The 119,883-nt window shown below is 53.4% G+C and overlaps 1 protein-coding gene, 3 long non-coding RNA genes and 2 other non-coding genes across 20 annotated transcripts; 2 read left to right on the plus strand and 4 right to left on the minus strand.

The window, feature by feature from the left end:
• Positions 1 to 17,809: 17,809 nt before the first annotated feature.
• On the minus strand, positions 17,810 to 20,203 carry LOC132243887 (uncharacterized). Its single transcript, XR_009455458.1, has 3 exons — positions 20,111 to 20,203; positions 19,761 to 19,787; positions 17,810 to 18,591 (listed from the first exon to the last, which is right to left on the minus strand). It is a non-coding gene; the product is annotated as an uncharacterized LOC132243887 (long non-coding RNA).
• Positions 20,204 to 26,762: 6,559 nt separating this feature from the next.
• Positions 26,763 to 77,953, plus strand: LOC109283977 (butyrophilin subfamily 3 member A2). 15 transcript variants are annotated; one of them, XM_059715155.1, is made up of 12 exons: positions 26,763 to 26,999; positions 28,606 to 28,850; positions 31,860 to 31,983; positions 36,862 to 36,978; positions 40,225 to 40,572; positions 48,275 to 48,556; positions 54,702 to 54,818; positions 56,606 to 56,638; positions 57,814 to 57,834; positions 59,309 to 59,341; positions 59,436 to 59,468; positions 77,565 to 77,953. In XM_059715155.1, exons 3-12 carry the CDS (start codon positions 31,959 to 31,961, stop codon positions 77,639 to 77,641), a joined length of 1,086 nt encoding a protein of 361 aa, XP_059571138.1. In that variant the 5' UTR covers positions 26,763 to 26,999; positions 28,606 to 28,850; positions 31,860 to 31,958; the 3' UTR covers positions 77,642 to 77,953. The 15 variants fall into 15 exon arrangements, with proteins under 15 accessions (XP_059571138.1, XP_059571129.1, XP_059571140.1 ...); XM_059715146.1 differs by having other exon boundaries at positions 77,569 to 77,953; XM_059715157.1 differs by having other exon boundaries at positions 59,439 to 59,468.
• On the plus strand, positions 64,262 to 72,963 carry LOC132244135 (uncharacterized). Its single transcript, XR_009455733.1, has 3 exons — positions 64,262 to 70,329; positions 70,430 to 70,456; positions 72,280 to 72,963. It is a non-coding gene; the product is annotated as an uncharacterized LOC132244135 (long non-coding RNA).
• A 2,679-nt stretch (positions 77,954 to 80,632) lies between the features above and the next one.
• Positions 80,633 to 92,324, minus strand: LOC132244137 (uncharacterized). The gene is made up of 3 exons (XR_009455737.1): positions 90,876 to 92,324; positions 83,408 to 83,646; positions 80,633 to 82,474 (listed from the first exon to the last, which is right to left on the minus strand). It is a non-coding gene; the product is annotated as an uncharacterized LOC132244137 (long non-coding RNA).
• A 6,480-nt stretch (positions 92,325 to 98,804) lies between these two features.
• On the minus strand, positions 98,805 to 98,877 carry TRNAM-CAU (transfer RNA methionine (anticodon CAU)). Its single transcript has one exon. It is a non-coding gene; the product is annotated as a tRNA-Met (tRNA).
• Positions 98,878 to 103,068: 4,191 nt separating this feature from the next.
• TRNAK-CUU (transfer RNA lysine (anticodon CUU)) lies at positions 103,069 to 103,141 on the minus strand. Its single transcript has one exon. It is a non-coding gene; the product is annotated as a tRNA-Lys (tRNA).
• Positions 103,142 to 119,883: the final 16,742 nt, after the last annotated feature.

Below are 119,883 nucleotides of genomic sequence, written 5' to 3' on the forward strand. Positions count from 1 at the left end.
TCCGGCAGATGGCTCAGGAGCAAGAGACTGAGTTCACTCCGGACAAGAGGGAACAGGTGGTCTGGGATAAGGGGCTTCTCTATCGGTTGTGGGTGCCAAAGAACCATGCCGAGACCAGGGAGCCCCAGCGCCAGCTCATTGTACCCCAGAAATACAGACAGCAATTGCGTGCCCTGGCTCATGATCTACCGTGTGCTGGTCACATGGGCAGGGAACGGACACGCCAGCGGTTGCAGGTGAACTTTTTTTGGCCCAGAATTGCCCAGAATGTGACGGACTATTGCAAATCTTGCGAGACATGCCAGCGGACGGGCAAAGGCGGGGACAAGAGAAGGGCTCCCCTGCAGCCCCTCCCGATCATAGACCAACCCTTCCACAGGGTGGCCGTGGACATTGTGGGACCGCTGAAGCATAGGACTCGTAGGGGAAAGAAATACATACTGACTCTGGTGGATTACGCAACGCGGTACCCGGAGGCAGTTGCCTTGACCTCCATCGAGGCCCCCGTGGTGGCTGATGCCCTCATCAGGGTCTTCTGCCAGCTGGGTTTTCCCTCCGAGATCCTGACGGACCGGTGTGGGAACTTCATGGCGGAGGTAATGGAGTGCCTGTGGGACTGCTGTGGGGTGCAACACCTTAAGACCACAGCCTACCACCCTCAGACAAATGGGCTGGTGGAAAGGTTCAACGGGACCTTGAAAGGGATGCTCAAGGCCTATGTGGACTCCAACCCCAATGACTGGGATGAGAAACTGCCGCATCTGCTCTTTGCCTACCGGGAGGTGCCCCAGGAGTCCACTGGGTTCTCGCCCTTCGAGCTGATGTTCGGGAGGCGAGTGCGAGGTCCTCTCGATTTGGTGAGAGAGGAATGGGAAGGGAAGATCGCTTCCACAAAGACCTCCGTGGTGGAGTATGTGCTTGACTTCCGTCAGAAACTGACTGACATGATGAAGGTGGCACGGGACTCCCTGGGACAGGCCCAGGAGAAGCAAAGGTCCTGGTATGATGAGAAGGCCCGCTTACGTACCTTTGAGCGGGGTGAGAATGTGATGGTTTTCCTGCCACTAAAAACGGACAAGCTGCAAGCTGCTTGGGAAGGTCCCCATGCTGTCCTGGACAGACTGGATGATGTGACCTATGTAGTGGGTATTAAGGGTAGGAAACCTAAGACAATTCACGTGAACATGCTTAAACCCTACTACGACAGAAAGGAGATGGTATTCTGGGTCCCCTCCGTTGAGGGAACTCCGGAGGACCCCGAGGAGCCGGTCATGTATGGAGACTGGGATGGCGAGGCAGGGATCGAGGATCTCCGCCTACCAGACCATCTGCCCTCCCAGGACAAGGACCAGCTGCTCGCAGCGCTCAAGGACTTTGAGACTGTGTTCTCTAACAAACCAGGTAGAACGGACCTGGCGGTACACTCGATAGAGACAGGCAGCCATCGCCCTATATACTCCCGACATTACCCAGTCAATGAGAAAGTGAGGCAAGAAATAGAATGGGAGATCGCAGAGATGGAGGAGTTCTGGCCCGCCACAGCTGGTGTGTCCGTTCCCTGCCCGTGTGACCAGCACACGGTAGATCGTGAGCCACGGAAAGCAAATATTGTCTGAACTTCTGAGGTACTATGAGCTGGCAACAGGGCTTCCAGGTCTTGGCATGTTTCTTTGGTACCCACAACTGATAGAGAAGTCCCTTATCCCAGATCACCCATTCCCTCTTATCTGGGGTGAACTCTGCCTCTTGCTCCTGAGCCATCTGCCGGAGTCCCTCAGAGATGGGGTCCGCCAGAACCACCTGCTTGAACTCCTCTTGCCCAGCTAAGCAATCAGCAGGGAGTTCTGGCGCTCCTGTAAGGAGTGGAACTGCACCCTCGGGGATGTCCTTTAACTTCTCCCCAAGAGTCTGTTTCCTCTGCCACTGACTGACCAGACTCCTCCCTGGGACTGTCACTTAACCCAACCTCGAGGTTACTGGTTTCCTCAATGGCCAGGGGCTGATTGCAGTCAGGGGGAGTCTGAGTCTCTCCTTCCTCCCCCTCTGCCTCTGTAGCCAATTGGGTGACCAGGACCTGCAAAGTTTCCCCTCTTGCTGCCTTAGCTTTTCTGCTCTGTTGATGAGTCACCACATTAACACGGTACGGCTCTAGCTCTAGGAGGTGGCCCTCCTCCCTGTGCAGGTATTCTAGCTCCATAATATCACGTCCCACCAGGATGGGGACAGGAGCCCGTTCCGGCACACCCAGTTCTATGCACATCCCGCAGCCTCTCCACTCGATGAGGGAACAGGTTACTGGTACCTCAAATGGCTGGGACCCCACCCCTTGAATGGTAAGGGTCCTCCCCGGGTCTATATCTCCAGGTGAAACAAGGTTAGCATTGATCAATGACACGCTGAACCCTGTGTCCAGTTCCCCAACAAGGGTTCTCCCACTTACCTTTATCTTAGTCCGGTGGAAGGCCGTCACCTCCTCTGGGTTTGTAATGCTGTAGTAACAGGCACGCCCCTCAGAGTGGCTTGGGTCTGCCCCCTCACTGCTTACAGCTGTTGCATGTCTGACGGGCTTGTGTTTGTTGCTTAGCTTTGGGCAGTTGGTCCTGATGTGGCCTGGCTCCCTGCAGTTATAGCACCCCCTCTTTTCTGAATTGGATGGTTTTTCCGAATCTGGGGCCACCTCACACTCTGCAGGAGGTGGCCCTCTTTCCTCTTTTGGACCTGGACCTCCCTTGCCCCTCTTTGGAACCCTTTGTGTTCCTTCCCAAAGTAGGGAGGCTTCTTGTCTGGCCCCCATGATATAGCAACAACTCATCTGCAATTTCAGCTGCCTTCTGCATGGTTTTGGGAGCCCTGTCTTTGACTAGGGTTTTAAACTCCCTCAGGCAGCAGTAATAAAATTGGTCCAGTGTCATGAGGTGTAGCGCCTTCTCTAAATTGTCAGCCTTGGCTCCTTCTGCCCATTTAAGGGGTGCATCCCACACCAGGGCCGCAAAATCAGCCATTGCCTTCTCGGGTTGTGGGTGGATATTCTGGAATTTCTTCCGGAAATAATCCGGTCCTAACTTGCTCCTTGAAGACACGGCATTTTTAAAGGAATCGTAGTTATCAGCTGAATCCAAGGGCAGGCTGTTCAGGACCACAGACATGTCACCCTTGACCAGAGCAGCCATGTGTTTCATGAACTCTTCCTTTGACAACTTCCATAGGCGCGCCTGGTTTTTGAAGATGCTTAGGAACACTTCTGGATCATCCCCGTCTTTGTAGCAAGATAAGATTGGAGTGTTCAGCCTGGGGGATGCATCTTGTGCGGGCTGGGCTCCTGCGGTGTTAGCATTTGCCTGCATTTGGAGTACTGCGAACTCATGCTCCCGCTTGAGCTGAGCCTCTCTAGCTTCATGCTCGCACTGTTCCTTCTCACGCTCCAGCTCCATCCTTTTCAGCTCTAGCTCATGGTTGCGCTTGCTCTCTCGTGCCCGCTCCTCAGCTTCTAGCCACATCTGGTACCTCCAGCGCTCCTTCGCAGGGGGTGATTCCTCAGAGGGCTCTGGACTTGATGCGAGGGGATGTGATTCTGGGGAGGATCCAGGAGTTGGCGTGCATGAAGGTGACTCTGTGGCTGAGTCATTGTCGCACAGGAGTTCAGTCATCTTTTCCTTCTTTAGCCCTTTCTTCACATGAAGGCCTCTCTCTTTCACCAGCTGTTTCAAGTCAGCCACTGTAATGTGGACATACTTGTCAGCCATCCTAGCTATCTACACTGTCCAGTTGACCCAGTGCCAAATTAGAAATTGTTTGCTCAAGGGTTTTCAGTGACTTTATTCCTTTTCCCAAATTATGCCTCTAACACAGCAGGGTATTCGGATCCCACATCTACAACCACGTGTGGCGGGCCAGTAGGGGAGCTCCTGCATTGAGCCTCCAACCTCACCACACCCGCCCACCTTCCGGACTCCACATGTCTCTCCAGGGGCACCTAAGCCCTGGCAGACCCCCTTTCGAGCCCCACCACTGAGTTCGGGGTAACATGTGCTGCCACCACCCCGAGAAGGGACTGTCTAGGGCCTGTGTCCTTGGGGAAACACAGGCCTAATAGTCCTACGAGTACTCGACCCAATACAAGAACTTGGGGCACTTCCCCAAGTTGGGGGCCAAAAAGGATAGTATCCCTTAGTCCGCAGACCTAAGGGGCCTCTTAGGCATAATTAAACCCACCCCTCAATAAGTCTCCTACACCAGTCACAAAGGAGAACTTTATTGGTTACAGAGAGCAGGGTTAGAATAGGGTCCAGGGTAGAGCAATATCATAGAAATCTCATAAAGCAAACTCCTGTGGCTGGGGTAGCCTTTGATCTCACATCTGAGTTACTGCAAGCTATATATCTAGTGGATCTCAGTTAGCTTACTCACAAGTATCATCCAGAGGCAGTTGGAGAATCCCTCTGGAGGCAGGTGGTTCCTTGATCATGAGATTTGAGAGAGAGAGCAAGTTTCAGATGGTACAGCTCTTCTTTGTTCCTGAGTATCCCTCATGGCTGCTGCTCCCTCCTTCCAGGCAGTCCTTAACTTATATAGCCCTTGTGACCACATTTACCTGGTCCAATGGAGGCCAGCACCTATTGGCTGTGAGCCAATCAATTTGAAATACATCACTAGTTGCCGGGCAGACTCTAGCCCACCAGGAAGGAAGCCCCTAACCCAGATATGTGCTAGTCACGTAGGCAGAGGGAGCAGGTTTCCCCCCTCCCTCAGGAATGTATCCAGCTCAGGTTACCCAAAGAGATAGGGTAAGGTTGTGTCTCTCTGCTGGGCTCATCATTATCAAATTGTCACAGAGCAGAATTTTTGAGAGAGAAACAAAAACTGGTTTTCGGCCACATTCCCCACCCCCCATGTCATTCTTGCAGGGCAATTTGCTAGTAAAATATGAAAAAGGAGGGTTTGCAGGGGCATGGGTGGTGTTGCCTTAGTTAGGGGGGGCACATGCCGACCCTGTGACAAGTCCCATTGACCAGAGGAAGAATCCACTGTGGATGATCCTGCAGTCTGGGAGTGAGGGAGGCAGTTCCCTCCAGCCGATCACTGTGCTGGCTGCAACCGCTTCCAGGAGGGGCTGTGGTGACTTCTGGGAGCAAGTGCCAGCCAATCACAGCACCCGCTCCCAGAAGCGGCTGCAGCAAGTGCAGTGATTGGCCAGCACTTGCAGGTTGGGCACCAGTGCTCTCACATGCCCCCCGCTGCCCATCACCTAAGCGTACCAGCACTCTCAGGGGGTGCACATGCACTCCCATGCACCCTTATGCAGGGTGAGCAGCATAAGGGTGCAGCGGTGAGGTGGGTAGGGGGCTACTAGCAATTTTAGGGGTGCAGAACAGGGATGGAGCGGGGTCTCATGACCCTCTTGTACAAGAAGGGTCCAAGGGAGGAGCTGAAGACCTGGAGGCAGATCACTCTCCTGAATTTTGATTACAAACAGCTGGCCAAAGTCTTGGCTGAGCGATTCATATCCATCCTAGGTGCATTCATTTATGAGGACCAGTCATGTGGGGTGCCGTGATGCTAGATCCACGCAGCCCTGGTACAACTGAGAGGTGCGTTCAGGTCCTGCCCTACATGCACTGTTTGAACATCCTGCATGGATGCAGGAACAAGGGGTTGGTATCAAGAGCCCTGTGGCACATGCAGGTATCTAAGGTGGCGGCAGGGGCCAAGCTCAATGTGAGCAAGAGCACCTGTCTGTCATGGGTGAGCTTGAGGAGCAAGAGCAGGGGATAGGGGCCAGGGCTGGAAGTTCTTGTGGCCTTTTGGCTAAACATCCATTGGACGACTGCCTGTGCTCACAAGGGACTGGAGTCCGGGGCCCATGCCTGAAGCTGCCCCAGGGTCATAGCATGGAGATGAGGAAGGTGAAGTAGGTCAGTTGAGTGAGGCATTGACCTGGGCTCTACCTGAAAACTACTCCTGGCCAGGTGGGTATTCCCTGCCCCTAGTTGCAGGGATGATGCGGAGTAGCTGACATTGGGCCCAGGTTAGAGAAGACATGTCCATGAATTGATGGGGGGGGGGCCTTGTCCAGCACATGCTCACACCAGCCGGGGCTTAGTGAATGAGGTGGGGCTGGGCCTGTGGTGCTGCACTTGGAGCTGGTCCCCCTGGGGTGCCTGCCTGGGATACACGTCCAGCAGGACACGGAGGCATCAGCATGTCTCACCATCACTGCTGAGCACAGCTGGAGACAGAGTATTTGGGCCCAAGCATGAGCTGTGTCTGAGAGTGGCCCTGCAGGACCCAAGTGCAATTTCTGTATCCCTACAGCTGTAGACACCAGGTCACATCACAGCCGTCGGCACCTCTAGGATCCAACTCCCACCCTCAGGCAGATCCCTGCCGGCCAAATGCCACCCTTGGAGACCAGGGAGCAAACCAGTAGGGAGCACCCACTGTGCACGAGACACATCAGCACCCCAACGTGCAGTCCAGACCGTTCCTGTGTGAAGATCTCAGGCTGAGCACCCCAGCTTTCAGGAAGGAATTGCTGACTCTCCCCAGCACCACTTGTCCATGATAGCTCCTACCAGCCTCAGAAGACAGGGTTTGGCCATAAGCACCTCCCCAGATCCTTTCCCAGTGGGTTTGCTCCCTGCAGTGTTTGGTTTGGGTCTTCACTGAGCTCCAGAGGCCTGAATCCTTCTCTGACTCAACTGCAGGATTTTATCTGCTCAGAAATTTCTCCCACAGATTCAGTCCATGCCCCAATGCTTAGAGCCTTTCAGAGCCCTGGAACAGAGTCTCCATCCATCCTGTCCTGTCCCATCTCAGAGGAGCTCTCCTCTCCCCACTCTTTCCCCACCATATTACATTACATTACATTACATTACCATTTACAGAAGTAAAGGCACCGGGCACAGCAGTCATAGAAACAGCTCAGGACCCAGCAAAGCACCGCAATTGCCCCCACCACAGTCAGGACCATCATCGTGTTGTAGACCCCTGGGAAATAGTGATCTGCAAGAGAAAGTGTCATTCACTTGGCAGTCCTGAGTGAGTAAATGCACAAGGTTTGGGGTCAACAGTGGCTTTCGCTGGGACCCTCCTGATGGATTTCACTTCATGCTTAGCATACTGGAAACCCAAGCTCTAGCCCAGCTAATGCAACCACTGTCCTGCCCACTGCCCCGAGGCAACAGAGTTGTAAATCCAGGAATAAACCAGACCCAGAAGCACGTGTCCTGGGTGCAGAAACCTCTCTCAGTCTGCAGGAAGAGATAGTGACCTCCTCTTCCTCAGAACATGATGGGATCCTCCTGGGAAGTGGCTGCCTCCTGCAGCAGGTCACTAAAGTCAAACACCTGATCCTTCAGTCACAGGCTGAAAGCTGAGCTCCGTGTCAGCGTGAGGATGTCCTGAATCTCAGTGTGACCCCGCCATGCCAGGCAGCACAGGCTGAACCCCAGGCACAGTCAGGTATAAGGTGCTGAAGGCCCTTAATGGAGCCCACAAACACCACCCCCGCAGGGATGCAGGCACAGAGCGAATGCAGGCCTGAGAGCTAGACCCCTCCTTGTCTGTCCCAGCAGCGTGTCCCCAGTGCTTTGTCAGTGGTTTCTAGATGTGGCCCTCAGGGGATTCCTGCTGTTGCTCTCTAACCCTAGAAGCTGCCAATGGCCTAACAGCAAATTCACCCTCACCCTTTTCCCAAGGGCTGTGAGTGTGTTGTTTCATAGTTGAAGTAGAATTGGACTGATTCGGACTTTGCACCAGAGCCCTGCCAGGAGAGCACGTCCAGGTACCAAGAGCAGTCTGGGAGCGCAGCCATAGCATGGGCAGTGCAGCCGGTGCAGCCCCAGGGGCAGGGTCATGGGGACGTGCCCCAAGGAGCGGTGAAGTCTCTCAGGGGATGTCTGCGTGGTGCAGCACGGCACTGTGCTGGGATTGCTCTGCAGGCTGTACATGTGTAGCCACAGACCCAGAAGCAGCACGGTTTCCTTACACTGTGCCGCGCTTGGGGAACTGCTGTCCTATTGCAGAGAGCAAGGGGGCAACTCTGGGAGCCCTGCCCTGGGGTGAAACTTTCACAACACAGTCCTGGTGGGAAGCCCCAAGCTGCAGTCCTTCCCCTACCTCCCTGGAAGCCTGGTCCTGCATCTGGGTTTGTGTCTCTTCTCTCCTCCCAGTGCTCTGTACCTGCACAGAGGGAGTCAGGGCACTCAAAGTCCAGGAGTCTCCTCTCTAAGCCTGAAGGCAAATGAGCCGGGGAAGGCCCTTCATGACATCCCTGTGAACCATGGGGTGATCTCAGTAGTTGCAACAATCAGACACCTGGAGATGAACTGCGCTGCTGTACCCTATGTCTTTGCTATCACCAAGTAATTTTAGTGGTGAACATACAGTAAGGTCAATAATTATTAAGAGATTTAACAGGAAACAGACTTACAAGGGCTCCCAGAAATATAGAAAAGTAGGCCTGGGAGGCATCTCAGGAAGTCTCATCTAGTCCAACCCCCTGCTCCAGGCAGGATCATCCCTATCCAAACCATCCCATAGAAGAGCTGGTCTAAGCTATTCCACACTACACAAACACCCCCGCACACAGGCAGAAGACACATAGCCCGAGGACACCAAGAACACCCTAACTTGCCACGGGTAAAGCAGGGGACAAGGGCACTATCAGTGTCCTGCCAGTGTAAGTTCGTTACATGCACTTATGAGATCCAAGGAAGAGGACCCTGCCCTCCACCTCCTGCTCTCCTGCTGGTTACAGAGGAAGGCAATGCCTGCCCGCTCTGCTTTGTAGCAATCATATCACAGAGGAAAATTGCCTACTGACCCCATATGTGGTGATTGGTCTGACCCTGAACAGAAGGGCAACAACCTCTAACTAGAAACTGAGAAGCATGGGGTTCTTGCATGAGTGACTGTCATGTTAATGCACACCTGGGGAACTCCACCCCTGATGTCCTTCTGCACCTAAGAGACCCTGTATGCACTGTGCAGCTCTTGAAGGAAAAGCCAGAGTGCACACATGTAGCAGAGGCTGGTTGAGGTGGCTTTGGACAGTCCAGGCTGTGTGCAGTCCCATACAGCACCTGCAGTGACTCTGGACACTCAGCCTGAGGGGGTCTGAGAGTGGTGATGTGCTGAGCCCCTGCCGTTCAATATCAGGCTCCATCAGGTGTCTCTGGTGGGCACCCAAGGCTGAGGCACTGCCAGTCCTCAGTGTTTTCTAAAAACCTTGTGCAGGAGTTATTGCCTGCCTCCAGCCTGTGCTCCCCCAGGCCCAGCTCGTAGCTTAGCTATAAGGAGCTTGGCCTGAGTCCTGATGTCAGTGTAACTGCAAACTCCTGTGTTAATGTAAGTGCTGCTGAGAGCAGAACAGACAGGCTCTTGTGCTGCCCGGGAAAAGGGCTCTGTACACGTCAGACATGTAAGCCTGCCAGCGACAACCACTCCCCACTGCAACGTTGTGCTCAGGGTGTGGAAGGCACTGACCTGCGATATCGATTGCTGCTGCTTTTTCCTGGTTGAGGAGCAGGTTCCTGACAGAACAGGTCACGTGCTGGTTAGAGTCTTCCATGATAACAATAGAAATCTCGGCGTGAAACAGCCCATCAGCATCCCTGGAGATTTTCTCAGAGGTTGGTGGTAACGGCTGCCCATGGTGATCTCTCCATTGAGCCTTGGGCTCTGGGTACCACCCAGCCGACCAACACCCAACCCGTATCCCTCCATCCTGGTACCCATCAGCAGAGACATGGGGGGCAGAGCCCATAGCTGGAGAAGAGCAGCAAGAGCAGGCATTAGCTCCAGCTGGGTGGGGTGATCTGTTCAGAACCACCTCTGGGATTTGGACATTCAATTCCTGGGAATTTCTAAAGGGAACTTGGCTTCCCGGTCCTTGGGGGCCTTGAAAAATCCCTTTTTCATGGTATAGAACAAGAGCTCAGACCTTCAGGAAAAACAATGAGGTAACAGCCTCTCTGTGAGTGTTTCCAGCTGGAGAAAGCTACTGGCTGTCTGGGACATCTCTTCCCTTCATTATACACATGGTCTGTGACACCAGTGTCTGTGTGAGCGATATGCTGCACCATGACACATGCTGTAGGCAAAGACCTGGTGTGGTCTGCACAGGGCGGGAGCACTGGGATGTACACCTGACTTGTAGCACCACAACTCCTGCACCTGCCTTGTCAGTCCCTGCAGGGTCCTTTCAGCCCTTCACCTCCTCCCAGAGTAGAGAGACCAGATCTATGCTCAGTCTAGCACTCCAGACCCTCCTGTAGCTCCTCCAGTGTCACTTTGCCCTTCTGTACACAGCTCCATACAAGCAGACCTCGGTGCCCTGGGTGGCAGCAGGGTATGGGGCGAGGTCATTTGTTGTACTGTACGGCAGTGTGGTTGTGGCCAGTCCAGTACCACAGGTGCTACTATCTTTGAGCTGCCCCCACCATGGTCAGCACCGGGGGCTCATGCCCCAATCACACCTCCTTGTGGCAGGGCAGGGTCGAGCAGCCAGAGTCCTGCCTCTTCTGGTTCCTTGGGCCCTTCTCTCTCTCCCTCATCTGCTGTCTTTAATGTCATTTGAAAAGGAAAAGATTGGGAGGCTGCCCAAGGCCCAGGCAGGGGGACCCCCTTGGCCAGTCTGTCTTTCTCTCTCTGTGTCTCCTGACACCAGGTGCCTTATGAGGTATGTTTGTGGGCTTTGTCCTATCCCCTACAGCCATGCCTATGCCTCACAGGTGTTACCATTATCATTTCAGGTCTTCTCAGACCTTTCCTTTGACTGGGTCCTTTTCAGCCTAGGTCCACCACGCCAGGCTGCAACTTCGGGGCTCCAGCTCTTCTCACTCTCTCCCTTTTGGTCATGGATGTTAGCTGGTCTGTTTCCAGTGTCCCTGCCCCTGGCAGGGCTTCCTGACTTGTCTCGCTGGCACTCTCCACCACCAGAGCCCAGGTGAGGGCAATGTCCCCCTGCCCTAGCAGTTGGTGCACATGCACTCCTGGCTCTGCTGTCTACACCACTTCTGCCAGCACTGCACACTCCTAAACTGCGGGCACTGGAGGCTGATAGAAGACTCTGGGTGCTGACAGGCAAATTATTGTCACCTCCCACTGAGCCCCATTTAATATACTCTGGGCATGTCCCAAAAGCAGAGGCACTGACCTGTCACCTGCAGGTCCAACAGAGTTTCACTTGTGGTGTCATTAGCCTGGAAAAAGCAGGTGTACGTCCCATTGTCAGAGGGTTGGACACGGCTTATTATCAGGGAGATGCTCCCATTGGTGATGTCCTTTTTGAGTGAAGTCCTCCCTCAATATTCAGGCATCTGCTGTTCATCCTGATCCTGTCCATGACAGTACAAGTGCACATAGGGAGAGTCCTGGGACCAGACCCACCGTACCTCCATGTCCTCAGCGCTCATGCTGGGGGAGAGGCGGCAGGGGAGGACAGCAGCTTCTCCCACAGAGACAACGGCCGGCTGGTCTGGTCCAATCACTCTGAACTGGGCTGGGAGCAGCACAAGACACCAGAGAATAAAGAGTCAAGAAGAGCAGCAGTGCAGCTGCAAGAGGGCAGCAGAGTGTAAGCGTGGACAAGGACAAACCTGCATCCACAGGCACTGCATATTGATATGGGGTTTGGGCCTTCCACTACAGAGAGGATATGGACAAGTTGTTGACAGTCCAGCACATGGCAATGAAAAGGCTTAGGAGGCTGGGGCACATGGCATATGAGGAGAGGCTGAGGACCCAGGTACACAAAGCCTTGGCTGGGGCAATCTAGCTGGGGATGGTCCTGCTTTGAGCAAGCGGCTGGGCTACATGTGATCTCCTGAGATCGCTTCCTGCCCTCATTTTCTATGATCCCCAGCAGCTTGGCTCAAATGGGCACAGTGTGGCACACAGCTCACAGCACCGCCTGCCCCTGCCCCCATCAGCAACGGGTCTGTTTCCTGGGGCAGATACAGCCCCATAATGAGAAAAGGGCACTGGGCTGGAAAGCACCTACCTGAGGACCTATACAGTGAGGTGTGGGCACCTCCCTCTGCCCCCAGAGGGAGGGAACCAGGCATGTAGTGCAAGACGAGCGACTCATGGAGGTGACGGGGGTGTCTCAGTGCCAGACAAGGCGACAGATACATTTCAGGGAAGAAAGACTGACCATGGGCTGGAATAAATGACTGAACAGGATCATTGGAGACTGAGAGAGCCAGGCCAGAGTGACAGACCACACCCCAGTGGCAGTAAGTGCCAAGGGGCAAGGTCCTTACAAAGTAGGGGCCACAAGGCTGGAAGGGGAGGGAAGCACGAGGCAGGGGCTGGTTCGGGGAGGGAGGGTGAAGTGGAGGCAGCAAGCCCAGCACTCGAACGGACACAGGCCCAAAGGGAGGGTTTCATGGTGACAGGTTCAGTGGCTGCCCTGGGCTGGGCCTGGATCCCATGGGGGCAGAGGGGGAAGTGGGTGACATGGTGACATCTCTGCTGTGCCAAGTGTCACAGGGCAGCAGAGCTCAGTGTGAGAAGAGCAGTAAATGCCACAGGGAAGCAGAGGCACCTACCTGCCATAAGCTGGTGGATCTGGAGTGTCACAAGGAAAGTGATGCAGCCGGGCAGAGAAGGGCTTGCTACAGGGCTGGGGGGGGGACAAGGAAACCCCCCTCTCCATGTCAATGTGTCCTGGACAGCAAGAAAACACATAAACCCAACATAAGTGTGCGTAGGGCTGTGACCAGGGCACCAAGGCAGGTGGCAGGTTGTGGGGTGCAGAGGGAAGGGGCTCTCCAGGGGGCTCTGCACTGGCCTAGGCAGCCTCGCACAGCAGCGCGATTTAACCAGCAGCAGCAGCTGGCAACCCGTGCACACTGGCACCTTCCTCACAGAGCTGCCCTGGTGCAGCAGCAGTGCCGGGGAGGCTGGCGAGGTGCCTGGCAGGGAAAGACCTGCAGGGACAGGGCTGGGGTGTCACCAGGCAGCTGGACCCCTCTGTCCCTAGGCACCCTGAGGTGTGACTGACCCAGGCTGGTCTAGGGGTGAGCATGGCCAGGGAGCACCTACAGCATCTCCCTGTGACTGCTGAGGAGGGGGTGGCAGCAGGACCAGTGTCTGCTCCCCAGGGAGGTGGCTCTGCCCTACCCCAGGGGTGGCAGTGACCCTGCAGGCACCGCAGGAAGAACTGGTCTCCCGGGCACTGGTGCTGGTCTCAGGGTGACTTGCTGCTCACACCTGCAGCATCACAGTTGAGGAGCTCTCAGTGCCCGTCCCTCAGCCGAGGGAAATCCTGTCCAATGGGAGCTGGCTGCACTCACTAGGAATTGTATGAGCTGTGGCTCTGGTCCAGGGCTGTCACCAGGTCCTTGCTGAGCTCCTCGGGACATTCAGCCTGAATAAATCCCTGTCACATTGTGCCTCCTGCAGCCTGGGCTGGGGCTGTGGGATAGGGGAAGAGTAAAGCACTCCACAGAGCCATTAAAGTGTGCTAGCACAGACCATGCTGCAGAAAGTTAGTATGGCAGAGATAAGGTGACCATGCGCCCCTAATTGGGAGGGACAATCGCAGAATGGGAACCTCAAGTCCCGATCCCAGGTTGCATGATCCTGAATCCAGGACAAGTGATGTCCCACAGTGCTGTGCAGAGATCTGTGGGAAACGGCGGGTTTCCCCTTGCAGGCTGGCAGCATGCTTGGGGCTTGTGGGAGAGGGGCACAGGGTCAGCAGGTGCACGTGACTGGGAATACAGCCAGGCAATGGGGAGAGCAGCTCCCTGCAGGGAAGCCCCCTAAGCAGGGGTAGGGGGCAGATTGAGGCTGTCACAGTGAGGGAGTGGGGCAGGGGCTTGGGGCACTTCCCAGCCAGGTTGGCGCATGGGGCTGGGGCACTGAGCAGGATTGAGTCACGGGGGCTCGTCCATGGGGCACAGGGCATGGGTGAGGCACAGCTCCCCATTGCTGCTGAGTCCCCATGGGAGGGCACGGGGGAATATGTGCTCTCCCATATTTGTGTTCAGGTTGCAGGGAAATGCAGGGTGCTGGCTGCGGGCTCTGGGCTCCCTACCTTGATATCCTTCCCAAGAGCCCCACAGCACCACTGCATCACAAGCAGGTCCAAGGAAGTGATCCTCCCCCTCTATGCAATACTGGTCAGGCTGCAAGTGGAGTACTGCGTCCAGTTCTGGGCGCCTCACTTCAGGAGGGATGTGGACAGTATCGAGAGGGCCACTCACATGGTCAGGGGGCAGCAGGGCAGGCCCTACGAGTGGAGGCTATGGGACCTGAACCTGTTCAGCCTCCACAAGAGAAGGCTGAGCAGCTTCAAGCAGCACAAGAGAAGGCTGAGCACCCCATCTGGTGGCCGTCTATAAACTGGCTAAGGGTACCAGCAGGCTATGGGAGAGTCCCTGTTCCCCAAGCACTACCGGGAGTAACGAGGAACAATAGCCATACATTGATCAGGAGTAAATTCAGGCTGGATATCAGGAGGCGCTACTTCACACTCGGAGTGGCTAGGATCTGGAACCAACTTGCAAGGGAAGTGGTGCTGGCTCCTACCCTGGGGGTCTTCAAAAGGAGGCTAGATAGAACCTTGCCGGGGTCCTTTGACCCCAGCACTCTTTTCTGCCATGGTAGGGAGTCAGACTTGATGATCTGCTCAGGTCCCTTCCAACCCTACCAGCTATGAAACTATGGTAATGCATCCCCTGCCCTCCCAGCAGCGGTGGCATGAAGGTTTGCCCCTATTGCTGCCAGGTGGGCAGGTGGCGCGTGGCCAGTGCAGGGTTGCCAGGGGAAAGGCAGTAGGACAGGGAGTCCTGAGACCACAGCAGGCAGCTCGCCCCCGCCACACTCAGCTCTGCAAGGGTTATGCTGACAGTGGAGGTAAGAAGGGAGGTGGAGGTGGGCATGTGTCCTACCTTTACATTTTAAAAAGGTGGTCACCCTAGGCAGAGATGGGGGCCTGAGGAAGGGTCACTGCCCAGGTCCCTCTATTTTAAGCCAGTGCCACTCACCCAGAGCATTCATAGGCCTCTGCCCAAGGCCCCAGACTTGACTCTGTGCTGGGCTCTGTCGCAGTGAGCGGTGCCTGCCCATCCCAGCAGGGCCATCTTACAGTGGCAGTTCCCACATGCAGGTGGGGGGGTCTGAGTGGGGATGTTGCCCGTAGAGCGTGAGCCCTGTGCCCAGAGCCCCCTGCCCCCCAAGTGCTGGAGAGCAGCCGCTGAGCGCATCTGTCTCTCCCGTGCTGGAAGGGCTCAGTGTCGACAGTTTCCCAACACAGCTGCTCCCATGGGGCTGTGCCTCTCACTGAGGGTGCTGTCCACCCTCCAGACAGCTGGTCTTGGACCAGCAGCCTTGGAAACCCAGCCCTGGCTGTCTTAATTGAATTAATTTTTAGAGAGGCTTCACTCCTCCATCCTGCTCTCTCCAGCAGCTGCAAAACCGACAGCAAAAAGAAAGGGGGAAGTGACAGCCAGGTCCCCTCCCTGCCACAGGTCTCTGCCTCCCCCCTCACATATACTTGTCCTTTTATTCAAGATATCCATGTCCCTTCAAGACACACAGCCCTAGGCTACCACAAAGCATCAGCCTCCGAGCCAGGAATGTCACTCTCCCCACTAAGGTACTGCTAACGTGTCACCGTTGATGGCATTTGTCTTGTGCCAGCTGCCAGGGCCTCTGCTCTCAGCAGCACCCAGAGCTCCCTGCACTTTCCCCACCTGTGACAGGTGAAAAGGCCCCAGGTGCTTCACCTCCAGTCACCCCCAGCCTGCACCCCCAGCCCCTGAGTTGGGCAGCGGAGTGCTTGGTCTCTGAGACTCAGACTTACAGAGATGCCTACATCTGGGAAGAGCTGGGATTTCCTCCATTTCCTTCTCCCCTCAACTGCATCCAGATCTTAGGCACCTGGTGCTCCCCATTCCTGTCACCCTGGTCACCATGTGCCCCAGGTGCGGAGCTGTTTCTTTTTCCCCTCTATCTGAGCCAGCGGCTGGCTGTGCATCAAGCCCCTCCTGCCCCTGTCCATCAGTAGCCCCCACAACCCCTGCACTGACAAGCTCCGGCAGAGGCTGTGATGGGGTTGCACAGGCAGTCCTCAGGGTGTGAGCCCTGGCCCAGGAGGGGCTGTCATGGGGGCTCTGCCCAGGAGGGGTTTCCCAGAGGGAGGACAGGAGCCTCCCTCGAGGCTGGTGCTTCCTTCAAATGAGATGCCCAGGGCTTGGGGTCCAGTTTCCAGCTCAGTCCTCCACCTGGGTCTGACTTCGCCAAAAACGCAGTGCTGCCCAGGGTTGAGTGGACACAATGTGCTGGGAGAAGGGGCAGTGATGGCAGAAGACAGCAGAGGGAGAAGAGGAGTCTCCCTCAAGGTTGGTGCTTTCCTTGAATCAGTTGCTCAGGGCTTGGGCTCAGGCTGCCAGCACATTCCTCGGCCTGGGGTCTGACATGGCCAAAGTCCCAGGCCTGCCCAGGGCCCAATGGGCACAGAGTGCACTGGCACAAGGGGCAGTGAGGGCAGAAGGCAGTAAGGCTCTGTTCTATCACAAGTTCAAACCCTACATACGAGGCACTGTGATGGTGGTAGAAGTGGCTGCAGGAAGCACAGCTCTTTCAGGGAAGGGGCCTGGGGTCACTGATACGGGGTCAGGGTCACTCACCTGCGTGTCCTCAGTCTCTTCCGAGTCCTGGAACAGCAGAGACAGAGGTGAGCATTCACGCAGCAGTCGCTGCAACAAGACCCAGTGCAGATGCTGGGGCAAACCTTGCTGTCTCCAACAGCCAAACCCCTGGGGCAGCCTGGGAGCTGGGGCAAGGGAGAAATCAGGGCTGCAGCATTTGGCTTCAGGTCCCTGCAGCAGCCAGAGGACAACTGAAACACCCACGACTCAGGGAGTCCCAGAGGGAGGGTCCCCTCAGCAGCACCAATCCTGCCCCATTGGCCTGACCCAGGGGAGGGGGCCATGGACCTGCCTGGGTGGGGAAATGTTGGCATCATGCTGAAACCTGCCTGGGGGAGTCGGTGTCACTGTGGAGTTATCACTTCTTCGTGCCCTGGTGTCTGGGGTCTCAGTGCTCATCCTTCCCTACCTGGCAGCCCTGACTTGGCCCCTCCGTGTGTCTGGGTCCTTATGCCTCACAGAGTTGTTATCTCACAGCTACATGCACAGGCCTGACAGTCCAAAAGCAGCTCTCGCCAGGCCCACCCATGGGCCTCCTGCCCACAGGACCAGCTGGGAACCGCCTCACCATAGATTAGGGCTGAAGAAGTGCCAACTTCCCCTCAGTTTTTCTGCCCTATGCCATTGACACACATCCCCCTGCTGGGTTTTACTCATCAGACCATAATTTTACACCACCCTGAATCTCCCTATAATACCACCTCTCCCATCCAAGATGGACAAGAGATCATTCATAAATCCCTCCATGGTTGGGTCCAAGAACTGGCATTGAGGCCTCAGACAGAAGTGAATGTTTCCATCACCCCATTGATGTAGCAGACCTGTGAATGGTCTTTATAAACTGTGATGTGGGGCCACAGGCCTTCATGGTCACTGGTGATGGCCTGGGAATTTGAAGCATTCTTATAGAAAACAAAAAGGACAAGAGGAAACATGGCTGTGCAAGCTAATGAGGTAGGAGCTGTGGGGCAAGAGGGTCCTCAGTGTCCATGTCTTAGTGAACTTTATCTGGAATTACTGCTGGAGTCAGCAAAGCCTTTCCTCCAGCACTGCTCACAGCCGGCCTTAAACCCACTGTCCATGAATGGGTTTGGTAACCGATGCAATAACGTGCTGCACAACTCACTTGGATATTGGATGTCATTTTATAAGGAGGCAGAGGCTACAACACCGCACATTTTCAGCATACAGGGATGGACATTGACTCTTACTGCTGCCAATATTCTCCATATAAATGGAAGGATTCATTTCTTTCATGGCAGATTTATTTCTATTTCCTAGCCTTTCACATGCTTTTTCATACCAAAAGGATCTTAATTTCTCCCCAACCCAAGTCACTCCTCACTAGGAAGGTAATTCAGGATATTCCCCGTTGGAAGTGGCAGTAATTCAGCGTTTCAGGGCAGACCTAAAGAAAGGGCCCACATTTACAAAAGTACTGATTCAGTTCTGTCAAAAATTTCCCCACAGTCAGTAATTTGTGTCCTATCTCAATCCCATAAAAACCTGGGTTTCAGGTACTTTCATAATGCTCATCCCTGCAGGCTAAGACCCATCTTTCCAGGTTATGGAGCATATATCTAGGGAGAAAGAAGGAAGTCTTGACACCAAATGGGTCATTCATGTCTCCAGTGTAATGATGTCAGCTCTGTACCTTGCTGGGGCTGTCGGGTGGCTGGAGAATGATGAACATCTTGAACACGGTGCCAGCTGGTGTGCCCGTCAATCCAGTTCTGCCCTTCAATCTGGATTAGGGGCTGTGGTCAGATCCTCTAAAGATCCCAGCGCTCACCTGAAGGTGCACACCTCGCTTATGTGTAATAAATGCGTGGATGAGCTCTATCTGATGCAAGAAGTTGGTGGGCCGATGAGAGGTAAAGCGCTGCTCAACCTGGTTCTGGCAATGGGGGACAACCTAATCAGTGACCTAAGGATCAAAGAATCAAAGGGAAGCTGGGTGACAGTGACCACAAGCTGATCAACTTCACCATCCACCATAAATCTGGCAAGTCAGTCAGCAATACAGAAGTCCTCAACTTCAGAAAAGCTGACTTTGACAAGCTCAGGAGGTTTGTCAGGGAGGCTCTAAAGGGCCACAACCCATAGGGGAGGGGAGTTCAGGATGCTCCTGAACCCTCAGGTGACAAACAAGCAGAGTTGAACATCCTGCAGCACAGAATCACGCAGGATGTGCAGACTCAGCGGAACTCCACATTCCTCATGCTCGAGAGGCTGGTGGAGCAACAGAAGGCCAGCCATGAGATGGCCTTGCTCGGGGCGATTGGGATTAACGGCCCCCTGAACAGAGCTGAGTGGGATACCGTCTCCCAGATCTTGGTGGTCCACCAATCCTTCCTTGAGGCCACCAAGACCCTCAGCACTGCCGTTGCCCTCCTTAGACAGGTGATCCCTGTGACATGCCAGCAGGGTGTGCTCCTGCGTTGAGCCGCCCACCTCCCTGCACCCACCCACCTTCCAGGCTCCGAGTGCCTCCCTGGGGTGCCTCCCATCCGGCCGACCCCTTCCCTGGAGTACACCTGCTAGCCTGGGGTTCCCGCTGCCACCATCCAAGGCTCTGGACTCAATACTGGCTCTGCGCACCTTGGAAAACACAGGCCTGATCGTCCAATGGGTACTAGACCCAATACAGGCACTTGGGACACTTTCCCAAATCAGGGGCTGATTAGGGAAGTCTCCCTCAGTATAAGACCTAAGGGGCCTCCTCGGCATAATTCAGACCCACCCCTCAATAAGTCTCCCACACCGGTCACAAAGGAGAACTTTATTGATTACAGGGGGAAGGGCGGAAACAGGGTAAAGGTAGAGCAATATCATAGAAATATCAGAGGAATCCCATAGTCCTCCACCTGAGTCTGACATGGCCAAAAGCCCAGCCCTGCCCAGGGTTGAGTGGACACAATGTGCTAGGAAAAGGGGCAGTGAGGGCAGAAGACAGCAAGGATGTAGTGGCTCTGTCCCATCACAAGTTCAAACCCTACTTTCAGGGCACAGCGATGGTGGCAGCAGTGGCTGCAGGAAGCACAGGTCTCCAGGGAAGGGGCCTGGGGTCACTGATACGGGGTCAGGGTCACTCACCTGCGTGTCCTCAGTCTCTTCCAAATCCTGGAACAGCAGAGACAGAGGTGAGCATTCACGCAGCAGTCGCTGCAACAAGACCCAGTGCAGACGCTGGGGCAAACCCTACTGTCCCCAACAGCCAAACCCCTGGGACAACCAGGGAGCTGGAGCAAGGGAGAAATCAGGGCTGCAGCATTTGGCTTCAGGTCCCTGCAGCAGCCAGAGGACAACTGAAACACCCACGACTCAGGGAGTCCCAGAGGGAGGGTCCCCTCAGCAGCACCAATCCTGCCCCATTGGCCTGACCCAGGGGAGGGGGCCATGGACCTGCCTGGGTGGGGAAATGTTGGCATCATGCTGAAACCTACCTGGGGGAGTCGGTGTCACTGGGGAGCTGTCACTTCTTTGTGCCCTGGTGTCTGGGGTCTCAGTGCTCAGCCTTCCCTTCCTGACTTGGCCCCTTTGTGTGTCTGGGTGTTTATGCCTCACACAGTTGTTATCTCACAGCTACATGCGCAGGCCTGACAGTCCAACTGCAGCTCTCGCCAGGCCCACCCATGGGCCTCCTGCCCACAGGACCAGCTGGGCACTGTCTCACCATAGATTAGGACTGAAGAAGTGCCAACTCCCCCTTGCTTTTTCTTCCTTACGCCCTTTACACTCATCCTCCTGCTGGGTTTTACTCATCAGACAGTATTTTTACACCACCCTGAATCTTGCTATAATATCACCTTTCCCATCCAAGATGGACAGCAGATAATTCAGGATTTCCTCCACCATTGGGTCCAAGAACTGGCATTCAGGCCTCACACAGAAGTAAATGTTTGGATTGCCACTTCACTGATGGAAGAGACCTGTGCGTGCTCTGCATGAACTGTGATATGGGGCAACAGGTCCTCATGGCCATGTGAAGGGTACTGCCAAGAAATGGGGAGTATTCCTATGGGAAACAAAAGTACAAGAGAAGCCATGGCTGTGTGAGCTAACGAGGTAGGAGCTGTGGGGTAACAGGGTCCTCAGTGGACATTATTTTAGTGGACATTTTCTAGGGTTACTACTGGAGTCAGCAAATCATTTCCCCCAGCACCGCTCACAGCCTGCCTTACGCCCACTGTCCATGAATGGGTTTGGTAACCGATGCAATATTGTGCTGCAAAACTCACTTGGATATTGGCTGTCATTTTATGAGGAAGAGGATGCAACCCCGTACATTTCCAGCACACAAGGGTGGACATTGACTCCTACTGCTGCCAATATTCTCCATATAAATGGAAGGATTCACCCTCTGCCAGCTGTTGTTTTCACAGCAAATACATGAGGTCTGTCCAAAAAGTATCAAGACTGATGCTGTAGGAAACAAAATCTTTTATTTATAGGGGTTTCAGCTTAATCTCCTTTGAAGTATGCTCCTTCTGCAGCCACACACTTCTCCCAACATTTCTTCCATTGAGGGAAGCACTTCTGATAAGCAATTTCTGGAATTGCTGAAAGCTGCTTCATCGCATTTTGTTTTATGGTTTCCACATCACAAAATCTTCTTCCTTTCAAGGTTTTCTTTAATTGAGGGAAGAGAAAAAAGTTGCACTGTATCCCACAAGTGCCGCAGCCCCCATATTCACCTGACCTGGCCCCATGCGACTTTTTTCTCTTGCTTCAGAAGCACTTCTGTATCTGAATCACCGAACCGAATCACTGTCCCCCAAATTGGCTGAATCCAAATCCGAAGCGAATGGTAGTTGCTTTGCACAGGTCTAGTGGACAATCCAGCCCACGGCTGCCTGTTTGTGCAGGTTCTGCAACTCATGGATCAGGCGTTTGTGTCACCTCCTGTTGAGGAAGACACATCGCTTGCCTACCTGCTGGAAAAAGATTTCGTCCTCTCTTGGATACTGTCTGCTTCTCACCGCCTCCTGCATCTTCTTGTGATTGACCATGGTCATGGGGCCTGTGCTCTGTAGACTGTACATGCTGGGCAACTCATTCAGGGTCTGGTAGAACCATGGTAGGATCATGAGCCAGGGTCTTCTGTTGGTCAGCGCAAAAGCCCCACACTGTTTCAGGAGATTTCCTGCAAAATATCTCATGAGACAGACTGTTTTGGACACTGTGATCATCACCAGTTTACAGATCTGGCTCATGTACTTTGCCCACAGGAACAGGAGGATGTCTGGGATGCCCTTTCCCTGTGCCTGTTTAGTCTTATACAGGGTCTCTGTTTTTTCCCATGCTTTCTTGCTGCTCAACTTGGGGTCAAAAGCCACCCACAGGATCTTGACCCCTTGTGGGGGACAGAGACCCCCAAGGATTCCAGGTCCCCGAGCTCACCCATGGCCAGACAGGTGCTCTTATTCACATTGAGCTTGGCTCCTGCTGCCACTTCATAGCTCTGTGTGCCACAGGGCTCTTTCCACAGACCACTTGCTTTGGCACAGGATCTTCAGATCATCCATGTAGGCCAGGACCTTGGTCTCTTCTCTACTTTCACCTGGGCTCAGGGATCCCTAAATCCCTGGGTCTTGCACAATGCTCTGGGCCAGGGGTTTGATCACACAGATGAAAAGTATAGGGGAGAAAGGGCAGCTCCACCGGACGTCCAACTCTACAGCAATCTGTGCACCCAGTAATCCACAGACCTGCACTTCGCTGCTTGCATTTGTGTACAGGGTCCTGATCCATCCAATGAAGGTTGGGGGGACTCCCATCTGCTTCAGTGTCTCAAAGAGGAACCAGTAGGATATTCTGTCATAGGCTTTCTCCAGGTCCAGGTTCAGAATGGCAACTTTCTGCCCTCTTTCTCATTCCAGTTGGAGCATGTCCCTTAGTTGCAGCAAGGTCTCATGAATCTGGTGCACTGGCACCCCGCATGACTGGTCCTCATGGATGACGGTACCTAGAATGGATTTAAAATGCTCTACCAAGACTGGTCAACAGCATATAGACAAAATTCAGGAGGGTGATAGGCCTCCAGTTCTTCAACTCTTCCCTCAGGTCCTTCTTATACAGAAGGGTCACAAGGCAACCCTGCCCGGTGCAACCCTGCACCTAGGCAGCCTTCCAGCAGGTACTCCTGGAAAAGCTCCAGCAGGCCTGAGCCTACCAGATCCCAAAAGGTCAGGTAAAACACCTTTGGCAGACCATCTACCCCAAGAGACTTATTGTTTTTGCACATTTGGAGGGTACTCTCAGTCTCCTCTAGCATCCACTCCTCCTCCAGCCGTTGCTGTTCGGGTTCTCTGAGGGTCCAGGTAAGCTTTTTCAGGCACTGTTTCATAGTCTTTGGGTTTACCAGTTTCTCAGCATACAGCTCTCGATAGAAAGCAGCCATAGTTTCTAACATGCCCTCCTTTGATCGGTGCTCCACTCCTCTTCCATCCTTCAGGCATGTCGTTGGCTCCTCCTTGCTCTTCTTTAACCTGCTAAAATAAGCAGACCACTCTTCCCCTTCCCCTAACCAGGTCACCCTGGCTTGGAAGATCTTTTTCCTGGCCTCCTCCTGGTACCAGGCACCAAGTTGGGCCTTAACCTCCCTCATTTCCTCCCTCACATCCCAGCCCACCACTGCCTGCATGCTCAGGTTTTGCAACTCATCATGGGCCAGGCGTTCGTGTCACCGTCTGTGGAAGAAGGCATGTTGCTTGCCCACTTGCTGGAAACATTTTTTACTTTGATACTGGTCCACTGCTCTGTTTGGTTTGAATATAGGTCCCTCAGGGTCTTTCATCCTTTGTAGTGATCCTGATGGCTGTGCAGGGTCTTTTCATCCTTCAGGAGGCTCGTGTTTGGTTTCCACACATCCCTGACTCTCTCCAGCTCCCTTCCCATGTCTGCCTGGATGGTTAGGAGGCAGTGGTCTGAGAAACAGATGGGAGTGACACCGGCCCTCTCCACCCTCCACCCTTTGGGGAGGAAAACAAAATTTATCTTGCACTTGGTGTTTTCTGCAGGGTCCACTCAGGTGAAATTCCCTCCAGGTCCTTGGGAGCTCCTTTCCTGCACCTGCCAGCCCGTGGTCACAGACAAGCTGTTTCAGCTGCCTGGAGGACCTGTCCATACCTGATGTTCAGGCTCTACTTACTCTATTTCCCTCACTGATGATGCACTCGAAATCCTTCACAATGATCACTGGTCTGCCAGTTGGCATTGTTACATTCATGTTATCAATGAAGGTGCACCTTGCTTATTTGTTAGCTGGCGCATATACTATGAGCAAAGATTCATAGATGCTAGGGTCGGAAGGGACCTCAACAGATCATTGAGTCCAACCCCCTGCCTGGGCAGGAAAGAGAGCCAGGGTCAGATAACCCCAGCCAGATGCCTAGCCAGCCTTCTCTTAATGACCCCCAAGGTAGGGGAGAGCACCACCTCCCTTGGAAGCCCAGTCCAAATTTTGGCCACCCTCACTGTGAAGAAGTGTTTCCTGATATCTAGCCTAAATCTGCTCTCTGTCAGTTTGTGACCATTGTTTCTTATTACCCCAAGAGGCACCCTCGTGAACAGACCATCTTCGATCCCTTGCCGCATCCCCCTAATTAATTTGTAGGTGGCCACAAGATCACCTCTCAGCTTTCTCTTCCGGAGGCTGAAGAGGTCCAGGTCCCTCAGGCCCTCCTCGTAGGGCTTGTCCTATAAACCCCTGACCATATGAAAAGCACTCCAAAAGCAGTTCAAAAGCACTTCTGCTTGCTGCTAGCAAGGCTTGTAACAGCCTGCCTGCAACTACAGTATTTCTTGGTGCTGTAGGAGGCACACAGTGTTTTCTTTTAGCAGTATTGCTGCTCTATTGTCCTCAGACCAACTCTACGCAGGGGAGCCCACATTCCCGAAAGCAAAAAATGTCTTCTTCTATCTGTTGCAGGATTTGTAACACCTGATCCCATTTTCCTTTTCCCACCAAACTTCTCACATTAACAGAAGCTATGTTGATCCTTTTCATTGTGCTACCTGAATAAGAGGAGGGTTGGGAAGGGGGTGGGAGGCATGCATCTGGAACCTCATTGTCTGCCCCTGTGCTTTTTTCCTTTTATTCTCTGGGAATTGGTGGTTTTTCTGCCTGGGGACTTCCTTAGGTTTCTCTGTGGTTGTTCTCTATGTGACCTTTCCTCTTGCTCTTTTTCTTCTTGCTTTTAACCTGGCTCCATCTGTATGCCTTCAGGGGGTCAAAATGGGCAGGAGGAGTTCCTTGGGTTTATGCATTCTTCCCTTCCTTTGTTTTTGTCATGGGAGGCTTTCTCCCTGAGCCTGAGGTTTCCTCTCATTCCTCCTTCGATTCTATCATTTCCCCGCTTCCACCTTATCTTATTCCTTTACTCTGACTGTTGGATTTTCAGCCAGTTGCTTTAGCATCTCAGTGCTCTTTCCTACTGTTTGTAAGAGGAGTTTGTCCTCTGGATCTGGTGGGGGGGAGGCTTTCTTCCTCTGTTTCCTCTTACTTTTCCTCTTGTTCAGTCTTATCCTCACTCATTGTTTCTGTTCTGTCCTGTACTCCTGGCTCAGAAGTAATGGACTTGAAATCCTCCTCCTCATCTTGCCTTTCCATGCACTCTCTTGCCCACGGGCATTTCCTGAAAAGGTGACCCTTCTCCCCACAGAGGTTGCAATGCTATTCTTTGTTGCAGCTTTGGTAATTGTGCCCAAAGGAGCCCCATGGACTGTGAGAGAAACCTCTTTGGGCATTAGGCCCCTCCCCAGCCCCCCCTGGCCCTGAACCAGCCCCCATCTGCCCCCCACACCCGCTCTGCCCTTCCTTCCCACGCATCAGGCATGAGGTGTCTCTGCTGCTAAACCTCCTGAAGCCAGGGGAAAGCAACACCTTGTGTCTGTCCGCACTGCCCAGGAGCGCCGCTGTTGTCCCACTGCAGTGCAGCTGGTCCTGGAGCAGGGCCGTGCGGGCAGTCTCTGCCGTGGTTCTTTCCCACGGGCAAGGCTGGGGCTGGGGTCTGTGCATGTCCGGCTCTCTGCCATGGGGCACGTCCCAGCCCTGCCCAGCACATTTTTTCCCCTGCTCAAGGCCTGGAGTCTCCTCTGGCCTGTAGAAGTGGAGCACTTGGTGCCCTGGGTGGGCAGGACAGAGGCAGGGGGAGCAGCATGGCGGCAATGAGACCCAGTGCACAGAGCATCCTAACAAGAACCCCCACTTCCCTCCCTGCGCCGCCTCCACCAGCACTTCCCCGCCTTGGGCCTGTTGGCATTACATTTGCCTCAGTGAATAATAATTATTTTTTAAAAGTACAAATGCAATAAGAAATGGATAAGAAACAATAAATGAAAATCTTACAAAAAAGCCTCATTAAAATCACTACACACACACACACACACACACACACGTCCTTGGTAGCAGATAAGCTGCTAGCAAGCTTCACCATCCTTTAACTTCCTCCTATTGTGAGCTAGGTTAGCTCAGAATGAATCCACTCCCCTGGAGCCTCTGGGTGGATCCAATGTCCTTGTGTTATTTCTCCTTCCCAGCAGGTGTTTGGATTAGCCCTCCCCTGCTGCTGACACTGCTGTCACTGCCTGCAGGAGCTCCCCACTTGCTACCCCATGCCCCTGCTGCTGACACCACCGCCACCACCTGTGGGTGCTTACCATGCCACCCCGGCCTCTGGGGGCACTCAGCATTTGTGGTCCTCACAGAGACACCCCTGAGAGCACTGGCCTCTGCCCCCGTTGCAGCGGGTGTGCGGGCTGGGGGTGACTGGGGGTGAAGCACTCGGGGCCTTTGCACCTGTCACAGATGGGAAATGTTTAGGGAGCTCTGGGTGCTGCTGAGAGCAGCGGCCCTGGCAGCTGGCACAAGACACGTGCCATCGATGGTGACACTTTAGCAGTCCCTGGAGAGCAGGGCAGGCGGGTGTCAGGACTGGAGCTGCTGGCCCAAAGGCTGATGTTGTATTGCAGCCTAGGCTTGTGTATTTTTAAGAAAACTTTAATATCTTGACTAAGAGACAAGTATGTGGGTGGGGAAGAGCGGGAGCAGCGTGGGGGAGGGAGGCTGGTTGTCACTTCCCATTTACATTTTGCTTTCGGTTTTGCAGCTGCTGGGAGTAACAGGAGGGGGAGTCAGCCTTTCTGAAAGTAAAGTTAAATGAATAAAGCAACCAGGGCTGGATTCCCAAGGCCCCTGGTCCAGGACCCACTGTCTGGAGCAAGCACGGGACCCTCAGCAATGAGCACAGCCCCACGGGAGCAGCCCTGTTGGGAAACAGCCCTGGAGAGAGACACAGAGCCCCTCTGGCACTAGAGAGGCAGACAACTCAGGTGAGTAGTGCTGAGTTAGTGTAGAGGGGCCCCAGGCACTGGCCCTGGCTTCTTGCCACCCTAACCAACCCTAGTCCAAGATTGGCTGTTTCTGTATGAATGTGGGTGCGATTCTCCAGCCCCTTTCCCGTGACATGGCCAGACAGACAGGACCACAGAGGATTTTGCTTCTTTGCTGCCCTGCCCTGGTCCCTGCCAGCAGGGTGGGTGTGGGGGTGCCCCTGCCTGCCCTGTCTCGCAGCGATGCCCGAGGGCCTGGGCCAGGGCTCCTGGGGGCAAACACGCCTGCCCTGCTTTAGGGGATGGAGTGAAAGAGAGGACGGCCGGGCGAGAGGGGCATCCTGGGGCCAGGTTCAGCCCAGGCAGTGTGAGCAGGGACCTCACGTCAAAGTGGGCCTTCCTCCAGCCACCGTCTCTGCCACGCTGACATCCTGCAGCACTGTCTGAGCTGGCACATTTAAGTGGCCGTGTGGAGCCCTTTGCACTTCCCCTCCCCGTGGCCTCTGGTTCGGCCCCAGCCCAGGCTGCAGCAGGCGCAATGTGACAGGAGTTTAGTCAAACTGAATGCCCCGTGGAGCTCAGCAAGGAGCTGGTGACAGCCCCAGAACAGAGCTGTGGCTCATACAATGCCTAGTGAGTGCAGCCAGCTCTGTTGGATAGGATTTCCCTCTGCTGTGGGGATGGGTACTGAGAGCTCAGTGCAAGAAACAGGTAGCCTCCAGGTGCCTGATGAGGGCAGCCAGTTTGGACCCAGGGATATAAGCTGGTCTGCAGTTTGCTGCAGGAGGAAGGAGGTAACATTAGGATGTGAAGCTGTTCTGACGAGGATTAGGAGTTAAGGGCAGGGGCTATGGGGTGGAGGTGACCCCTTGTCCTGGGTAAGATGTAAAACTTCACCCTGCCAGGGAAGGGTGGTCTGGTGGGGCTCCTAGTGGCATAGGAGCCCCCAGGAAATGCCAGGCCAGTTACCTCCCCAGTGAAAGGCAGGTTGAGGTGCCTTGATAACCCCAGTCCTACATTCCTGGTGGTGTTCTGATGAGCAAGGGGAGCCCAGGGCTCATTAAGGAGCCCTGAGGCAGGGCTTAGGCTGGAGGAGGGACCTGGGGCTGTGCCCAGGTGGAAGATGAAAGGCTGGGGGTGCTAGAGAGACCCTGAGTGAGAGAGGTGATGATTAGAGAGACCCTGAGTGAGAGGGGCGACAAACAGAGTGGCCCCATGAGTGTGGGGTAGTGAGGAGGCCCAATGGAGACATAGTGGCCCAGCGAGAGGCCAGGACCAAGATAGGCCTATGGTCATAAAATTGCTCAGTCAACACTCAGATGAGGGTAGCGGGAGACTCCCAACAGGCTGTGCTAGGGCTGACCGAGGAGAGGAGAGCTAATCCTGAAGCGAGATGAGGCCGGGTGGGATGAGTGTGGCCCTGAGAAAGGGCAGTATGTAAGAGGCTGGGTGAGAGCCAGCAGAGTAAATGGGACCCTAGTGAGAGACACCTGCAAGGCTTGGGGTCTGTGGAGGGGAGGTCGGAGTGGGTATTAGGGTGTTGTCAGCAGGGCGAGTAATGGGTAGGTCTCCCGCCTTAGTAACAACTCTCACTTTTTCCGTCAAGGTGTGGCAGGAGAGCAAAGCAGGTGGTTACCCCAGGGTCAGGGTGGCTGGTGGAGACCTGACAAGGAGGCTACCCTGTTACACAGCAGGTGTGAGCAGTGAGCTACCCCAAGACCAACTAGTGCCCAAGAGACCAGTTCTTCCTGTGGTGCCTGCAGAGTCACTGCCATCCCTGGGGTGGAGCAGATCCTCTTCCCTGGGGAGCAGACACTGGTCTTGCTGCCGCCTCCTCTACAGCAATCACAGGTAGGTGCTGCAGCTGCTCCCTGGCCATGCACACTTCTTGGCTAGCCTGGGTCCATCACACCTTGGGGTGCATAGGGACAGGGAGTCCAGCTGCCTGGTGACACCCGAGCCCTGTGCCTGCAGGTCTGTCCCTGCCAGGCACCTCTTCACTCTCCCCAGCACTGCTGCAGCACCAGGGCAGCTCCATGGGGCAGGTGCTTGTGTACACAGGCTGCCAGCTTCTGCTGCTCGTTAAACCACCTGGGTGCATGAGGCTACCCAGGCCAGTGTAGACACCACTGGAGAGGCCCTTCCCTCGGCACTCCCATGTCCTACCTGGGTGGGGGGCACAGCAGCCTACCAGTAGTCTACCTGGTGGCTGCCCTGGTTCCCTGGTCACAGGTTTGTTTGGGGGGTTTTTTGGCTCAAGTCTCAAGGGTCATACTAGTTCTGAATTCTACTGGGAAAATCCAATAGTCAAGTTCCAGGTTTTGACTGAGCAGGGCTCAATTGTTCAAGTTTGTGTGGCTCTACCAATTGTACAAGTATCCATCTTCCTAGAATCATCAGTCTGGGGCTTCAGGTACTCCCCTGGATCTGTGACAGACATCCTACAACCAAGCCTGGGGTCCAGGGACCCTGGGGTTGAGGTGCCTTCTTGCCTTGCTTGTTCTTAGCCAAAAGGCCAGGGAGGAAGTTGGGGAGGAAGCAAGAAAGCAGTTCCCCACTGCTACAACATTATGCAGTTGAGTTTCCTGCATTTTGGGAAACTGACTCCTGTGAGTGTGCCCAGAACAGAAAGAACAGGTTTCGTATATAAGTGCGTTTCCCAGGGTGAATCCTGTCCTTTGTGTTCTGGGCACACTGACTCCAGTGAGTTTCCCAAAATGCAGGAAACTCAAATATATATGCACAGAAAAACACCTATCTATAGCTTGATGTGTCTATAGATACATAGGGGTGTGTATCTATCTATCAACAGATGTGTGCATTCCAATGTAATAAAAGGCTTAGCCTGTCTTTCTGTCTATCCATAACACTTCTGGACAATTGTGCATGCAAGTTTGTGCCACTGCTGGGGAACTTTGTGGTGGTGAAGAACATGCCCCAGCTGCCTGAGCAGCGGGGCTTCTCCCTGCCTGAGGGTGCCCCCACCCCTGCTGCCTGGCCCCCATGTCCCCCAGAACAGCCGGCAGGAAGAGGGAAGTGGGGGGCAGAAGGGGAGTGGGGAGGGGAGGCAGGTGGAGGGGAGGGATGGAGCAGGGCCAGACCCAGAGCAGCGGGAGGGTGGGGGAGAGTAGGACCAGGCCCGGAGCAGAGGAGGAGTGGGGAGAGTGGGGCTGGACCCAGAATAGCAGTGGAGGAGTCTGGAGTGGGGCCTGACCCATAGTGGTGGGAGTTGGGGGCAGAGTAGGGCTGGACCCAGAGCGGCAGGGGCAGGGAGGGAGGTAGAACCCAGACCTGGAGCAGCTAGGGTGGAGGGGAACCAGACCCAGAGCATCAGGGAGGAGGGGGGTGGAGTGTAGCCAGTCCCGGTGGTGGGGGGTGGGGAGCAGGGCTGAACCCAGCATGGTGGGGAGGGGGTGCATAGAGCAGGGCCCAACCTGCAGTGGTGGGGGGGAGTGGGGCTGTACCCACAGTGGTGTGAGAGGGGGTGGAGCGGGGCTAGACCTGGAGCAGTGGTGGGGCAGGGAGTAGGGTCAGACCCTGAGAGGAGAGGAGAGGAGGGGTGCTGGGTTGGACCTACAGTGGCAGGGAGAGGGGGGGAGTGGGACTGGACCCGGAGTAGAGGGGTGGGTGGCAGGGAGTAGGGCCAGACCTGCAATGGCAGTAGAGGTGGTGGAGCGGGGCCAGACTTAGAGCAGCAGGGCGTGTGGAGCAGGGCCCAATCCACAGTGGTTGGGGGTGGGGAGCAGGGCTGCACCCACAGTGGTGGGAGAGGGGGTGGAGCAGGGCTGGACCTGGAGTAGTGGGGGGGGGGTGGAGTGGGGCTGGACCCAGACCCAGATTGGCAGGGGGGCATGGAGTGGGGCCAGACTCAGAGCAGCAGGGAGCAGGGTGGGGGCTGGGGCCAGACCCGCAGTGGCAGGGAGGGGAGGGGGGAGCAGGGCTGGACCCACAGCAGTTGAAGGGGTGGTGGAGAAGGGCCGGACCTGCAGTGGGTAGGAGCGGGGGGAGTGGGACCCGGCGGTGGGGGGGGAGTGAGTCGAACCCGCAGTAGTGGAAGCAGCAGGGGAGTGGGGTCAGACCTGCAGCAGCAAGGAGGGCAGGGTGTGGAGCAGGGATGGACCTGCAGTGGCAGGAGGTGGGGAAGAGCTGGACCTGGAGCAGCAGAGAGGGTGGAGGGGCTGGGGCTGGGGCTGGGGCTGGACCCAGAGCGGTGGAAGGCAGAGGGGCAGGGCTAGAACCAGTGGCGGGGGGTTGCGGGCTTGGACATGGTGAGGAGTGGGGCTCTGCCCCTGGCTGCCCCCCCTGCCCCCAGTCATTCTTGACAGGCAATTTGCTAGTGTATATATATAACTATCTCTAACAGCCTGTCTTGTGACCACTGTGGTTCACTTGACAGTCCAAAACACACTTTTACAATTACATCATTCTTAGTCCTGTTATAAATTCCACACTGTGCATCCACATTCCTGCATGCTTGCGCTCATCACCATCACCTTGAAACCAAGGTCCAATTGCACAAAAGACTACCTCAGTCCTCTTGTACCTCAGTCCTCTTGCCCCTCCCGCCTTTCCCTACCTTACCAACTCCCCCACCTGTTTGCCCAGTCCTTTCATTCATTATCATATTTTACTTGTCATCGTCATCATTGTCATCATCCTCATTACACTTTTTGGAGGGCTCGCCTCTGTAAAATCTGCCAGTCCCCTCTCTTCCATATGATGTCTGCAATCTCTTTTCCATCCTCTTCTACCATCTTCCTGTACTACCAGTGCATCTCACTCTGTCCCTTTTTAATACAGTCCTGGACTGGGAGGTTTATGTGCCTGTTTATGAGCAAGTTCATGGTTTTTTTTGCACAGGATGTTCCTGAAGCAGGAGATGAATTGGTTGAAGCGGGCTATCAGGCCCCTTGCTGCGTAGTCAAGTGCCCATACAGAACTGCCTCTCTGGTCAGGGTTATGAAACCTGTTATCACCAGGAATGGTACGCATATTCTCTTCTACACTTTGCTAGAGTATAGGCAGTCCCAGAACTTGATTGTTTCTGTATGTCACCAGCCAAATTGCCTGGGGAAGTTAGATGGGCCTGTCTGCCCCACACTGTTTTTCCATGCCCACACAAGAAATGTCCAGTGGGCTACCTGCCAGTTCAAGTCTCTGTGCTCCTTCTGCAGGTCCTTGTAGAAGATTCGCTCCCACAATGCCTGGACACTTTCACCAGGTAGCAAGTCCACGGGCAATATAATGTCTCTTGTCTTTATCACCTCCTGCATCTTGTGGTGGAAATACTTTGAGGCTTTGTAGAAATATGGGGACTTCATGGTCCATGGGTTCACATTGGTCATCATGTACACCTACCACTGTCACAGTAGCTGCCCTGTAAAATACTTTACAGAATGAGCTGTTTTGGATTCTGTCCTTATTGCCATTTTGCAAATCTGGCTCGTGTTCTTGGCCTAGAGGAATAGCAGGATGTCTGGCCTGCCTCTGCACCATTTTCCTTTGTAGAATGTGGTCCTTTACCACTTTGTCCCATGTGGATCTCCAGAGACAACACACATGGTTCTCTGGGTTCTGTGGATGACTTGCACTGAGGGGATGAAAACTGTGGGGTGTGTAGAAGCATTAGTAGTATCACTGTCTTCTTGAATGCCATGTGCCCCCCACCCATAATGAACAGGCAGCATGATTGCCATAGTCCCACTCACTATTTGACCTTGGCCTCAGTCTTTTCCCATGCCCTCTGTCCAGCCAAACTCCATCCTGAGAATCTTTACTCCCTCGTGGGGGACAGAGACTCGCAGGGCTCTGAGTTTGCCCAGTACGAGTCAAGTGCTTTTGCTCACATTTAGCTTGGCCCCTGCTGCTGCTCCATATACCTGGGTGTGGTGTAAAGCTCTTTCAACTGAGCACTTGTCTGTGAATATGATATTGCATATGATATTGAGGTCATGCTGTAGGCCAGGACCTTTGTCTCCTCCCCATTGCTCCTGAGGATCTTCATGTCACTGATCCTGGGGTATTGCCTGAACCACTGTGCTAGCAATTCCATCACACAGAAAAAAAGGATTGGGGAAAGTGAGTGGGCAGACATACTTGATACCCAACTCCACCACAGTCAGGGCTGTCAGGACTCTGTTTACCAGTACTCTGATGCTCATGTTGATGTACAATGTCTTTATCCAGGTGATTAAAGGTTAAGTGGACTCCCATCTTTTTCAGTGTCTCCAATAGGAACTGATGGGATACCTAGTCATAAGCCTTCTTTAGGTAAAGATTCAGCATGGTGGTGTTCTGCCCTCTCTCCCATTGGTATTGTAGCATGTTTCACAGATTCATCAGGGCTTTGTGGATCTGCTAGCCTGACACCATGCATGCCTAGTCCTTGTGGAATTAACAGACTTAAAAAGCACAGCCAAAACATTGGCCATTACTTTGTAGTCAAAATTCAGGAGCATCATAGGACCCCAGTTATTCAGTTGCCACCTCTCCCCCTTCTTGTAAAGAATGATAATGAGACCCTCCTCAATTCCTGCTCCACAATGACCCTCTGGCAGGCACTCTCTATAGACCTCTAGTGGGTCTGGGCCCACCAGGTCCCAGAAAGTAATGTAGAACTCCTTGGGCAGGATGTTTGCCCCAGGAGTCTTTCCATTCTAAAAACTGTGCAGTGTTGTGTTGATCTCTTCCAACATCCACTCCTGCACCCACTTCTGACCCTTCTCCTCTCCAAGGATCTGCATGAGCTTTTGCAGGAATTCCTGCATGACCCCTGGGTCCTCTGGGTGCACAGTGTTGAGCTCTGGGTAGAATGCCACCACCATCTCCAGCATCCCCTTACTTGACCAGTGCTCTACCCCCGCTCTGCCTGCCAGGTTGGTAATTGCTTTCTTCTTGGTTTCCTTCATCTTGCTAAAATAAGCAGACTTCTCCTCCCCCTCCTCCACCCAGGGGGCCTGGGCCAGGAAGACCTTCCTGATCCCTGTACCAGGCCCTGATCAGGGTTTTCACCTCTCACATGGTCTCCCTCACATCCCAACCCCAAGGTGCCTGCTTGTGTAGGCTCTGCAACTTGTGGTTTAGGCCAGTGTTTCTCTACCAGTATGCCATGGAACAAAAGTGTGCTGTCAGAAATGAATAGGTGCACCAAAGAATTTTGCCACAGCAATGAGCTACAGGGAGCTATGATAGGTATGAGGATGGGGAATGCTTAACAGGTATGCCACAGAAAACTTTTATTAATGTAAGTGTACTTTGGGCTGGAAAAGGCTAGGAAACACTGGTTTAGATATTGATGTTGCTTTCTGGACTCAGATTCACTTCCTTCCAGCCTTTCCCCATGCCCTCTCCCTGATCAGTTGTGGGTCAAACTCTACCAGAAAAGGAACAAATGGGAAATCAGTGTGAAAAGCACTAGGGCAACATCAGTTTCTTTTGCATGGAGGACGAAGAGATCCTCTGTGTGATCTGCACAGAGTCCCAGGCTCACCGCAGACATGCAGTGCTTTCCATCAAGGAGGCTGCTGGTCATTAGAAGGTAGGAAAAAACATTGATCTAGGCAAATCTAATGAGGGACAAGTGGTCTGTGGAAAGAATGATACAACACACCCAAGTATATGAATTGGCATCAGGGGCCAAGCCCAATGTGAGCAAAAGCACCTACCTAGTGTTGGGTGAACTCAGGGACCTGACAGCCCATTTGCTCCTTTCCTGGTCTCAACCTCTGTTCCTTAATCTTCTCCATCATGTTTCTCAGTTGAGTGTTGGGTCAGAAGCTCCCTCTGGAGCCCTGCTTTGCACCTGGGACAAGAGAAGGCATCACCTGGGACATGGGCACATTTCCTCACAGTGTTGGGTGATGCAGGCTTGGCAGAAGGTGTGCCCCCACTCTCTGGTCACTGGCTCCATCAGGAGCTTGGGGCAGATGGACAGCTGTCCTACTCCTCCATGTCTCATCCTGGAGCTTTGCAGGCTATGCTGCTGTCTTATGCTGACTTTTTTTCACCATACTTTGGCTTGGGTTGATACTGAGGAGTGGCTTCCTGAATGTATCATCCAATTTCCAGTAAACTGACCAGCTTCTTGGAATAAAGAGGAGGGGCCAAGAGGGGAAAGGGGAAAGTAAATGAAAGAATATTAACAAGTAGAGGAAAAAGAATGGGAGAGAAGGAGGGAAGTAGAATAAGAAAAGAGAGGAGAAAGGTCAGGGAAGGCAGAATGGACAGAGCCAGGAGAGGAGAGATTAAACAATACTGGCCTGCATTCATACATGAAATAGCCAGGGGTGAAAAAATGCACTCCCAGATTTCTTTCCATTGTGGTAACTAGGGCTGTGCAAAATTTCGCCGCCAGTTTTGTTTCAACACTATTTCGATGCATTTCAAGGTTGAAACAGCAAAAACAAAATGAGACAGATATTGTTGAAACAGCCTTGAAACAAAACGAGGCAAGTAAAAATGTTTCGTCGTTCCAACGCTGTTTCGACATTTCACCCATAGGCTATAATGGGGCAAGACAAAACTGCCTATAACTTTGTTATTTCTGGCTTAAGTTGAATGAAACTTGCAGGAATGGTAGCCACTTCCAAGAGCATTAAGTCTGCCTAGCTTCAAGAAGATAGGTGCAGGGGGTTCAGGGAAACTTCACTCCCAGGTTTTGAAAGCAGAACTTGTGTCATGTGTATGTGTTAAGCCACAGTGGGGTCAAAACTGCAGGCATGTTAGCCCTTGTGGAGGCCACAAAACTGCCAGCTGTTAAGGAGATCGGTGCAGGATGGTTCTGGGGCCCTGCACCCCTAGCTGCTGACAAGAAAAACTCGTGACATGGGTGCTTGTACAACTGACTGTCTCTGTCTTGGGGTAGTTGATTGTCTGTATTGATTCTTTCCTCTCCTTAGTCTGTGGTTTTGTAGGTGTTAATCCTTGCTCATTAGCTCATTATCTAGTAGCTAGTAGTGTATTGAGCTGATCCCTGAGTGAATCAAGATTGATTAAAACACAGTAGTTAGCTGGCATAACGAGTTAATGAGCAAGAATTAACATATACAAAATCACAGACTAAGGAGAGGAAAAATCAATACAGAGCCGGGAATTGCTTCTGTCCCAAGACAGAGACAGTCAGTTGCACAAGCACCCATGTCATGAGTTTTGTCTGTCAGCAGCTAGCGGTGCAGGGCCCCAGAACCCCTGCACCAATCTCCTTGACAGCTGGCAGTCTTTGTGGTCACAGCAGGGCCTAGCAGCCAGGCCTGCAGTAGTTTCTCCACCCCTGTGCCCCAAGACAGACAGTTGCACAAGCACCCATGTCACGAGTTTTGCCTGTCAACAGCTAGAGGTGCAGGGCCCCAGAACCCAGAACCCCTGCACCGATCTTCTTGACAGCTGGCAGGCTTCATGGCCTCAGCTGGGGTTAGCAGGCCTGCAGCTTTCACCCTGCTGTGCTTTAACACCCTCAGTGTCACCCATGTCACGAGTTTTGCTTGTCTGCAGATTGAGGTACAGTTTCCCAAAAACCTCTGCAGGGAGTAGCATGCCAGGAGTTTTGACCCCACTGTGACTTAACACATACACCTGACATGAGTTTTGCTTTCAAAATTTTGGGGTGCAGTTCCCTGAACTCCTTGCACCTATTTCCATGAAACTTGGCAAACTTCCTGCCCCCGGATGGGGCTACCATTCTGGCAAGTTTAATCCAGATCAAGACAGGAATAACAAACTTATAGGCAGTTTTGTCCTTCCCCATTATATCCTATGTGTGAAATGTTGAAACAGTTTCACCGTTTCGACCCTTTCTGCTGATCTGGCACCGTGGTCGCAGTCCTGTACATACTTATGTTGGTTTATGTGTTTCCCTGTCGCCTAGGCCACATCGCCATGGAGAGAGGGGTTTCCTCATTCCCCCTTGGCCCCATAGTGAGCCTCTCTCTGCCCAGTTGCATCACTCTCCTGGTTTCACTCCAGATTCACCAGCTGATGGCAGGTAGGTGCCTGTGTTTCCACGTGGTATTTACTGCTGTTCTCACACTGAGGTCTGCTGCCCTGTGACACTTTGTACAGCAGAGATGTGACCATGTCACCCCCTTCCACAACTGCCCCCATGGGATCCAGGGCCACCCCAGGGCAGTCATTGAACGCCTCTCCCCCCACCCCCCATGAACCCCTCCCTGCAGGCCTGTTTCTGCCCAGGTGCTGGACTTACTTGCTGCCTCACTTCACCCTCCCTCCCTGAACCAGCCCACTGCCAGCTGCTTCCCTCCCCTTCCAGCCTTGCATCCACTGCTCTGTAGAGACCTTGCCATTTGGCACTTACTGCCACTGGGCTGTGGGCTGTCTCACTGGCCTGGCTCACTGTCTTTGATGTACCTGTTCAGTCAGTCATTTATTCCACCCCTCTGAACAGTCTCTGTCCTCTGAAATGTAACTGTCAGCTTGTCTGGACTGAGACATCTCTTCATCTCCATGGGCAAAGGCAGGGGTGGGCAAAATATGGCCAGTGGGCTGGTTCCAGCCTGCCAGGCATTTTAATTTGGCCACCAGTGCCCACCAAGGAATTGTGCCCTGCCCAGCCCTTCCAACCATGAGGGTGGGAGCTAGCTGCCCACGTGTACACCCCCCGCAACATACCCTATTGCACCTCGCTCCCATTGCTCTTGGGCTGAAGGGCCCGGCTTGGCCAGAACACAGCTTCCAGGCAGGGCTTCTGTTGCTGCTGCTGCTGTTACTGCAGCCCCCAAGGATCTGCTCTGCTTACCCAGTCTCCTGCTGGCTCCAGGCACCAGGCACCAGGTAGGGAAGCAGTGAGGGGCAGGGGCAGGCTACAGCTGGGCAGCATGTGAGTTTGAGGTGTCGTGGTGGGTGTGGGAACCCCTCCAGGCTCCTTCCATGGCACACAACCCCATGGGTGTTTGGCAGCAGCAGCAGGCAGTGTTCAGGGCTCTGGTACCCAGCATGGCGCAGCTCCAGCCAGCACTACACATCACAGCAAGGGGCACAGCCTCCACTGGGTAGTCTGTATCACAGGCACTCCCTGCACTTGCAGCATGGGAGGGAAGCCCCAAGTGCTGGAGCTGGCTTCCCTCCCTGCCCCCATGGGAAGGTGCCCAGGGTTTATCTCCTCTGCAGTGCAGCCCTGGTGGGGAGAGCAGGGCATCTCCTATGTCTGATGAATGAATGCGGGAAGTGCTGGCAATACAGGTGACCCAGCAAAGGCTGCGCCCCTTGTAGGTTGCCAACTGTATAGGATTGGCCAGGAGTCTACCAGAATCGGCACTGGTGATTATTGAAAGCAGTCCAGGAGATTGATATTGTGAATGGTTTGAACAGTACAATTAATTCATTAATTACTAGAGGTGTACTGATGTATCTGTCCCATATTGGATCAGCACTGATATAAGGAAAATTGATAGTATTGGCAATTGGCTTTTTTTGGCTGAAGTGCTTGATAATGTCCCTAATAAATGCCCTGTGCATGCACACAGCCACAGTGCAGCACACAGGCAGCCAGAAGCACAGCCCAGCAGCATGGAGAACGGTCAGGTCCAGCAGGTAAGTCTGTTGTGAGGGGAGGGCATGGGGGGAATGCATATTGAGGCCCCAGCAGTGAGGGAGGGAGTGGGGCTGGGGCTGCACCCCAGGGTGGGGCATGGGTTGGAGCCATGAGTGGCTCGAGAAGTGGGGAATTATCCTGCCACTGCATGCACCCTGGGAAGGCATGGGGGGCGTGTGCTCCTGGATCTATGCATGGGGTGAGGGTGAACTGCTATTGAGGGCTGGGGCCAGGGATGGAGCTGGGCTTTTGGCAGGGGAGTTGGGCTGGGGCTGCACTTTGGGTGGGTGGAGGCAGTGCTGGGAGTGGTGAATTTTGAGGTGGCTGCAGGTCCCCCCCATCATAGCCCTCCTCCCAGCACTTCTGCTGCCTGCCCCAAGCATAGCCCAGCCCAGCCCTGCACTGGGAAGAGCCCAGCACCAGCTTGGCACCAGCCTTCAGTGACAGCCCACCCTGACCCTCATATAGATCCAGAATCATAGGCCCCCGACCCTCCTGGGGTGTGTGCAGCAGCAGGAGCCACGCTGTGCACCCCACAGACAAGCCACTCATGGCTCTGTCCTGCACTCTGCCCCGGCTGTACAGTGTCTGCTCCTGCCCCTGCCCCAGCCCCACTCCCTCCCTCACATCAGGGGCCTTGGTCTTCGCCTCCTGCCCCTTCCCTCCCCACCCTTTTCCCCTCAACAAACTCACCAACTGGATGCTTCTCTCCAAGCTGTCCGGCTGCATATTGGCAATCGGATCACTGTCGGCCGATACGGCTCATTAAAAGTTGGCCATGGTAATAGCCCAAAAAATCTCTATCAGTGCACCCCTATTAATGATATTACATCATGTTGGAAAACAAAAATCTCCTGGAATAGCTTCAGTCAGAATTGGCAACCCTAGCCCCTTTCCATGATGTGCAGCATGGCCCAGAGTTGCACCCCATTGGGCACCAGCACCCAGAGCACTCCTGCCCGTTGCTGCTGCGCCATGTGTGGAGTGTGTTGTGGGAGGTCCTCACACCTCCCCACACTTCCTCACTCCTCACAAACCCAGCATACCCACACCCTGCCCCTACGATCCCCCACATATACACAACTTTCAACATACGCTATGCCTTCCACACACAGCCACACCTCTCACAACCCGCACCTGCCCCCGCACACCCCCACAATATAGAAGCCTAATCATTTATTTTTTCAGTTATTATGCAATCACCTCTATATACACTATTCACACACAAATCATGACAAAAATATTTTTTGTAGTAAAGTTAAAATAGATGTTTGACTTTTAGTGTATGATTTGGCTTTTTTTCTGATTCTAAAATGGCAACCCCCCCTCCCAAAAGGGGTATTTCTGGGGGGGCAAGGGGAGGCATTTCTGGTGGAAAAGGTCAGAGGTTAGAGGTGGAACTTCCAGTCCCAAGATGATGATGGGGGGCAGGGCTACCCATGTGGCCCTGCACAGCTCAGCAAACCTCATTAAGTGGCCCTCCAACTGAAATAATTGCCTGCCCCTGGGCTAAGGTATGGCTTGAATCCCCAGCCCTGCTCCTCCTCTATGACATACCTGGGGAAAGTGGGAGGTGCATAGGTCCTCAGGCTCCTGGGGATGCAGGTTTGCCCTTGTCCACCCACTGCACTGATGCTGTTCTTGACTCTTCCTTTCTCTGGTGTCCTGCATTGCTCCCAGCCCAGTTCAGAGTGACTGGACCAGCCCAGCCCATCATCGTCTCTGTGGGAGAAGCTGCTGTCCTCCCCTGCTGCCTCTCCCCCCGTATGAATGCTGAGGACATGGAGGTGCGGTGGTTCCGGTCCTGGTTCTCTCCCTACGTGCACTTGTACCGACATAGACGGGATCAGTATGCACAGCAGATGCCTGAATATCAAAGGAGGACTTGGCTCATAAAGGATGACATCACCAGTGGGAGCGTCTTCCTGATAATATGCAGTGTCCGACCTTCTGACCACGGGCAGTACAAGTGCTCTTTCCAGTCTGGTAGCTCCTATGAAGAAGCTCTGTTGGACCTGCAGGTGACAGGTCAGTGCCTCTGCTGTTTGGACCCACTCAGAGTGTATTGAATGGGACTGTCGGGCTCAGGTGAAGGTGACAGGAACTCACTTGTCTTTTCTCAGCTACTAGTACCTTCAATTTAGGTGCCTGCAGTGCTGACAGAGGTGGTGTAGATAGCAGAGCCCGGTGCTGGAGTGAGGGCTGTGCTCAGCATGGGAGAATGGAGGTGGGGGGATTAACATAGTCTTATTTGCCGCAGCAGTTGCTCACCTAGGAGCTTACCTGGCAGGGGTGGAGGCTCCAGCCTTGTGAAGAGGAGACTGGAGTACCTTCATGGCCTCACTCCCTTGCACCTCTTTCTCCCCACCCCTTGCCTGAAACACTGCTGCTGCCAGGGGATGTCTTTGCATGGCGCCCAGCTCTGAGATGAAACAGCTCACAGTTGCTGCTGAGCTGTATGCTGAATGACACTAGAAAAGCCTCAATTTGGTGGGTGCTGCAAGAGGGTTAACCCTGTGGCTACTTGGCCAGGCAGACATCCCTTCCACCCAGCAATGGTGTCTTCTATGAGGAAGGAGGGGCAGGGGAAGAATGAGGGGTCTCCTGCCCCCCTGCTGCTATTCTGGCCCCCACCTGCCTCTGTTCTGATGCCCCGCAACATCTTGGTAAAGTAACCAGGGCCAGATGACCAGGGCAGGAGCCTCAAGTTCAGACTGAGTGTTGGTATCTGTTTCCTGAGAGCAGACTGGGAGGATTTTCCTTGTGTTTCCTGTCCTTGGGGTAGCCTGTGTGCTGTCTTGGAGGGCTGAGGAGGGAGAAGGCTGGGGCAGAAAATGTCAGTTGTACAGAAGTTGTAATCGCTTTATCACTGCGGAAAAAGAAAGATGTAAATTAGACAATATGAGCCGAGATGAGCACAGGAGCTGTTCATTGCAATTGATGCAGAAGCAGTAACATTTCTAACCTGAACCTGGCTTGGAGAGTTTCTCTGCAGCTTCCAACCTGTTTCCAGACCCTTTTGCAAGAAGGCTGGAGCACTCTGTGCTCTGTACCACATCTAAATAACCATGTTCTAATTCAAGCGCTATCAGCCATGCATTGGACAGTTTCCTCATCCCATGAATCATAACAAGGGGATTTGCGTCTCTGGCAGGAATGGCATATGATGAGAAGCCATGTGTGTGATGAGCTCAGCTGACCCAAGCAATGAAGTGTGAGATCCCCTCAGTCTGGTCTGTAACCATGGCCCCAGGCTCCTCTCCCAAAGTCAGACATACCTTGTTGACAAATAGTTATCCTGGAGGCAAGAATTTGCTGGGGAGGGAAGTATCTTCCATTGAACAAACTGCCCAGTTGGAATAAAGTTAAACAAGCTTTCAAATGCAAGGCTTCCTTCATCAGGTCTGAGGAGGGAAGCAAGCATGCACAGGAAGTGTAAATCAGGTAGATTATAACGTGTCAAAAATTGTGATAGTGTTTGTAGCTCTTGGTTCTTAGAGTTACACTAAGAACACCCTAATTTACCTGATTCCTAAATTTCCTCTTACACACCGTAGGTATTTATGGCCCCCGACTCCTGACATTTGGGGGTGGTCTTGATCTCCCAGCAATCAATTTATTTTCTTCTGCTGACTGTTTGTCAGCTGTGGCTGGGAATTTCTCCTCTCTCTTTTCACAGTTCTACTCTTGGCTCTTTACTTTGCTTCTTGTATGAGATGATCTTGTCAGGCACTTACAACAACAGGCATGTTCATCGTAGGGCACAGGTCTTCAAGTGCTGACACCACATAGAGGGGAGGAGAGCAACTGCTGAGATGGATGGAGCAGGGCTCCTGTCTCAGAGCTACTTTCAGTTTGTGTTGCCCTCTGCGGGTTTTTCTGGTTCAACTGAGAACACTGCTGAGAACAACAGTCCTCCTTTTTTTGTCAGTTGTGAGGAAGATATGTGGGGACAGGACAAAAAAGGGTTTGTGCCTCCTCAGAGAGATGGCTGCTTTTGGGGAACGGAGCAGGCCATGGATCCTAGACTTGACACTGCTCCCAATGGGGCAGAAGTTCTGCACTGCACTGTTCTCTACCCATTTAATCCAATTGCTAGTAGAGGGATTTTCAGTCAGGTGCCAAGGCATCCTGGCATGTGCGACTGGTGCCGCCTTAGTCAAGCGGGGCACATGCCCCCCCCCCAGCAACTGGTTCCTGCCCAGCAGGGGGTGATCCCTGCTGCTTCCAGCTGCCCTGTGATGCATAGGGGCCTCTTCCACAAGCCCCCTGAAGCCCTGAGGCTGCTGCAGGAACTGGTGAGTCCCGGGTTTGGGGTTTGTTTGTTTTTCCTTTTTAAAGGGCCAGAGCTATGTCTGACAGGGCAGACATGGGGGGGGGAGGGGCTCATGCAGAGCCCCCCATGCAGCACGGGGCAGTGGAGGGCAGTGGGGATTGCTCCCACCCCCTCCAGGCAGAAGCCGGTGAGTGGTGCTTTTGTCAAAAAGCCAGGAGCTGGGGCCGGGCGGGGCAGCCATTGAGGGCAATGGATGGATGGGGCCTGTGTGATTTGGAGATTTGGCTGATTCAGCAGCAGCCGAATCTCCAAATCAGATTCGGCTGAATCAATTCAGGACAGTGATTTGAATCACTGAATCAAATTAATGTCCCCCAAATCGGCTGAATCCGAAGTGAATACTAGCCACTTTGCACAGCCCTACTGCTGAATAGAGTGGAAGAATCATTTTCTGCGATTTGCAAATGAAGTTCCTGTTAATACAATCCAGGATGCTACTGGCATTTTTCTGCAACAGGAGTACACTGTTGGCTCATTCAATTCATGGTCCACCATAACTCCCAGGTCCTTCTTTGCACTATGAGTTCCTAGCCAGTCGCTCCCCAGTCTGTATTTGTACATGCACTTATTCTGTCCCAAGTGCACAGCTTTGCACTTGTCCTTGTTGAATCTCATTTCATTGATTGTGGACCATTTCTCCAGTCTATCCTGGTCATTCTGGATCCTAGCCCTGCCTTCCAGGGTGTCCACAGTTCCACCCAACTTGGTGTCATTGCAGATTTTTAAGTGTGCACTCAGTCCCATCAGCTGAAGTATTTTGATCAACACCAGACAAACATTTGCTCCCTGCTAGACTTTGAACCACTGAAGACTACTTATTAGGCACATCGACACGTAACACTTTAATTCACATTAGCTTAAGTTAAAGCACTTTAAAGGCACATCTCTACATTTGTGCCCCTTAAAGCACATTAAAAATGGTGAATTTAAGCTATTTGAGCATTTTTATACATGCAAGTGCTGCAGTTGTATAAGCGATGAAATGCGCATCATCACACAGAAAATGGCAGCGGCACACTTTTGAACTAAAACACATCAATAGTGTTTTAGTTCAAAAGTGCACTGCCATTATTTTCTGCATGCTGACACACATTTTACTGCTTATACAACTGCACAGGTGCAATGCAGTGCACTTCAGATGGCTTGCACAGCAGTCTTGTTTAATTGAGTCTGGTCTGACCCTCTGGATCTCCAGAGTATCAGGGGACAAAAAGGTACGTGTATAAATGCCCTTCATGCCTAAATTTGGCCCCTGAAAATGCAGGCATCAAATTTAGGTGCAAATAGTTCAAGTGACTGGAGGCACTGTGTGTGTGGACTAACTTGGGACTAGCTTTAGTCCCAAGTCAGTTCACACCCAGCATTAGTACTTTAATGTCTGTACTTGTCTGCCTAAACCTGCTGAATGTGCATTAAGCTAATGCACATTAAATTTAGGTGTTCTCAAATGCACGTGTAGACATGCTCACTGAGTACATTGATCCCACCAATTACATATCTACCTAACATTATTTTCATCTAGTCTGTATTTCCTTAGCTTATTAATTAGGATGTTGTAGGAGACAATGTCAAAAGCCTTGATAAAGCAAGGTATACTATGCCCACTGCTCTCACCTTATCCACAGAGCCTGTCATTTTATTATAGATAGAGATCAGATTGGTTAGGCATGACTTGCTCTTGGTGATCCCATGCTGACTGTTTCTGATCACCGTGTTCTCCTCTAGATCAGGGGTTTTCAACCGGGGGGTACACTTACCCCTGGGGGTACTTGGGATGGCCTCAGGGGGTACTCAGCAGTGGGTACTGCTGCCGTCACCAGCACTTACACTGCTGCTGTGCTGCCAGCACTTCTGCTGCCCGCATGGCACCAGTACTCTTGCCGACTGGTCACTGGTACGCTTGCTGCTTGTCTGGCTGCTGGAGACTATGTGGGCCTGGGAGGATATTCCTCCCTGGAGAGGACCCATTAGCTGGGTTTTGACTATGGCTCCCCAAGAGGAGGCTTCCTTAGGGACAGGGGAGGAGTCTTTGTAACCGAGCCCTGGCAGTCGCTGTAGCTCAGATGCCCCCTAGGGTACAGTTCCCACCTAATCCTTGTACCCCAGGTAGACCTTGGGCAGATGCCCACACTAGGGCCCCAGGGTTCTGTTACACATGTGGGAAATATGGGCACATGGCCCAGGAGTGTACACAGCCAGATAACCCAGAGTTGGTATTCCAATAACTAAAGCACGGTAGGAGGTGGGAAATGGGGAAGGGGCAGAGCAAGGGAGTTGGCTCTGCCCCAGAACCAGCCAGACTCCCGAGCATTACCCTCTGAGTGCCCTACCAAAAGGATTAGTGGGTCCCTGAGTGAAAGTCCACATGGCCCTGAATGGTCACACATGCCAAGCTATTCTAGACAGCGGGTTCCAGGTTACCATACTATTTAAATCCTTTTATGATGAGCATTTGAAGCACTTACCTCTGCTTCCCCTTACGGGGCTGGGACCCTGTGGCTTGGGTCAGGAGCAGTATCCCTACAGGGGTTACATGAATATAAGAATAAAATTCCATGCTCCAATAGCTGGAGTGGGGTGGAGAAAGAAGTATTGACCATTGCTCTAGTGTGCCCTGACCTGGGGTGGATGAAGGGGGCCTCCATCATTGTAGGGACAAACTCCAGCCTCCTCCAGGTTCTTGCTCAGTATCACAAGCAGCAAGCTGGCCCAAATTACCAACAGCTGTTAAAGATGCATGCTTTGTGCTCAAAGGCTTATGACTGGTGGAAACACGGAGGAAAGTGGGTTCTGGATGCATTACTTTTCTCTGGGATGGAACCTCAGCAGGGCCCTGTGCAGATCCAGTGGGCATTGCCCACTGTGTGTAGATGGGTGGAAGGGGGGGAAAGGAACAAACTGGTGGTATTGGAGACTCCCACCAGAAAGGGGAACCCCTGGGCATTGAAGGTCCTGGAATGGGTAACTGAGACACAAGGGGTTGATCAAAAAGTGATGACTGTGATAGTGGTCAACCTGACTATGGGATATATTGTAGTCCACCCAGGACAAAAGGTGGCTGACATGGGGGAAGGCGAAGTGGTGACCCACGAGGTGGGAGGCAGCCCCCTTCCTGTTGACCCTCAATGTTTTTGTGGAAGGAAGACCTGAGGGAGAAGCTCAAGGCTGGATCCTGTTTCTTCCCTATGCCTGACTGGGATGTGAGAGGGGCAAAGGGGGTGGAGCACCACATCCACCTCAGTGATCCCTGACCCTTCTAAGAAAAGTCCCCCTTGTAGAGAAGGAGGTGACGCGCCATCTACAAGAACTCATGGACCAGCAAATCATCACAGAGTCTAAGAGCCCTTATGCCTCTCCCATCAACAGAACAACGGCCAGCTCTGTATGTGCATTGACTACTGTGCATTGAACGCTTGTACCATCACTGACCAGTTCACCATCCCACGAGTACAGGCGGCTTTGGACTATTTAGTAGGGAGCAAGTGGTTTTTGGTACTCGACCTCCACAGTAGCTACTACCAAATGCTTCTGTGAGAGAAGGACAAGGAAAAAGGTGCTTTTGTCTCCCCCCTTGGGTTTTATCAGTTTAAGCGGATGCCCTGAGGCATATCAGGGGCTACCACCGGCTTCCAACGACTAACGGAGGAGGTAGTTGGGGATATGCACATGACCCAAGTATTAGTTTATTTAGATAATATTATTGTCTTTGGTAGGACAATAAAAAAATGCTTACCTGGCAGGGGAAATGCCATGACCACTAAGGTGGTTTTCCTAGTTGCAGGGGAAAACCACTTCCTTGGCAGGGGATAGTACCTTGACTAAGGTAAGGCATAGTCTCCCACTTCCTCTTCCAGTAGGAAGATCTTGGCTGTATGCCCATTTTATGGAACCAGGAGACTCCTCCCTAGGTTGCTCCTGTGGCCATATGGCTGAGGTCAAGCAAAATTCGGGGGCATCTGAACCCCAAGCCTCCGGACTTGGGCCTGCATGTAGGAAGCCTGCCAAAGGGTTTGGAAGCATCCAAGACCTAGGTGGGGTGGGGGGTGGGGAAGGGGGGATGTTTGCTGGTAGTAGGGCCACATAGGGTTCTTGAATGACTCATGGATTTGGAATAGATTTGGCTTACCTAATGCAGAGATAATTTATTTAAGGCACTAGCCTGCTTTTGTTATGGTTTGCTACCAATGGACCACTTTGTGATTATCAGGGAAGGAAAGAAGTCACAGAGTGACAGAGAGGCATGTTAAGAAATCCTGCCAGGGGGCGGGGACATGGGACATAGAGGGACTAGTGTCCATGACCCAAAGGGAGAGAGCGAGAAGGGCTGGAGCCCAGCAGCTGCAGTACAGTGTGTTGGACCTGCCCAAGAGTGGGCCAGCTGGAGGAAAGGAGCCAAGGCTGGGAAGGCTAAAACCCCAACAAGGGTGTGCAGGCCTGAGAAGGCCTGAAATAACTGGTCACACCTGCAAGGTATGGAAATGGCTGTAGGGGTGGCCAGAGACCACAAACATACTTCTTAAGGCACCTGTTGTCAGGAGACACTGAGAGAGCATGATAGACTGAACAAGGGGTTCCCTCTACCCAGGCCTTGGGCAGCCTCCCATTTTTTTCTTTTTCAAACAAAATGAAAGGCATGGCAGGTCAGGGAGAGGGAAGGACTCAAGGAACCAGAGGAGGCAGGACTGTGGTGGTCATCAGAGGGTGCTACTCGACCCCACCGTGCCACAAGGAGGTGTGATTAGGGAACCAGCCCTGGCTGCTGACCATGGTGGGGGCAGCACAAATATGGTAGCAACTGTGGTACTGGACTGGCCACTAAAGCACTGTGATGCAGTACAGCAAATTACCTTCCATTAGACACTGCTGCCACCCAAACTGCTGGGGTGTGTGCTTGTATAGACCTGTGTACAGAAGGGCATAGTCACGCTGGAGCAGCTACAGGAGGGTCTGGAGTGCCAGGTTGAGCATGGATCTGGTTTCTCTATGGTGGGAGGAGGTGAAGGGCTGAGGGGACCTGCCTGGGACTGAGGAGGCAGATGCAGGACTTGTGGTGCTACAAACTGAGTGTATGTCACCCAGTGCTCCCACCCTGTCCAGAACACACGAAACCTTTGCCTTAGAGTATGTGCTTGGGCAACTGGTGCCTCCTGAGTTTTGGAGGGGCACCCACAGAAGCCAGTGGTGGGGACGGAGCTAGCGAGCACCCACAGACATGTTGGCAGTGTCGGTGGTAGGGACAGCCCTGTCACGGGGGGCACATGTCCCCCCATCCCTCCCTACACGTCACCTATGAGCATGTGTCATGGTGCAGTGTGTTGCTCAGATAGACGCTGGTGTGACAGACTATACGTCACCCAGCTGGAGCTAATGCCAGTTCTTTCTGCTCTTCTCTAGCTATGGGCTCTGGCCCCCACATCTCTGCTGATGGCTACCAGGATGGAGGGATACAGGTTGGGTGTCGATCAGCTGGATGGTACCCAGAGCCCAAGGCTCACTGGAGAGATCACCGTGGGCAGCTTTTACCAACAACCTTTGAGGAAATCTCCATGGATACCGACGGACTGTTTCACACAGAGATTTCTATTATTATCATGGAAGAGTCTAACCGGAAAGTGACCTGTTGTGTCAGAAACCCACTCCTCAACCAGGAGAAAACAGCAACAGTTGATATTGCAGGTCAGTGCCTTGCACGCTGCAAGCAGGACATGGATGTGGGGAGGGGTTGTCACTGCTGGGCTCACGTGTCTGACATCTACTGAGCCCTTTCCCCGGGCAGCACAAGACCCCATCTGGTCTGCTCTCAGCAGGGCTTATGGTAACACAGGAGTTTGCAGTAACACCGACATCAGGACTCAGGTCAAGCTCCTTGTGGCTAGGTCAAGAGCTGGGCCTGGGGGAGCACAGGCTGGGGTCAAGCAGTAACTCTTGCTCAATGTTTGCAGAAATGACTGAGGATTGGGGGTGCCTCACCTTTGGGTACCCACCTGAGACACCTGGTAGATCCTGGCATTCAAAGACAGGTGCTCAGCACATCACTACTCTGTGACTTTCTCAGGCTGAGTGTCCAGAGTCACTAGCCAGTAAAGTTGTTGTATGGGACTGCACACAGACTAGACTGTCCACAGCCACCTCCACCCTCCCCTGCTGCATGTGTGCGCTCTGACATATAGTTTCACAGTGCAAACAGGGTCTCTTAGGTGCACAAGGATATAAGGGGTGAAGTTCCTTGGGTGTACATTAACATTTTGGTCACTCGTGCAAGGGCCCCATAATTCTCAGTTTCTAGTTAGAGAGTGTTGCTCTTCTGCTCAGGTTCAGACCAATCACCATGTTTCAGGTCAGGAAAGAATTTCCCCCTGTGATATCATTGCTACAAAGCAGGGTGGGGAGGGGTTGCCTTCCTCTGTAGTCAGTGGGAGAGCGGGAGGTGGAGGGCAAGGTCTTTTTCCTTGGTTCTTTAAGTGCATGTAACAAACTTACAGTGGCAGGACACTGACAGTGCCTTGTCCCCTACTTGTCTTGTGCCAGGTTAGAGTGTTCTTGGTGTCCTTGGGCTATGCGCCTTTTACCCCTGTGTAGACAAAACAGGGGCCCTAAATTGAAGTGGTGGGTTTTAAAAAAACACCGCTTCAATCTAGGGCTGATTAAACAGTGGTATCCCACCCCATACTGGTGAACAAGTTAAGAGGCTGTGACTTGGATGACTACACAGTCCGGTGGGTGGCGAATTGGCTAGAGGGTCGCACCCAGAGAGTCGTGGTGGATGGGTCGGTTTCGACCTGGAAGGGTGTGGGCAGTGGGGTCCCACAGGGCTCAGTCCTTGGACCAATACTCTTCAATGTCTTCATCAGCGACTTGGATGTGGGAGTGAAATGTACTCTGTCCAAGTTTGCAGATGACACAAAGCTATGGGGAGAAGTGGACACGCCGGAGGGCAGGGAACAGCTGCAGGCAGACCTGGACAGGTTGGACAAGTGGGCAGAAAACAACAGAATGCAGTTCAACAAGGAGAATTGCAAAGTGCTGCACCTAGGGAGGAAAAATGTCCAGCACACCTACAGCCTAGGGAATGACCTGCTGGGTGGCACGGAAGTGGAAAGGGATCTTGGAGTCCTAGTGGACTCCAAGATGAACATGAGCCGGCAGTGTGACGAAGCCATCAGAAAAGCCAATGGCACTTTATCATGCATCAGCAGATGCATGACGAATAAGTCCAAGGAGGTGATACTTCCCCTCTATCGGGCGCTGGTCAGACCGCAGTTGGAGTACTGCGTGCAATTCTGGGTGCCGCAATTCAAGAGGGATGCGGATAACCTGGAGAGGGCCCAGAGAAGGGCAACTCGTATGGTTAAGGGCCTGCAGACCAAGCCCTACGAGGAGAGACTAGAGAAACTGGACCTTTTCAGCCTCCGCAAGAGAAGGTTGAGAGGCGACCTTGTGGCTGCCTATAAGTTCATCACGGGGGCACAGAAGGGAATTGGTGAGTATTTATTCACCAAGGCGCCCCCGGGGGTTACAAGAAATAATGGCCACAAGCTAGCAGAGAGCAGATTTAGACTGGACATTAGGAAGAACTTCTTCACAGTTCAAGTGGCCAAGGTCTGGAACGGGCTCCCAAGGGAGGTGGTGCTCTCCCCTACCCTGGGGGTCTTCAAGAGGAGGTTAGATGAGTATCTAGCTGGGGTCATCTAGACCCAGCACTCTTTCCTGCTTATGCAGGGGGTCAGACTCCATGATCTATTGAGGTTCCTTCCGACCCTAACATCTATGAATCTATGAAACCCCCCCTGTCATGCACACACCCTGCTGACTTACCTGCCTCTGCAGCAGGGAGGGGAGAGTGAGCTGCTGGGGAGCGGAGCGGTGCCTGGGCTGTGGGGAGGTAGAGAGGGGTTGGTGCTTCCCTCTGTGGCAGAAACGCCCCCTGCATCAGGCAGCACCTGCCCTCAGGCACCCAGCTTAGGCAGGCCCAGGGGTACTGCAGCCACAGAGGAAAGTACCAGGCCCCCGCGCAGATCAGGCAGGCAGGCTCTGGGAGGAGAGGGGGAGATCAGGCTTGCCACTTTTCTTGGGCAAAGCTGCTTTCCTGGGCTGCTGCCAGGCTTCCTGCAGAGCTCCTGAGTTGCACAGAGCCCGGTGCTTCATTGTGCAACTGTAGGGGCAGCAAACCAAAACTCCTTGAAGGAGTTTTAGTTTGCTGTGCCCCAAGTCAGTTCTAGTCAGACAGCAAAATCCCACCACTCACGCAGGTTTCTAACCTGTGTACAGGACCTCCACCTGACACAGGAGGTACACGGTCCCACTAGGGGGAATGCAATACTGGATCTGGTATTGGCAACGGGGGATGACATGGTAGGGGACCTCCAGATCGGTAGCCATCTGGGGGACAGTGATCACCTAATAATAGAATTCAACATAAGACGTCAAGTGGGTAAGGTAACTAGTAGGGTGAAAGTGCGAGACTTTAGGAAAGCTGATTTCAATTAACTCAGGCAATTAGTCAAGGACGCACTGCAGAGTAGGAGTTTTGAAGGGATGGGAGCCCAAGAAGGGTGGCTGTGCCTAAAGGAAACGATCCTTCAGGCACAAAGCAAGACGATCCCCGAGCGAGGCAAAAGAGGGAAAGGGGCCAGGAGGCTTCCATGGCTGACCAGAGAAATCCAGGGCAGCCTAAGGGCCAAAAGGGGAGCACATAAAAAGTGGAAACAGGGTGAGATCACTAAAGATGAATATACCTCCTCTGCTCGTGCTTGTAGGGAGGCAGTTAGACGGGCCAAAGCTACCATGGAGCTGAGGATGGCAACCCAAGTAAAAGACAACAAGAAATTGTTTTTTAGATATATTGGGAGTAAAAGGAAGGCCCAGGGAGGAATAGGACCCCTGCTAAATGGGCAGAAGCAATTGGTGATGGACAGAGGGAACAAGGCTGAACTCCTCAACGAGTTCTTTGCCTCAGTGTTCCTAAGCGAGAGGCACGACAAGTCTCTCACTGGGGTTGTAGAGAGGCAGCAGCAAGGTGTCAGACTGCCATACGTAGATCCTGAGATGGTGCAGAGTCACTTGGAAGAACTGGATGCCTTTAAGTCGGCAGGCCCGGATGAGCTCCATCTGAGGGTGCTGAAGGCACTGGCCGACATCATTGCAGAGCCACTGGCGGGAATATTCAAACGCTCGTGGCGCACGGGCCAAGTCCCGGAGGACTGGAAAAGGGCTAACGTGGTCCCCATTTTCAAAAAGGGAAAGAAGGAGGACCCGGGCAACTACAGGCCAGTCAGTCTCACCTCCACCCTTGGCAAAGTCTTTGAAAAAATTATCAAGGCTCACATTTGTGAGAGCCCAGCAGGGCAAATTATGGTGAGGGGAAACCAGCATGGGTTTGTGGCGGGCAGATCGTGCCTGACCAATCTAGTCTCTTTCTATGACCAGGTTACGAAACGCCTGGACACAGGAGGAGGGGTGGATGTCGTATACTTAGACTTCAGGAAGGCCTTCGATACGGTATCCCACCCCATACTGGTGAACAAGTTAAGAGGCGGTGATGTGGATGACTACGCAGTCCACTGGCTGGCGAACTGGCTAGAGGGTCGCACCCAGAGAGTCGTGGTGGATGGGTCGGTCTTGACCTGGAAGGGTGTGGGCAGTGGGGTCCCGCAGGTCTCGGTCCTTGGACCGATACTCTTTAATGTCTTCATCAGTGACTTGGACAAGGGAGTCAAAAGTACTCTGTCCAAGTCTGCAGATGACACAAAGCTATGGGGAGAAGTGGACACGCCGGAGGGCAGGGAACAGCTGCAGGCAGACCTGGATAGGTTGGACAAGTGGGCAGAAAACAACAGGATGCAGTTCAACAAGGAGAAATGCAAAGTGCTGCACCTAGGGAAGAAAAATGTCCAGCACACCTACAGCCTAGGGAATGACCTGCTGGGTGGCACAGAGGTGGAAAGGGATCTTGGAGTCCTAGTGGACTCCAAGATGAACATGAGTCGGCAGTGTGACGAAGCCATCAGAAAAGCCAATGGCATTTTATCGTGCATCAGCAGATGCATGATGAACAGATCCAAGGAGGTGATACTTCCCCTCTATCGGGCGCTGGTCAGACCGCAGTTGGAGTACTGCGTGCAATTCTGGGCGCCACACTTCAAGAAGGATGCAGATAACCTGGAGAGGGTCCAGAGAAGGGCAACTCGTATGGTCAAGGGCCTGCAGACCAAGCCCTACGAGGAGAGACTAGAGAAACTGGACCTTTTCAGCCTCCGCTAGAGAAGGTTGAGAGGCGACCTTGTGGCTGCCTATAAGTTCATCACGGGGGCACAGAAGGGAATTGGTGAGGTTTTATTCACCAAGGCGCTCCCGGGAGTTACAAGAAACAATGGCCACAAGCTAGCAGAGAGCAGATTTAGACTGGACATAAGGAAGAACTTCTTCACAGTTCGAGTGGCCAAGGTCTGGAACGGCCTCCCAAGGGAGGTGGTGCTCTCCCCTACCCTGGGGGTCTTCAAGAGGAGGTTAGATGAGTATCTAGCTGGGGTCATCTAGACCCAGCACTCTTTCCTGCTTATGCAGGGGGTCGGACTCGATGATCTATTGAGGTCCCTTCCGACCCTAACATCTATGAATCTATGAAAGTCATTTAAGGCCCTCCCCAGTGCATTGGCCCCCAGGCTAGGAGAGAGGAGACTCCTGGGCTCTGAGTACCCTGACTCACTCTGTGGAGGTACAAAGCACTGGATGGAGAGAAGAAACACAAACCCAGATGGTAAGGGCTGCAGTTTGGGGCTCCACATCAGGCCTGTGTTGTGAAAGCTTCACCCCAAAGCAGGGCTCCCAGAGTTGCCCCCTCTCCCATGACAACAGGACAGTGATTCCCCGGGTGTGATATGGTGTGAGGGGACCATGCTGTTTCTGGGTCTGCAGCTACATGTGCAGACCCTGCGAGGCAATCCCAGCATGATGCTTTGCAGCACCATGCAGACATCCCCTGACATACTTCCCTGCTCCTTGGGATACATCCCCTTGACCTTGCCCCTGGGCCTGAACTGGCTGCGCTGCCCATGCTATTGCTCTTCTCTTGGTCTGTGTCTGGTACCTTGCCATGCTGTCCTGGCAGGTCTCTGGTTAGGGCCTGACTGATCTTAGGCCTACTTTAAACATTAGATTTGCTCTTGGTTCATTGGTAGCTCCTGGAGGGAGAGAGCAGCAGCAGGATTCCCCTGAGCCCTCAGCTGAACATCATCTACAGAGCACTAGGGACAAACTCCTGGGACAAATAAGGAGCAGCCTGGCTCCCAGGCTGGCATTTGCTGTGTGCCTGGAGTGTGTTTGTGGGCTCCATGACTGGCACTCAAACACCTCAATACCTGACTGCGCCCCAGGGTTTAGCCTGCACTGCCTGGCATGGCGGGGTCACACTGTGATTCAGGACACCCTCGCACTGACATGGAGCTCAGCTTTCAGCCTGCGATTGAAGGATCAGTACTTGTCTTTGGTGACCTGCTGGAGGAGGCAGCCACTTTCCAGGAGGATCCCATCATGCCCTGAGGAAGGGGAGGTCGTTATCTCTTCTTGCAGTCTGAGAGAGGTTTCTGCACCCAGGACATGTGCCTCTGGGTCTGATTTATTCCTGGATTTACTACTCTGTTGCCTCAGGGCACTGGGCAGGACAGTGGCCGCATTAGCTGGGCTGGAGCCTCGGCTTCCAGTATGATGAACAGAAAGCACGGAGGAGTGCTGTCAGGAGGGCCCCAGGGAAAGCCACTGCTGCCCCCAGCCTTGTGCATTTAATCACTCAGGGCTGCCAAATGAATGACACTTTCTCTTGCAGATCACTTTTTCACACGGGTCTCCCCCACAGTGGTGGCACTGGCTGTGATCCTGGGGATCCTGGTGTTTGTCATTGTCCTGGGCGGTTTCTGCCTCTGGCGGCTGCTCTGTGCAAAAGGTAATGTAACAGGTAATGTGGGGAGAGTGTGGGGGGAGGAGAGCTCCTCTAAGATGGGACAGGGCAGGATGGACCTGACAGGAGCACTAAGCACTGGGGCACAGACTGAAGCTGCGGGAGAAGTTTCTGAGCAGACCAGACCCCACATCCGAGCCAGGAAAGGGACCCCGTGGATTCAGGCCCTGGAGCTCAGTGAAGAGCCCAGACCAAACACGCAGTGCGCTGTCCCGCCGGGATCAGTGCTGTCAGCTGGACACATGGATGAGGAGAGAGGAGCTCTGCGCCGGGAGTCTGTTCATGTTTGTCCTGTTGCCTGCAGGCAGAGCAGAAGGGAAAGGGTCTGGGAGGAAGGGAAGTGCTTAGGGCCAAATCCTGTCCTCTCGGGCTAGTAAGAGCTGTGGATGTGCAATGCGGTGCTGAGGGCAGCCAGCTGTTCCCTTTTCAGTACTAGGGCTGCTCAGCCTGGGATCCTTTCACAGGAACAAACTGTACTGCACATTGATGTGTTAATGTGTCTTGTGTCCTGTGAATGCTCCCTGCTGGTTTGCTCCCTGGTCTCCCAGGGTGGCAGTCAGCCAGCAGCTGCTGGTGGCTGCAGGGTGATCTGGTGTCTACAGTTGTTGTGACACAGAAATCGCACTCAGAACCTGCAGGTCTGTTCTCAGACACAGCAGATACTTGGGCCCAGCTGCTCTGGTCCAGCTGTGCTCAGCAGTGACCATCATGTTGACTCCATGTCCTGCTGGACATGTATCTCAGGGCAGGCACTCCAAGGGACCAGCTCCAAGTGGAACCACAGGCCTAGCCTCCTTCACTAAGCCCAAGCTGACATGAACATGTGCTGGACAAAGGCTTGTCTACCACATGCCTTCACAGACACATCTCCTGAACCCTGGTCCCAGTGGCAGGTTCTCCCCATTGTCTTTGCAACTAATGGCAGGGACTATCTACAAGACAAGGAGTTGGCCTAGTGTGGAGCTCACCGTGTATCAAGACAAGATCAGTGCTTCACTCAGATGACCCACTTCATTTTCCTGAGCCCCATTCCAGGAGCCAGGGGGAGCTGGGTCAGCTCAGGGCATGGGCAGAACTAGAGAAAAAGTAGAAAGATAAAGGGACACAGGTAGCCACAGAATGGACATTTAGCCAAAAGGGCCCACAAGAACACCCACCCCTGCCCCCTCCTCCCCTGCACTGCCACAAAGACCTGTGACCACAGGGACAGCTTACATCAAGGAAAAAAGAACACCAAAGTGTAAAACCTGGAGCCTGTCCTAGAGCAGGAAAGACAAGGGCCCCCAGCAACACCTTGGGCACCTGCAGGGGCAAGGATTTGTTGGGTAAAAGATGCCTGATGATCCCAGTAAATGGACCCAACCACCCCACGGTCCTGGCCAATCTGACCTAGGAGATAATTTATTTCTTGCTTCAGTACTGCCAGTGGAACCAGCTCTCCTGAACCAATCTCCCTCTGCCTCATTATGACATTCAGTTACCCCCAGCTACAAAGTAAGGAGTCACAGGGGACTAGACAATGTGAGGTCCTTTGGAAGAGACTTTTAGAGCACATCCTAGAGGGGATAGGAAATAATGGGACAGTCTGAACCATGCAATGAAGCAGGTCAGTCTCAGCCAGCAGGGACATGGTGTGCAGGGAGGCTAATGCCAACCTGCCTGTGTCAGCTCATCTCCTCATGTCCATCATTACAGCCCAACCCTGCTCATGGTAGGAACCTAACTATAAATTGGACAGGGTGAAATCTCACCTCTACCCTTTCTCTCCCAAGGAGCCCTGCAGTCTGAACTGGAGAGGGAGAAAAGTGAGTACTGGGGCCACATGGGATGTGCTAAACAGTTTCTGTGATCGTTTCTAGCAAAAAAAAAAAAGATGATTGGAGAGAGAGGTTGCAGCTGGAGCAGACAAGAGCTCTGACTTGAGTTGAAGGGAGGCCCTGACCCAATGTGACATCCGTCACAGAACAGGGAGCCCCTCACTCGCCCCAGGGACACAGCTGCACCTGCCAGTCCCAGAGGAAGTTCTGCTGAACTCTTGTCCAGACACAGAAGAAAGGTACTTTCCTCAGCCCTAGCAGCTCAGCCAAGCCAGCACAGCTCTGTGCATGGCCATGCAGGAGAGAAAGCCAAGATCATTTTCATGATTCTAGCAAGTCAGGTGAGACGGCCTGCTTTGATCCCTGCTCAGGGCTATCTCCACCCCCATTGCAGACTCCAGCAAGTACACCGAAGGGCTGCTCCTGCTGACACAGAGCAGCTCTGATGTGGAAGGGCCAGTTTCTTTATCAGCACTGGTTATTACAGAAGGGCTCCCTGAGCCCTCACCCTGCCTGGTCCACATCATTGCAGGAAACTGGGAGACCTGACCAGTACTTAGCAGGATCCCTCCTCAAATAGTATTCCCTGGGCTATGGCCCTTGCATGGCCTGCAGTGGAGCAAGGGAAAGACTTTACCCAGAATACACAACCAACACAACTCTGCCTGTCTAGACCCCAGGTACTAGTCTCACAGCCCTTATCAGTGCAGGATTGGGTCTACAGGTCTAAGACAAGGCATTGTGGTTATTAAAGATACCTTAGGGGTTCCCTTTCTTCCAGGTGTCACTTCAGGGCAGAGTTAAGGGGTTTTAGGTGCCTCATCTGCTTTTCCAGGATGTAACCAAGAAACTACTATGAAACTATGAAACCTGTTGCAGCTTCTTTTCAGTTTGCCCTAAGCTTTCCTGGGAATGTAATTCTGGGACTCGGGCTGATTTCCTCACCCTTGGAATGTGCTGCCCCCATAAGTTACTGAAAACTCCTTCCATCCCATATGTCAGGGCAAATGATTTGGGTACCCAGGTGGCCTGTTGACAAGGGGAGCAATGAGGAAGAGACCCTGTCAGTATAGATAGTAGATGGAAAGTCTTTGCTTGGCACTCTTCCTCACTGACATCCAATATTCATCTGTGTAACACGTCTCTCCTGATGTTTGTTTCAGAGAGGCATCTCGTAGGAAAAGGTAAATTTCCTTCATTAATTTCCCGCAGGAGGGAAGGGAGAAGTCTCATGTTTTGCAGCGGATGTCCAGCAGCTCTTTGAGGCTCTCCTTGGAGCAGAAGCTGTGTGTGCTTTGTGCTGTCTGCTGACAAACTCCCCAAGAAACCTCATCCATCCAGCACCTGCTGCCTTATGCTCTGTCCCACCCCTCTGCAGTGCTGCATGGGAGCTCCCAGGCACAGTGCTTGTCTCCACGTGCCATGGTCTACGAGGGAAGCATGACTGTGGGGGGCTGGAGACAAGGGGCTGGATTAGCTGTGGCAAGAGTGAAGTAGGGGAGTGCTGGATGAGAAACTGGGCTGTCAGGATTTAGAAGAGGCCGGGTCACACTGTGGGGCTGAGTGAGGGGCAGAGGGTGCTGCTCCATGCAGTGAGAGAGAAAGGATGAGAGGGGAAATGAGAAGTTTTCTTTGCCCTCCCTTAGCTGTGACCTGAGCAGGAGATAGCCTAGAGCAAAGGGCAGAGAGACAGGCCAGGCTGGGGTTGTGGGGGAGGAGGCAGTTGAGGGGCAGGAGGAGGATCTTAAAGTTGTCAGCACCAGGTGCCGGCTGAAGAGGATGTGAAGTGTTGATTGGTGTGGAGGGGAAAGGGCAAAGGAGGGCAGAGCTGTGGAGAACCCTCCACAGAAGATAGGAGAAGGGAAGAAGAGGCAGCTGCCCTGGAAGAGATGGCCAGGGATGAGAAGTCATCTGGCTGGAGGTGAGACTGGAAGGAAGGGAGCCTTTTCAGGTAGCCAGGAAGCCCTGCCCTGTGCCCAGGCTTTCTGTGCAGAGCCTGGGTGAAGAGACTATACCAGGGCAGCTGGGAGAGCAGAGCCGGTTCCTGCCCACACAGCAAATGGCCCATGAGCTGGACTGAATGGTGATTCCTTGGGCACCACACTCCTGCTCAGATATTGGGTGGTGGAGCTGTACTCTGCCTGTCTATCAAGCTCATCGTTGCTTAATTATTTATAGACAACCCCAGTTTTTCACAGATTTTATGAACCAGTGTTCTTTGCCCTATGTCCCCCTGACTCGGGAGACAACCTCTTCCTGAGCATGTGATTAACCCGAACTGCATAAGTAAGACCCACCATCTGAACAGCAAAGAGTTCTTCCAGTACCATGGGGGTCACCAGCCCACCTCAGCAAGTCTCTCTTTTCTATAGCTTAACCTTCAGTTCCCCTCTGCCACAGTGGCAGGAGTTAGAGGGGACCTGACAGTGAGATGGCTCCTTTGGGAAATACCTTGGTCCAGTAGGGGATAGGAAATAGAGGGGCAGTTTGAACCATGCCTTGGAGCAGGTCAGTGCCAGACAGCATGGATGTGGTGTGCAGAGTAGCTACTGCAAACCTGTCTGTGTCAACCTATTTCCTCATGTACTTCATGGACAGAACCTCAGTAGAAACTGGACAGGGTGAAATCTCATCATCTCTTATCCTTCTCTCCCCCAGGAACTTTGCAATCGAAGACAGAAAGTGGGAAAGGTGAGTGCCTGAGGCCAGTTATATACAACCAGGAAGATGATTCCCAGGGACACGACAGGGTGACATCTCACCTCTCTTGTCCTTCTCTCCCTAGCAGCCCTGCAGTCTGAACTGGAGATTGAGAAAGGTGAGTGCTGGAGACATGTGGGATGTGCTAAACAGTTTCTGTGATGGTCTAGGAAAACAAATGACTGGAGATAGGTTGTAGGTGAAGCAGATAAGAGCTCTGACCTGAAGTGAAGGGAGGCTGTGACCCCATGTAACATCCGTCACAGGATAGGGAGCCCCTCACTCGCCCCAGGGACACGGCTGCACCTGCCAGTCCCAGGGGAGGTCTGCTGAACTCTTGTCCAGACACAGAAGAAAGGTGCTTTCCTCAGCCCAGCTAGCTCAGTCAAGCCAGCTCAGCTCTGTGCATGGCCATGCAAGGGACAGAGTCAAGAGTGTTCACTTGATTGGAGCAGGTCAGGTGACAGCCTGGTTTGATCCCTGCTCAGCACCGTCTCCATTCCCATTGCAGACCCCAGCAGTGTGCAGAAGGGCACAGACCAGCTCTGATGGGGAAGGGCCAGTGTCTCTATCAGCACTGTGACTATTACCAAAGGGGTCCCTGAGCCATCAGCCCTGAGCAGCCCTTGCTGTGCTTGGTCCACATCATTTCAGGTGACTGGGGCACCTGACCAGTACTTAGCAGGATCTCTCCTCACATAGGATCTCCTGGGCTCTGGCTCTTCATTGACCTGCAGTGGGGTGAGGGGCAAGACTTTACACCCAAACACACAGCAAACCCTAACTTTGTCCTCTCAAGACTCCAGGTATTAGTCACTCAGCCCCGATCGGTTCAGGACTGGATCTGAAGCAGGAGGGGATGGAGCCCCAGGCCCCACCCCCCATCTGGGCCTGCTCCCTCCTTCCCTCCTGCTGCTTGGGGTCTGGGCCCGTTCCCTCCCTTCTCGCCGCAGAAGCAGGGGGAGGGCAGTAGTGGACCCAGGCCTGATGCAGGGGAGCACCGACCGGCCCGAGGGTGGGGAGAAGCCAGGCTGCCGCAGTGCGGGGGAGGGGGCAGAGCAGCGGGGCTAGGCCAAAACCAGTGGCAGCAGGGGGAGGGGAGGAATGGGGGAGGGGCCGATGCGGTGGAGGCGGGGTGAAGGACGAGCGGGCCTGGGCCCAGCTGGGTGGAGGAGGCCCACTCCTCCCCTCCCCTCCCCTCCCCTCCCCTCCCCTGGCTGCTGCTGCATCAGGCCATCTGCTCTGTTGCCCCCTCTCTGGAGAGCTGGTGGGGGGGGGGGGGGAGCGGTGAGGCCAGCTGTGCCCTCACCATCATGGTGGCACCCATTGGCTGCCAGCTCCTAATCGAAAGCTTGTTTGCATTCTGATTGGCTGTTTGTCAGCCGATCGGTGTGCAAATAAAACATTACAGGCAGACAGACAGACTTAGGCTTTTATAACATTAGAATGGATCTAGCTTATTAAGATGCCTTAGACATTTCCTTCCCCCAGGGTGCCACGGCAGGGTAGAGGTCAGGGTATTCAGACACTTTAAAAACCATTTCCAGCCTGAAACAGTTTTCGGTTTACACTGATCTTTCCTAGATGTGTAACACTGAGGCTGGGGATGATTCCATGCCCCCACCTTCTAAACGCGCACACATCTTGTCACACACTTTCCCCATTAGTTGCTGCCAGCTTTTCCTACGTCGAACTACCTCTCAGCGTAGTCTGTTTGGGGGAACATCTGTTCACCAGAGCACCCCAAAGGACAACAAGGTCAAACGATCACAAACTCCTCCATGACCGTTTCAGGCTGGACATAAAGAAGAACTTCTTTACTGTCCGAGCCCCCAAGGTTTGGAATAGACTGTCGCTGGAGGTGGTTCAAGCACCTACCTTGAACTCCTTGAAGAGACATTTGGACGTTTATCTCTCTGGAATCCTTTGACCCCAGCTGACTTCCTGCCCCTGGGGCAGGGGGCTGGACTCAAAGATCTTCCAAGGTCCCTTCCAGCCCTGGTGTTTATGAAATCTATGAAATCTGTGAAATTGAGGGCCGCAGTCCCAGCATTCCCTTCATCCACCCAAGTAGTTATCTTGTCAAAGAAGTTCAAAGTCCTTTGACATTATTTGTTCTTCATAAATCCATGCTGGTCATGTGTAGGCATCAGGAAATGGAAAAGCTGATCACAGGTGGCCATCCTTAGGATGTCCTCCAGTAACTTGCCAGGTATTGAGGGAAGGCTAACCAAACTGTTGTTCCCTGGGGCCTGGTGTCTGCCCCTTTTAAAGAGGGACACTACACTGGTGGAGAGCAGCTCCCACAGCTCCTGGCAGGTCAGTCTGTGAGGGGCATAGGTGATGCAGAGGGGGAGATGGGGGGAGATTGAGGTGACAGCACCAGTTGTCACGGAGCCCCCACAATGAGGGAGGGAGGGAGGCAGGGTTGGCAGCTGGGGCTGGGGACACTGCCTAGCTGGGGTGGTACATGGGACCTGGGACCAGGGCAGGAATGCAAGACTGCGGGGCCCAGCTGGGGAGGGGATGGAGCCACAGGTGGCTCGGCCAGATGGGGCAGGGGCTGGCAGGGAAGCTGGCTCCACACTGTTGCATGTACTCCCAGGCTGGCAGCATAGGCAATGTGTCAGAGGAAAATGGGAACACACTTGTTCTTCCAGATTTCTGTGCCCCTGGGGGTCTCAGTCCCTCGCAAGTGGGTCAAGATCCTTAGGGTGCATTTTGACAAAGGAGAAGAAATTGGTGTCATATATCTTGACTTTAAAAAAGCCTTCAATCTGGTATCCCATGATCACCTCTTAGTAAAACTGTCTAACTGTGGCCTCAACCACACCACAATCAGCTGGCTGGGGAATTGGCTCCATGGTAGGACCAAGAGGGTTGTGGTTGATGGAAGTCAATCGTCTTGGTGCTCTGTGACCAGTGGGGTCCCCCAGGACTCTGTCCTTGGGCCTATACTATTTAACATCTTCATTAAATGTGGATATTGGTATCAGAAGTGGACTGGCCAAGTTTGCTGATGACACCAAACTCTGGGGCAAAGCATCCACACCTAAACACAGGAGGTTGATCCAGGCTGACCTTGACAAGCTCGGGAAATGGGCGGTTGAGAACCTGATGGCGTTTAACACTGAAAAATGCAAAGTTCTCCACCTTGGGAGGAAAAACCTGCAGCATCCTCAGAAAGGGCTACCATCCTGCAAGTTTCATTGAAATCTGGCTAGAAATGACAAAGTTATAGCCTGTTTAGACCTTCCCCATTATATCCTATGGGTGAAACGGCGCAACAGGGTTGAAATGGCAAAACATTTCAATGGAACGAAATGGAACAGCTATTTTGACTCAGAACAAAAGTCAAAATGAAACACTAAAATGCTGGTCAAAATGGAACACTTCCGTTTCACACAGCCCTAGTCGCCATCCTTGGAGGTGTTCAGGAGGAGTCTGGACAAGCACCTCATTGAATTTGTTTGAGCCCAATAAGCTCCTTCCCATGGCAGGGGGCCAGACATAAATTTCATAGATTTCATAGACATTAGGGCTGGAAGGGACCTCAGAAGATCATCGAGTCCAGCCCCCTGCCCAAAGGGCAGGAAGTCAGCTGGGTTCATAGGATCCCAGCAAGATGAGCATCCAGTTTGCTCTTGAAGGTGTTCAATGTAGGCGCTTGAACCACTTCCGGTGGCAGGCTGTTCCAGACCTTGGGGGCTCGGACAGTAAAGAAATTCTTCCTTATGTCCAGCCTGAAATGGTCTTGAAGTAGTTTATGACCATTTGACCTAGTCGTCATCCCTTGGGGCACTGTGGTGAACAAACGTTCCCCCAGATACTGGTGGTCACCCCTGATAAACTTATAGGTGGCCATCACATCACCCCTGAGCCTGAGCTTTTCCAGGCTAAAGAGCCCCATGGCTCTCAGCCTGTCATCGTAGGGTCTGCTTCCCTGACCTCTGATCATGCGCGTGGCTCTTCTCTGCACTCTCTCAAGCTTCTCCACATCCTTTTTGAATTGTGGAGCCCAAAACTGGACACAGTACTCCAGCTGCGGCCTCACTAAGGCCGAGTACAAGAGGAGAATGACGTCCCGGGATTTGCTTGAGAAGCATCTATGGATGCAAGCCAGCGTTTTGGTCGCTTTACTAGTCGCAGCATCGCACTGCAGGCTCATGTTCATCTTGTGGTCAATGATGACCCCCAAGTCTCTTTCTTGCATAGTGCTAGCCAACATAGCACTGCCGAGCCTATAAGGATGCTGCAGGTTTTTCTTCCCAGGGTGGAGAACCTTGCATTTATCGGCGTTGAACACCATCAGATTCTCGTCCGCCCACTTGCTGAGCCTGTCCAGGTCAGCCTGGATCACCCGCCTGTCTTCTGGTGTGGATGCTTTTCCCCAAAGTTTGGTGTCGTCGGCAAACTTGGCCAGTCCACTTCTGACTCCAGTGTCCACATCATTAATGAAGATGTTGAACAGTATGGGTCCAAGGACAGAGCCTTGGGGGACCCCACTGGTCACAGGACACCATGATGAGTGACTTCCATCAATTACTACCCTCTGGGTCTGACCACGGAGCCAGTTTTTCAGCCAGTGGATCGTGGAGGACCCAAGGTGACAATTGGCCAGTTTCTCTAAGAGGTGATTATGGGAAACCAGGTCAAAGGCTTTTTTGAAGTCAAGATATATGACATCAATCTCTTCTCCCTTGTCCAGGTGATAGGTCACCTGGTCGTAGAAGGAAATGAGATTGGTCAAGCAAGACCTACCCGCAACAAACCCGTGCTGGCTATCCCTTAAGGTGTTGGTGTCGGCCAGTCCATTAAGGATGGCCTCTTTAATAAACTTTCCTAAGATCTTCCCCGGGATAGAAGTCAGGCTAATGGGCCTATAGTTAGCTGGATCCACTTTCCTCCCTTTCTTGAAGATAGGCACCACATTGGCCTTCTTCCAGTCTTTGGGCACTTCCCCAGAGTGCCAAGAGTTTTCAAAGATCCGTGCTAGAGGCTGGGCTATGATGCTCGCCAGCTCCTTGAGTACCCTGGGGTGAAGTTTGTCAGGGCCGGCTGACTTGAAGGTATCCAGCTTCTCAAGATGTTCCTTCATGAAGTCAGCATCAGTGGAGGGCAGGGGATCACCCTCACCCAGACTTCCCTGTCCCGTAGCGGGCACGGGCGTCCCATGGGACTGATGAAAGACCGACGCAAAGTACCTATTTAATAGGTTGGCTTTTTCCTGGGTGTCAGTTGTCAGTTGCCCCATCTGGTTCAGCAGGGGTCCAACGTTGCCCCTACTTTTCCTCCAGCTCCCCACATATCTGAAAAAGGACTTTTTATTGTCCTTGATGCTCAAAGCTAGTTGGAGTTCAGTTGCATAGGGCAGGCCTGGGCCCTATGCCTCTGTTGCCTTCCGCACACAGCACATGAAGGGTCAGGGCTGTGTGCTCTCCTGGGTCAGTTTGATCCCCTGCTGGACCTTCACCAACAGAGCCAGTGACAGCTTCACGAGGCCAAGGCAGAGGTCAGGACGGGGAGACCTGTTTACCCCAACTCCTGAGAACTGAGACCTCCCAGTCCAGCTGCCTCCACCCTGGGACCAAGGCTGACTCCTCCTCCAGGAAAACCTCACAGATTAACTTGTGTCTGCAGTGGGTTGGGTGTCTTAGGAGGAAGGGCATGCACAGGCTAGCTAATGCTGGGACCTGGTGCTGCTGTGGTACAGACCAGTCCAGCTGAGATCTTTACCTGCACCTGCAGTGATTCATCTGAAGAACAGATATGCAGTCTGAGCAGAAGAGAGGGAGGAGCTCGTTCCATTGGTGGAGAAAGACAGGCCAGGCCTCACCAAGGTTGGAAGGATTGAGACAACCCCCACCAAGAAAAAGTGACAGGTGGTGGTGGTTGAAGATTCCCTTCTGTGGGTGATAAAGGGAGCCATCTTCTGACCTCACCTGTTGTCTCAAGAGATCTCGTGCTTGCCCAGAGCCTGGATCTGAGATGATGACACGGAGGGACTACAGAGACTCATCTGGCCCTTTGACTACTACCCTATGCTGCTGATCCGTGTGGGCATGAATGATACTGCCAGGGGAGACCCTGAGCATATCAGCAGTGACTACAGGACTCTGGGTGCAAGGGTGAGGGGGTCTGGAGCTCAGGTTGTGTTCTTGTTGATTGTTACAGTCAAGGGAAAGGGCCCCAGAAGGAGCAGGTGCATCCTGCAGACCAACACCTGGCTGCACAGGTGGCATTGCTAGCAGGACTTTGGTTTCTTCAAACATGGGATGTTTTTTCCAAGAAGAAAGATTTCTGGGAAGAGACCGGATCCACCTGATGAAAAGAGGGAAGAGCATCTTCACAGAGAGGCTCACTGACCTCAAGAGAAGAGCTTTAAATTAGGTTTGCTGGGGGATGGAGACCAAAGCCCTGAGGTAAGTAGGGAAGCAGGAGACCTGGAGGAAGAGGAAGCAGGAGGGGGCAACAAGGGAGGTGCTCTCATACTTCCTGAGAAATCAGGACAATCAAGTGGTTACCTGTACACGAATGCACTTAGCCAGGGAAACAAGCAGGAAGAACTGGAAGTCCTCGCACAGTCACGGGGCTGTACTTCAAAGAAGCCTTACTGAGGGTGCAGGAACAAACCATCCTGATGCGCAGAAAGACTAGGAAATATGGCAGAAGACCAGTTTGACTTAGCAGGGAACTCTTCAGTAAACTAAGTCATAAAAAGGAAGCTTATAAGAAGAGGAAACTTGGACAAGTAACTAGGGAAGAATATAAGAGCATTCCTCGGGCATAGAGGAATGAAGTCAGAAAGGCCAAAGTGCAATTGGAGTTACAACTAGCAAGGGATGTAAAGGTAACAAGAAGGGTGTCTACAAGTATGTTGGTAGCAAGAGGAGGACCAGGGAAGTATGGTTCCCTTACTGAATGGGGGAGGCAACCTTGTGACAGAGGATGCAGAAGAGGTTGAAGTGCTCAGTACCTTTTTCGCCTCAGTCTTCACAGGTAAGGTCAGCTCCCAGACTACTGCACCTTGCAGCACAGTTTGGGGAGGAGGTGAGCAGCCTTCAGTGCTGAAAAAGCAGGTTAGGGACTACTGCACTTAGAAAAGCTGGATATATAAAAGTCCATGGGGCCAGATGGGAGGCACCCAAGGGTGCTAAGGGAGATGGCTGATGTGATTGCAGAGCTACTGATCATCATCTTTGAAAACTCATGGTGATCAGGAGAGGTCCTGGATGATTGGAAAAGGGCAAACTTAGTGCCCATATTTAAGAAAGGGAAAAAGGAGGATCCAGGGAGCTAAAGACCAGGTAGCTCCACCTCAGTCCTTGGAAAAATTATAGAGCAGATCCTCAAGGAATCCATTTCTAAGCACTTGGAGAAGAAGATGGTGATTAGGAACAGTCAGCATGGATTCATCAAGGGCAAGTCATGCCTGACCAACCTGATTGCCTTCTATGACAAGGTGACTAATTTGTGGATGCAGGAAGACCAGTGGATGTGGTGTACCTCCATTTTAGCAAGGCTTTTGATATGGTTTCACACAACGTTCTTGCAGGCAAGCTAAGGAAATATGGGCTGGATGAGTGGACTGTAAGGTTGATAGAAAACTGGCTGGAGCATCAGGCTTAGAGAGTAGTAATCAATGGCTTGATGTCTAGTTGGCAGCCGATATCAAGTGGAGCACCCCAGGGGTTGGTCTTGGAGCTGGTTTCATTCAATGCCTTCATCAACAACCGGGAAGATGCCATAGAGTGCACCCTCAGCAAGTCTGCAGATGACACCAAGGTGGGGGGAGTAGTAGATACACTGGAGGGTAGGGCTAGGATTCAGAGTGACATAGACACATTGGAGGATTGGACCCAAAGGAATCTCATGAGGTTCAACAAGGACAAACGCAAAGTCCTGCACTTAGGACAGAATAATCCCATGCAGCAGGACAGGCTGGGGGCTGACTGGCTGGGCAGCAGCTCTGCGGAAAATGACATGTGGGTTACAGTGGACAATAAGCCAAATAGGAGCCAGCAGTGTGCCCTTGTTGCCAAGAAGGTTAACGGCATCTTCAGGAGAGACTCTGCCAGGCCTAGGGTCAGGGAGGACCGAGTTAGAGAACTTCTGGAGGTGCTGGACATGTTCAAATCAGCAGGTGCAGATGCTCTTCACCCCAGGGTGTTGAGGGAATTGGCAGGGGTTATCACAGGACCCTTGGAACAGCTTTACGAGCACTTGTGGTGCTTTGGCCAGTTGATGGATGACTGGAAGAGGACCAATGTGGTCCCCATCTTCAAAAAAGGGAGGAGAGAGGACCCTGGCAACTATAGGCCCATTAGTCTTACTTCAATCCTGGGGAAACTCTTTGAGAAGATTATGTTTAAGAGGAGGCTTGACAATTACCTATCTGGGGTCATTTGAGCCCAGTTTTCTCTCCTGCTCAGGGCAGGGGCTCAGACTAGAAGATCTGCAAGGTCCCGTCTGTCCCTACATCTATGAATCTATGAATCCTGGGCTGCATTGGTAGGTGTTTTGCCAGTTGGTCAAGGCAAGTGCTATTCCCCTCTATTCAGCACTGGAGAGGCCATATCTGGAGCACTGTGCTCATTTTGGGCCCCCCACTACAGAAAGGATGTGGACAAATTTGAGAGAGTCCAGCGGAGGGCAATAAAAATGCTGAGGGGGCTTGGAGACATGACTTATGCAGAAAGACCAAGGGAACTGGGCTTATTTTAGAGAAGAGAATACTAAGGCAGGATTTAATAGCAGCCTTCAACGACCTGCAGGGGGGTTTGAAAGAGGATGAAGCTGAACTGTTCTCAGTAAGGCAGGTGACAGAACAATGGCACAATGGTCTCAAGTTGCAGTGAGGGAAGTGTAGGGTAGATATTAGGACAAATTTGCTCACTAGATGAGTAGTAAAGCACTGGAACAGGTTACCCAGGTAGGTGGTAGAAGTTCCATCCTTGGACATGTTAAGACCCTAACAGACAAACATTTGGCTGGGATGATCTAATTGGGGCTGGTTCTACTTTGAGCAGGGGGTTGGACTATATGTGACCTCCTGAGCTCCATTCTAGCCCTATCTTTCTATGTTTCTATAATCCCTTTCTGTATCTCATGGCATTCTTGTGAACCACAGAGTTCTTCAGCTCATCTTCCCTGAATTGGTCTAGTCCCACGACTAAACTAGGATCCTCCACCCACAGCTGCCATCCATGACCTCATCTTCCTCCCCACTCCTGTCTGGGTGTGGACCAGGCTCTTCTGTGTCTCTAGCAGACTGCTTGACCTCTTCTAGCACCATGGCCTTTCTGTTCTGAGTTTGTGCTCTCCCCTGAGAGCTGGGTCAGATATTTCTCTTTTACCACCATCTGGCCCAATGTCACAAACTCCTCCCACCTCAAGAAAGCTCTTAAATACTTAAATGACTGACCCAGGCCCCTATTCAGAGATGGGCCTGAGAAATACCTTGTCTCCAGAGGTCAAAGTATAGGGACAGAACAGCATTCATGGTACAACAGCATTCATAACAACGTCCCCACCTAACCCAGGGCTCAGAGAGATGCCCCAGCAACCCCTCCTTCCCACCCAGGGGCCAGGGGGTGTAGAGCCTGGAGGGCCCCAAGCAGCCCCTTGCAAGCTGGAACTCTGACAGCCTGCAAGGGAAAAGCCACGGTTTCCCACTTTCCTCCTTTAAAGGAGAATTCATTTTTAAAGTTTGTTCATGAACCTTTCATATATTCTTGCAACTCACTTTTGGGTTACAAACCACAGGCTGAGAAACACTGTCTAGGGCCTTTGATGACCCAAGTCAGCTCTGTGGCATTGCCTGGAGGTTCTCACGTACAGCAGGCTTTGCAGGGAAACCTGTCATGTCCCACTGCTCACATCCATACACACGCCCAGCTGTGCAGAGTCCTGCTGAGCCAGGCTGACCATTGGGAGGGCCTGCACTGGGCCAGTCTGCACCCTGATGCAGCATGGCCCAGGCATGCAGGTGTTTTCCTGGATTATAAGGTGGGCATGGTCTTGTTTTACAATGTGACTGACAGGTCCAATGTCTTCACTTTCGCTGACACCGTCTCCAGGACTCTGCACCTTTTCTTCTGATCTCATCTCAATGCTGGGGGCACCAATGCAGCTCCTCTGATCCTGTTCCTGGTCCCAGCCCAGCCCTGAGGGAATCCCTGTCACTGTCATGACACATGCACAGACTGTCCCCTCCCAGCCCTGCCCGACTGCCAGCCCCTCGGGTGCCCCCAGGGTTAGGGTGGGGCAGGGGCTGGGGTCTCCCAGTCTCTGGAGCTGTTTCTGCCTGGGCCCTGCTGCTTCCCTGCACAGAGCTGCAGGCCCTCAGTACCACTTGGGCTAATGCCCAGCATCCCCTCAATCATGGACTCGATGATCCATGAAGCCAGTCATGGTCCCTGATTCTCAGACTGCCCCAGGGGCTGCTCTGACCAACTCCAGTTGACTGTGGTCCAAGGGGAGGGGAGTGTACACTGATCTACTCCAGCACAGCCCCTGCCCTGACACCAACCCCAGAATAGCAGGTGGCAGCTTGCCCAGGTGCTGGTTACCCTGCTCCATGCCAGCTGAACCTTACTTGTGTCCGGGATGCGCTATCAGGGCCAGATCCAACCAACTGCTTAACCTTGGCACACAGGGCCTGGAGCAGTGGGAGGGTCTGTCCTTTGTCCAGTTCTTCCTCCCTTGCACCTATGAGTGATCCCCACAGGGGCAGCCCCACTGGCTTCCAGGTCTGGTGGTGGGTGGGCCTCACAGGGCAGATGCTATAGATCAGAGGCCTGAGCTGCTTTGGGGACCGGATCCTGCCATCTGCCCCCAGGCAGCATTGCTGCTGAAGCCAACTCTGGTTGTATGTAGCACAGGGGCAGCTTTGCAAGTGAGGATCACGGCTACTGACTGATCAGTTTTTATTTTCTCTCCTCCTGCTGTCCTTCCTCGGGACTCTTCACCAGAGCGGGGTAAGTTCTGGTTTTTGGTCTCTGTGATGTCTTGCTCATTGATTTGTGTCCCATGGGGTTCACGCCTGTTTGTCTGATCTCTGGTTTCTGCCTTTTTCAGAATGCATGGGAGTCCAAAAAGAGGCAGGTGAGTGAAGCCACTGCTTTCTTGGGCTTCCTGGCCCCTCTCCCCAGTTGTGTTGGCTCCCTGCTCTGCCTCCTGACTCCCAGGGTGCTGCCTGGTGGGATCACAAGTGGAAGGAGGCAGACCATTCCCCAGAGCCCCCAGAGGCCCTCCTCTGGGAAATGCTGAGGCCATCAGACCCTGGTACATCTGCCCTCCCTGGTACCTCTGCTGCCTCCTGCTAGTGAGGTGCTGAGCTGGTCCCTGCTGACCCCAGCCCTGGCTGTGTCTGCTGGATACGCTCCCCGCCCTGTGTGTGATGCTGTGGCAGGTACCAGATGGAGGACAGGGGAGAACCTGATACCCTCAAGGGTTAGTGGGTTAAGGAACAGGTCGTACAAACTTCACCCACCAGACCTGTAAGGTCCCCTCCATGGGAGAGAGGAGCTGTGTCCCATTCCCAGGACCCAAAGCCCTGCCTCCTGCTGCTCAGCTGCCAGGGTCTTCCTCTGTCCTGGGGAAGGCAGGAGTACAGGGGTAGCACGTGCCCTGTGACCCCCTGCAGAGTATGGGGTATCAGGACAAATAAAATCCTTATAATTTGTGAGAGATTCCTGCCAGATGCTGGTGCCCTGAACCCCAGGGTTCATTTCCCAATCCCCACATTCCCAATCCCCACAGTCACACCCTGCCCCTGGATGGGACTGTCTCCAAATTCTCATCCTTCACTTACAGATCACTGCATGTGCTTGAGTTTATTACTTTGCTCACTTCTTTCAGCATTGTCCTTGCTCCCCCTCCTCCCCCCCTTTTCCACTCATCATTACAAGGGGATCATGTGAGGTGTCCACTCTTGTTTCTTTTCTCATGGGAGAATCACTCGTGGAGTGGCTCACAAGTTTTTGTGCTCATTAGTTGTTCAGAACAACTCTATGCGACCTTCCTGCCTCTCTGAGCAGCTGTGCTGGTTTTCCCCTTTCTCTGCAGCGGGTGCAGATCCTCCCCCTAGGAGCTCCTGGGAGTGTGTGAACCAAATGCCTCCCTGTTCTTGCAGTGGCAGGGCATTGGCAGTGCCCTCATCTCCCCAGCTTTTACCTGTGGCCTGGTACAGCAGTCTTCATATTTGGAGCTTAGGCCTTAGGCATGTGTGAGAGGGTTGGAAGTGGGGATCCTGGGCACTCCTGCGGTAAATGATTGTCTGTGACTGCTTGGCTCTGGACATGAAGAAAAGAAATCCTGTCAATGTTTAGTGCTCAGACCCCGCAGTAAATGTCCCTGGTAGTTCTGGGTTCCCATCACGGTCAGAGTGCCAACATACTGGCCCCTGAGTCTGTCACAGCATCGTTGTCCTGGAGAGGCAGCATGGAGGAAACCCTGTGACCCAGAGACCTGCTGCTCCCTCTCAGGATCCACAGATCTCTCCTTGGCCCCATGCAGGTACTTGGGAGAAATGCCCCTTCCTTCAGCCCAAGCATCAGCTCCAGTGACCAGTCAGTCCCTTTGCTGCAGCTTAAAATGCTGCTTTCAGCAATTTGGGGATACCTCTGTTGTGGTGTCACCCCTGGGATCACTGACAGGGTGATGGAAGTGGGGAGGGGAGTTCCCACACAGAAAATAAGCCTTGGATCTTTTTTATAGGAAGTTAAGGTCTAAGGTCCTGGGCTGGGCTGGGCTGGGCTGGGCAGCCCCCACCTGGGAGCAGCAGGCGCAGGTGACACCTGCGGAGTCCCTGCAGCAGCCGGGCTGGAGCATGCTCAGTGTGGATGGGGTTGTGGGAGAACGTATGAGACTTTGCTTCCAAATGGTCCTTAATCTGGTTCTCATTCTCATCTGTTTATTATCATTAGGTCTTCGCTATACTTCCTTACAGCTCAAAGCCCTTGCACAACCGATCACCAATTTCATGTAGTCCGGAGTTTTCCTGCCATCATGCAACACCAGGAACCCCGGCAAGGAGACAGGGGAGAAGGCGGTTCTGCCCCTCACCCAGCCTAGACCCCTGTCGGCCCACTGCCATCACTGCTGGAGAGTCCTGGACACCCCTCTGCCCTTTCTGCTCTGCCTGGGGTGTCACTACATTCCTCCTTCCAGACACTCTGATCCCAGAAGCAATTCAGTCTGAATCACGGTGATTAGCTTGTGGGAGAAGCAGATTGAACAGGACAGTTTCAAGGGAGTTGAGATGCCGAAGCCAGTGATCACACCTAGCGTTAAGAAGGTGACCCTAGGAAAGAACAATGGTCACAGGCCATGACTCAGTTTCCCTGCTCCCTACTGAACTGGACGAAGACCTTATCTCAGCAGAATGGGCGGGAATACAGAAATTTGCACCTGAACTGTATATACCCCCCACACAAAGGCAGAAGTGGGGGAGACTGGGAATTGCCTCAAATCTTGAGAACAGACTCTCAGGGTCCTGAGACCTTGCCACCCACTTGTGAGTATATCTGCATGTTCTCTACTGTACATAGTTGCTCTTTCTAATGTTGCCTGAGTGATAATATCCCAAATAAACTGGTCTATAGCTTGGAGGAACTTGCTCTGGCTTCTCTTGTACTTCTCCAGATAAAATAAATTGCCAGGGGCCACTGTGGACTCCCCACCCCAAATGAGCAGGGGCCTGGTTACAGCTGGGTCGAGGGGGCAGTTGCTGGCATAAGTCTGGAGCAGGACTTAACCTCAGAGCTCTGGGTGCTTCTCTGCCCTGAGCACTGCTCCTGCTGGCTTGGGTAAGCTGGGGAGTGATAGCCCCTTCTGGACAGGCCAGCATAGCCTAGAAAACCCACTTGGAGCTGGGAGATGAGATGCAGTGTGAAGTGGAGTGGAGTGGAAAGAGCAGGGCTCATGGCTCTGCTGGGACACACTGTGCCAGGGCTGAGACCACTGCTAGCACTGAGATGCAACAGATGATGCAGTCTCTGTTATTGCTACTCTGAAGGGGGCTGACCTGGACACTGGGTCCAGTCGAGCATACCCAGTGCAAAGGAGACTGAGCCTGCATTGCGCTGTAAAGGAGACTAAGCTGCAGTGTTTCCTGCTGAGACCAGTTGCAGGGCAGAGGGAATCATCCTTTATCATCCAGGGCAGGGACCTACTGCTCCTGACAGTGACCCATTCTGGAGGCCAGGACTAGGGGTGACATCTTTTACTACAGCAACTGCGTGGCTGGAAGAGATTACAGGCATGGTTCCAAGACAAGGCACCTTCCCCAGCAATAGATGTGAGATGTTTTCTGTCCTTTCAGGGGAGCCCTATCGGTCCCAGCCCCTGGCAGGTGGATCCAACTGATCCATGTGGTAGCTCATAGCTAGGAGGCAGCATTGACACCTGTGTGCTGCATGTATGCAGTGCAGTTGATGCCATGGCAGTGGCTGGAGAGTGAGGGTGGTGCAGGGAGCACAGCTGGAGGGGGTGGCACTGATCTAGACTGCAGAAACAGAGGCAGCTGTTCACTCTGCACAGACCATGGGGAAAATAGCTGCAGCTGAGCACTTTTTCAGTGTTCACCATCACTCGGCACCATGCACAGGGAGGGACATCACCTCTACCCTCTCCACCATAGCTCATGTCTCTGCATCCATGGGTGCAGTGGTGTGGGTAGAAATGATTGTGGGGCACAGACTGCAGCACCAGGCGGGGGTAAGAATGGGTCCATGCCTGGGGCAGCTGCAGAGGGGACATATCAGAGCAACAGGGCAGGGCATGGGTGAGTGCCCATGCATGAGGAGTTGCTCACCTGCTTCCAAGGATGACCGCAGGGGGGTGAGTCTTCCTCCAGTGGGAGTGAAATGGCAGGACCAGCCTCACAGCAGATCCAGGCAACAGCAATCTATTCAGGGGAGGATTCACTGCCATCCCGCTGTGGTTCCCCCTTTTCGAATGTTACAACACCTTCCCAGCTGTCCCATGTCCTTACATTTTGCCTGCTACCGCCTGTGGCTGGGGCTCCCTCCACTGCCCCAAGTAGGGGGTCCACTGCCCCAGGTAGCCACAGCATCCCCACACCAGGAGAACCAATGGCCCTGCTTCAGGGCAGCTCTGCACCAACATTGCTGTCACTCTTGCTGTGTCCCCAGGGCTGCAGGAGCTGCCTGGGGGAAGCACCTGAGCCTGACGCTCATGGTGCTCTATGGCATCCTGGAACTGGGTGCTGTGGAGGGCTTAGCCTCCCTGGCCAGGCTGGCTGTGGGTGCAGGTGGGATGGGGCTGTGGATGGAGAGGTCCCAGTTCCTCAGGGCCAGGGTGCCGGAGTCTCCTACCTGAGCAGGGACAGTGGCATGGGTGAATCTGGCTCCAGCTGCAGGGTGCAGCAACCTGCCTGCCCTGCCCACCCCACCCTGCACACCTAGGGTGTATCCACACATGCAGACATGTGCACTTGCAGCAGCTCAAATAGGAGCGGCACAAATTTGTGCCAGAAATTTTTGCCTCAGCACATGTGCCTGAACATGCACTTTGGTGTGGGGCAAATTGTGCCACTTGGGGCACGCTGACCCTGCCCAGTTCCTCCCGGATCTTCAGCCAGGGGAGCTAGAGCCTGAGGCCAGCACATGTGCTGGCCTCAGCAGTATAAAAAGCTGCCCTGTGCCTGCTGCAGCAGTATAAAAAGCTACCCTGTTGAGCAGGTCAGGGCTATTCATTCTCAGGAGCTTCTGGGGAAGGAGCCTCTGAGAGGAAGTTGGCCATGCCCCTTCCTGTCCCCGGCTGCTGCTGCTGCAAGCTTGGTCTCAGGAGCTTCTGGGGACAAGGTGGCCAGGCCCCTTCCTGCCTTGGGCTGCTGCTGCTGTTGCTGCCCCCACAACAGGGGGGGTCTTCTGCTGCATGTTGCACACCACTGCCCCCTCCGGAGCACCACACCACACCACACCACACCCTAGCAATGCACCCAAGCTTCTGCACTCCTGTTTCAGCCCGATGTCCAGCCCACTGCCAAGCCACAGTCAGGGTACAGCCTGGGAAGGGAGTCTGTACTGCCTGTAGACCCTTCCCCCACCATTCCTGCCAGAGCCTAAAGGTGTCTTTCCTGCCCCAGCTACCTTAGCAAGCCACCCCCTGCCTTCACGTCCATGTTCCACTGAAGCACACCTTGAGTGGCTGAACTGGACGGCTGCTGCCACCACTGATGTTGCTGCTGCCATTGTTCTGCTGCTGCCCCCTCTCAAGAGAGAGGGTGATTCCCTGTTGCACCACCTGACACCACACCTGCGTTGGATTATTCCCTAATTGACTGATTGCTCCTGTCCTCCTCCACAGCTGCCTCACTGCATCTGATCCTGCTTTGTTTTCTTGCCTAGTGCTCTGCTGCTGAGTGCCTGGCTGGAGGCCTGAGGGAGCTGATCTTCAGCAAACAAAACCCCTCCACTGCTCCAACCATCTCTTACATCTGCCTCAGCAGCCTTCCCTGTGTGTTTTTGCCCTTGTGTGGTAAGTCCTGTGGTCCACTCCCGCTGCCCTGGTGTTCATTGTGTGGCTGAGTAAGTCAGCTCAAGTTTTCCCAGCATGTGCGTGTGCGTGTCCTCCCCCACCATCCCCAAGCATAACCCACCTGATTTCCTGTGGGGCTGTAGCTCAGTGAGCCTCATCCTCCTATCCCCTCCACCCCCTTCTCCCACAGCCCCAGTCTGCCCCTATTTGTTTCTCTAGCCCCCCTGTACTTTTATTTTTTCTCATTAGTTTCCTCTCCCTTATGTAAACCCATGGCAGGGCAGGAACCTTCTGGAGGGGCAGATTTCATAGATTTCATAGACGTTAGGGCTGGAAGGGACCTCAGAAGATCATCAAGTCCAGCCCCCTGCCCAAAGGGCAGGAAGTCAGCTGGGGTCATAGGAGCCCAGCAAGATAAGCATCCAGTTTGCTCTTGAAGGTGTTCAATGTAGGTGCTTGAACCACCTCCGGTGGCAGGCTGTTCCAGTCCTTGGGGGCTCGGACAGTAAAGAAATTCTTCCTTATGTCCAGCCTGAAATGGTCTTGTAGTAGTTTATGACCATTCGACCTAGTCGTCATCTCTTGGGGCGCTCTGGTGAACAAACGTTCCCCCAGATACTGGTGGTCACCCCTGATAAACTTATAGGTGGCCATCACATCACCCCTGAGCCTGCGCTTTTCCAAGCTAAAGAGCCCCAGGGCTCTCAGCCTGTCATCGTAGGGTCTGCTTCCCTGACCTCTGATCATGCACGTGGCTCTTCTCTGGACTCTCTCAAACTTCTCCACATACTTTTTGAATTGTGGAGCCCAAAACTGGACACAGTACTCCAGCTGCGGCCTCACTAAGGCCGAGTACAAGGGGAGAATGACGTCCCAGGATTTGCTTGAGAAGCATCTATGGATGCAAGCCAGCGTTTTGGTCACTTTACTAGCCGCAGCATCGCACTGCAGGCTCATGTTCATCTTGTGGTCAATGATGACCCCCAAGTCTCTTTCTTGCATAGTGCTAACCAACATAGCACTGCCGAGCCTATAAGGATGCTGCGAGTTTTTCTTCCCAGGGTGGAGAACCTTGCATTTATCGGCGTTGAACACCATCAGATTCTCGTCTGCCCACTTGCTGAGCTTGTCCAGGTCAGCCTGGATCACCCGCCTGTCTTCTGATGTGGATGCTTTTCCCCAAAGTTTGGTGTCATCGGCGAACTTGGCAAGTCCGCTTCTGACTCCAGTGTCCACATCATTAATGAAGATGTTGAACAATATAGGTCCAAGGACAGAGCCCTGGGGGACCCCACTGGTCACCGGACACCATGATGAGTGACTTCCATCAATTACTACCCTCTGGGTCCGACTCCGGAGCCAATTTTCCAGCCAGTGGATCGTGGAGGACCCAAGGTGACAACTGGCCAGTTTCACCAAGAGGTGATCATGGGATACCAGATCGAAGGCTTTTTTGAAGTCAAGATATATGACATCAATCTCTTCTCCCTTGTCCAGGTGATAGGTCACCTGGTCGTAGAAGGAAATAAGATTGGTCAAGCAAGACCTACCCGCGACAAACCCGTGCTGGCTATCCCTTAAGATGTTGGCGTCGGCCAGTCCATTAGGGATGGCCTCTTTAATAAACTTTTCTAAGATCTTCCCCAGGATAGAAGTCAGGCTGATGGGCCTATAGTTAGCCAGATCCACTCTCCTCCCTTTCTTGAAGGTAGGCAGCACATTGGCCTTCTTCCAGTGTTCGGGCACTACACCAGAGCGCCAAGAGTTTTCAAAGATCCGTGCTAGAGGCTGGGCTACGATGCTTGCCGGCTGTCAGGGGCTCTGCAGCAAAGTCTGCCTAAACTAAGTATAAAAGGACAGTGAAGACCAGGCCCTGACTACGCTGTATGGCATCCACATCAGCTCAGGAGAAAACTATCGGCATCCCTCCATAAGTTCATTGTGTCAAGAGGCACTGAGACTAGCCATCATGACTGAGCTGGAGCACCAGTGGTTTGGCCTGTGTGGATGTGTGTGAGTGTGAATGATTTCACATAGATCATTACTTTTCCCCACTTGACCTATGTGTGCCACTCAATAAAGACCTTGGGTGCTGAACCTGTGTGTTGGTCTTTCGTCCAACAATAGCTTTCTCCAGCTGGAAACACTCACAGAAGGTTGTTACCTCATTCTTTTTCCTGAAGGATGGAGCATTTTTTATACATCATCAGAAAGGCCCCCAAGTTCCCTTTAGAAATTCCCAGGAATTGAATGTCCAAATCCCAGAGGTAGTTCTGATCAAGTCACCCCACCCAGCTGGAGCTAATGCCAGCTCTTTCTGCTCTTCTCCAGCTATGGGCTCTGCCCCCCACGTCTCTGCTGATGGCTACCAGGATGGAGGGATATGGGTTGGGTGTCTATCAGCTGGATGGCCCCCAGAGGCCAAGCCTTGGTGGAGAGATCACCATGGGCAGCTGTTACCACCAACCTCTGAGAAAATTTCCAGGGATGCTGATGGGTTGTTTCATACAGAATTTGTATTGTTATCATGAAAGCATCTAACCAGTGCATGACCTGTTTTGTCAGGAACCTGCTCCTCAACCAGGAGAAAGCAGCAACAGTCGATATTGCAAGTCAGTGCCTTCCACACTGTGAGCATGGCATTGCAATGGGCAGGGGTTGTCACTGCTGGGCTCATGTGTCTGACACCTAGTGAGCCCTTTCCCTGGGCAGCATGAGAGCCCATCTGTTCTGCTTTCATCAGGGCTTACAATAACACAGGAGTTTGCAGTATCACTGACATCAGGACTCGGGCCAAGCTCCTTGTGGCTAGGTCAAGAGTTGGGCCTGGGTGAACCCAGGGTGGGATCAGGCCACAACTCCTGCCTGAGGTTTGCAGAAACCACTGCGGACTGGTGTGCCTCAGCTTTGGGTGCCCACCTGAGACACCTGACATAGCCTGATATTCAAAGAAAGGTGCTCAGAACATCACCACTCTGAGACCCCCTCAGGCTGAGTGTCCAAAGTCACTGCAGCTGCTGTATGGGACTAAACACAGCCTAGACTGTCTCCAGCCACCTCAACCAGCCCCAGCTGCATGTGTGCACTCTGGCTTTTCATTCTAGAGCTGCACAGTGCATACAGTGCCTTCTAGGTGCAGAAGGACATCAGGGGCAGAGTGCTCTGGGGTGGAGTTCTCTGGGTGTGCATTAACATTACAGAAACATTACATTGCAGAAACAACAGCCACAAACTGACAGAGAGAAGATTGAGATTAAACATCAGGAAGAATTTCTTTACTGTAAGGGTTACCGGAATCGGATCAGGCCACAGTTGGAGTACTGTGTCCAGTTTTGGGCGCCGCACTTCAAGAGGGACGCGGGGAATCTGGAGAGGGTCCAGAGGAGGGTCACTCCCATGATTAGTGGCCTTCATGATAGACCCTATGGGGGGAGGTTGAGAGAGCTGAATCTCTTCAGCCTTCACAAGAGATGGTTGAGGGGAGATCTTGTGGCCGTCTATAAATGTATTAGAGGAGGTCAACGGGGAATAGGGGACGCGCTGTTTACTAGGGCGCCCCAGGGAGTGACTAGGAATAATGGGTGTAAACTAGTTGAGAGTGGATTTAGGTTAGATATTAGGAAGAAATGTTTCACAGTAAGGGTGGGCAGGATCTTCCAAGAGAGGTGGTGCTATCACCTGCTAGGAGGTCTTCAAGAGGAGGCTAGATAGTCACCTGGCTGGGGTCATCTGACCTCGGCCATCTTTCCTGCCAGGGGCAGGGGGCCGGACACGATGATCCATTGTGGTCCCTTCCGACTCTGCAATCTATGAATCTATGGCTCTATGAATCTAGAATGGGCTTCCAGGGGAGGTGGTGCTCTCCCCTACCTTGGGTGTTTTTTAGAAGAGACTGGACAAGCACCTGGCTGCGGTCATCTGACCCCAGCACTCTTTTCTGCCCAAGGCAGGGGTCAGACTCTATGATCTACTGAGGTCCCTTCTGACCCTAAAAATCTATTAAATCTATTACGGTCACTCATGCAAGAACCCCATAATTTGCAGTTTCCAGTTAGAGGATGCTGCCTTTCTGCTTGAGGTCAGACCAATCACCAGATTTGGGGTCAGGAAGTAATTTCCCCCTGTGATATCTTTGCTACAAAGCAGAGGGAGACAGGGGTTGCCTTCCTCTGTAGCCAGGGGGAGAGCAGGAGGTGGAGGGCAGGGTCCTCTTCCTTGGATGTTGTAAGTGTATGTAACAAACATACAGAGGCAGGACATTGATAGTGCCTTTGTCCCTGGCTTTACCTGTGGCAGGTTAGCATGTTCTTGGTGTCCTTGAGCTATGTGCCTTCTGCTGGTGTGCAGGGGTGTTTGTGTAGTGTTGGAATAGCTTAGACCAGCTCTTCTCTGGGATGGTTTGGGTAGGGATGATCCTGCCTGGAGCAGGGGGTTGGACTAATTGAGACTTCCTGAGATGTCTCTCTGCCCTACTTTTCTATGATTCTGGGAGCCCATGTAAGTATGTCTCCAGTTAAATCTCCTAATAAGTATTGACCTTACTGTGTGGTCACTACTAAAGTTACCTGGTGATAGCAAAGACAGGTCCAGCAGCATGGTTCATCTCAGGGTGTCTGATTGCTGCAAATGCTGAGATCACCCCATGGTTCACAGGGATGGCATGAAGGGCCCTCCCCAGCGCATTTGCCTTAAGGCTCAGAGAAGAGACTCCTGGTCCCTACATGCCCTGACTCCCTCCGTGCAGGTACAGAGAGAGGAGAGGAGAAGAGACACAAACACAGATGCAGGACCAGGCTTCCAGGGAGGCAGGGGAAGGGCTGCAGTTTGGGGCTTCCCATTAGGCCTGTGTTGTGAAAGCTTCACCCCAGGGCAGGGCTCCTGGAGTTGACCCCTCTCCCCCACATTAGGACAGCAGTTCCCCAAGCGTGGCACAGTGTGAAGAGACCGTGCTTTTTCTGAGTCTGTGACTACACGTATACAGCCCGTGCAGCAATCCCAGCACAGTGCAGTGGTGCACCATGGAGAAATCTCACAAGAAACTTCACTGGTCTTTGGGTCATGTCCCCATGATCCTGCCCCTGGGGCTGCACTGATTACAGTGTGCTCCCAGACTTCTCCTGGTACCTGGACGTGCTCTCCTGGCAGGCTCTGGTGCAAGGTCTGACTGAGTCCAACTACTTCAACTGTGAAATGTAACACGCTCACAGCCCTTGGGAGAAGGGTGAGGGTGAATTTGCTGTTGGGCCATTGGCAGCTTCTAGGGTTAGAGAGCAGCAGCAGGAATCCCCTGAGGGCCACATCTAGAAACCACTGACAAAGCACTGGGGACACGCTGCTGGACAGACAAGGAGGGGTCTAGCTCCCGGGCTGACATTTGCTCAATGCCGGCATCCTTGCAGGAGATAAGTGTCTGTGGCTCCATGACTGGCACTCAAGCACTTCAGTACCTGACTGAGCCCTGGGTGCAGCCTGCGCTGCCTGGCATGAGCGGGTCACCCTGAGATTCAGGACACCCTCGCACTGACACGGAGCTCAGCTGTCAGCCTGTGACTGCAGGGTCAGTGTTTGTCTTTGGTGACCTGCTGGAGGAGGCAGCCACTTCCCATGAGGATCCCATGATACCCTGAGGAAGGGGAGGTCGCTATCTCTTCCTGCAGGCTGATAGAGGTTTCTGCACCCAGGACATGTGCTTCTGGGTCTAGTTTATTTCTGGATTTACCACTCTGTTGCCTCAGGGCAGTGAGCAGGACAGTGGCTGCATTAGGGCAGGCAGTGGCTGCTGGAGCTTGGGTTTCCAGTATACTAAGCATGAAGCATGGATGATCCCCGTCAGCCTAAAAACCATCAGGAGGGTCCCAGGGAAAGCCATAGTTGCCCCCAAACCATTTGCATTTATTCACTCAGGACTGCCAAGTGAATGACACTTTCTCTTGCAAATCAATTTTTCCCATGGGTCTCTGCCACGGTGGTGGCTTTGGCTGTAGTGGTGGCAATCCTGAGGATGCTGGTGCTTGTCTGTGTCCTGTGTTGTTTCTGAGACTGCTGTGCCCGGTGCCTTTTCTCTTGCTGTGAAAGGTAATGTAACAGGGTGGGGAGAGTGTAGGTAGAGGACAGCTTCTCTGAGATGGGACAGGGCAGGATGGACGGGAGCTCTGAAAGACTCTAAGCACTGGGGCACGGACTGAACCCGTGGGAGAAGTTTCTGAGCAGATGAGACCCCACATCCAAGCCAGAAAAAGGGACAAAGGATTCAGGCCTCTGGTGCTCAGTGAAGATCCAAACCAAACACTGCAGTGAGCAATCCCACTGGGAAAGGATCTGGGGAGGTGCTTATGGCCAAATCCAGCCCTCTGAGGCTGGTAGGACCTATGATGGCCAAAGTGGTGCTGAGGAGAGTCAGCAATTCCTTCCTGAAAGCTGGGGTGCTCAGCCTGAGATCTCCCCACAGGAACGGTCTGGACGCACGTTGGGGTGCTGATGTGTCTCATGCACTGTGGGTGCTCCCTACTGGTTTGCTCCCTGGTCTCCAAGGGTGGCATTTGGCTGGCAGGGATCTCCTGATGGTGGGAATGGGATCCTAGAGGTGCCGACAGCTGTGATGTGACCTGGTGTCTACAGCTGTAGGGACACAGAAATCACACTTGGGTCCTGCAGGGCCACTCTCAGACACAGCTCATGCTTGGACCCAAATGCTCTGGCTCCAGCTGTGCTCAGCAGTGATGGTGAGACATGCCGATGCCTCCGTGTCCTGCTGGACGTGTATCCCAGGCAGGCACCCCAGGAGGACCAGCTCCAAGTGCAGCACCACAGGCCCAGCCCCACCTCATTCACTAAGCCCCGGCTGGTGTGAGCATGTGCTGGACAAGGGCCCCTCCTCCCCCATCAATTCATGGACATGAATCCTCTAACCTGGGCCCAATGTCAGCTACTCCACATCATCCCTGCAACTAGGGGCAGGGAATACCCACCCGGCCAGGAGTAGTTTTAGGGTAGATCCCAGGTCAATGCCTCACTCAACTGACCTACTTCACCTTCCTCATCTCCATGCCAGGAGCCTGGGGCAGTTGGGACAGCTTCGGGCATGGGCCCCGGACTCCTGTCCCTTGTGAGCAGAGGCAGTCGTCCAATGGATGTTTAGCCAAAAAGGCCACAAGAACATCCAGCGCTGGCCCCTCCTCCCCTGCACTGCCACACCGACCCCTGACCCCGGGGACAGTTTCCATTAGGGGGAAATCCCACCAGGAAGTAAAATTGCAGTCTGCCCCAGAACAGGAGAGACAAGGGACCCAACAACATCTTAGGCACCTGCAGAGGAAAGAATTTTTTGGGTTAAAAATGCCTGATGATCCCAGTCAGTAGAACTGACTGTCCCACAGTCCTGGCCATCCTGACCTGGGAGATCTTTCCATCCTGAGCCCATACTCAGCAGTTGATTTAAGCCTAACTTTTCTTTTAATATAGCTCTCTATATATGAGGTTATATATAGCTACACTCCTAATATCACAACACAAAGAAAACCAAAACCCATTAAAATATCCACACTCACGCACCCGTACAAAGGCAAACTATTCCCTTCATCCCCGCCCGGTGGCAGTCACAGGCTCAATTCACCCACTGTCCATGTTGCTGTTGCTCCCGCTGGAGGACTCACTGCTGCTGTCACTGTTGGTGCTGCTGTCCTCAGTTCTGTCGTTCTTCTTTTCCTCGCTGTCTGCATCTACTTCCCCACTAGTGGAGGCAGGATGGTACTCTGCCACATGTCTCTGTGCCAGGCGGGCTGGAGCAGGTCCTAGAGGGGATAGGAAACAGTGGGGCAGTTTGAACCATCCACTGGAGCTGGTCAGTCCCAGGCAGCAGGGACGTGATGTGCAGAGAAGCTAATACAGACCTGTGTGCGTGTCCCCTCTGACAGCCCATCACCTTATATTCATCACAGTCCAACTGTACTAGTGGTACCTCTAGTCCTTCCTTCCCCAGAGGCCTTGCTGTCTGAACTGAAGAGTGAAAAAGGTGCATGCCGGGGACTGTGTGATGTTTTAAAGAGTTTCTGTGACCTTTTCCAACAAATAGAAATGACTGGAAACAGGACTCAGATCAGATGGATAAGTGTGTCGTGACCCCACATAACAGCCCTCACAGGGCAGGGAGGTCCTCACTCACCCCGGGACACGGCTGCACCTGCCAGTCCCAGAGGAAGTTCTGCCAAACTCTTTCCTGGACGTGAAAGAAAGATGATTTCACAGTCCCATTAACTCAGTCTAGCCAGCTCAGCTTTGTGCAGGGACACGCAGGGAGAGAGGCAAGAGTGTTTGCTTAATTGCAGCAGGTCAGATGACAGCCTGGTTTGATCTGTGTGCTGGGCTGTCTCTTTTCCCATTGCAGACCCCAGCAGTGCGCTGAGGGGCTGCTCCAGCTGGCCCAGACCAGCTCTGATGGGGAAGGGCCAGTGTCTCTATCAGCGCTGTGGCTTTACGGAAAGGCTCCCTGGCGGTTTCGTGCCTGCCCCGATGGCTTTCAGCCATTTCATCCAGTGACATAATATAAGACTCAAACAGCTTAGCCTCTCCCCACCCGGAGCAGGGAGGAGCAATGGCACCTGGGAATGTCTGGGAGGTGCAGAGCAAAGGGAGGAAGGAGTCTGGGACACGCCATCCCATGGGATGCGTGGTGGTGACTGCTGTGAATAAGAGCTCTCTAGACGTGTGAGTGTGTGCAGGGTCCTGCCCCCAGACTGGGACCTCCTCAGTGCAGGGACGGGGTTTCTGAGGGTGCCTGGACACGTTGTTGACTTAGTCTAGCTAAATATGTTCTTTGGGATTTTTACTCTTGCCATGTACCGCGATGACTCCCATGACTATTTTGCAGACAATGGGTTTAGCACTCGAAATTCATTACTGTGCTATTACAAGTTAAAGACGCCAGAGGGCACCTCAGACCAGTTTTACCCTCCTGACCCCCCACTGCTAAGTTACAGCAGGGGGCAGTCGTGGACTATGAGCTGTGATTGGTTTAGCTTTTTTAGGGGGGCTTATGCTGAGACTGCTCCCATTGCCCCAATTTTCTTCCGATCAACGCTGCATTTTTGGGTGCTCTCCCTGAGAAGTGTGCTACTTTGGTCAATTTGGGGGACACGGGGGCTTGGTGTGAGACTGATTTAGCTTCTGGTTGCAGCACCAAAAATCCCACCCCCTGCACAGAGGCCAGCATAAGCCCCCACATCCAGCCCTCGGGGCGGGTTGGAGCTGGGACCCCATGGTATGGGGTCTGCTGTGGTATGCTCTTATTGGCTACAAATTTCCAACTCGGGATCCTTAAAATTCTGATTTATTAGGCAGATTGAAGCACTGTAATGAAATTAAATTATAAACCTTGGGGCTGGTCCCCATACACACACATGCACACACACAGTAGTGAGCTACAAGAGTCAGGTATACCTATCCTACAAGCGCTGGAGTCTGCCATTGAGGCTTCTTTCAGCGTGGTGTTATCTTCCAGAAGGGGGTTGCCGGCTGGACAGGTCTGGTCGAGTTGGAGATCAAGGGGGTGCCCCTGAGGGTCACTTTTCACTGCTTTTTATCTGTCATTGGCAGACTTTGGTGACTCCTCAGTTTTCAGGTTTGCCCAATCCAGGGGTCATTGACCCTCATGGGACTTCCTCCCCCTCAGTGGCTACTGAATGGCATCTGTCAGCCCCAGGGGTCGTCCGCATGTACGTGCAGGTTTGGGAGTCCGTTGATGAATTTTGAATAGGGCTCTGGGAGCAGTTAATCTGGAGATATTCAGCCCAAAAGTTGGTCCCCGGCATTGATTAACTCAGGCCAGGGTTTCTAGCCCTTGATCAGTGAGGTTTAGAGATTTCCCGGTTGTTACATTGTCTTCTATTGAGTTCTTCCCTTGGTTGATCTGCAGTTTACCAGGTGTTAATCGCTGCCTGCTTCCATGTTACACATTCAATCACGTTACAATTTCAATCACTGATTCACTGGCTCTTTCAGGGGCCAGCCTGATACAGGGAAGGGCAGTTTGATTCCTGCCCTTGTTAACTAAACAAATTTAGTTGAAAGGTGAGGAGTATAAAATATAAGCTACAGAAGTAATGCCATGGCACACAAATAGATAAAGCAAGGGGAAGAACTAGATTCGGGGCTCCTGAAGCAGCTCTCAGAGAATATAAAAGCTAAGGAGGCGGTAGTCATGGGGGACCTAAGCTACCCAGACATCTGCTGGGAGTCGCAGACAGCAAAGTCCCACCGTTCACGCAGGTTCCTATCCTGTGTACAGGACCTCCACCTGACGCAGGAAGTACACGGTCCCACTAGGGGGAATGCCTTACTGGATCTGTTATGGGCAACGGAGGATGATATGGTAGGGGACCTACAGATCAGTGGCCATCTGGGGGACAGTGATCACCTAATAATAGAATTCACCATAAGACATTGAGTGGGTAAGGTAACTAGTAGGGTGAAAGTGCTAGACTTTAGGAAAGCTGATCTCAATGAACTCAGGCAATTAGTCAAGGACGCACTGTAGAGTAGGAGTTTTGAAGTGATGGGAGCCCAAGAAGGGTGGCTGTGCCTTAAGGAAATTATCCTTCGGGCACAAAGCGAGATGATCCTGATGCGAGGAAAAAGAGGGAAAGGGGCCAGGAGGCTTCCTTGGCTGAGCAGAGAAATCCAGGGCAGCCTACGGGCCAAAAGGGGGGCACATAAAAAGTGGAAACAGGGAGAGATCACCAAAGAGGAGTATACGTCCTCTGCTCGTGCTTGTAGGGAGGCAGTTAGACGGGCCAAAGCTACCGTGGAGCTGAGGATGGCAACCCAAGTAAAGGACAACAAGAAATTGTTTTTTAGATATATTGGGAGTAAAAGGAAGGCCCAGGGAGGAATAGGACCCCTGTTAAATGGGCAGAAACAATTGGTGACAGACAGGGGGACAAGGCTGAACTCCTCAATGAGTTCTTTGCCTCAGTGCTCCTAAACAAGGGGCACGACAAGTCTCTCACTGGGGTTGTAGAGAGGCAGCAGCAAGGCACCAGACTGCCATGCGTAGATCCTGAGATGGTGCAGAGTCACTTGGAAGAACTGGATGCCTTTAAGTCGGCAGGCCCGGATGAGCTCCATCCGAGGGTGCTGAAGGCGCTGGCCAACATCATTGCAGAGCCACTGGCGGGAATATTTGAATGCTCGTGGTGCATGGGCCAAGTCCTGGAGGACTGGAAAAGAGCTAATGTGGTTCCCATTTTCAAGAAGGGGAGGAAGGAGGACCCGGGCAACTATAGACCAGTCAGTCTCACCTCCATCCTTGGCAAAGTCTTTGAAAAAATTATCAAGGCTCACATTTGCGAGAGCCCGGCAGGACAAATTATGCTGAGGGGAAACCAGCATGGGTTCATAGCAGGTAGATCATGCCTGACTGATCTAGTCTCTATTTATGACCAGATTACGAAACGCCTGGATGCAGGAGTAGGGGTGGATGTCGTATATTTAGACTTCAGGAAGGCCTTCGATACGGTATCCCACCCCATACTGGTGAACAAGTTAAGAGGCTGTGACGTGGATGACTACACAGTCCGGTGGGTGGAGAACTGGCTAGAGGGTCGCACCCAGAGAGTCGTGGTGGATGGGTCAGCTTTGACCTGGAAGGGTGTGGGCAGTGGGGTCCCACAGGGCTTGGTCCTGGGACCTATACTCTTTAATGTCTTCATCAGCGACTTGGACGAGGGAGTCAAATGTACTCTGTCCAAGTTTGCAGATGACACAAAGCTATGGGGAGAAGTGGACACGCCGGAGGGCAGGGAACAGCTGCAAGCTGACCTGGACAGGTTGGACAAGTGGGCAGAAAACAACAGAATGCAGTTCAACAAGGAGAAATGCAAAGTGCTGCACCTAGGGAGGAAAAATGTCCAGCATACCTACAGCCTAGGGAATGACCTGCTTGGAAGCACAGAAGTGGAAAGGGATCTTGGAGTCCTAGTGGACTCCAAGATGAACATGAGCCGGCAGTGTGACGAAGCCATCAGAAAAGCTAATGGCACTTTATCGTGCATCAGCAGATGCATGACGAACAGATCCAAGGAGGTGATACTTCCCCTCTATCAGGCGCTGGTCAGACAGCAGTTGGAGTACTGCATGCAGTTTTGGGTGCTGTACTTCAAGAGGGATGTGGATAACCTGGAGAGGGTCCAGAGAAGGGCCACTCGTATGGTTAAGGCCTGGCAGACCAAGCCCTACGAGGAGAGACTAGAGATATTCAGCCTCCGCAAGAAAAGGTTGAGAGGCGACCTTGTGGCTGCCTATACAGTCATCATGGGGGTACAAAAGGGAATTGGTGAGGTTTTATTCACCAAGGCACCCCCGGAGGTAACAAGAAATAATGGCCACAAGCTGTGAACTTCTTCACAGTTCGAGTGGCCAAGGTCTGGAACGGGCTCCCAAGGGAGGTGGTGCTCTCCCCTACCCTGGGGGTTTTCAAGAGGAGGTTGGATATGCATCTAGCTGGGGTCATCTAGACCCAGCACTTTTTCCTGCCTATGCAGGGGGTCGGACTCGATGATCTATTGAGGTCCCTTCCGACCCTAACATCTATGAATCTATGAAAAATACCAAAATACAAGGGGAGATACAAAATGCACACATACAAATTTCAAAATACAATTCCTCATCTTAAAGTGAAAGAAAGAGGAAGGAAGAAAAGGTAGAAGAGGAAAAACATATCCAAGGAGGGGAGAGCAACTGCAGGCAAGAGGAGAAGGGGCTTTCTGCTACACTCTCACCATCACAAATTTTCTTCCAATCAGTGCTGCATTTTCAAGTGCTCTCCCCCCCAAAATGTACTGGCTTTGTCAATTCTGGGGCACACGGGGGCACAGCAGCAATTTTACAACAGTCACTTTTGGGTTTTTGTTTGTCCAAGCCAGATCATGGTCTTTTTGCTAGCACTTTTCTCCTCTTAAGTGGCATGTTGTGTACATAGGAATGGTGATTACCTTCCTCATTAGCATCACAACACTCAAGTCATATCCCTGAATTATTCATAGATTCATAGATGTTAGGGCCGGAAGGGACCTCAATAGATCATCGAGTCCGACCCCCTGCATAAGCATTATAGCATTATAAGTAACACTCAATTATAACACTCGATTATAACACTCATTCAAATGATACAACACACAGACAGGCAGACAGCCCCACAGAGAGAAAGGCAGAGAGGCATGGAAATCCACACAGACCCAGAGCCACAGACGGGCACAGACAGGTACACAGACCCACGCACATGCACCCCCCCCCCCCGCTCCCCCAGTCTCGGTCACAAAGAGGCAGCCCCCCCGCACCCGTCCCAGTCCCAGTGCCCTGCAGGCACTGCTCCTGGCTGTCCCGTGCAGCCGAGCAGATGCCGAGGGCCCGCTGGGCTGCGCCAGGCTGGCAGCGCTGTGCCATGTCTCTGTGGGCAAGGTGGCAGCATTGAGAGGTGGGGGCTAAGATGAATTTGGGGGGCTACAGCCCTCAAGGCCCTTCCAGCGCCACTGCCCACAAAGGCTCAGCCCCAACTGCCCCCCCTCCCCGCTTGTGGGGCACGGCTCCCAGCCAGCTCGGCCCCATCCTGCCTGGGCGCGGTGTCACCTGTCCCATCTGAGCTTCTCCCCCAGGCACAGTGCCACTTTCCTGTCCCAACCCTTGCCCTGTGGGCCTCTCCCACAGCCCCATTGCGGGAGGAGGGCCCCCCACTTCCAGCTCCCAAGGGAGGGAATGTGAAAGCTGCAGTTTTAAAGCTGATGCCAAAAACAGGTGTGGAGTTTCCAACTGCAGCTTTCCCTTCCCTGCTGATGAGGATCCCTCTGTGACACACCGGGGCCTACGCAGCCAGTCACCGGCCACCCACTGGGCCGCGTGTGCACAGTTGCCAAAAGTGTTACGGACAGACAGACATCCAGACAGACTCACAGCCGGGCTCAGCCTTTTATTATATTAGAGTTATAGCATGTGGGAAAACAAGCCCTGGACTTATGCTAACCACACACTTGCCGCTCAAACACTCCAGCACCAAAGCAAACTAACAGTCTCCTCCTGTGCTTCAGGCAGCCAGCACCTGCCTCTCCTGACCACGATAACCACAGGAACACAAGGAAAAATGAAAAAATCCATTTTTAAGACAGCTCAGTAACTGCTGTCTTTGGCCCGCTGTTTTCATCCTGTAGTGTACCCCCAATCCTCCCTGCCCCCCTTTATTCCTGCAAGCCTGCACAGTTCTTGAGTTAATCACAGGCCTGCTCTCTTGGCCTGGCCCATTTCCAGGGAAACCCACCACCCCAAAGGGAGACAAAGCAATAAGGAAACTTTTTTGATGGAGCAAAGTTTTTCCTCAGACAATTAAATTACAAACTTGATAAGTTTTTCCTTTGTTGTACAGACCGATCACTCTGTCCTCACCAGCTGCAGAAGCCTGCTGGTGGTCTGCAAAGTCCTTTTTCATGACTCTGACAAGTCAGACATGCTTTCAGCTCCCCATAGCTGCCCATCGTTTCCCTCAAAGTTTAGACATAAGTCTCTGATAGTCTTCAGATGTAATATTTTGTCTTGTTCAAATGTGACTGACACTTCTAGGGCTTCCATCAACACGGTGAGCCTCAAGGATGAAAAGCTGTCATGGATTGCCATCAAGAGGTTTATCAGTTCATAGGCTGCATTCAGCAGCAGGAGACTTTTCTCTTTCAGCATCTTAGTTGTCCTCTCCAACCTTTCTAGGGCATCAAAGAGCAGTTTTTCTTCCTCGTTGAGGCCCCTAGGAGTGGATGAAGCCATGTTATGCAGCAGAGACAAGAGACACCACCTGCTAAGTTTGAAGGCGTGTTACATCTGCTTGTGCCATGGTCCTATTGGTATTGTCACAGTTATGCCATTTACACGTGTCCTGGGGGAGAGCGGGAGAGAGGACCCCAGATTACAAATGGGGACTCCTGGGCACAAGAACCACCCAAGGAAAAGAAAACAAACACAAAAATAAAACAAGGAAAACATTTACCTGCAGCAGGACCTGCGATGCAGCTGAAACCTGCACAGATCCGTGAGCCGTGCCTTCATACAGCTGAAGCTGATCGGTGATGTCTTTGCAATCACCAGCCGACGGGAATAAAACAAATCATGGGGAAGCTGGAGAAGGAGGGAGATCTTGGTCTCCCCTGTGCTGGAGCAGCTGGGTCTTTCAGGTGAAGCTGGGACTCTGAGCGTTCTGCTGCCTTTTTCTTGGACTCCAGGACACCTGTGGAAGCTTGTTTGCAAAGATTTCCCTGTGCCGGGCCAGGGCCATTTTCTGTTCAGTGGCACTGAGTTGCGGGGTAAAGAGGGTGCAGCAGCAGGGTGCTGCCTCCCACTCCAAGGAGGCCTGAACCTCAGGGAGGTTTCTGAGGGGTGACACAGGTCAAAGACGGGGGCAGCTGCACCACTAAACTGCTAAGGGATGCTCGTGTCTCTCTCTCAGGAGGAAGAAGAATGCAGACCTGCTCCCTGCCTGATGCAGGAGGTGGGGGAAAGGACACAAACCTCTCCAGGTCCCCAAGCCCAGTAGCAGCAAGCTGTCACCTGCACAGGATTCAGAGTCCCCTTTTGTCCTTGCTCCTCTGAGCTGCAGCCTCTTCTGCACTTCCTTATTCCCACCTGGATCCCAGGACAACCTGCAAAGCTGGTCTCGGAGAGTTCGTCTCCTTGGGAAATTTCCTGTTAATTAGTCTGGCCCAAAATGTGAAAGCCTGTGTGAGAGGACTTACTGTCAAGTCCTTATTTTTTGGCCCCTGACAAAAGGACTTATGGCAGGACTGCAGCGGGGAAAACCTGTCCATTGAAAACTCGGCTTTTGAGCGGAGCAACAGGAGCTGCATCGAGCTCTAGAGCTGGGGCATAAAGAAAAGCTTCGTCCATTCATGTTTGATTCCCTGTGGCTTAGAGAAGAATTGAGGCATCACCTCTTTAAAATCTTCTGTTATTTCTTAACACGCCTGCATCTTTTTTTCCACTAATGAAAAAGTTTTCTTGTTTTCTGTGGAGCCAGAGCACAAAGTGTGCAGGTAGGGGAGTTGTATCTGACTGTGCCTGGCTGCCCCCTTCCCGCCTCCCTGGAGCCCACCCCTGTCCCGGAGACGGGGCAGGAGACTGGCGGGAAGGGGCAGTGCTACTTCTCAAGTGGTAAAGCCCCCTTCACTGCAAGCTGCATCATTGGCAGGTTGCAACATTTGGTGAAAGAGGACTACACGGATAGCTGGAGGTGTGCAGGGCAATGGGCTTCTCTGCTCCATTGCAAAGAGGGATTCACCCTGTTCTGGGCCATGTTTTTCTCCATGGTGGTGTCCATGCTTCCCCCTGGGCTGCGGGTCTGATCCTGAGCAGGGGAGGAGATCCTCCCAGCCCCTGTGTTCTGGATGGATACCAGGAAAATACTGTCCTGGGAACTCGCTCTAACAACTCCTCCTTTGCTTAAGTTCTCCCAGGGCTTTTTGCTGGGGCAGGAGGGTGGGTGGGAGGTGCCCTCCCAGCCAGGGGCAGTCTCCACCCCCAGTCCGGGACTGCAAACCCTGGCCTTTTTCCTGCAGAGATAGGGAGGCTGGGGAAGGGATCTCTCTGCCTGACCACTGCCTGAAGGAGGTACAGTAACAGAAGCACAGTCAATAGAAAAAGGGAAAGCTACACACCCAACATGGGGCTTGAACCTAGGACCCTAAAAGTAAGGGTCTCATACTCTACCAACTGAGCTAGCCAGGCATGCACCGTGTTTGCCATTAGGAGGTCAAACACTGCAGCACAGAGCAAAGAACAAGAGGGCAGAGGGGGACAGTAACTGGGCAGCACTGTGGGCTATGTCGAGGGGAGAGGTGGGCACAGCGCCTGGTGTTTGCAGCCCAGTACCCAGGTCTGTAAGCTGAGGATCTGGACAGCCGGAGGTGATGCCTGGGAAGCAGCTTTAGGAGCAGGGCAAAAGGGCTGCCTTCTTTGAGGATTGAACTCAGGACCTTCAGATTATGAGACTGACGCGCTGCCGGCTGCGCTAAAAAGGTGCCACCTATTGATTTTTTGTAAGAGCTTGGAGCCCATGAGCCTGAAATTAAGAGTCTCATGCTCGACTGACTGAGCTAGCTGGGGACATGACAAGCCTTCTGTGTAGGAGGTCAAAGACTGCAGCAGAGAGCAAACAACCCATGGGCAGGGTTGGATAGTGGCTGGGCAGCACTCCCAGGCATGTCCAAGGGAGAGTTGGCACAGGATGGGGCAGCAGCTGGTGTTTGGAGCCGAGGTCCCAGGGATGTCAGCTGAGGAAGTGAGTAGCCAGAGGTGGTGCCTGGGAAGGGGCTTTGCGAGCAGAGCAAAAGGGCTGCCTTCTCTGAGGCTTGAACTCAGGACCTTCAGATTATGAGACTGATGCGCTGCCAGCTGCGCTAAGGAGGCACCTACTTCTGGTTTTTTGTCACATCTTGGAGCCCCTGCCTGTGCTGTTGTTTGGCTGCAACTGAGAGCTGGGACATGCTGGGATCTAAAATAATAGCAGTAATACTAGTAAAAGTAGTACCCAGACTAGTATCAATATTTGTACTTGTCTTAGCTATGCTATTATAATACTAGCAAATTGCCCATCAAGAATGACAGGCTGGGACAGAGCTGCACTCCCTGCTACCCCTGCTGTGCTGGGTCTGACTCTATACCCACCCACTGCCAGGTCCGAACCCCCTCCCCCAACTGTTGTCAGTCCAACCCCATCCCCCTGCATCAGATCCAGCCCCCACTCCCCCCTCCCCCAGCTGTGGGTCTGACCTGCCCCATCTTCCCCCATTAAGCCCAACCCCACTCCCCCACCATGCCAGATATGACCCTGCTCCCCTCACCCTTGGTGTCCCTGCTCCCCCCAACCTGGCCACCATGCCTCCACACTTTGCCCTCAGGGAACAGGGCCCTGGCATTTTTCCCACCATCAAACACCCCCAGCAGTGAAGTGTACTTGGGCCGGTGCAACCTGGGCAGAGCAGTAAATCGCCATCCACCCTCTTGGTGTTGAATATGCACTTGGCTGGGAGTGTTATGCATGGACAGACAGACAGACAGACAGTCAAGCCTTTTATTATATTAGAATATATGAAAAGCAATAGTAATAATAGCAATAACATTTACTATTACTAGATAACATGCTATTATCACTAGAATAATTATTACAGCAAAAGGATTATTTCTAGTTTATTGTGATAAATACTAATTCTACCAATCATAATAATAAGTAGCATAGTAAGTAACAGTTATAGCAACAGTCATACTGACTACTACTATCCTTATGTAGACACCTGTCCCAGCCTTTCCAGAAAGGCTCAGCACAGCTCAATGCCCACATACCCAATGCCTCAGAGGAAGTCTTAAAAACAGGAAACCCCCTGACACATGTAGAAGAAGGGGGCCGGAGGTGGGATTCCCACCCAGCTCCGTGCGCCAACCAGGAAAACCAGGAGCCCTAGGAAAGAACCTGAGCAGAAGACAGGCAGAGCTCGGCCCAAATCCCCCACAACCAGCGGCTGTTTAAACTCGTGTTGGGCCCCCCTCCCGCTGCAGTCACGTGTCTCTTTTAAGAAACCTTTTAAGAAAATGTCCCCACAGGGGATCCAGCCTGTGAACCTGTCTCTGAGCAGCAGCTGGACCCGTGCGGTGGCAAAAGTGTAGGATCCCACAACAGAAGCCCTAGGGATCATGAGAGAAACTGCTCATGGCATAGGTACACCCAGCTGCCCTCTAGCCCTGAACTGGCTATAGGGAACACCTGCTCTGCCACCCCACACCTGTTCTGCCTCTCCATACATGGAAACCTCCCAAAGCCGGGGGAAAGCACTGCCTCGTGTCTGTCTGCATTGCTTGGGAGTGCCCATGTTGTCCCGTTGCAGCACAGCCACTCTGGGAGTGGGGCCATGCTGGCAGTCTCTGCTGGGTTTCTTTCCCATGAGCAAAGCCAGGGCTAGGCTCTGTCCATGTCCAGCTCTCTGCCATGGGGCATGGCCCAGTCCTGCCCCAGCACATTTTTTTCCCTGACCAAGGCCTGGAGCCTACCTCATCCTGTGGAAGCAGAGCACTTGATCCCCCAGGCAGGCAGGATAGAGGCCAGATTAGACCCAGATCCCAGTGCCTGAAGGATCCTGGCAAGACCCCCCGCTGCTCCCTCCCTGTGCCCCCTCTGCCAGCGCTTCTCCACCTTGTGCCCAGGGCACGGAGGGGCACGGGGAGTTGTTTGCCATCATCTTCTTTGCGCAGCCAGCAGTGCTTCAGTCTTCTAATCTGAAGGTCTGAAGTTGGAGTCCCAGAGAGAGCAGCCCCTTCCCCAGCACCACCTCCTGCTCCACAGGCCCTCAGCCCTCCCCCACAAGGTCCGCTGATAGCAGTGCTTGGAGGAAAGGCTTGAGCCCTGATCCTGAACCCCGCAGCTCCCAAAGTGTCTCATCCCGCATCCCCTTTGCAGGCTCTTGCCCCATGGCCGTGACTGCACAGCCTGGCCTGAGATGCATGACTGGCAGGAAAGAGATGTCCTGAGGCTGGAAGGTGTCTTGCTACATAGCAGGATGGCCAGGGGAAGAGATCTTTCTGCCGGACCACTGCTTCAAGGAGGTACAGTAACAAAAGGAAAATCAAAAGGAAAGGTGACATACCCAACACAGGGCTGGAACCAACGACCCCAAGATTACAAGTCTTAGACGCTGCATACTGAACTAGCCAGGAATAAGAGCTATTGGTCACATATGAGGTCAAAGGGTGTAGCAGACTGGTGACAGCCTATGTGTGGAGAAGGACAGGGCTGGACAGACATGTGGAGAGCAGAGATCAGCAAAAGATGGGACAGTGTCTGGTGTGGGGAGCAGAGGTGGCAGGTGTGTGTGCAGCCCCTGGCTGGGGGGGCTGAGGGACTCCACAGCCAGAGGTGGTACCCAGGGAGGGGCTTTGGGAGCAGGGAAAAGGGCTGCCCTTTCTGAGACTGGAACTCAGGACATTCAGATGCCTGGACACAGCTTTGTGTAGCCCCAATCTCTGTCGAGCAGCCCCAGGCACACCCCCATCTCCCATGTGTCATGTTGCAGGCAGCTCATCCCATCCAAGGAGTACTGAGGCCAGTCACAAAGGGAGATGTTTCTTATCATGAGAAGCAGGGCATCAGTCTCCTAATCTCGGAGTCCTCAGTCAGAGCCTCACGGAGGGCAGCATTTCTGCTCCCACTCATCCACAAACCAAATCCCCAGCCTGGGCATGCCCTGGAAAGGGAACCCACCAACTACTTACCAGACAGTCTTATTACCTTTTGCAAGACCTGTCCCCTCGTAGTTTTTGTTGTCCCCTCATTCATGCTCCTCTCAACCTTTGCCCTTATACTGGTGCATGGGGAGGGGAGTGGGTGGACCAGTCGGCGGGTTGTGCTGGCCTGTGAGCTCTGCCTTGCCCTTCGGGGTCCTCGACATTGGGGCACAAGCAGTGCATGGAAACCTTGAAGATCCTTGCTTGGCCAGGAGCTCTTCTGTGCTTGAGGAAGGCTGGGGGAGAGAGCAGGAAACAGAGGGGACGAGGTGGGATCCATCCCCCTGGTCTTGGTGCTTTGTTCGCACACCCCATGTAGGCTCTGATCCTGCTCCTCCGCTCGCTCCGCGGACACTTCTGCAGGATGCTCTGCAGTGCAAGCACCACAAGCACAGTGATGAACAGAGCAGACTCAGCACTGAACAAGCCTGAGAAGTGGTTTGACAGAGTGAATAACAGCAAGCCCTTGGACAGTGGGTCACTTAGAAAGCAAGACCTTGGAGTTCACTCCAGGGCTTGACTATCTACGCTTGAAAGATGAGATTCTGCGAGGTGCCCCAAGGTTTTTCCATTGTGCCAGAAACAACTGCAGTCAAACTTAATATGCCCAGGCAGCCTAGAGCCAAAGAGTCCACCTGTCCTGAACCAGTGTAAAGGTATCAGGAGTCATGGGAGAAGGGTAACCAAAGACCAGGAGGCTGTGCCGTACCCGAGGGAATACAAAGGATGGGCTCAGCAGTGAGCACACCTGAGAACTGACTTAATTCCCTTCAGTCCCTTCCCATCAGGAAGGTGGGAAAAATAGCCTGGAGGAGCAACAGAAGTGTCTGGACAGAGTGGAAGAACATGGCAGTGGCTCCAGGAGGCTTTTGTCCCGATGCCCGGCCCAGCCTCTTCTCCAGCCCCGGCTGCAGGAGAGGACCTGAAGAAGGTGTGCAGAGGTCTCCTCTCCGGGCTCATTTCTGTCCCCAGCCCCCAAACACCTGTGCCTGTCAGAGCCCCATGCTCCCAGGGAGGCCAGAGCAACCGAACCGAGCCTTGTGGCTTTTCCCTTCGTATTGACAATGCTTTTGTTACAGTACCTTCTTGAGGCAGTGGTCAGGCAGAAAGATCCCTCCCCTGGCCATCCCGCTATGTAGCAAGACACCTCCCAGCCCCAGGACATCTCTTTCTTGCCATTCATGTGGCTCAGGCCGGGCTGTTCAGTCACAGATGTGGGGCGAGATCTCATGAGGGGGATCAGGACTGAAACACTTGAGAGGCCGTGGGGATCAGGAGTGCTGTTATCAAACAGCACTGCCAGGGCCTGTTTGTCTTTGCACCCTGCTCCACTCCGCTCTGCTGCAGCCACCTCCAGCCCCACCGGGTCCCACCAGGAAACCCTTCCTTCTCCTCTCTCTCCCGGCACTGCCGGGGGTGAGGGGTGAAGACTGCCCCCCGCCACGAGAGCCTTCAAGGTGGGGTGGGGCTGCAACACATCCCAGCATAGTCCAGCCTGACAGCAGTACAGCACAGGGGCTCTGAGGTGTGCATGAAGGTAAAGCAAGAAGCCTTTTTACCGCAGCTGGTCTTTAAAATTTGAAGGTCCTGAGTTCGAGCCTCAGAGTGGGCAGCCCTTTTGTCCCTTCCTGGGCACCACCTCTGGCTCCAGCATTCCTCAGCCCTCCTTGCCAGGACCCGCACCCACCCCTGGCACCTCTGCTCCCAACACGGGGTGCTGCCCTGTCCTTTGCCAACCTTTCCCCTCCACATGCCCAGCCCTGTCCCACCCTGCCCACGGGCTGTCAGCTGTCCGCTCCCCACCTCCCTGGAGCCCTCCTGTGTCCCAGAGATGGGGCAGGAGACTGGAGGGGAGGGGGACAGTGCTACTTCTCAAGCAGTAAGGTCACCCTTCACTGCAAACTGCATCATTAACAGGTTGCAACATTTTGCCATAGAGGATTACATGGAGAGCTGGAGGTGTGTGGGGCAATGGGCTTCTCTGCCCCATTGCGAAGAGGGATGCTCCCTGTCCCCAGCTGCATTTTCACTCTGTGGTCGTGTCCATGCTTCCCCCTGGGCTGTGGGGTCTGATCCTCAGCAGGGGAGGAGATCCTCCCAACCCCTGTGTTTTGGACAGATACCAGGAAAAAACTGTCCCAGGAACCTCTTGTAACAACTCCCACTGTTGCTTCAGTTTTCCCAGAGCAGGGTGGTGGGTGGGAGGTCCTTTCACAGCCAGGGCTGTCTCTGCTCCACACCCGGGGCTGTACAGCCCCGGCTTTTGTCCTGGAGAGCATGGCAGCCAGGGGAAGAGATCTCTGCCCAACCACAGCCTGAAGGAGGTACAGTAACAGAAGCACAGTCGATAGAAAAGGGAAAGCCACAAGCCCAATATGGGGCTTGAACCCAAGACCCTGGGTCTTGTGCTCTACCGACTGAGCTAGCCAGGAACAGAATATAAGTCCTATGTATAAGGTGAAAAGCTGCATCAGAGAGCAAACAACCTGTGAGCAGGGTTGTACAGTGGCTGGGTGGCACTGCAGGTTATGTCGAGGGGAAAGGTCAGCACAGCACCGGGTATTTGGAGCTCACTTCCCAGGGCTATCGGCTGAAGATCTTCACAGTCGGAGATGGTGCCTGGGAAGGGGTTCTGGGAGCAGGGCAAAAGGGCTGCCCTCTCTGAGGCTCGAACTCAGGACCTTCAGATTATGAGACTGACGCGCTGCCAGCTGCGCTAAGAAGGCACTTGCTTTTAGTTGGCCTCATAGCTTGAACCCCCTGACTCACCTGCTGTTTGGCTGCAAAAGGGAGCCTGGACATGCTGGGACCTAAAATAATAGAAGTAATAGTTGTAAAAATAATACCCAGAGCAGTAGCAATATTAGTATTTCTATTAGAAATGTTATTGCTATTATAATACTAATAAATTGTCCATCAAGAATGGTGGGCTGGGACAGAGTCCCTCTGCTGAGCCGCAGCTGGGCTGACTGCACTCCCCCCTACCCCTGCTGTGCTGGATACCACCTGTTCCCACCTCCTGCTGGGGCCAACCCCACTCCCTCCTCCCACCACTGCAGGTCCAACCCCATCCCCCTGCATCAGATCCGACCCATACTTTCCCTCTCCCCATGCCGTGGGTCCCCACTCCCTCATCCCTGCTGAGCCTCCCCCTGCTCCCTGTCCATGCTGGTTACTACCCAGCTTGCCCCACCCTTGGCATCCTTGCACCATGCCCCTGGAGGAGCTGCCAGGCTGCGCCAGGAGCTTCCCAGGGATGACCTTGAGCAGGGCAAGGTTGCCCTCCCAGGGGCTTCATCCCTTCTGCCCATGGTGAAGCTGCAGCTGGCCCCACTCCAGCTCCTGGCCCCAGATCCCACTGGGCAGTGCGGTGCCAGGGCTGGTGTGAGGTTGGGGGTCAGCGGACTCGTGACAGCAACCAGTGCCAGGCAATAACCTGAGCACAGGGGAAGGGGCAGCCAGGCCCGTGTCTGCCTGTCTCACCTCTCCGCCCTGTCCCTGCTTCCCTTCTGGACAGCCATTCTGTGTGGCATCTGGGCCAGATGGCAGGGGGGCGCTGCCACCATGCCCACTCACTTTGCCCTTAGGCAAGGAGCCAAGGCATGTTTCCCACTGACAAACATGCCCGGCAGTGGGGCATACTTGGGCCCATGCAGCCTGGGCAGAGCAGTAAATCACTCGCCCTCTCTGTGCTGCATGCGCATTTGGCCTAGAGAGCATTACGGACAGAGAGACAGACAGATGGACACAGCCTTTTATTATATTAGAATATATGAATAGCAATAGTAGTAATAGCAATAACATTTTTGCTAGCATTGCTATTATCATTAAAACAATTATTATAGCAATAGACATTTCTATTTTATTATGATATATATTAATACTACCAAGCATAATAATAAGTAGCAGTGATAGCAACAGTCATAATGACTACTACTATCCTTATGTAGACACCTGTCCCAGCCTTTCCAGAAAGGCTTGGCACAGCTCAACACCCAAACACCTAATACCTTAGAGGAAGGCTTAAAAACAGGAAACCCCCTGACACATGTAGCAGAAGGGGGCCAGAGGTGGGATTCCCACCCAGCTCCGTGCACCGACCAGCAAAACCAGGAGCCCTAGGAAAGAACCTGAGCAGAAGACAGGCAGAGCTCGGCCCAAATCCCCCACAACTGGCAGCTGTTTAAACTCATGTTGGGGCTCCCCTCCCGCTGCAGTCAGGTGTCTCTTTTAGGAAACTTTTAGAAGTGTCACTCCCCACAGGGGATCCAGCCTGTGAACCTAGCTGCAGAGGGACGCTGAGGTCCATGGAGAGCATGGAGGGCATTTGACACTGGAAAAGAGAGGCAAGAAGCTTCCCTGAACCAGAAAGAGAAAGGGGGTCTAATATGTATTCACACCCACCTGTGTCTACCCTGTCCTGGGTCATGTTGCTCTCCCTAGTGAGAAGACAGAGGCAGCTTGAGCTCAAGGTGGCTCCTGGGCAAATGGGCATGGGCTGACAGTTGTGTCCTCAAACCCAGCAGCTCTCCCAGTCTGCCTTTCCAGCTAGCTCAGTGGCCCAGAGGGACCTGCCTCTCTGCTCTCACACAGGCTATTTGGCAGAGAGAGGGGGAGGTGGTGCTGCCAGAGCTGGAGTAGGATCCCAAATCAAGTTCCTCTGCACAATACACAGTGTATGGGGGTACTAATGATCAGACATAATGCCACAGACATGACAACATGCTGCATTTCACCAAGAGGATGACTCGGGAGTGAAGGGGGCCAGGGCAGAAGGGGGAGGTTTCTGTCCCCAGGAGACTGCTGCAGAGTGCAGGGCCAAGGGGCTGCTGTCCCTGAGCAGCAGCTGGACCTGAGTGGGGAGCAAAAGGGTCAGATCCCACCACAGGGACTGTGAGAGAAACCACTCTCATGGCACCCCCAGCCAGCCTCTGGCCCTGAACTGGTAACAGAGACCACCTCTGCTCCCCATGCCTGCTGTACGTCCTGCCTACCCTGAAACAGTGCATGAGGAAACTCCATTGCAAAACTTCCAGAAGCCGGGGGAAAGCGCTGACTTGTATCTGTCCACACTGCCCAGGAGCGCCGCTGTAGTCCCGTTGCAGCACAGCCGCTCCCAAAGAGGGGCCGTGCGGGCAGTCTCCACCACAGCTCTTTCCCACGGGCAAGGCCGGGGCTGGGCTCTGTGTGTGTCGGGCTCTCTGCTGTGAGTATGTCCCAGCCCTGCCCCAGCACATTTTTTCCTTGCTCAAGGCCTGGAGCCTCCTCTGGCCTGTGGAAGCGGAGCACTTGACACGTTTGGTGGGCAGGACAGAGGCAGGGGGAGCAGTGCGGTGGCAATGAGACCTGGTGACTGGAGCATTTTGGCAGGAACTCCCATGGCCCCCTCCCTGCGCTCCCTCTGTCAGCGCTTCTCTGCCTTGTTCCCGGGCTCGGAGGGGCACAGGGAGCTGTTTGCCATTGTCTTCTTCACTCAGCCGGCAGCGCTTCAGTCTCCTAATCTGGAGGTCCCAAGTTGGAGTCTCAGAGACAGCAGCCGCTTCCCCAGCACCACCTCCTGCTCCACGGGCCCTCAGCCCTCACCCCTAAGGTCCAGCGCTTGGAGGAAATGCCCGAGCCCCGCTCCTGATCCCCGTGTCTCCCGAAGTGTCTCAGCCCACACACCCCTCGTGGGCTCTTGCCCTTTGTCCATGACTGCACAGCCCGGCCTGAGCCACATGAATGGCAGGAAAGCAATTTCCTGGGGCTGGAAGGTGTCTTGCTACTGTAACCTGGGTGGTACGCCAAGATGTACCCCTCTCCAATTGACGGGATCAGAGCAGGTGCACAAGTGCTGTGGGAGGTATAGAGACCCTCCTCCCCCTATAGAGCAGAGCCAGACCACCACTGGGGATGTAACAATATACCTTTTAATGAGAGAACAGCAGTGGGAGCATAACAGATATAAACCAAGGGGTATAGGGGACACTACAACGCCCCAAGAAGGCAGGATTCAACAAAGGTTAGACACTTACAATCATTGACAAAAGACAGGGTTAACAAAATATAAACCACAAACAACAGAGCAAACAATACTGGTTGATGAAATATAAAAGGCACAAAATACAAAACATCAAATAACAAGAAATATAGGGCCTAGGTACCTGGAGGGGGGGGGGGGGGGGGGGAAGGGAAAACACAATGACCCCTTTCCACTGCAAGAAGAATTTCTCCCTGTCACCTCACTCACCCTATGTCATCAGAAGTAGGACGTGAACTAAGATCTCCAACAGGTTAGGTAGAAACACCTCTACACAGCCACCAGTGCTGATACTACCCCCAAGCTACTAGGAGTCTTGACTTTTTAGGACGCCTGGCTTCTTATTGGAGGAGCTGGAAGCAGAGCCGGGAACACCTCAGGTCACTGCTCAGATCTTGCTGGAGCTAGGGAGCCTCTCCTGCTGGCCACAGCCTCTCAGAGGGGATCCTGAAGCCCAGCACGAAGCCTCTCCTGCCGGCAGCACACCGTGCTGCTGAGGGTCCCACTGCTGCCTGCAGGTCCTGCTCCTGCTCCAGTGAGGTCCTGCTCCTCATTGCTCCCACCCCGCTGGCCCAGCTCTTGCCAGCTCCTTGAAGCTCCTTCCCTGTGGTCCCTCACTGGTCTCCCCTGAGTCAGCTGCACTACCCCTTTTGACCCCCTCCAGGTGACCCATGGGGCCAATCAGGGGACAGGGAGGGTAAATTTCTGGGGCCTGAAAGGGAATCCCAAGCCCTCCAATCATCTTTTACCCTTCCAAAACCCCTGGGCTAAGTCATTACCAGCTAGCCCGTCATGCTACATAGCAGAGAGGCCAGGGGAAAGGATCTTACTGCTGGACCAGTGCTGCAAGGAGGTACAGCAACAAAACGAAAGTCAGTAGGAAACAAAATAGCACATACACCCGATGTGGGGCTCAAACCCACGACCCTGAGATTAAAAGTCTCAAGCTCTACTGACTGAGCTAGCCAGGCATAGCACTTAAAATCTAAATATGAGGTCAAAGAGTGCAAAAGGTAGCAAACAACCTGTGGGCAGGAAAGGACAGGGCTTGCTCTTGCACAGGAGGGAGGGAAAGAAGGTGGGCAGGAAAGGACAGAGCTTGGCACGTGGAGTGAAAGGTCAGCAAAGGACGGGACAGCGCCCAGCGTGGGGAGCAGAGGTGCCAGGGCTGTGTGTGGGCCCTGGCTGGGAGGGCTGAGGAACTCCACAGCTGGAGGACGTGCCCGGGGAGGGGCTTTGGGAACAGGACTAAAGGGCAGCCGTCACTGAGGCTTCAACTCCGGACATTCAGATGCCCGGCCACAGCTCTGTAGATCCCATCTATACCCCCATCCCCCATGTGTCATGACACGAGCAGGTCATCCTGCCTAAGGGTGCAATAGAGAGGAAGCAATCTGAGAGGAAGCCACAATACTCAATGAGAGATGGCGCTGGTCCCAGCCCAATGGGAGGAGGGGATGCATCAGCTCCCCTGCACACCCAGCACCCTGTGCCCATCACAGCATTCCAGAGAGAAGCCCAACCCTGTGCACCAGTCCCCATAACCCCTCCACACAGCTCCCCAGGTCTGGGGGGAGTGAGAGGAGAAGCTGACCTGAGAAGCACTGCACCCTGCTCCTCCCCTCCCTTCCCCCTGGGTCCCAGCACCAGCGTCTGCAACTTTGCACTTTACCCAAGCACAGGCTGGAAGAGAAAGGTGCAATTGTGGAGAGGGGAGACCAAGACTTCCCCTGGGAACAAAGTCTTAGAGAAAGTCCAGTGCTTCCATTTCTACCGAAGCCGGGAGTAGCTTTCCTGCCTCAGACAGGGAAACCCAGATCCCGAAGGCTGGAAACCAGAGACCTCCCACCCTGGATCATCACAGAAGTCCTAGAAATACAGCCTGCTCCTTGGCACAGGTGTCAAACCATGCCACCAGCTCCACAGGCAGGATCCCCGCAAGGACAGGAAGGACTGATGGTGCTCTGTGCAACGCAATGGGAGGTGCACACCCAGCATATGTACAAATCCCTCTTGAGGCTCCCACAGCCCATGGGCAAGGACAGGACAGGGAGGGAATGGGGTTTCTGACCCAGAATGTAGCCCATCAGTCTTACCTCAAACCTCGGGAAACTCTTTAAGAAGATCATCAAGGAGCACATCTGTGATGGGCCGGCATCGGGGATGATGCTTAGGGGCAACCAGCACGGTTTCATTAGGGGCAGGTCATGTCAGACCAACCTGATTGCCTTTTACGATCAGGTCACAAAAGCATTGGATGCAGGTGTCACCGTGGGTGTAGTCTTTCTGGACTTCAGCAAGGCCTTTGACACTGTTGACCACCCCATCCTCGTTAAAAAACTAGGTGACTGTGGCATCGATGCCTACACGGTCAGATGGATTGCTAATTGGCTGAAAGGTCATACTCAGAGGGTGATGGTGGACTGGTCACATTCAACCTGGGGGAAGTGGGCAGCGGAGTCCCCCAGGGCTCGGTCCTTGGGCCCGCGCTGTTCAATTTCTTTATCAGTGATTTGGACGACGGGGTGAAAAGCAACCTGTTCAAATTTGCTGATGATACCAACATATGGGGAGAGGTGGGCATGTTAGCAGGGAGGAAAATACTGCAGCAAGACCTAGATAGGTTGCAGGGGTGGGCTAACAAAAACAGGATGCGTTTCAATATGGACAAGTGCAGGGTGCTGCACTTGGGCAGTTGTAACCAGCAGCACACTTATAAGATGGGAAACTCCCTTCTTGAGAGCATGGAGGCAGAAAGTGATCTTGGAGTTGTCATTGACTCCAAGATGAACATGGGCTGACAATGCGAGGTCACAGTCGGCAGAGCTAACCGGACCTTGTCGTACCTGAGAGGTCCCGTAACCATGAGAGGTTACAGGACCTGAATCTGTTCAGCCTTCACAAGAGAAGGCTGAGGGGGAACGTGGTGACCATCTATAAACTCAGTAGGGGGGACCAGAAGGGTTTGGGGGAGACCTTGTTTCCCCTAGTGCCCCCTGGGATAACAAGGAATAACCACCAGAAGTTGTTGGAGAGTAGGTTTAGATTAGACATCCGTAGGAACTACTTCACAGTCAGGGTGGCTAGGATCTGAAACCAACTTCCAAGGGAAGTGGTGCTGGCTCCTACCCTGGGGGTCTTTAAGAAGCAGCTCAATGCCTACGTGGCTGGGGTCACTTGAGCCCAGTTTCCCTCCTGCCCAAGCAGGGGATCAGACTTGAAGATCCCCAAGGTCCCTTCTGACCCTACATTTATGAATCTATGATTCTATGAGAGGAGTTTGGATGAAAGGACAACAGCAGCTACATCCAGAAAGACTACACCCATGGCGACACCTGCATCCAATGCTTTTGTGACCTGATCGTAAAAGGCAATCAGGTTGGTCTGACATGACCTGCCCCTAATGAAACCGTGCTGGTTGCCCCTAAGCATCATCCCCGATGCTGGCCCATCACAGATGTGCTCCTTGATGATCTTCTCAAAGAGTTTCCCGAGGTTTGAGGTAAGACTGATGGGCCTATAGTTGCCCAGGTCCTCCCTCCTCCCTTTTTTAAAGATGGGGACCGCATTGGCTATCTTTCAATCACCTGGCACCTGGCCCAAGCACCACGTGTGCTCGTAAAGCCGTGCCAAGGGCCCTGCAATAACCCCTGCTAGCTCCCTCAACACCCTGGGGTGGAGAGCATCTGGACCTGTTGATTTGAACACGTCCAGCCCCTCCCAAAGCACTCTAACCTGATCCTCCTCAGCCTTAGGTCTGGAGGCGTTCCCCTTGAGTCTGTCTTGAAACACGGTGGGGGAGTCCCGGTCCCTGCACTGGAAAACGGAGGAGAAGAATTTGTTAAAGAGGTCTGCCTTCTCCTCTGGCTCAACCACCAGATTGCCCAGCGTATCTTGCAGGGGACCCACATTTCCCGGTGCCTTCTTCATCCTCCCTATATATTTGAAAAAGGACTTTTTATTATCTTTGATCTTGGACGCTAGTCCTAGCTCTATGTCCGCCTTAGCTTTCCTAACAGCCCCCCTACAGGCCCAAGCAGTGGAGGTATACTCTTCTTTGGAGATAGCCCCCGCTTTCCACCAGGTGCAGGCGGCCTTTTTGGCAACCAGGAATTCCTGGACGTCCTTGGTGAGCCAGGGGGGCTTTTGGGCACTCTTGACCCCCTTGCTTCTTGTTGGGATCATCACCCCTTGGGCCCTGAGTATCGTCTCCTTAAGGAATGACCACTCATCTTGGGCATTGAGTTCCCCTGCCCTCGAGAACCCCAGCGCCTCTCCCACCAATCTCCTTAACCCGTTGAAGTTGGCCCTCTTGAAGTCTAGGGCTACCACCTTGCTGCAGGCCCTTGTCTCCCTGCGCTGGATGATGAATTCCAGGAAGCAATGATAGCTTTCACCCAGGTGGTCAACGGACCTGGAGCCCCCTTACCAGATCATCGCCTCTGTCCAGGACCAGGTCCAACAGGGCATTTCCTCTGGTGGGACTGTGCACCTCCTGGGTTAAGACCTGGGCCCTTGTGCCGGTGCACAGGGAGGGGAGCTGGTGGAGTGGGTGGTGGGTTGTGCTGGCCCTTGAGCTGTGCCTCACCCTTCTGGGTCCTTGACCTTGGAGTACAAGCAGTGCACAGAGACCTCCAAGGTCCTTGCTTGGCAAGGAGCTTCTCTGTGCCAAAGCATGGCTGGGTTGGAGGCAGGAAATGGAGGGAACCAGGTGGGATCCAACCCCCAGGTCTTGGCTCTTTGTCTGCACACCCCACGCAGGGAGTGACACGAGTTCTGCGCGTGATCCTCCACTCTCTCCATGGACACTTCTGTGGGATGCTCTTCAGTGCAAGTGCCACAAGCACAGGGATGAACAGAGGACTCGGCACTGAACAAGCCTGAGAAGTGGTTTGACAGAGTGAATAACAACAAGCCCTCGTACAGTGGGTCATTGAGCAAACAAGACCTTGGAGTTCACTCCACCACTTGACAATCCATACTTGAAAGATCCTGTCAGCTGCCCTGAGGTCTTCCCATTGCCCCAGAGAGGTGCAGATAGATGCCGTACCCCCAGGAAGCCTACAGACAAAGAGTCTGCCTGTCCTGGACCAGTGCAAAGGCATCAGGAGTAATGGAAGAAGTGAAACCGAAGGCCACGTGGCAGTGCCATGCCCGAGGGAATACATAGGATGGACTCAGCAGTGAGCACACCTGAGAAACAACCTAAATGTCTTCATTTGTAATGAGAGATACATGTCCCTCTCCTACTGGGAAGGTGGGAAACACAGCCTGGAGGAGCAACACGGAAGCGTCTGCACAGAGCGTGGGAACATGGTAGTGGCTCCAGGAGGCTTTTGTCCGGCACCCAGCCCAGCCCCTTCTCCAGCCCCGGCTGCACAAGAGGAGCTGCAGAAGGTGCACAGAGATCTCCTCTCCAGGCTCATCCATGTCCCTGCCCCGAAATGCCAGCGCTTGTCAGAGCCCCACATTCCTGGGGAAGCCAGAGCAACTAGACCGAGCCGAGCAGCCTTATGCCCTCATGGCCTCAATGTTACAAACATGGCAACTCACATCACAAGGGGTGGAAACCAGAGACCTGCTTGCCTGGACTATCGCGGATGTCCTAGAAATACAGCCAACTCCTGGTCAAAGCATGTAACCAGCTCCACAGGCAGGATCTCCACAAAGAGAAGGACTCATAGTACTCTGCACAATGCAATGAGATGTCCATGCCTAATGTCTTTGCACACAAGCCTCCTGAGACCCCCACAGCCTGAAGGCAAAAATAGGACAGGGAAGGAACGGGGTTTCTGACCCCAAAGGTAGCTGCTGTTCTCCCCTCTCCCAAACCCCTCTCAACCCATGAGGCTGAAGATGGTTACTTATTCCCAGTCCCATATTCCCAGTTCCAGCGCCTATGCTTGCCACAGCACAACTGGACTGAGTCGGGCAGCATGGGCCCGCCCTGGGGCTCCAGCAGGACTCAGGAGCCGCCCCGAGTTCTCCCCTGCAAATGGAGCTGCTCCAAGAGGAGCTATGCAAGAGCTTCAGGGGGAGGAAGGTCTGCACAAGGGCCAGGCTTCGTGTCCATGTTGGCAGGTTCAGGAGGGTCCAAGCAGTGCCCTTGTCCGAGCCTCTCCCGTGCCCGTTCCTGTGACCCTAAGCAAAACATCTTCTGCTCTGCTGAAAAGACCGAACAGCTCTTTCTTTTCATTTTCTCCATGGTCCTGTGGTGTAATGGTTTACACTCTGGGCTTTAAATGCAGCAGTCTGAATTCAAATCTCAGGACAAACCCTGTGTTTTGGACAAAAATCGTGAAAAAAACTGGGCTGGAGCTCGTTCTAACAACTCCCTTTTATTGTCTCAGTTCTCCCCGGGCTTTTTGCCAGGGGCAGGAGCATGTGTGGATCCAGAGGTGGACCTACGGACTAACCCATAGATCATGGAGGGAATAAATGGACCAACCAAATGATCCTGCCTTGCTTTGCCACCTCTGCACTGGCAGGGGGCCGAGCTCCTGGGATGGACAGCGGGTGCCTGGTTCTGAATGAGTGCTCACCCCTGTAGTGTTCAGCAGCTGCCTGATTAGCTCCGTAGGTGTGTGGGCTCGGTTCCCATACAGCCCACAGGGCTTGTCCCTCTTGTGTTCACCTCCTATTTCCTTCCCTCCCTCCCATGCAAGAGCAGCCCCTCACTGCATCTCCCCCTGCTCCGCACAGGACAGCACCGCAGCAGCTGCCAGCCATGTCCAGGACTGATCACTCCAGGCATCACCTGTTTCCATCCAGCAAAGACATGGTAAGGCCCCTGAGCAATGAGAAGAGACAGACTGCACATGCGCGGCTCTGTCCTGGCCCTTCCTGGCCTTCCCTGAGGGACTGGTTACACTGCCAGGGAGGACCCACAGGTCCCATCTCCCAGGTGCAGGCAGACAGCAGCACAGCACGATGGGTCCAAGGTGTGAGTGAAAACAGAGTCAGATGATTTCTTAGTGCAGCTGGCAGCACATCAGTCTCATACTCTGAAGGCCCTGAGTTCAAGCCTCGGAGAAGACAGCCCTTTTGCCCTGTTCCCAAAGCCCCTTCCCAGACATCATCTCTGGTTGCACAAATCTTCAGCCAGCCCTCACCCCCCGGGGCCTGCAGACACCCCTGGGATGGGTGTCTGGTGCCTCTTGAATCAGTAGGGGCATATGCCCAACTTGACACCATTCAGCAACCTGTGGGGCTTCCCGGCGATGGATCTCACTCTCTGTAACAGTGGCCGTGCCCCTGTGGGAAGTGGCGCAGCCAATTCTGCTGCCGGCCCCACTCTCCAGCCAGTGCTCAGGGGGGGCACTTGTGCTCCTGCCTGCCCTCTTGCCCACTGGCTAAATAAAGCATGGTCTGACAGGGGTGCACTGGCACTCTCAGGGGGGGCACGTGTACCCCCATACACCCCCTACTCATCGCCCATGCCTGGGACCTCTGCTCCAAACCCTGGGTGCTGCCCTGTCCTGTGATGACCTCTCCTCTCCCCATGCCCCGCAGTGTTCCCCAGCCACTGTCCCACCCTTTTCCTATGGACTTTTGTTAGCAAATAAAAACCTAGGACTGCGTACTAGCCCAGGGATTGACACAACACCTCCTTCAATGAGTGACAGAAAGGCTTTATTTACTATAAGCATTTAAAATCAAATCAAGTGAGCCCAAACCAAATCAAAGTCCAGTAATTAGCTATACTAATAACCATACTAATTAATCAAGGATTTCATAGACATTTGGGCTGGAAGGGACCCTGGAGGATCATCAAGTCCAGCCCCCTGCCCCAGGGGCAGGAAGTCAGCGGGGATCATAGGATCCCAGCAAGATAAGCATCCAAATGTGTCTTGAAGGTGTTCAAAGTAGGTGCTTGAACTGCCTCCAGTGGCAGGCTGTTCCAGACCTTGGGGGCTCGGACAGTGAAGAAGTTCTTTCTTATGTCCAGCCTGAATCGGTCATGGCGGAGTTTGTGACTGTTCAATCTTGTCATCACTTGAGGTGCTCTGGTGAACAGACATTTCCCCAGATCTTGATGAGCACCCCTGATAAACTTACAGGTGGCCACCAGATCACCCCTGAGCCTGCGCTTTTCCAGACTGAAGAGTCCCATAGCTCTCAGTCTCTCATCATAAGGTCTGTTGTCCTGACCTCTGATCATGTGCAGGGCACTCCTCTGCACCCTCTCAAGCTTCTCCACATCCGTTTTGAATTCTGGAGCCCAAAACTGGACACAATACTCCAGCTGCAGCCTCACCAAGGCCGAGTATAATGGGTGAATGATGTCCCGGGATTTGCTTGAGAAGCATCTATGGATGCAAGCCAGTATTTTGCTCACTTTACTAGTCGCATCACACTGAAGGTTCATGTTCATCTTGTGGTCAACCATGACCCCCAAGTCACATTCATCTGTGGTGCTACCCAGCATAGCACTGCTGAGCCTACAAGCATTCTGCAGGTTTTTCCTCCAAGGATAGACATTTCATATGGTTACACACCAGACAACTAAGAGTCTGCCTGAAATTATCCTGAATATAGCAAGATACTGTGGAAGAGATACTTCATTATTCCTTCTCAGATGGCCTAGCCATGAACTCGCACCCTCTTGCATTATGCAGTTAACATCGATATTCTGTACTTTTACTTTTGTGAGTTTGGTCCAAGCTTAGCATGAGTTTCAGAGTCATCACTTTGCTTTTATAACTGTACCTCCTTGAGGCAGTGTTCGGGCAGAGCCAGGCAGCAGCACAGCGCAGGCACTGCAAGGTGTGAGCGAAGACAGACACCAGCGCCGCCTTAGCACAGCCGGCAGCACGCCAGTCTCATAATCCTCAGCTCAAGTCTCAGAGAAGACAGCCCATTAGCAGTGCTCCCAAAGCCCCTTCTGGCTGCACGGATCCTCAGCCCTCACCCCCAGGCCCCACAGACAACCCAGGGAAGTGTTCTCCAGACACCGGGCACTGCACCTGTCTTCTGCTAACCCAGCCCCTCCACATGCCCCACAGCACTCTTCAACCACTGTTCCCTCCCCCTGCCCAGGGCTGTCGGCTGCAGCCTTTGACCACATACATGGAAACCACAAAGTGCACCTGGCTAGCTCAGTTGGTCGAGCATGAGCTTCTCAATGTCTGGTCCCTTCCCCTGGCCACCCATTCTGCAGCAAGGCACCTCCCAGCCCCAGGACATCTCTTTCCTGCCATTCATGTGACTTCGGCCAGGCTGTGCAGCCACGGGCGGGAGGCGCAGGACCGCAAGGGGGCTGAAGCACTTCAGGAGGCACGGGGAACAGCAGCAAGGCTCCGGCCTTTCTCCAAGTGCTGGTATCAGTGGGCCTTCAGGGTGAGGGCTGAGGGCCGAGAGCCCATGGAGCAAGAGGTGGAGCCTGGGAAGGTGCTTTAGGAGAAGGGGAAAAAAGGCTGCAAACAACCCGTGGCCAGGGTGGGACTGCAGCTGGGCAGCACTGCAGGGTATGTCGAGGGTAGAGGTCGGCGCAGCGCCCAGTGTTTGCAGCCCAGTTCCCAGGTGTGTTGGCTGTGGATGTGAGCTGCCAGAGGTGATGCCTGGGACAGCGCTTTGGGAGCAGGGCAAAAAAAAAGCTACCCTCTCTGAGACTCAAACCCAGGACCTTCAGGTTATGAGACTGATATGCTGCCAGCTATGCTAAGAAGGCACCTGCCTGTCTCTACATTCACACCATGGAGCTCCTGTGCTGTGCTGCTGTTTGGCTGCAACTTGGAGCAGGGACACACTGGGACCTAAACTAATTGAAGTAATAGTAGTAAAAATAATACCCAGAGTAGTAGCAATATTAGTATTTCTATTAGCAATGCTATTGCTATGATTATACTTGCAAATTTCTCATCAAGAATGACAGGCCGGGACAGAGTCCCTGCCCCCAGCTGAGGCTGGGCCAACTGCACTCCCTGCTACCCCTGCTATGTTGGATCTGACCCGCTCCCAACCCCTGGCAGGTCTGACCCCCCTCCCCCACTGCTGCAGGTCCAATCCCATCCCCCTACATCAGATCTGACCCCCACTCCCGCCCCCCTCTGCTGTGGGTCTGACCCCACCCCCTCCTCCCCTGCTGAGCCCAACCCCTCTCTCCACCATGCTGGGTACCACCCTGCTTCTCCCATCCTTGGTGACCTTGCACCGTGCCCCTGGAGGAGCAGCCTGGCTGTGCCAGGAGCTTCCCAGGGATGACCTTGAGCAGGGCGAGGTTGGGGTCCCAGGTGCTTCATCCCCTCTGCTCATGGTGTAGCTGCAGCTGGCCCCACTCTAGCTTCCAGCCCCTGTGCCCACTGGGCAGTGTGAGGCCAGGGCTGGTGTGAGGCTGGGGGTCAGCAGACCTGTGGCAGACACCAGTGCCAGGCAATGACCCCGGACACAGGGGAAGGGGCAGCCTAGCCCGGGGCTGCCTGCCTCACCTCACCTCTCCTCTCTGTCCCTGCTTCCCTTCCTTCCAGCCATTCTGTGAGGCATCTGGGCTGGCTGGCAGAGGGCCACTGCCACCATGCCCGCCACTTTGTCAGGGCATGTTTCCCAACAACAAAAATCCCAGGCAGTGGGGCATACTTGGGCCCGTGCAGCCTGGGCAGAGCAGGCTCTCCATGCTTGATGGAGGGTGGGCTCACCACCCACGCTCTCCATGCTTCATGCGTAGTTGGCCTAGAGCATTATGGACAGTGAGACACACAGACCGACCAAGCCTTTATTATATTATTATATATGAATAGCAATAATAGTAATAGTCATAACATTACAGCTAGCATTGCTATTTTCATTAGAACAATTATTATAGCAAGAGGATTATTTCTATTTTATTGTGATAAATACTAATACTACCAATCATAATAATAAGTAGCATAATAAGTTGCAGTTCTAGCAACAGTCATAATGACTACTAATGTCCTTACGTAGAGGCCTGTCCCAGCCTTTCCAGAAAGACTCAACACAGCTCAATACCCACACACCCAATGCCTCAGAGGAAGGCTTAAAAACAGGAAACCCCCTGACACATGTAGCTGAAGGGGGCCGGAGGTGGGATTCCCACCCAGCTCCGTGCACCAAGCAGGAGCCCTAGGAAGGAACCTGAGCAGAAGACAGGCAGAGCTCTGTCCAAATCCCCCACAACTAGTGGCTGTATAAACTCATGTTGGGGCCACGCGCCCCTCAGTCAGGTGTCTCTTTTAGGAAACCTTCAGAAGTGTCACCCCCCACAGGGGATGCAGCCTCTGAACCCAGCTGCAGAGGGATGCTGCGGTCCATGGAGAACATGGAGGGCATTTGGCACTGGACAAGAGAGGTGGCAACTTCATTGGACCAGAAGGAGAAAGGGGACATGCGAGTCTAATGTGTACTCACACCCACCTATGTCTACCCTGTCCTGGGTCGTGTTGCTCTCCCTAGTGAGAAGACAGAGGCAGCTTGAGCTCTGGGGGGCTCCTGGGCAGATGGGCAGGGGCTGACAGTTGTGCCCTCAAACCCAGCAGCTCTCCCAGTCTGCCTTTCCAGCTAGCTCAGTGGCCCAGAGAGACCTGCCTCTCTGCTCTCACACAGGCTATTTGGCAGGGGCAGGGAGAGGCGGTGCTGCCAGAGCTGGAGTAGGATCCCAGGGTGTCACACCCAGGATGTCTCTGGGCCCTGGTATTTTCTCTGGAGAAGAACACGAGAAGCTAAATCAAGTTCCTCTGCACAATACACAGTGTATGGGGATACAAATGATCAGAGAAAATGCCACAGACATGACAACATGCTGCATTTCACCAACAGGATGACTCAGGAGTGAAGGAGACCAGGCCAGAAAGGGGAGGTTTCTGTCCCCAGAAGACCCCTGTGAAGTGCGGGGCCACTTTGAGTAGCAGCTGTACCCAAGTGGGGGCAAAAGTGTAGGATCCCACTAGAGGAGCCCCAGGGACTGTGAGGGAAATCTCTCCTGGCATTAGGCAACTCCAGCCCGGAAGGACAGAGGCAGGGTGAGGGAAAGCCTCGCGGCGTCAATGAGACATGGATCCAGGTGCCCGGAGCATCCTGGCAAGACCCCCCACCATTCCCTGCCTGTGCCCCACCACCACCGCTTCTCACCTTGTGCCCAGCCCCAGGGAGTGGGGGGGAGGTGCTTGCCATCATCTTCTTAGCAGTGTCTCAGTCTCCTAATGTGAAGGTCCTGATTTCAAGTCTCATAGAGAGCAGCCCTTTTGCCTGCTCCTAAAGCCCTGCCCTGGGCACCACCTCCTGCTCCGTGGGCCCTCAGCCCTCACCCACAAGACCCGCTGATACCAGCACTTGGAGGCAAGTCCTGAGCCCTGCTGCTGCTCCCCTCCGGTCCCAAAATGTCTCAGCCCCCAGCCCCTTCATGGGGCCTCATCCCCTGCCTGTGGCTGCACAGCCCAGCCTGAGCCACTTGAATAGCAGGAAAGAGATGTCCTGGGGTTGGGAGGTGCCTTGCTGCAGAGCAGGGCAGCCCAGGGAAGGGATCTCTCTGCCAGGCCATTGCTTGAAGGAGGTCCGCTAACAAAAGCAAGGTCAATAGACAAAAGCCCACAAGCCCAACATGGGGCTTGAGCTCTTCACAGTGAGATTAAGAGTCTGATGCTCTATGAATTTAGGTTGCTAGGCACAAGAGTCATGTCCAAGTATAACCTCAAATGGTGCAGCAGACAGGTGACAGCCCATGGGCAGGGTGGGACAATGCTGGACACGTGGAAGGGAGAGGTTGGCAAAGGACAGGGCAGCACCCCATGTTGGGAGCAGAGGTGCCGGGGTGTGTGCAGGCCCTGGCAAGGAAGGTTGAGGAACTCGACACCCAAAGGTGGTGCAAAAATGGGCAAAAGGGCTGCCTTCTTTCAGCCTCCATCTCAGGACCTTCAGGTTTTAAGGCTGGCCACAGTAAAAAGTTGCCTTGCTCTACCTTCATTCACACCTCAGAGCCCCTGTGCTGTGCTGCTGTCAGACTGGACCATGCTGGGATGTATCACAGCCCCACCCCACCTCGCAGGCTCTCACAGCCACGGGCAGTCTTCGTCCCCCCGCGGTGCCCGGACAGAGAGGGGAAGGAAGGGCTTTCCTGGTGGGACGTGGTGGGGCTGGATATGGCTGCAGCAGAGATGTGTGGAGTGGGGTGCAAAGACAAACGGGTGCTAGCAACTTTGTTTGGGGAGGAGCAGAGAAGGGGTGAGGGCAGGAGAGGAAGTGGATGTGTCCGGGTCGGGGCTGTGTCACCCCAAGCCATGATCTGCCTGCCGAGACCCAGGAGTGAAGGCGGCCCCACAGAAGTTTGTGTCCCCAGGTTTATGACCCATTTTCTGTCCCCAGGAGGCCACTGTGTAGCGCGGGGCCAAGGGGCTTCTGTCTCTGAACAGTAGCTGGACCCAGGCAGGGGCAAAGCTGTTGCATCCTGGCACAGGACAGGGACCACGAGGGAAAACTCTCCTGGCATGAAGCAACCTCAGCTGGGCCATACAGAGGCAGGGGGAGCAGTGCGGCGGCATTGACACCTGGATCCCGGTGCCTGGATCCCCGTGCCATGAACTCCACCGCTCCCTTCCTGCGCCGCATCCCCTCCTTGTGCCTGAGGCTCGGAGGAGCTGGGGGCTGTTTTACTTCATTGACTTAGCACAGCCAGCAGACCCTCCATTTCCTAATAAGAAGGGCGAGAGTTGTAGCCTGAGCGAGTGCAGCCCTTTGGCCAGGTCCTAAATCCCCTCCCAGGGACCACCTCTTGCTCCATGTGTCCTCAGCCTTCACTCCCAATGCCCAGTGATACCAGTGCCGAAAAGCAAGGCCTGTCTCAGAGACACATGAGGTATCTCTGCTGCGAAACCTTCTCAAGCCAAGGGAAAGCACTGCCTCGTGTCTGTCCGCACTGCCTGGGAGCACCATTGTTGTCCTTCTGCAGCGCAGCCTGTCTGGAGCGGGGCCATGCAGGCAGTCTCCCCCACAGCTCTTTCCAGGGGAGGGATCTTTCTGCCTGACCACTGCCTCAAGAAGGTACTGTAACAAAAGCATTGTCAGTAGGAAAGGAAAAGCCACAAGGCTCAGTCCAGTTGCTCCGGCCCTGCTGGGAGCATGGGGCTCTGTCAGGCACAGCTGTTTCAGGGTTGGGGGCAGAAATGAGTCTGGAGAGGAGACCTCTGCACACCTCCTGCAGCTCCTCTCCTGCAGCCGGGGCTGGAGAAGGGGCTGGGCCGGTTGTTTGGACAAAAGTCTCCTGGAGCCACTGCCATGTTCCCACACTCTGTCCAGATGCTTTCTTTTTGCTTCTCCAAGCCATGTTTCCCACCTTTCCTAAAGGGAAGGGACTGACGGGAGTTGTCATTTCTCAGGTGTGCTCACTGCTGAGTCCATTCTTTATATTCCCTTGGGCACGGCACTGCCACGAGGCCTTTGGTTTCCTTTCTCCCATTACTCCTGATGCCTTTGCACTGGTCCAGGACAGGCAGACTTTTTTGTTTCTAGGCTGCCTGGGCATATTAAGTCTGACCGCAGTCATCTCTGGTGCAATGGGAAGACCTTGGGGCACCTGACAGGATGTCATCTTTCAAGTTCAGATTGTCCAAGGTTTTGTGTACTCAGTGATCCGCTGTCTGACGGCTTCCTGTTATTCACCCTGGCAAACCACTTCTCAGACTTGTTCGGTGCTGAGTCCTCCCTGCTCATCCCTGTGCTTGCAGTGCACTCCTGCACAAGTGTCCGTGGAGCGAGCAGAGGAGCAGGAGCAGAGCTCGTGTCACTCCCTGCGTGGGGTGTGCAGACAAAGAGCTGAGACACGGGCGTTGGATCCCACCTCATCCCCTCTGTTTCCCACCTCCAACTGAGCCCTCCCGGGGACACAGAAGCTCCTGGCCAAGCGAGGACCTTTGAGGTTTCCGTGGACTTCTTTTGCCCCAGGGCTGAGGACCCACGAAGGCAAGGCAAAGCTCAAGGGCCAGCACAACCCACCACCAAATCTGCCCATTCCCCTCCCCAGGCACCGGCACAAGGAGTTTGGATGAGGGGACAACAGAAGCTCCCTCCAGGGTGAGAAACCCCATTCCCACCTGTCCTGTTTTTGTCCGCGGGCTGTGGGGGTCTCAAGAGGGATTTGTGCAGACGCAGGGTGTGCACCTCCCATTGCGTTGTGCAGAGCACCACCAGTCCTTGTCTTTGCGGAGATCCTGCCTGTGGAGCTGGTGACATGGTTTGGCGCCTGTGCCAAGGAGCAGGCTGTATTTCTAGGACTTCTGCAATGGTCCAGGGAGGCGTCTCAGCCGGGCTGAGCCAACCCAAGGTGATTTACAAATTGCTCGTTCGTCTGGGCGGACTGGTGAATGGGGAGGCTGACAAGGCTTGACTTTTCCTCGTTGATGGTCCATCCCTCACTTTGAAGGTGAGCAACCTGGCAACTACAGAGCTATCGCGACCCATGATGGCAATATCATCAACGTAACTCCAAATTTTTAATTCCTTTTCTGGGGGAAGAGTGCAAGGCTCGAAAATTCTTCAGGGTGTTATTCATGGCACCAGTGGCTAATGATGGAGCGTTGCGATATCCTTGCGGACAAACTGTCCACCTGTACATGATGCCATCAATACACATATTTAGTGTTCCTTCCGGGTCAGTTATTGGGATGGAAAAGAACATATTTTTCAGATCCAATGTGACTCCGACCCACTGACTTTGCTGGAACTGTGCCATCTCAAACATACACTGTGGCAGAGTAGACAGATTAGGTTGTTGAAGTACCTGACACCTTTTGTTGACTTCTCTATAGTCCACAACCAACCAGGCTTCATTAGGCTTCCCAGGTTTCGCAACTCCCCATCCTGATGATAGGTAGGTGCTGGCTGTTACGGTCTTAATACAGCCTCATCGCTCAAGTCGCTGCAGAAGGTCAGTAAGGGACTGTTGTAGAGAATCCTTAGTTGGGATTGGCCGATATCGCCAGGTGGAAGTGTCGTGAAGCGTTGGTCGATGCCAGTCCTGCTCTGGGATAATTACGGGTAATGCCTGTAGCACTTGTTCCTTGAGGTCAAGCACTTTTATCCCCGGGATTCCTAAAATGTTGATGCCCCCTAGAACAGCCTCTAGGGGATATCGGTGATCCTGGACCCAAAACTTGACATTTATTGTGACGGCGATAGCGTTAAGCCCTTGTACCTTGATCGTCCTGGTGGTCTTTTGATGAGGTATCATCGAGGTAATCACATTGACTTGAGCTCCAGTATCGAGAAGAAAGAATACCTGTTCTTGGTCATCCGGATCGGTAGGGTTGTAAACAGTGAGTTCAGTGTATGGACGAGAATCAGTAGGATTGGGTTTGAATTGGTGAAGGCCGCCGGCAGAGCCGACGGCCATTACTTGTTTTTTGGTGAATCCTCGAAATTAAATCCCAATGCTTCAGCCATACTGGCCTGGGCCTTGTCTCCCAAAAGTCTCAATTGAGCCTTTGTTAGTCCGGAGTAAGTGAGAAGAAATCCGAACATAGTTCTTTCCTTCAGAGTTCTTTCCTTTGAGGTTCTTTCTTTTGGGGTCCTTGAAGGTGACCCCCCATGGCTCTCGCCGAGGGGTATACCCTTGACGCCAAGGCCTCAGTGTTGCAGCTAGGTATGCTGAAGGTCGATCCCTTATGTCATTAGAAGCTTCCTCACCTTGCTTCATAAGTGCCTGCAATCGTGGGAGATGGCCTAAAAGATTTCCTACTGGTTGACCTGCCGTCAGGTTCAAGAAGAGTCGGAGTGTAACAGCATTTGCTCCTCCATATACCTCCACGCAGGCATCTATGGCTTCCAAGGGCGTTGGAATTGTCCCAGGGTCCAATAGGTGATGATGAGCCCATCTATCCTTACACTGGACTGCTGTTAGTCCCATTGGATTTGTTCTTGGGCTCCATGAGAGATACGACACTCCAACTATAGCCAGGAGAAGTTGTTCTGCAGTAGCCTTCTGCGGGCAACCCTCATGCCAGGTGTGAAATTTGTGGGTTACCTGTCCTACCACAAGCGCCGGGAGCGGGATGGGCCAGTGGGCACTGTCCGTGACCACATTCAAATCAGTAGCGCGCCCTCCGCTCCACGCCGCTTGTCGTGTCAGGGAACTCGCTTCTTCCTTATCCAGAGTGTCAGATCCAAATTCCACTATCAGTCTTCCTAACCACATGGCCAAGGTTTCTTCCGGCCTTATTTTAGATTCTTTGCAAAGCTCCTGTATCTCTGGTCTGGTGCGTGCGCAAGATAACAGTGGTACGCGTGGTACCTTCTTCATCCTCAACATGCTTCGTCACAGCTATCGGGTGAGCTGCGGCAGAGAGAGGGTTAAATTCTGTATCTGGGAGCTTTGGGTATATCCCTCCTCCCATTGCCCCCTCCCCGTGGTAAGGAGGCTTGACCATTGGGAATGACGTCACCTCAGGGGTGGAGTCACTAGGGGGATCTCCACCGGGTCTTCCAAAACTCCGCCCCTCTTTTCCAGGTTCCCTGGATGGCTCTCGCTTCTTTCAGCACCATTTTCTGCTAACAGCATCATGCGGCTGGCACTGTTAATAAACGCTGCTCTGGAGCCCTTTGCTGTCCGCTCCAGCGACTCCTTACCCGCAGTATGCATCTGAGCCTCCAAATTCGTGTATTCCCTTAGTAGGCCCGTTACTGCACGGAACAGCACATTTAGCATCTTTCCCTTTTTCCATTTAATTAGACCCCACTTCGGCTTGTGACGGCCCTTAGTTTCCAAATCCTC

This window comes from Alligator mississippiensis, chromosome 11, assembly GCF_030867095.1.
Source record: "Alligator mississippiensis isolate rAllMis1 chromosome 11, rAllMis1, whole genome shotgun sequence".
Lineage (NCBI taxonomy): Eukaryota > Metazoa > Chordata > Crocodylia > Alligatoridae > Alligator > Alligator mississippiensis.

Excerpts from the sequence above, each read along its gene's own strand:
- LOC109283977 (XM_059715146.1), top strand. The coding sequence starts at position 31,959 with ATGAAACCTGTTATCACCAGGAATG. Across the intron at positions 48,557-54,701 it reads AGCAACAGTTGATATTGCAG|ATCACTTTTTCACACGGGTC; the intron begins GTCAGTGCCTTG and ends TTTCTCTTGCAG. Across the intron at positions 56,639-57,813 it reads TGAACTGGAGAGGGAGAAAA|AGAGGCATCTCGTAGGAAAA; the intron begins GTGAGTACTGGG and ends TGTTTGTTTCAG.